This window comes from Pogoniulus pusillus, chromosome Z (assembly GCF_015220805.1).
Source record: "Pogoniulus pusillus isolate bPogPus1 chromosome Z, bPogPus1.pri, whole genome shotgun sequence".
Taxonomy (NCBI): Eukaryota; Metazoa; Chordata; class Aves; order Piciformes; family Lybiidae; genus Pogoniulus; species Pogoniulus pusillus.
Genome location: NC_087309.1, coordinates 73,904,991 through 74,049,169, shown reverse-complemented (window position 1 = coordinate 74,049,169; position 144,179 = coordinate 73,904,991). Strand labels below are relative to the sequence as shown.

The window sequence follows — 144,179 nt, the reverse complement described above, 5'->3', positions numbered from 1 at the left end:
AAGACTTTGACACTATCTGCCACAACGAGCTCCTGGTCAAGCTGGCACCTCATGGCTTGGGTAGATTTGTCCAGGAGATTTCTAAAGTGCATGGAGGACAGCTTCATGACCCAGCTGTTAAGTGAGCCTACTAGGGGTCAAGCTCAGCTTGACCTGCTGCTCTCCAACAGAGATGGGCTGGTAGGACATGTGGCAGTGGGAGGCTGCCTGGGGTGTAGTGATCATGAGATAGTGGAATTTTCAATATACAGGGAGGTAGGGAGGCACTGCAACAAAACCTACACCTTGGACTTTCGGAGGGCAAACTTCAATTTGCTTAGGAAACTTATTTCCAAAGTCCCCTGGGCAGCAGTCCTCGAGAACAAAGGGGTCCAGGATAATTGGACCTACTTTAAACAGGAGCTCTTGAAGGCACAGGAGCTGGCAGTTCCCATGTGCCAAAAGATGAGCCGGCGGGGAAGGCGACCAGCCTGGATGAGTAAACAGCTCCTGAAGGAATTGGGGAAAAAAAAGAGGGTGTAGCACCTCTGGAAGGAGGGGAAGGCTTCTCCTGATGTGTTTAAGGAGGTAGCCAGATTATGCAGGAGAAAAATTAGAGAGGCTAAGGCCCAGCTAGAACTTAGGCTGGCCACTTCCATGAAGGATAACAAAAAACACTTTTATAAATTTATCAACGCAAAAAGGAAGGGCAAGAAGAGCCTCCACTGCTTACTGGACCAGGAGGGGAATACTATAACTGATGATGTAGAAAACGCTGAGGTCCTGAATGCCTTCTTCGCCTCAGTTTTCAACAGTAAGGAAGGAGGAGGAGAAGAATGGCCTCTTGAACTGGGGGATGGGGTAAGGGAGAAGTGTGTTCCCCTGGAAATTCATGAAGAACTAGTTCAGGACCTGCTGAGCCATCTGGACACCCACAAGTCCATGGGACCAGATGGGATCCATCCCAGGGTGCTGAGAGAGCTGCCAGATGAGCTGGCCAAGCCACTCTCCATCATTTTCCAGCAGTCCTGGCTCACCGGAGAGGTCCCAGGAGACTGGAAAACTGGCCAACGTGATCCCCATCCACAAGAAGGGTCGGATGGAGGAACCTGGGAACTACAGACCCGTCAGCCTGACCTCAGTGCCAGGGAAACTGATGGAACAGGTTATCTTGGGGGTGATAAGAGCGCACCTGAGGGATGGCAAAGGACTCAGGTCCAGCCAGCATGGGTTTAGGAAGGGCAGATCCTGCCTTTCTAACCTGATCTCCTTCTATGATCAGGTGACCCGCTTGGTGGATGTGGGGAGGCCTGTGGATGTGGTCTATCTGGACTTCAGCAAGGCCTTTGACACTGTCCCCCACAGCAAACTGCTGGCTAAGCTGTCAGCCCATGGCTTGGATGGCAACACTCTGTGCTGGGTTAGGAACTGGCTGGAGGGTCGGACCCAGAGAGTGGTGGTGAATGGTGCCACATCCAGCTGGCGGCCAGTCAGTAGTGGTGTCCCTCAGGGATCTGTGCTGGGCCCCATCCTCTTTAACATCTTCATAGATGATCTGGATGAGGGCATGGAGTCAGTCATCAGCAAGTTTTCAGATGACACCAAGCTGGGGGCAGATGTGACTGCGTTGGAAGGCAGAAGGGCTCTGCAGTGGGACCTTGACCACCTGGACAGATGGGCAGAGTCCAATGGGATGGCGTTCAATAGCTCCAAGTGCCGGGTGCTGCACTTTGGCCACAACAACCCCATGCAGAGATATAGGCTAGGGTCGGAGTGGCTGGAGAGCAGCCAAACAGAGAGAAATCTGGGGGTACTGATTGATACCCACCTGAACATGAGCCAGCAGTGTGCCCAGGTGGCCAAGAGAGCCAGTGGCATCCTGGCCTGCATCAGGAATGGTGTGGTCAGCAGGAGCAGGGAGGTCATTCTGCCCCTGTACTCTGCACTGGTTAGACCACACCTTGAGTATTGTGTTCAGTTCTGGGCTCCCCAGTTTAAAAGGGATGCTGAGATGCTTGAGCGTGTCCAGAGAAGGGCGATGAGGCTGGTGAGAGGCCTTGAGCACAAGCCCTACGAGGAGAGGCTGAGGGAGCTGGGATTGTTTAGCCTGGAGAAGAGGAGGCTCAGGAGTGACCTTATTGCTGTCTACAACTACCTGAGGGGTGGTTGTGGCCAGGAGGAGGTTGCTCTCTTCTCCCAGGTGGCCAGCGCCAGAACAAGAGGACACAGCCTCAGGCTGCGCCAGGAGAGATTTAGCCTTGAGATGAGGAGGAAGTTCTTCACTGAGAGTCATTGGACACTGGAATGGGCTGCCCGAGGAGGTGGTGGAGTTGCCGTCTCTGGGGCAGTTCAAGGCAAGGTTGGACGTGGCACTTGGTGCCATAGTCTAGCCTGGAGCTCTGTGGTAAAGGGTTGGACTTGACGATCTGTGAGGTCTCTTCCAACCCTGATGATACTGTGATACTGTGATACTCTGTGCTGGGTCAGGAACTTGCAGGATGGCCAAGCCCAAAGAGCTGTAGTGAATGGTGCCACATCCAGTTGGCAGCCAGTCACTATCAGTGTTCCCCAACAACCAGTTCTGGGCCCAGTCCTGTTCAACATCTTTATTGATTACCTGGACGAGGGGATTGAGTCCTGCATCAGTAAGTTTGCAGATGACCCCAAACTAGGAGCAGGTGTGGAGCTGTTGGAGGGTAGGAGAGCTCTGCAGAGGGACCTGGACAGGCTGGATGGGTGGGCAGAGGCCAATGGGATGAGATTTAAAAAGGCCAAGTGCAGGGTTCTAAACTTTGGCCACAACAACCCCAAGCAGCACTACAGGCTGGGGACAGAGTGGCTGGAGAGCAGCCAGGAAGAAAGGGACCTGAGGGTACTGGCAGATAGCAGGCTGAAGATGAGCCAGCAGTGTGCCCAGGTGGCCAAGAGAGCCAATGGCATCCTGGCCTGGATCAGGAGCAGTGTGGCCAGTAGGACGAGGGAGGTTATTCTTCCCCTATACTCAACACTGGTCAGGCCACACCTTGAGTACTGTGTCCAGTTCTGGGCTCCTCAATTCAAGAGAGATGTTGAGGTGCTGGAATGTGTCCAGAGAAGGACAACAAGGCTGGTGAGGGGCCTGGAACAGAAGCTGTATGAGGAGAGGCTGAGAGAGCTGGGGTTGTTTAGCTTGGAGGAGAGGAGGCTGAGGGGTGGCCTCATTGCTGTCTACAACTACCTGAAGGGAAGTTGTAGCCAGGTGGAGTTTGGTCTATTCTCTCAGGCAACCAGCAATAGAACAAGGGGACACAGTCTCAAGTTGTGCCAGGGTAAGTATAGGCTGGATGTTAGGAGGAAGTTCTTCACAAAGTGCCCCCTGTGGCAAGAGAGTTAACAGAGAGGAACAGCAGAACCTATCACATTAACAGCTGCTCACGGGATGGTGTGAGAGGAGGCACTTTGGCTTCTTTGACCTTGGGGGAACTTTTACTGAGCCAGACCTGCTTGATCCTGATGGGGTTCAGTTATCTAAGAGGGGCAGGAGAGTCCTGGCACTGGAGTTGGCAGGGCTCATTAGGCGGGCTTTAAACTAGATATGAAGGGGGTGGGTGAGGCAATTACTCTCTCTCAGAAGGAGAGAGTGGGAAGGAAACTAAGGACAATTGGGGAATCAAGAGCCCAGCTGAAGTGCATTTACACCAATGCACGCAGCTTGGGTAACAGGCAGGAGGAACTGGGAGTCCTGGTCCACCAGGGTGACTATGATATAGTTGCCATTTCAGAAACTTGGTGGGATGACAGGCATGGTTGGACTGCTATACTGGGGGGATATAACCTCTTCAGGAGAGATAGGCAAGGGTGAAGAGGAGGAGGGGTGGCCCTGTATATTAGGGAGTCACTCCTTGCCACTGAGCTTGAGGTGAGGGACGAAGGGGTTGAGAGCTTGTGGGTTAAAATTAGAGGGAGGCCTAACAAATCGGTGACATGCTGGTTGGAGTCTGTTCTAGACCACCCAACCAGGATGACGAAACAGATGAGATATTTTACAAACAGTTGGGGGCTGTCTCAAGATCATCAGATCTTGTCCTTGTGGGTGACTTTAACCTGCCAGATGTCTGCTGGGAACTTAATTCAGCAGAGAGGAGGCAGACCAGGAGATTTCTAGAGTGCATGGAGGACAGCTTCATGACCCAGCTGTTAAGTGAGCCTACTAGGGGTCAAGCTCAGCTTGACCTGCTGCTCTCCAACAGAGAAGGGCTGGTAGGAGATGTGACAGTGGGAGGCTGCCTGGGGTGTAGTGATCATGAGATAGTGGAGTTTTCGATATGCAGGGAGGTAGGGAGGCACTACAACAAAACCTACACCTTGGACTTTTGGAGGGCAAACTTAATTTGCTTAAGAAACTTATTTCCAAAGTCCCCTGGGCAGCAGTCCTTAACAAGGGGGTGCAGGATGGTTGGACCTACTTTAAACAGGAGCTCTTGAAGGCACAGGAGCTGGCAGTTCCCATGTGCCGAAATACGAGCCGGTGGGGAAGGCGACCAGCCTGGATGAGTAAACAGCTCCTGAAGGAATTGGGGGAAAAAAAGAGGGTGTAGCACCTCTGGAAGGAGGGGAAGGCTTCTCCTGATGTGTTTAAGGAGGTAGCCAGATTATGTAGGAGAAAAATTAGAGAGGCTAAGGCCCAGCTAGAACTTAGGCTGCCACTTCCATGAAAGATAATAAAAAGCACTTTTATAAATTCATCAATTCTAAAAAGAAGGGCAAGAAGAGCCTCCACTGCTTACTGGACCAGGAGGGGAATACTATAACTGATGACGAAGAAAAGGCTGCGGTCCTGAATGCCTTCTTCGCTTCAGTTTTCAACAGCAAGGAGGGAGGAGGAGGCAAGTGGCCTCTTGAACTGGGGGATGGGGTCAGGGAGTGGTGTGTTGCCCTGGAAATCCATGAGGAATTAGTTCAGGACCTGCTGAGCCATCTGGACACCCACAAGTCCATGGGACCAGATGGTATCCATCCCAGGGTGCTGAGAGAGCTGCCAGATGAGCTGGCCAAGCCACTCTCCATCATTTTCCAGCAGTCCTGGCTCACCGGAGAGGTCCCAGGAGACTGGAAACTGGCCAACGTGATCCCCATCCACAAGAAGGGTCGGATGGAGGAACCTGGGAACTACAGACCTGTCAGGCTGACCTCAGTGCCAGGGAAACTGATGGAGCAGGTTATCTTGGGGGTGATAAGAGCACACCTGAGGGATGGCAAAGGGCTCAGGTCCAGCCAGCATGGGTTTAGGAAGGGCAGATCCTGCCTCTCCAACCTGATCTCCTTCCATGATCAGGTGACCTGCTTGGTGGATGTAGGGAGGCCTGTGGATGTGGTCTGTCTGGACTTCAGCAAGGCCTTTGACACTGTCCCCCACAGCAAACTGCTGGCTAAGCTGTCAACCCATGGCTTGGATGGCAACACTCTGTGCTGGGTTAGGAACTGGCTGGAGGGCCGGACCCAGAGAGTGGTGGTGAATGGTGCCACATCCAGCTGGAGGCCGGTCACTAGTGGTGTCCCTCAGGGATCAGTGCTGGGCCCCATCCTCTTTAACATCTTCATAGATGATCTGGATGAGGGCATGGAGCCAGTCATCAGCAAGTTGCAGATGACACTAAGCTGGGGTAGATGTGACCAGGTTGGAGGGCAGAAGGGCTCTGCAGTGGGACCTTGACCACCTGGACAGATGGCCAGAGTCCAATGGGATGGCGTTCAATAGCTCCAAGTGCCAGGTGCTGCACTTTGGCCACAACAACCCCATGCAGAGATATAGGCTAGGGTCGGAGTGGCTGGAGAGCAGCCAAACAGAGAGAAATCTGGGGGTGCTGATTGATACCTGCCTGAACATGAGCCAGCAGTGTGCCCAGGTGGCCAAGAGAGCCAGTGGCATCCTGGCCTGCATCAGGAATGGTGTGGCCAGCAGGAGCAGGGAGGTCATTCTGCCCCTGTACTCTGCACTGGTTAGACCACACCTTGAGTATTGTGTTCAGTTCTGGGCCCCCCAGTTTAGGAGGGACATCGAGATGCTTGAGCGTGTCCAGAGAAGGGGGACGAGGCTGGTGAGAGGCCTTGAGCACAAGCCCTATGAGGAGAGGCTGAGGGAGCTGGGATTGGTTAGCCTGGAGAAGAGGAGGCTCAGGAGTGACCTTATTGCTGTCTACAACTACCTGAGGGGTGGTTGTGGCCAGGAGGAGGTTGCTCTCTTCTCCCAGGTGGCCAGCACCAGAATGAGAGGACACAGCCCCAGGCTGTGCCATGGGAGATTTAGGCTCGAGGTGAGGAGAAAGTTCTTCACTGAGAGAGTCATTGGACACTGGAATGGGCTGCCTGGGGAGGTGGTGGAGTCGCCGTCCCTGGAGTTGTTGAAGGCAAGATTGTACATGGCACTTGGTGCCATGGTCTAGCCTTGAGCTCTGTGGTTGTGCTAGTTAGAAGCAAGCTGGAATGTTTTGGTAAAAGAACTTGATAACAGGCAGTGAAATGAAAACAATTGATGTCAACTTCTCTCACAGTCTCGCTGAAAGCTCCTGGAAGAAGAAGTAAAACTTTCTCCATTTTGTCTCTTCTTCTGCCTTTGCCTTCAGACCTGGTCACATCTCATTAACCTTGCTCCCACTAACCTTGCTCCCTAACCTCTTGGCCGCACCTCTCTTCTTCCTAAGAACTGGGGTAAGGTTGAGAGGGCCAGGGGAGGTGTTGGGGTGGTTTTAAAGCCCCTCCTGGGGACTCAGGTTTCTGGGAGGGGAGTTGTGCTTTTGTATTGTTTATCCTTTGTATATTTCTGTATATAATTGTATATGACTGTATATATTGTAAATAGCTGCTTGTAAATTCTGCTAGCTGTAAATAAATTGCTTCATCTATATTCCCAGGGTCCGTCTGAGTCAGCTGGGGCAAATACAAAGTGTGGGGGGGCGGGGTAACCCCCAAACCATCACATTTTTAATTGGCTTGCCCAACGTGGGGCTAGATATATTTGAGTGATTGGAAATTAGCTCTGGGAATTAAGATGAAGCTAATCAAGCAGCTACTGTACTTGGTGGGGATTGTTGTGTGGCCTGTTTTCTGGTTTTTTGTGTACAATTGGATCAAAGATCAAATTGGTTATTTCTTGCTTCATGTAGTTTTTAAGAAGGTCAAAGCTAAGCTTTCAAGCATGTTCTGGAGCTGGGGTGATTTTATTCTTGGTTATGCTGGTTTTAGTGTCACTGAGAATATTACTAGTGATATTACAAGAGCTTTTTTCATCAATGTTACAATCAATCGAGGGTCTGCCTTATCTACTACTCTCATGAGGGTCATCCAGCCCCAAACTGAAATGCCAAATCCCTGCAAGGATTTCTACTCGAAACAGAGCATGGCAGGGTTGCTGGGCATTATACTGGCTCTTGTAGTTTTAAATTTCATATTAATTTTGGCATTATGTGTGAAAAATTCAAAACCAGCTTCTGTAAGAACTAGGAAAAATTCTGTGTCTCAGAAGTAGTCTCTTTCACAGCAAAACAAGGGAACACAGTTATCGGCTTCCCTGTTGCCAGCCTCTGCCCCTCCTTCTCCAAGTGTTGGGAACATGGCCAATGTTCCTGCTGCTAACATAAACAATGATAAGGATAACAAAAACAATCCACAGAGTTTAGCAGGAGCCTCAGGAGCACAGGCAGGTACCCAAAATCAGAATGTTCCTAGCAACAATGATAACATGTCAGGGTTGGCAGGCATCCCAGGAGGACAGGCAAATAATCCCACTAATGTTAGTAACGCTAGTCCAGTCAGTACAAATCCTAATGACACCAGCTCAGCCAATTTGAACCCCCAGCCAGCAGACCAGAACCAAAATCCTCTTGTTAAAAGCAAGGCAGATTTGAACTCACAAGCTCCAGGTCAGACCTCTAATGATTCAAATCCTCCAGGTCAGACCCCTAATGATTCAAATCCTCCAGCAGACACATCCAAGTCTATTGCTGTTCAGGCCTTTCTGGCACCTGCTAAGGCAAAAGCTAAGACAAAGAGTGGTTCGCAGAAGGATGCAAGAGAGGGGACCTCTGGTGATCAGCAAGGAGAAGAGAAGGAGGAGATAGTTAGTCCGCGAGACCTTGCAGATGTGCTGAGACAATACTCAAGTGAGAGGAGCGCTGTGAGGTTAGCTGCCAAGAGAGAGGATGGTTCCAATGAGTTTAGAAATTCTATGAGGAAGGTTCTGTTAGGCCCAGTACCACCAGATCAACAACAGGTGGAAGAGGAGGTGGAAGATGACATCCAGGGCTCCAAGGATCCACTCAGAGAGGTCAGGGAAGTTAGGAAGGAATACACAAGGGAATCAGGTGAGCCAATCTTAAGCTGGCTGGTGAGATGCCGTGGCATTGGTGCTAATGCCCTGCAGGTAGGAGACAAATCTGCCAAGCAGCTGGGACCACTCACTAAGGAGAGTGGAGTGGACAAATACCTAGCAAGTCCTCTTGGTAGGGTTAGCTTGTGGACACGCCTTCTGTTGGCTGTGGCTATGAGATATCCTTCCCGAGATGATTTGCCATGGGCTTCCAAGAAGTGGAACACCATTGAGCAGGGAATTAAGCTACTGAAGGAGTTTGCTGTGAAGGAAGTGCTTTCTGGAGATCATGGCACTCATGAGCCTGACGATATTCCTTTGGGAACAGGTCTCATGAAGAAGCTGATTAAGCTTCCTCCTTCATCCTATGCTAACATCTTGGCCAGCAAGTTTCTATCAAGGAGTGATAATGGAAGATCTTTCACTGTTGGTGAATTCACTGATCAGCTCAGGCAGATTGAGGACAGCTTGTCACATTCTGGTATAATCTGTGCCATAAAGACTATGACTACAGAGCTTAAGGAAGGTATTGAGAATGGCATTAGAAATGGCATGAAAGAACTGAAGGAGGACCTTACAACCTCAATTTCCAATCTGGTAAAGGATACCATTCCTGCATCATCTGAATGGGTGCATGTTTCTGCCATCAGGAACAGACGCCCACCTCCTGCAAGGCAATTCCAGCCCAGGAGGAGACAAATTCCACCTAGACAGCAGCAATCACGTGCATCACTGTGGATACTTCTGCGTGACACATACGGGGAGAACATGAACAAATGGGATGGTAAACCTACTTCAGCTCTTTCAAAGAGAGTCAGGGATCTGCAGAGTGGCAGAAACAGAGGCAATAATGCCAGGAAAGTAGCTGTCACTTCTTCAGCTCCCGAGAGCAATTGCAATTGTTCCAACAGTTGCAGTTCCTCTCACAACAACACCAATCATTGTGTACACCCTACATGCCATGTTCAGCATTAGGGGTGCCCTGCCTCCAGCCAGGAGGAGGAAAGGGATAGTGGAGAGAACCGAATCTATTGGAATGTATTCATTAGGTGGCCTGGCAGTTCAAGAGTTCAGAAATACAGTGCTTTAGTTGACACAGGGGCTCAGTGTACTTTATTGCCATCAAATTGCAAAGGGACAGACTCCATTTCTACCTTTGGAATCACTGGTGGATCTCAAGAGTTAACTAAGGTACAGGCTGAGATCAGTTTAACTGGTAAAGAGTGGAAGACACATACTATTGTAACTGGTCCAGATGCGCCTTGCATTCTGGGAATTGACTTTTTGAGACAAGGTTGTTTCAAAGATCCTAAGGGTCACAAATGGGCTTTTGGAATAGCATCTGTAGAGATTGAGGATGATAAGTTGAAATTGTCTGTTAGACCTGAACTTTCTGATGAATCTGCAGTTGTGGGATATCATGACATAGAGGACCTGGAAGTGCCAGTTGCAACTCAAACTGTTCATCATAGGCAGTACAGAACTAACCGAGACTCTTTGTTGCCCATTCATCAGCTGATTCGTCAATTGGGAGAGTCAGGCTGCCATAGAGAAAGCTCATTCACCTTTCAACAGTCCCATCTGGCCTGTGTGTAAACCTACGGGCGACTGGAGACTCACAGTTGACTTTCGTGCCCTCAACGAGGTGCCTCCACCCATGAGCGCAGCTGTGCCCGACATGCTGGACCTCCAGTATGAGCTGGAGACGAAGGAGGCTAAATGGTATGCAACCATAGACATTGCTAATGCTTTCTTCTCTATTCCCATAGCAAAGGAGTGCAGGCCTCAGTTTGCATTCACCTGGAGAGGAATCCAGTACCAGTTCAACCATTTGCCTCAGGGGTGGAAACACAGCTCAACCATCTGTCACTCAGTCATCCACAATGCACTGGAGAAAGGTAAAGCTCCAGAGCACATACAGTACATTGACGACATCATTGTGTGGGGCCAAACTGCTGAGGAAGTCTTCCAGAAAGGTAACAAAATCATTGACATTCTGTTGCAAGCAGGTTTTGCCATTAAGAGAGACAAGGTCAAAGGACCTGCCAGAGAAATTCAGTTTCTGGGAGTGCGGTGGCAGGATGGTCGCCGTTACATTCTGTAGGATGTGATCAATAAAGTCTCTACCATGGCAGTTCCCACCAGTAAGAAGGACACACTTTCTTTCCTTGGTGTGGTGGGATTTTGGAGACTACACATTCCTGGTTTCAGTCAGATTGTCAAACCTCTGCACGATGTGACTCGTAAGAGAAACAATTTCGAGTGGGGACTTGAACAACAAGCAGCCTTTGATCAGATTAAGCGAGAAGTAGTCCATGCAATGGGCTTAGGACCTGTGAGATCTGGTCTGGACATTAAGAACATTCTGTACATGGCTGCCAGTGAAAATGATCCAACTTGGAGTCTTTGGCAGAGAGCTCCAAATGAGACACGTGGTCGTCCACTTGGTTTCGGGGGACGTTGTTACAGAGGTTCAGAGATAAATTACACTGCAACTGAGAAAGAGATTCTAGCAGCCTATGAGGGAGTGAAAGCAGCTTCTGAAGTGATTGGAACTGAGTCACAATTGCTTTTAGCTCCTAGACTGCCAGTTCTTAACTGGATGTTCAAGGGCAAAGGTTCATCACCACATCATGCCACAGATGCAACCTGGTCTAAATGGATGGCTTTGATAACCCAACGAGCACGAATGGGTAATCTTGACCGACCTGGTCTGGTGGAGGTGATCACCAACTGGCCGGAAGGCACAGACTGTTCCAAACCTCCAGAGGAGAAAATAACTCGTGCTGAGGAAGCTCCTCCCTATGGTGATCTCTCTGATCAGGAAAAGAACTATGCTTTGTTCACAGATGGTTCCTGTCGTCTTGTTGAGAACAAGCGAATATGGAAGTCAGCAGTTTGGAGTCCTACCAGGAGAGTTACTGAAACGAAGATGGAGAAGGAGAATCCAGTCAGTTTGCTGAGGTAAAAGCTGTTCAACTTGCTCTTGATGTGGCTGAACGTGAGAATTGGCCTATCCTTTACCTCTACACCGACTGGTGGATGGTAGCCAATGCTCTATGGGGTTGGCTAAAGGACTGGAAGAAGAATGGTTGGCAGAGGAAAGGAAAGCCTATTTGGTGTGCTGATCTATGGCAGGACATTGATGCATGGCTGGAGAAAATTCCAGTGAAGGTACGGCACATAGACGCACACATGCCTAAGAGCAGAGCTACTGAGGAACATCAACACAACCAGAAGGCAGACCAAGCTGCTAAGATTGCTCAAGTTGATACCAACTCTGAACTTGACATTAACCTTGATTGGAAACACCGAGGTGAGCTGTTCTTAGCTCGGTGGGCCCATGACTCATCTGGACATCAAGGCAGAGATGGAACATACCGATGGGCTCGTGATAGGTCAATTGACTTGTCCATGGACGTTATCACCCAAGTCATCTATGACTGCGACATTTGTGCTGCTATTAAGCAGGCTAAGCAAATTAAGCCCTTATGGTATGGTGAGAGATGGTCAAAGTACAAGTATGGTGAAGCCTGGCAGATTGACTACATGACTTTACCCCGATCTCGTTCTGGCAAGCAGTATGTGCTAATGACGGTAGAAGCCAGCACCGGATGGTTGGAAACCTATCCAGTTCCACATGCCACTGCACGTAACACCATTCTTGGTTTGGAGAGACAGATCATGTGGAGACATGGAACTCCAGAGAGAATCAACTCAGACAATGGCACTCATTTCAAGAACAATCTTGTAAAAAACTGGGCCAAAGAGCATGGTATTGAATGGATCTATCACATACCCTACTATGCACCAGCTTCAGGGAAGATTGAACGCTACAACGGTTTGCTGAAATCCACCCTAAAAGCCATGGGGGGTGGAACTCTGAAAAACTGGGACAAACATTTAGCACAAGCTACTTGGTTGGTAAATAGTAGAGGTTCAGTAAACAGAGCAGGACCTGTACAATCAGATTTGGTCCAAACAGTAGATGGTGATAAAGTTCCTGTTGTACGTGAGAAGAATTTGTTAGGGAAAACTGTTTGGGTATTTTCTCCTTCAGGCGAAGGGAAACCTGTCCGAGGGGTGGTTTCTGCTGAAGGTCCTGGTCACACATACTGGGTAATGCAGGAGAATGGTGAAATCCAGTATATTCCACAGAGAAATTTAACCTTTGCTGAGTGAGTTTAAATTCAAGCTGTTAGGAGTTTTCTGTTCTAGGTAACATCGGCGCCCAACACTGAGAGAATCTACGATAGAATCTACAGTACGTGAGCATGAACCCAACGTCACCTGGGAGTCCCTGTTCTGAGCTTTTGAATCACCTACATCTGATTGAAGTGTGAACTGAACTTGTATATATTGTTTTAGTGTAAATATTGGTTTAGATTAGATTGGATAATTCTCAGCGATACTCTGAGCGAAGTAGACAGGGGTGGATTGTGCTAGTTAGAAGCAAGCTGAAATGTTTTGGTAAAAGAACTAGATAACGGGCAGTGAAATGAAAACAATTGATGTCAACTTCTCTCACAGTCTCGCTGAGAACTCTGGGAAGAAGAAGTAAACTTTCTCCATTTTGTCTCTTCTTCTGCCTTTGCCTTCAGACCTGGTCACATCTCATTAACCTTGCTCCCACTAACCTTGCTCCCTAACCTATTGGCTGCACCTCTCTTCTTCCTGAGAACTGGGGTAAGGTTGAGAGGGCGGGGGGAGGTGTTGGGGTGGTTTGAAAGCCCCTCCTGGGGACTCAGGTTTCTGGGAGGGGAGTTGTGCTTTTGTATTGTTTATCCTTTGTATATTTCTGTATATAATGGTATATAACTGTATATATTGTAAATAGCTGCTTGTAAATTCTGCTAGCTGTAAATAAATTGCTTCATCTATATTCCCAGGGTCCATCTGAGTTAGCTGGGGCAAATACAAAGTGTGGGAGGGGCGGGGTAACCCCCAAACCATCACAGTTGTAAAGGGTTGGACTTGATGATCTGTGAGGTCTCTTCCAACCCTGATAATACTGTGATACTGTGATACTGTAATTGCCATTGGAATGGGCTGCCCAGGGAGGTGGTGGAGTCATTGTCCCTGGAGGTGTTCAAGAGAAGACTGGATGAGGCACTTAGTGCCATGATCTAGTTGACTGAATAGGGCTGGGGGATAGGTTGGACTGGATGATCTTGGAGGTCTCTTCCGACCTGGTTGATTCTATGATCTCCACAGATGTTGCAGCTGCAGTGTGCCAGCACATTACAGTATCCACATTATGAAGAGACAGCAGGAGAGCACAATCTGCTCTCATCTAGGCATTATTAGACTGAAATTTGAGGTCTGAAGCAGAAAGTTAGTATGAGAGTAGTTCATATGGGGTTTATAACCTGAGTGTGGGCAAAACCTCAAATTCTGAAGAATTGTGGGAGACATATCAGAGAAACAGGTACCAAACTCTAGCCAACTTTCAGTTCAACCTAATTCTCATTAAATGATGGGGAGTCATGATTTCACACATATTTCTATATCATGTCTACACTTAAAAGATGTCTCAAGTTGGTTGCTTTCATATGCAAAGAACAGATATTAGGGTAAAGGACTTTGTGTACCCTTGGAGCAGCAAGCAGTTCTTCATCTTGAAATGTCAGTGCACTTGAATGTGGATGCATTTCTTGCTGACAGGTGACGTAATTTGGTAAACATGAGCAACCTGTGCTGTGAAGAGTGTCCTTGGAGCTCATCTCAGAGACAGGAATTAAGGTGATGAAACAGCCCCCACATCCATCTACAAGGGGGCAGGATCTGCTGACTGCCGGAGGCTGGCCCCATGAGTGTTTGGTTTAAGCCTTAACCTATCTGTGCCTCGTGCATAGCCTTAAACTTATTTGTGCCTTCCACATGTACCAATCTTAACTAAGCTAGCTGAAAACTCCTCTTCTTAGTTTGGCATAAAAGACAGTGTATCATCGCAATAAAGGAGAGAATGATTTTAACCATATTGCTACCTGTCGTTACTCTATCCTGTGACCTTTCACTGACACTTGGACATACCTCTTTTTCTCTGACAATCCTCTTCATTTTAAGATGAATTTTTTTTTTTTTTTTTTTTTTTTGCTCATTTCAACAAATATTGTGGAGGCAACATTTCCACGAGACCATTTGTCTGAATGCTATTTTCCCTGTAGTTTTAAACCATGACTAGTCCACTTAAGTGAAATGATTAACTGCACTTCTTGTGACACCCTTCCTTTTTAGGTAACCCCTAAAAAAGCAGATAAAACCCTGGCTTCCATACTTTTGTAGCCTTATTGGTACAAATACATGTGTTTTGCATATGTCATAGACAATTTATACATTTTGTATGCTGGCCCTGATATGGTAAAGTCTGACATGGAGATATCCTTTTTCATGTGAGTATTGTGATTGACTTCAAAGGGACTATTTCCAGGAGTAAACTTAATCATGTGGGTGTTAACTGGGAAAGGCAGCTGGTATGAGCACACGTCCAGTTTTACTGTACAAAATACACATATCTTGCTCCATTTGCTGTCATCAACTGTGGTCATACTACAACAGACTAAAGTGTGATATATTGGCAGGTGATCTTTATCAGAAAGGTCATTGGCATTGTCAAGCATCTTCTGCAAGATGACATTGCATGTAGAAGGCTATCAGGCCAGAACCATGGAGTCTACAGCAACTCTGATAAGGACAAAGATGGGCCAAGAGAGTGGTGGTGAATGGTGCCACATCCAGTTGGCAGCCAGTCACTAATGATGTTCCCCAAGGATCAGTGCTGGGCACAGTCCTGTTCCATATCTTTATCTATGATCTGGACGAGGGGATTGAGTCCAGCATCAGTAAGTTTGCAGATGACACCAAGCTAGGAGCAGGTGTGGAGCTGTTGGAGGGTAGGAGAGCTCTGCAGAGGGACCTGGACAGGCTGGATGGGTGGGCAGAGGCCAATGGGATGAGATTTAAAAAGGCCAAGTGCAGGGTTCTAAACTTTGGCCACAACAACCCCAAGCAGCACTACAGGCTGGGGACAGAGTGGCTGGAGAGCAGCCAGGAAGAAAGGGACCTGAGGGTACTGGCAGATAGTAGGCTGAAGATGAGCCAGCAGTGTGGCATCCTGGCCTGGATCAGGAGCAGTGTGGCCAGTAGGACTAGTGAGGTTATTCTTCCCCTATACTCAACACTGGTCAGGCCACACCTGAGTACTGTGTCCAGTTCTGGGCTCCTCAATTCAAGAGAGATGTTGAGGTGCTCGAACGTGCCCAGAAAAGGACAACAAGGCTGGTGAGCGACCTGGAACAGAAGCTCTATGAGGAGAGGCTGAGAGAGCTGGGGTTGTTTGGCCTGGAGGAGAGGGGGCTGAGGGGTGACCTCATTGCTGTCTACAACTACCTGAAGGGAGGTTGTAGCCAGGTGGGGGGTGGCCTCTTCTCCCAGGTAACCAGCAATAGAACAAGGGGACACAGTCTCAAGTTGTGCTGGGGGAAGTATAGGCTGGATGTTAGGAGGAAGTTCTTCACAGAGAGAGTGATTTGCCATTGGAATGGGCTGCCCAGGGAGGTGGTGGAGTCATTGTCCCTGGAGGTGTTCAAGAAACGATTGGCTGAGGCACTCAGTGCCATGGTCCAGCTGATTGGACAGGGCTGGGTGATAGGTTGGACTGGAAGATCTTGGAGGTCTCTTCCAACCTGATTGATTCTATGATTCTATTAACTTCTCTGACAATATCCTCAGCTGGTGATATCTCTAACCACTTTCTAGTCTTAAAAAATACACAGAAGAATAAAGTTCTTTTGTGCTTCTTTCACTTCTCAATGATCCATGTGCACTCTTCCCCTAAGCTTTGTCTTGAAGTACCTTGTAGAAGAAGTAAAGTTGTAAAAGAGCTACTTTAATCATAATTAGCACAGTAATGATTTCAAATACACTCATTTATCATAAAGGGCTTCCCCATCTGTCTCTAAAGTATGCTCAAAAATGTTGTATATTTCATAACATGAATGTTGATAATTTAGCCCATTTTTGTTTTTAAAGGCTTCAGTTTGGTTACCTTTTTATAAGATGCTACAATTGTGTTTTGGCTGGAAGGGCAAAATGGAGTGGTGTGTGTGTGTCAAAGTCTAGAGAACAGAGATTATCAATGTCTCTGTCCAGTGTATCAAGATCTATTCTTACAGTTTTCCGTGTTGTGAACTTAAGGTAAATCATAGAATCACAGAATCATAGATTCATAGAATTATAGAATCAGTCAGACTTGGAAGGGACCACAAGGATCAGCCAGTTCCAACCATCCTGCCATGGGCAGGGACACCCTACCCTAGATCAGGCTGGCTAGAGCCTCATCCAGCCTGGCATTGAACACCTCCAGTAATGGGGATTCAATCACCCTCCTGGACAACCCATTCCAGGCTCTCACCACTCTCATGTTGAAGAACTTCCTCCTCACTTCCAGTTTGAATCTCCCCACCTCCAGCTTTGCCCCATTCCCCGTAGTCCTGCAAATATCTGATATTCTAAAAAGTCTCTCCCCATCTTTTTTTAGGCCCCCTTCAGATACTGGAAGGCCACAAGTAGGTCACCTGAGTCTCTCTTTTCCAGGCTGAACAGCCCCAACTCTTCCCGTCTGTCCTCACAGAAGAGGTGCTCCCGCCCTCTGATCATCCTCATGGCCCTTCTCTGGACATGCTCCAGCATCTACACATCCCTCTTGTAATAGGCACTCCAGAACTGAATGCAGTACTCCAGGTGGGTCTCTGAGGATAGCAGAGGGGGCGAATCACCTCCCTCACCCTGCTGGCACGTCTCCTGATGCAGCCCAGGATTTGGTTGGCCCTCCAGGCTGGCTCATGTTGAGCTTCTCATCCACTAGCACCTTCAAGTCCCTCTCCTAAGGGCTGCTCTCCAGACAGTCACTGCCCAGCCTGCATTTGTGCTTGGGATTACATGCAAGTTAGACCATATATCACCACAAAACTATTTATTTGTGCTAGTTTGAAGCAAGCTAGAATGTTTTGATGAAAAGAACTAGATCATAAGCTATGGAAAGGAAAACAATGGTTATGTCTACTCCCCTCACAGTCTCGCTGAGAGGTATGGGAACAAGAAGGGAAAACATTAGATAACACTCTCACCATTTTGTCTTCACTTTTGGGCTGGGCTCAGACTGAGCTGCATCTCCCTAACCTCACGTTTGCTTCTTAACCTCTTGACTGAACCCCTTTTCTTCCTTAGGACTGGGGTAAGGTTGAGAGGGGAAGGGGGAAGGTGCAGGGGTGGTTGAGAGCCCCTCCTGGGGACTCAGGTTTCTGGCAGGGGAGTTGTGTTTTGTATTACCTTTTCATTTGTATATTTCTGTATATAACTGTATATACTGTAAATATCTGCTTGTATATTGTGTTAGCTCTAAATTAATAGCTTTATTTATATTCTCAGAGTCCAGCTGAGTCTAGCTAGGTATTTCTAAAGTGTGGGGGGGCGGGGTACATCCTAACCACCACATTATTAAAGGACAAAATTGAACAAAACAGAGGGAGAGAGAGAAGGGGAGAGAGAGACCGAGAACAATGGAGAAAAAGAGAAGAAGCAGGGAAGGAAAAGAGCGGGGATTATATTACCATCAACTGCAGATAGGGGGGAGAGAGAGATGGGTGCATGGCTCAGGGATGTTCTTCTGGTGGAGTTTGTCAGGAGTACACAGGATCACGGGATCACAGGATGTTAGAGGTTGGAAGGGACCCAAGGACATCATCGAGTTCAACACCCCTGCCAGAGCAGGACTTTACTATCTAACACAGATCACAGTGCAACACATCCGTACAGGTCTTGAAAGTCTCCAGAGAAGGAGACTCCACAGCTTCCCTGGGAAGCCTATTCCAGTGCTCTGTGACCCTTACAGTGAATAAGTTCCCCCTTGTGTTGAGGCAGAACCTCTTTTACTGCAACTTACACCCATTGCTCCTTGTCCTATCACAGGAAGCAAGTGAGAAGAGCCTGTTCCCCCCTCCTGGCCAACCTTCAGATACTTGTAAACATTTATCAAATCCCCTCTAAGTCTTCTTTTCTCCAGACTAAAAAGTTCTTCTGGTGGAGGCTGTTATGAAGGGAGGCTAGCTGAATCTGAGTTTGGGGTGAAATGCAATGAGGCTGATGTAAAAGTTATTAAATAATTTATTAATATACACAAAGAGAATTCCTCCAAACTTATTTACAAATATCCACACAAATTCTTGGATGCGGTTAGCAGAACTATTTTACAGAATGTCTCTATACAATGGAATTTTGAAAAGGTTTTAGATATGTCTTTCATAGAGAGTCTTACAGCTTAATTCACCACTTGTGAGGTTAACCAAATTCTTTTAGCAACTTGAATAAAGAGAATCAGAATATTCACTGGTCCTCAGTCTTAATGTCTGTGTTCCAAAACACATGCAGGACAATATTCAGTGGAATTTCTGTGGTGAATTACACATGGGCTGCGATGTGGCTCAGCTGCTGGATTAAGGTTAGGGCACACTCTCTGAGGAGACTTTATGGACATGGGGAGGGTGTCTCCATGGCTTCTCAGAAGCTCATTAGATGTTCAGCCGGCTGGGCAGATTAAGATCCAGGCTGGAGGCTAAGGCAGCCCGATTTGGTGCACCAGGGGTCAGCGATGCTCTCTGGGCTGGCACGGGAGGCTGAGGTCGCAGGCAAGGGAATGAACTAACGAACAAGCACGTAAGCACCTTATTCACCTGTTTACCCCCTTTTATAGAACAATGGATGAGGCTAATGGTCTCTTTGGCCACAATATCACCCAATCACTTTCTGGCAATCACCCAAATATACCAAAAAAAAAAAAAAGGAAGAACCCATAAATTGTTCTCCTCCAAAAATAGGGAGTGCATATGCCTTGCACACAACAGGGGTGTGGGTCTTACGAAACCCCTCTTATGTGACCAGACAAAACCAGACTAGGTTGTTTTGGGTTTCTTTTTGTACTATTTTCCCCACCTCTGGCTGCAATGCAGACTGGCAGGTAAACATGCCTGGACAAGACAGGACATGCTCAAGTCCATTTTGTGACCTTCGGGACTCTCCACCACAGAGGTGCAGCTCTGAAGGTCCACACTTTAGCAGATATTGCTCATGTCTTTTTATACAGTTTTTTAGATCGGTGTCCAGGTGTAGCTCCCCAGGAGATCTGTTGGAGAAATTCTTGTTAGCAGAGTACACAAGAATTGATAAACATGAGCAACCCGTGCTGGGAATGTCCTTGAATCCATCTTGGGAGTTTAGATAGGAGGCACAGGGTAGCTTCCCCCCACATGCAGCTGCAGGGGGTGGAGTGCAGCTGCAGGTAGGCAGAGTTTAGCCAGCCCCAGAGGCTGACCCTCAGATTGTTATGGTATGCTGACCTATTGATGCCTTACATGTAACTCTGGACCCTCTGACTGTAACCAATCTTGGTGGAGCATGCCTCTTGCTATAAGTGCATATAAGTCATTGCATCACGGAAATAAAGTGGATTTGACCATCTAACAATATTGGTGAACAAAGAGTCATTTTCCCATAGCGCTCCACTGAACGGTTTTTCTCCGCAGAGATCTTCCTGTGTATTCATGCATTCGAAGAGGCCCAGTGGCAGCACCAGGGAGGGCCTCTGCCCCCTCCCTGCACTGCTTACCTGTCCATACCCGGAATACACATAAGCTTTTTCTCTTCAGGGTAGCTGACATAAGATGTGCACATCCTGGGCATTCAAGCCAGGCTGAGGGCCTGGAATTTCCGCAAAGGCACCATCTGTTGATTTGCATCCCTGAGCTTTCAGCCAGGCACCTCCTCTCTGCCAGGAAGGTTAACAAAGGCAATTTTTATCTTTGTAGAATTACAAGGGAGAAACCATATCTCTGTTGATTAGGGAGAAATGATGGTAATCTTTGTCTTTGTTGATGAACAAGGGAGAGAGATGATCTAGACTCTCACAGTGTGCCTGTGCAAGTGTGTGGTCTTTGGCTAATTTATTTGCACTTCTATCCATTGGGATAAAGCTGCAATCCCTGTAGGCAAAAGAAGATTAGGAAAAGCAACTGACTGTTTTTTCCCAGTCACCAAAGGAAAAGCGACTTCCTAAGTATCACGAGTTTTTCTGGCCATTGTACAAATTGTTCGTAAGTATGGAGAGTTTCCAAAAGACTTAATTAGCAACCCATTACAAACATTTCTTTGCATTAGCTAATGATCCGGCTACACTTGTAAGCAAACAGTACCGACATATCTAATCAATGCAGAAAAAAACAACAGAGTGCCTATTAAACATCTGGATGTAATTTTTAAGTTAGACTTAGAACAAAATGAAAACATATGCATGTTTCTTTGATCTATGCCTCAACAAAGAAATTGTTGATAAAAAACACACTGGCCAGTCAGCATGTTATTTTTGTAAAGACTGGCTATTTCTTTTCAAATGTTCCCAGTTTAATTTTGTTGATTTCCTGGAATCTCTGATTTTACCATATTGTGTGAAACCACAAGGGATTCTTTGGAACTGACTTTATTTGAGGTTTTACTGCTGCACTATCTGCTACTGACCTTTTTTTTTTTTTTTTTTTTTTTTTTTAAATTTTTTTTAATTGAGCTTGGGGAAATTTTAAGGGTGAAGGAACAGTGGAAGGGAATACAGTCATGATGGCAAAATGACCTAGCAAAACTTTTTGAACACTCTTGCCTACAAGAAAGGCTACTAATTAAAAAGAAATCAAATAATAAAGAGGGTGTTCAATGGCTATTGGCCAAAAGATACTGATTAATTAGAAATGTAATTGCTTTACCGTGCTCACATAATTTGCACTTAATAAATAAATAAATTTCTAAGTTATATTGTTTTGTGTGTCCTCATAACTTTTTTTGCAGCTGTATAGGTAGTCCCTACTATACCACATGCACTGTATGACTTGGACACTATACTTTTCTCTGTTCCATTTTCCTGCCACTTAAAAGCAATAAGAATAATACAATTCCCTCTTCCCATGCATATATCCACCAGGTTTGGGTGTTACCTGCCCCCCCCCACTTGAGAAAATCACCAAGACTAGACTCAGCCAAGCTGAAAATTAGAATGAAGCTTTATATTTACAGCTTAGCACAATATATAAGCAGATATTTACAATAGATACAGATATATAGAGAAATATACAAGTTAAAAAAAGTAATACAGAAACGCAACACCCCTCCCAGAAACCAGTCTGAGGAGGGGCTCCCAACCACCCTTCCACCCCTCTACCTTATCCCAGACTTTGCTTACATTCAGTATGAGTTCGGAAAATTGGCCAGGGTGGGTTAGGGATCAGATGGATTAGTCACACAGGCAGCAGGTTAGGGAGAGAAGGGAGGCAGTCAGAGCCAGAGAGAGCAATTGTGTTATCTATATTTATGTTCTTGTTTTTATACATCTCAGCAAGCCTATGAGTGAAGTAGACATCACCATTGTTTCCTTTTTACAGCCTATAATCTAATTCTTCTCACCAAAATATCCCATCTAGGCTCAAAATAGCATAATCCATTTCTCCTTCAGTTGAAAATACAGTGATCTCTCAATCTAAAACTCTGAAAATATAAAATCTGTTAGATTCTGTAACTGTTCCTCACTAATTTGTTCTCAGTATACATAGGTATTAGAACAGTGGGATTGTTGTGGGGCACTCCAAATCCCTTCTTTTCCCACCTCTGTTTCTGGAGGTTTGAATACAGGAAGAAGGAGGCACAAGAGTTGCATCCCACCCCCACCCCCACCACGGACTTTAAGAAGGAACAGCAAAAGTTGCCTTTTCCACACATGTACTGATTCGTGGGAAAGCCCAAACTGGAATCAGCTGGTGATTGGCTGGATTCTTTGCACCTAGTATATATGACAGGTGGACACATTGTCTAGGAAAAAACATATTAATAGACCGAGGAAAAAAGTGCAGAGTTCCAGCTTTGCAGAATTCCTGCTTTTGCAGAGTTCCCATTTTTTGCATGTCTCCCACTTCTGCAGTGTTCTATGCAGTCCTGGTTTTGCACAGTTTGTGCTACTTACCCACAGGGCTGCAAGTTTGGCAGATCTTTGGGTACAGCTGAGGAAGAGCTGCCAGTGGCACCCAGAACGGATTTCTCTCAGACCACACTGTGTCCTGACTTCCTGTTTGCTACCCTGAGCTGCAGAAGACACTAGTAGCTTGGCTTTCCCCTGTGCTGCTGAGGTAATGTCAGGATCCAGAGAACAGAAATTAACAATATCTCTGTCCAGAGGAGATAGATCTGTTCTTAGATTTCCATATATCACCACGAAACTATTTATTAAAGGATAAAGTTGAACAAAACAGAGGGAGAGAGAGAAGGGGAGAGAGAGAGCAACGAAGGAAAATAGAAGAAGCAGGAAAGGAAAAGAGCAGGGATTATATTACCATAAGCTGCAGATGAGGGGGAGATACAGATGGATGTGTGGCCCAGAGATATTCTTCTGTGGAATTCATCAGTTCTTCTGGTGGAGGTGCAGCTCTGGAGGTCCACACTTTGGCAGGTATTGCTCATGTCTTTTTATACAGATTTTTAGATTGGTGTCCAGGTGCAGCTCCCCAGGAAATCTTCCTGTGTATTCATGCACTTGCAGGGGTCCAGTGGCAGCATCGGGCAGGGCCTCTGCCCCCTCCCTGAACTGCTTACCTGTCCAAACCCCGAATACACATAAGCATTTTCTCTTCAGGGTAGCTGACATAAGAAGTGCACATCCTGGGCATTCAAGCCAGGCTGAGGGCCTGGAATTTCTGCAAAGGTACCATGTGTTGATTTGCATCCCTGAGCTTTGGACAGGCATCTCCTCTGAGCCAGGGAGGTTTACAAAGGCAATCTTTATCTTTGTTGATGAACAAGGGAGAGAGGACTTAGAGTCTCACAAGTAGTGTTGCCCCAGGATCTTTTGCCTCAGGGAAGCTGTGTCTGAGACACTTTGACTTTGCCACTTGGATCCACAATGTGGATATAGCTTGCAGTTTAAAGGGCTGCCATAGGGAAACTAATCATAGATCGTTGCTAAATTCCTATCTCACCTCCATGAGTAAAGTCTACTGTTCCCTTAGGTTCTCCTCTCACCCTGATTTATAAGTGGGGTAAAGCTGTGTTGTAGCTCAGCCTCTTCCATTTTCCGAATTTCCTAAATTATTACATTTGCTCGTAAGAATCTCTTGAAGATTTCTGGACAGAATCAGGACCTGTAAATAAACCTTAACTAGTTCTGTATATAGCTTGGAGGTGGGGTTTTCAGGAAAACTAATTCTAATTTTATAATTCCTGCCTTGGCCAATTAATCCCCAACCAAATCAGAGATAAATGACAAATTTGCTAAATTCTTTCCCACCCACTTGCAGGAAACTCATATCGATTAACACCATCGGCACTTTTATAACATGTGTCAGTTTGTGGGAAGTTAAAAAATATTGCTTGTAAAATAGTACTGTTAACAGTAAAGGAAAGAAAAAAATAAACTGTGTGGTAAATAGATCATCATACATTCCCCTAAAGATAAAATGCTACATCTGACATTCTTTCAGTGTATTCAAACCACACTTTGGATCCAATATTGATTTTTCTGACTCAAAGCTCCAAATGTTTCCCATCTGAATTTTCAGTTATCAGTCCAGGATTAGACACTTTGCTTATGAGATAGGAACAGTACATTAAAATGCACGCAGTGAAAAATAATTGATTTAAAAAAGCAGAGTCAAAAGGATGACTAAGCAGAATGGTTGGAGGGGGGGTTAATACTGAAGACAATATTTTTATTGCATTTTAAAACACAAGAAAAAGGTTTAAGCACTATTATTTTTAATCCAGTTTGAGAATTACATGGACTATGTAAAGTATTGTGGCATGTTATTCCAGTTTAAAATACTACCTTGAGTTGAACACAACTCCTTATAACATGGTTAGCCATACCTAGCCTGATTTTCAATGGTGTAAACAGGGAGCAATGCCATGGAACAAGGATATTCAGTTTTCTGGAATTAATACAGATTTACACTCATCTAACAAAAAAGAAAATTCTTTAAACACTAGCCAGCAAATGATGATGCATTACAGATAAGACAGTAAAAGATGATGTCGGTTATTGATCATAATACATCACTGGTCCTCATTTCATTTAGAAAAAGAAATAATCACATTTGATTCAACGACTTTGTTCATAGACCTTCTATCTTAATAGAAATGGAGATGATTCAAAATGGAGTTAAATTTCTGCTTCAGAATGCGAGTTGGATAGACGAGAAAAGAATGAAAGAAAGAATGAAAGAGAAAGAGAGAAAGAGAGAGAGAGAAAGAGAGAGAAAGAGAGAGAAAGAGAGAGAGAGATAAAGAAAGAGAGAGCAAAAGAGAGAGAGAGAGAGACAGAAAGAGAGAAAGAGAGAGAAAGAGAGAGAGAAAGAGAGAAAGAGAGAGAGAAAGAGAGAAAGAAAGAGAGAAAGAAAGAGAGAAAGAAAGAGAGAAAGAAAGAGAGAAAGAGAGAAAGAAAGAGAGAAAGAAAGAAAGAGAGAAAGAAAGAAAGAGAGAAAGAAAGAAAGAGAGAAAGAAAGAAAGAAAGAAAGAAAGAAAGAAAGAAAGAAAGAAAGAAAGAAAGAAAGAGAGAAAGAAAGAGAGAAAGAAAGAGAGAAAGAAAGAGAGAAAGAAAGAGAGAAAGAAAGAGAGAAAGAAAGAAAGAAAGAAAGAAAGAAAGAAAGAAAGAAAGAAAGAAAGAAAGAAAGAAAGAAAGAAAGAAAGAAAGAAAGAAAGAAAGAAAGAAAGAAAGAAAGAAAGAAAGAAAAGAATAGTGGAAAAAAAAGGAATTTTGGAAGGAAGGAAGGAATTCAGAAAAAAAGCATTCAAAAGGAATTAATTCAGAAGGAAGGAAGGAAGGAAGGAAGGAAGGAAGGAAGGAAGGAAGGAAGGAAGGAAGGAAGGAAGGAAGGAAGGAATTCAGAAGGAAGGAATTCAGACAAAATTCAAAGGAAAGAAGGATATGGAAGGAAGGAATTTGGAAGAAAGGAATTCAGATGGAAGGAATTTAGAAGGAAGGAATTTGTAAGGAAATAGGAATATGGAAGGATAGAAAGAATTTGGAAGGAATTAATAAGAAAGGAAGGAATTTGGAAAGAAATAGGAATTAGGAGGGAAGAAACAAGGGAAGAAGAAAGGAATTCAGAAGGAATTACATTGGAAGGAAGGAATTTGAAAGACAGGAAGAAATGAAGAATGAAGGAATTCAGAAGGAAAAAAAATTGAAGCAAGAAAGTCAGAAGAAAGCAAGGAAGGAAATCAGAACAAAGGAATTCTGAAGAAAGTAAGGAAGGAAACAGGAAGGAAGGAAGGAATTCAGAAGAAAATAATTAAGAAGGAAGGAATGAATTTGGAAGGAAGGAAGGAAGGAAGGAAGGAAGGAAGGAAGGAAGGAAGGAAGGAAGGAAGGAAGGAAGGAAGGAAGGAAGGAAAGAATTCGGAAAGAAATAGGAATTTGGAAGGAAGAAATTTGTAAGATAGGAATTTGCAAGAAAGGAATTAGGGAAGAAGGAAGGAATTCAGAAGGAATTACATCAGAAGGAAGGAATTTGAAAGGAAGGAAGGAATTCAGAACAAAGGAATTCAGAGAGGAAAATACAGAAGGAAGAAATTTGGAAGAAAGGGTGTAATTCAGAAGGAAGATTTCGGGGGGAATGAATTTGGATGAAAAGAATTCAGAAGGAAGGCAGGAGTTTGGAAGGAAGGAATTCAGAAGGGAGGAAGGAATTTGGAAAGAAAGAATTTGGAATTTGGAAGGCAGGCGGGAAGGAAGTATGGAATTTGGAAGGAAGTTATTTGGAATGAAGGAAAGAAGGAATTCTAATTGAAGTAATTCAGAAATAATGAAGGAATTCTGAATGAATTTGCAAGGAAAGAAGGAATTTGGAAATAATTCAAAAGGAATTTGGAAGGAATTAGGAAAGAATTTGGAAGGAAGGACTTTGGAGGGAAGGAAGGCAGGAAGGCAGGAAGGAAGTGTGATGGTTTGGATGCTACCCCCATACACACACTTTGGAAATCACCCAGACTAGACTCAGCCAGCTCTGGAAATTGAATGAAGGTTATTATTTACATCTTAGCAGAATATACAAGCAGATATTTACAGTATATGCAGTTATATAAAGAAATATACAAGGTAGAAGGTAATACAGAAACACAACTCCCCTCCCAGAAACCTGAGGCCCCAGGAGGGGCTCTCAACCATGCTTCCACCTTTCCCCTACCCCTCTCAACCTTACCCCAGTCCCAAGGAAGAATGGAGGTTCAGCCAAGAGGTTAAGAAGCAAGGTGCCATTCCAATTGGCTGATCTATGTCCAATGCCCCACTAGTCATGGGCTGGATATTGATAAAAAGGATAAGCAGTAGCATGGGGGCTGCTGCCACCACATTTTGCATCCTCAATTTGCCTGGAAAGTTTACCAGAAACAGGCTCCAAATGCCTGCACGCAGTCAGCTTGCATAACCCCCAGCATGACATTGTGCTGAGACTGCACACTGCATTGCATTCTGCCTACACCTCAAAGTCTTCCTGCTAAGACTAGAAGTCCTGGAGATACACAGATCAGCCAGAAGAGCCAGGACACAAGGTCAGAGATTGTTTACCTCCTTTCCCCAGAAGCCTAGGAAGAATCAAGTCTCAAGACAGAGTTCCCTGAAACCATTTGGGCACTGTCTGGACTGTGGCTAGCCCCCACGATCAGGTAATGATTTTGTGAGTAAATACTTAAAAGCCTCTTCCAGTGTAATATTTGCATTTGCCACTTTAAGAAGTAAGTGATCTAGGTTTGCCTGTGTCCTGTATGTATAAATTTCCAACCTGTGCATTTTTGACCCTGTTAATAAGTTTCTGGCAAGTTTTGAAGTTAATAAACAGTTTTCATGGTTATTACCAATCATCACCTGGATATCAAAATTAATATAAATTATTAATTTTGAATAATCCCCTCACAATTCTAAAGGAAGGTATTCAGAAAGAAGGAAGGAAGGAAGGAATTTGGAAGGAAGGAATTTGAAAGTAAGAAGTAAGAAATTAAGAAATTAGGAAGGAAGGAATGAACTACGAAGGAAGGAATTCAGAAGGAAGGAATATGGAAGGAGTTTGAAGGAAGCAATTGAGAAGGAAGGAAGGAATTTGGAAGGAAGTTATTTAGAAAGAAAGAATGAATTTGGAAGAAAGGTAGAAATTTGAAAGGACCTCAAATAAACAAAGCTCAAATCCCCAAAATACCATAACAACAAAACCCACCTCCCCCTCAAAGGAAGAAAACAAACAAAAAACCAAACTCAAACAAACTCATACAAAATCAGAAACCCCTAAACAAAGAAAAGCAAACATGCATGTAAAGGAAACACACACTTATACACTCAAAACACCACCACCAAATTTTGAAAAATAAAAATAACCCACAGAATAAAACAAAAACTAGAGAAAAACATGGAAAAAGAACTCTTCTGTTTCTGTTAAAACATGCCTTGAAGTATTTTAATGATGATGAGTAAAGATTACAAGACATTTCAAGTTTCATGTAGCTGAGTAATTAAAAAAAAAAAAAAAAAAATGTTCCAAGGCATAGTAGTTTTTCCTGAGTGCCACATCTGGTAATATCAACAACTTGTGTCAGCAGGTTAAGCAATGTACAACTGAACTTAGGTTTTAAGCTATTAGAGACACCACAATTATTAGATACACACACAAAAAAGGTTTGTAATAATAGAATGCATTTTTATGGCATCTTTCATCTGAAGATCTAGGCACTTTAGAAGCATTAGTTGCACATGGAACATCCAAAAACTTTAAAATCCTGTCCTAGGAACCACAATGCACTAAAGGTCACTAGTACGCGTGTTTTGCTTCATCTCAAAAATGTCAGAAGTCTTCACATTTGTTTATGAATTCACAAAGATGTTATCATATTAATTATAAATACGAACATATATATATATATATATGTATAGGTGCAAACATCTACAGGTACAGATACATGCACAAAACCTACGTGCACAAGGACACAAATGCAGAGAGATTTACATGAATCTCAAGAGGCAAAATGACTTCCAAACTTCACTGCAAAAGACCAAGTTTGTTTCTTTTCCTTTGGTTGTTTCTATGTAAAAGTGGGAATATCATAGTACTGAAATGAGCACTTACAGTGAGTAACCTGTATCTGGGTATTGCAGCAAATCTTGTATCAAAATGTATACAGGATGTAAAATGAAGCATAATACCATTCTAAACAAGTGTATCCACTTAAGTAAGCATAATGAGTAATTACTAAATTAGTAATTACACACTAGGTAAGCATAATGAGAAATGATAAGAAAATGCAAATTCTAGAATTCCCTTTAATGCACCTAAGTGATGTGATGCCACATTTTAAGGAATCTTTTTTAGGTAGTATACAGGTGTATTAACAACATAAATAGTCTTGAGACATTATTTTATGTCTGAAGATACCAGTATGGTACACTTCCCAGCCAGCACGGGTTTAGGAAGGGCAGGTCCTGCCTCACCAACCTGATCTCCTTTTATGATCAGGTTACCCGCCTGGTGAATGTGGGGAAGGCTGTGGATGTAGTCTACTTGGACTTCAGCAAAGCTTTTGACATTGTCTGCCACAAGAAGCTCCTAGCCAAGCTGGCAGCTCATGGTTTGGACAGATTCACTCTGATATGGGTTAAGAACTGGCTGGATGGCAGAGCTCAGAGAGTGGTGGTGAATGGTGCCACATCCAGTTGGCAGCCAGTCACTAGTGGTGTTCCCCAAAGATCAGTGCTGGGCACAGTCCTGTTCAATATCTTTACTGATGACCTGGACGAGGGGATTGAGTCCAGCATCAGTAAGTTTGCAGATGACACCAAGCTAGGAGCAGGTGTTGATCTGTTGGAAGGTAGGAGAGCCCTGCAGAGGGACCTGGACAGGCTGGATGGGTGGGCAGAGGCCAAAGGGATGAGATTTAACAAGGCCAAGTGCAGGGTTCTGCACTTTGGCCACAACAACCCCAAGCAGCACTACAGGCTGGGGACAGAGTGGCTGGAGAGCAGCCAGGAGGAAAGGGACCTGGGGGTACTGATAGATAGTAAGCTGAAGATGAGCCAGCAATGTGCCCAGGTGGCCAAGAGAGCCAATGGCATCCTGGCCTGCATCAGGAACAGTGTGGCCAGTAGGATGAGGGAGGTTATTCTTCCCCTGTACTCAGCACTGGTGTGCCAGTTAGAAGCAAGCTGGGATATTTTGGTAAAAGAACTAGATAACAGGCAGTGAAATGAAAACAATTGATGTCAACTTCTCTCACAGTCTCGCTGAGAACTCTGGGAAGAAGAAAGACTTTTTCTCCATTTTGTCTTTCTCTTGCTTTTGCCTTAGACCAAGACACATCTTTCTAACATCACTGCTTTCTAACCTTGCTCCCTAATCTCTTGGCTGCACCTCTCTTCTTCCTGAGAACTGGGGTAAGGTTGAGAGGGCCGGGGGGAGGTGTTGGGGTGGTTTGAAAGCCCCTCCTGGGGACTCAGGTTTCTGGGAGGGGAGTTGTGCTTTTGTATTGTTTATCCTTTGTATATTTCTGTATATAATTGTATATAACTGTATATATTGTAAATAGCTGTTTGTAAATTCTGCTAGCTGTAAATAAATTGCTTCATCTATATTCCCAGGGTCCGTCTGAGTTAGCTGGGTACCTACAAAGTGTGTGGGGGCGGGTAAGAGCCCAAACCATCACAACTGGTCAGGCCACTCCTTGAGTACTGTGTCCAGTTCTGGGCCCCTCAATTCAAGAAAGATGTTGAGGTGCTGGAATGTGTCCAGAGAAGGGCAACAAAGCTGGTGAAGGGCCTGGAACACAAATCCTATGAAGAGAGGCTGAGGGAGATGGGGCTGTTTAGCCTGGAGAAGAGGAGGCTCAGGGGTGATCTTATTACTGTCTACAACTACCTGAAGGGACATTGTAGCCAGGTGGGGGGTGGCCTCTTCTCCCAGGTAACCAGCAATAGAACAAGAGGACACAGTCTCAAGTTGTGCCGGGGTAGGTATAGGCTGGATGTTAGGAAGAAGTTCTTCACAGAGAGAGTGATTTGCCATTGGAATGGGCTGCCTGGGGAGGTGGTGGAGTCATTGTCCCTGGAGGTGTTCAAGAAAAGACTGGATGGGGCACTTAGTGCCATGGTCTAGTTGATTGGATAGGGCTGGGTGATAGGTTGGACTGGATGATCTTGGAGGTCTCTTCCAATCTGGTTGATTCTACAATTCTATGATTCTATGATTCGTTGTGCGATGTTGCCACGAATAACGTGGTTGTTAATAGAGGATACGTTGTGATGGCTATTTCCCAGTGCACTGCAAGCTGTGTCACAGTTTGTCACCTCAGTCACATACAAGGTTTGTTTGACCCTTATCTACCTGATGTGGGCCTGTAAACCACTTAGAACAGTAAAGTCTTTGGTGGCTTTTCTGTTGTAGGCTTTTCTCACAAATACTGTCAATTTTCACTGAAGGACAACATCAACGTCTGTCTGTTCAGAGGCTGAGTCTAACCCGTTGGCCTTTTTGAGTGATGCAGGTAATGCTGACAACTTTTTATCCTTCCTTATGGTATTTTCTGTAGAGTTGAGAGCACTGTCAGCAGGTACTATTTACGCCACTAGCGTGGTCACGCAAGTAAGCCGGGGAAAAGCGCTGTTAAATGCCAGTTTGAGTTAGAAAGTAAGTTCTCGGGACAAGTAAGTTTGGGCACTCTCACAGCTGCAGCCGGGCCGTGCATCCTCGTAGCTAGCTGCAGGGAATGACGGAAGCAATGCCAGCACCCATCAGCAAACAGAGGCGGGGTCCGGGGCAGCTCCCAGCCACTGGGTGGGTCGCAGAGCTCCTTGGGAAAGCAGCCTTTGGCGAGCTCAGGGGCCATGGCTGGGCCTGGAACGAGCTCTGGCACGATGCGCTACACACCAGCTAAGTGAGATGACTCGCTCCGCCGCGGGCCCGACAGCCCGAGCAAAACACGCACGCAGGCGCCACGCGAACAAAGCGCCCGCACCGCGGCAGCCCTACCCCCCGACCCGCGAGCCCCACGTTACTTTGATTGACAGCTCAGCCTCCCCGTGCGCCTTCCCACAGACCTTCCCCTCCTCCTCGCGGCTTTGCCCGCTCCACGCCCTGCTATTGGCCGGCTCGCAGCTCTCCTGCCGCTCGACTAGACATGGTTCCCAGCGAAAGGCTAAGAGGCGGAGGAGCTCAGGATCTCGCATTGGTCCGTGGGGCGGGCCTTCGTCACCGGCCCACGTTGGTTCCGTAGCCAGTAACTGGCTAGCAGGGGCGGCAGCCCAACTCCCGGCGGCGGTGTAGGCGGAGCCGAGTGGTTGGTTAGCTGGCGGAGTGTGAAACCGCGTGCTAATGTAAGCGGCGCGGGTAAGTACGGCGCGCCCTGCTCGCCCGCTGCCGCGCGCCAGTCCCGCCGGGCCACTCTAGCTGCCCCTTTCCTTCCATCCTCGCGGAGAGCAGGGAGAAAGGAAGCCGACAGTGTTTCCCGCCGCTCGTGTCCGGATTTTGCAGCCGCCGAGAACTTCACCCCAGGTCGGCAAGTCGGGCAGCGCGGCGGAAGAGGATGAGGATGCTGCTACTGCTGATGCCGCCGCGATGTACTGCGCTCGGGTGAGGCGAGCAGCAATCCGATGAGCGCTTGCCCAGAGGCTGCACGAAGAAACTTCCCGTCAGATTTAGCCCCGATACGAACGCTTTTATATTTTTTTCTTCATTCTGCCCCTTACCCCTCATCCCGCGACGGGGCGGACGGCTTGGCCGATCGGGCCAGTGGGAATTCTGAGGGCTTTCGTTTTTCTTTTTAGCCTCCCTGCAAGTAACGGAGGAATCTGCTGCGTTTGTGGAGCCCCCTCCTCTGTCTTCCTGCGTTTCGTGCATGTGCTACTAGAGCTGCTCCGACCGGGGTTGGCAGTGTAGCGCCTCTCCTCCGCCCCCTTGCTCCTCATCCCGCCTTCCTCTCTTGTTCATCGCTCCCTGTCTTGCCGAGGACCTGGCCCCTCCGCCGACGCCCGGGAGCGTGGCACTCCCGGAAGACTTTCTCGCGCCCCCTCGGCTTCCTACAGTCCCTCCGCGGACTGTTCCACTTTCCCCGGGTGGATTTTCCTCTCTTGGCGAGAGGCAGAAGTGGGGAGAGCAGTTGTCTCCGTATAAGGTTTCCGGCTTTAGGATTGCATCGGCAACTTGCAAGCCCGAGAAAAGATACTCTCTCGAACGGCGGGCTGGCCGCCGCGCTCGCCGCGCTCCCCGCCCCGTCGGGTCCAGTCGTGCCGCGACCAGGCACTGTGGGAGCCGCCCACCGGCCGCAACGCTGCCAGAGGTGCGCGGAGCTCTGTGACCGTCCGGAGTGCGGCCCGTTCGTCTCTGGGCACCCACAGTTCTCCCTGGAACAACAGCAACAAAGGGCGCCGCAGTCGAAGGATGTCACGGCGGCGGGGACATTGAGCGGCGCCTTGCTCTCACTCTTGCCCGCAGCGGAAGGAAGGCGGCCGGCGGGTGTCGCCACTCCTACCCGCTCGGCGCCCTGGGTGTGAAGCCTTGAGAGGGCAGGGGGCTTTTCGCGAGAAACGTACTGCGAGAGAACTCCGCCACGGCCAGAGCCATGTTTCCCCAGAGCCGGCATCCCGTAAGTATTGCCCAGGCCGCCGCTCCGAAGTGGTAGGTTGGCTGGGGAGCGCGGCGCGGGCAGGGCGGGCGACTCCCAAGTTTGTTCGCTCCTGGCTTGAGTGGTGCATCTTGCCTGTCTGCGCGCCCCCTCCCCCATTTGTTTCGTGGGTAACTTACCCACCTTGGGAATGGCGGCGAGGGTTGGCTGCCGGGCCGGGCATTATCCCTCTCCCCGCCGAGAGTGGCTCCCGGGCTGTGCCCCCGCGCCGGGGGTCGACGGGGAGGAGCCTGCACGCCCCACTTTCATGTAGACGCCGGTAGCAGAATCGGGCGGGTAGGAACCGGAGCGGCTCCAGTTGTGCAGTTAGCCTCTCGCCCTCGCAGATGAGAGACGGGAAGGTGGGTAACGAGTGCGCAGGGACCCACGGCGGTGTCGGGTGGGGCGGGCTGGGGTCTCCATCCTTGCCACCCTTGCTTCCCTCCATCCCTAGCCCGGCCGCGGTGAATAGCGCCGCACACCCCCTCCCTACGGGGCGGCTGCACTGTGTCTGAACGTGCCTCTCTTTCCCGTGCCGGCCGCCGCCTCAGACCCCGCACCAGGCTGCAGGACAGCCTTTCAAATTCACCATACCGGAGTCGTTGGATCGCATCAAGGAGGAGTTCCAGTTCCTCCAGGCGCAGTACCACAGGTGAGCGCCGGCGGGGCGCCTCGGGGCTGGGGGTTGTTGCCCCATCCCCTGCCGGGCACGGGGGACTGCACTGAATGGCCACGACCAGGTGGGGGCGTACAGCGTCGTGGCTGAACCTCGCCGCAGGACCGGCTCTCTCCGCACCATCGCCCTTTGCCGGCCGGGTTGTTGAAGACTGGCAACGGGAAGCCTCGGTTCCCAGCAGTAGTGGGGTTTGCCCAGAGGACAGGGCGCTCACCCGACGAGGCTGCCCTGCGCGGTTCCGCCCGAGCAGCTGCGAATGCGTGGTGCTGTCTAAGCTGCAGAGATTCGGCGGTTGTGTGCAGTTTTACATACCCAAAGTGTTAGGGAACCTTACGTGGAAGATTTAAAAAAAATATTTCGAGAGAAGAGCTGCGCTAATGAGACTTATTCTCGTGCTTACTGTTTGTGTAGCGTCAACGCAAAGATTAGTAAAATGCCAGTGTTCAGTGTGTAAAGAGCCATGAGAGACTTTTAAAGCGCACAAGTACTAGAGTAGTACCATGAAATTGACATGACTACTGAAGCTGTGGCATGCGTCTCTGATTGCTTTTACCCTTTAGACACTCTTGTGTTTGCGCTCGCTGCAGAAGTCCCTGCAGATATTTAGGGTGTGGGTTCTTACCGTATACAAGGCAATGGCTACTGAAGGGCCTTAATCATTCCTTAGTTTGGTACTTAAATGCAATTGCAAAGTTTGGATAGGAATAAAAAAATTGCAAGTTTTCCCATTAGAAAATGCTTGCTTTTGATTAGGCTTCCTTTTTCTTACCTATGGTATTGTTGTCATAGCCTTACCTAAAATGGTTAACTTGTTTAAGCTATTTATTACTTTAGAAATGCAGTGTAAACTATAAACTTCCAACTTCCATCTGTAAAAGGAGAAGGAAAAAACAAGATCTGCTTACCAAGTGTTCCCAAGAATGCTTATTAGTGTCTAAATTAGTTTGGAATGTTGAGGCTTTACCCTCAGTTAAAGTAGTCAAATGTAAACCATTGTTACTGATGAGATATGCAAGTGTCAAATGCATCTTTTAATTTATATAAAGAAAAACAGTAAACCAAGTTGCTTGTAAATGATAGCCGTAAGATCACTGATTTTTCAAGCCTTGGGCAAGGTAATATTAACTAGCATATACTTATGGTTAGGAATTATAGACCTACTCTAGTTGTGATAGTAAACTTGAATGGTGTTACTTGGCAATATTGTCTTACACGAAGAAATACCTCTATTTTATTATTAATCAGTACTTTGAAGAAACTCCTGTTATAGCTTGAAAGCTGTAGCGCTTTGTAAGAGCTCTTTTTCAAAGCAAGAAGATTGGATATGTTTGGGCTCTGGAAACAGTATGGGGTTCACAGAGCATCCATGGAATATTGTGTAAATTTTCTGTGTAGCCTTTGTATTTAAAGTATGAATGAAGCCTTTTGTATTTTCATGTTAGTCTGAAGATTTTTAATTAGGTGTTTCTGTCAAAATGCAAATAAAATGTGTAAATGTCAAAACAAGTGACATAAGTTACATTAAAGTGTGATCTATTTTATAGCCTTAAATTGGAATGTGAGAAACTGGCAAGTGAAAAGACAGAAATGCAGAGGCACTATGTGATGGTAAGTCTAAATGATTTTTCTTTGTTAGACATCTCCTAGTATAAAGTAAGTCAGCATAAGAGAATAATGTATACTTCTTTATTTGCAGTATTACGAAATGTCGTATGGATTAAATATTGAAATGCACAAGCAGGTAAGGCATTTTGTTTTCTAAACTACAAAATCTGAAGTCCATCTAGTGTGTTTAAAAGCTGTTCTGTTTGTCTTTGGATGATTGTATCGTGTGTTTGCATCAGTAGGCTGATTTGTAACTGTGATGATTAAACATCTGCCCACCTGCTGTCACAGTGAGGTACAGGTTAGGCTTAGTGACAAGGGTTTCTGGTTATTGGTCCTGAATGATGTTAGCAAAAATAGAAAATGTCTTGTGTCGGTTGTTTCAAATATATAGTTCAGTGTTTTATATGGTTTTATTAGTGGTATATCATTTGATATTTAGAACTGGTCTTATGTATGTGTAGCACATGTAGTGATATCTTCAAATCCTTTGCATTTAAAGGCGTGAAAAGATTAGTGACTTGGAAAGCTCTAGTTATGAGTTTGCAAGTTCCTATAAAATTCACACTTACTGCCACTATAATGGTGAATAAAAAGGGTATTGAACACGACACTAAGGACCTCATAAGAGAAGAGAACCTAAATGATTGCTCAGCCCAGAGGACCCTCAATTGAGCACTCATTGTCTGCCAAATAAAGCATTAATGGCAAGGTGTAAGTATTCTGTAGATATGCTGACATTCACTTTTTAATCAAGATGCTGGTACAAAAAGTCTTTTAGAAATCGATGGCCTCTTGAAAAAAAATTATCATTAGATGAAGTTGCACAGTTGGACACATTTCAAAGTGCAACAGTGCAATTCTTTCTTGAGATGTATGTGCTATTTAATCTAAAACTCTTGTTTCATTAAATTAAAGAGCATGGCTGACTGGGTAGGGCACAGCAGAGAAATTGATTAGTTCAGGCTTAGGGTCTTCAGTATATTCAGAGACTTTGATTAAGCAAGTGGATTGTAGAGTTGGATTTTCCTTTTGTAACTCTAAACTCTTTGATTTTTATTTCTTTTGTTTGTTTTGTTTTCTCCTAAAAATTGTATTTGATAAGGTGATATAGTAGTAATTCCATAATAACTTTGTGTCTGCAAAGATGGGTAGGTATTCTCATGGTTTTTAGAGGTATGCTTGCTTGGTTACAAAATGTTGGTAAAAGACGAAACATGCCAATCTTCTTGTCATTGGTTTTGTTTTGTTTGGAATTTTTGTCTGTTTTAGTTTTGCTTTGTTTCTGTTTTGTTAATTAGAATGAAAAAGTAGTGCTCCAAACAGCTACATGGAAACAACTAAAATGATGTTTAACTTGGTTCTGTACTGTAGCTATATTAGTCATCTGTTTTAGAACAATGTTAGCTTTTCCAGTGAGGTGGCTTCTGCAGGCTTTGTGATTTAGAGATTTCTTTCTTGGATTTTTTTTTTCCCCTAAAAAAAGTTTTCATAGAATGGTAGGTGTTGGAAGGGACCTCTGGAGATTATCTACTTCAACCCTCCAGCTGAAGCCTTGGTAAGATTGCAAGAGAACACATCCAGGTGGATTTTGAAAGTCTCTAGAGGAGCCTTCACAACCTCTCTGGGCAGCCTCTACAGTGCTCCATCACCCTCAAAGTAAAGAAGTTTCTTCTTAAATTCAAGTGCAACCTCCTGTTCTAGTTTGTACCTCTTGCCCCATGCCCTTTTGGAATACTGTAATCTCTTGAGGAAGCCAAGATCTGTATAGGAGATTTACCTGGTACAAATTAAATGCTGTTTTCAGTCCTTTTTACGAGAACACGTGGCTTCAGTAAATGTACTAGGAATCAACTTTATGTAAAATCGGTTAAGCCCACAAAAGTGGAGTGCTAGAGCTGAAGTTTCCCCTTTGACCTTACCATCTGTGTATTGCAAATGTTTGGTGTTCTGTATGTATGGCAACTATAATTTCATACCTAGTAGGCAGTGATAATTCAGCAGTGTTTTTAATTTATGACAGCACTGTATCTGTGCTGATTCTAGCTAGAGAGAGTAGAACATACTTGCTCTGTGTACACTGGTAAGGAAAGAATAAGCTTTTGAAGACAAATACATTTCTTTGGATAGGATTCTCTCATACTGTGCTTTTTAAGTTACTCTAACTTCTAATAGAAGTAGCACTTTCATGTTAAAGACTCTTGATGTAGATGCCTTCAATGAGGATACGAAAGGGTGTTACAGTTTGCTATGTAGATGTTCTTTGGTTACAGGAAACAGAATGTACCAATGACATTCTTCAGAATTTCCGCTGGTAATGATAAGTTCAGAGGAGGCTTCTGGCAGATAGTAACCATAATTCTTATTAAAACTGGTGATGTCTAGCCCCAAGGGTGTAGCCAGGCTCAAATTGGTGCTTTTTGCTGGCTGATCACTAGCATGGCCTAAGTGCTCATTATGTTGTAGAGAGGGCCTTTGGAGCTCTCATTACATTTGACAGGAATTCTCTCTAGGGGGAAACTGGGCATTAGCTAGACTCCTGACAGGCTGAAATTATTCCTGCTTTATGGCTTATAACCAAATGCTAGCAAGGCGTCATCAGGGGACAGGAAAAATTGTCATTTCTGACAACATCTTTGTTACTGAAAAGTGCAGTGATGGGGAAACTTTCCACTGAACAAGCTTTAATGTTTTTAAGGCCTACCTCCTGCGTGGATGCTGCGCTCGCTCGGTGTGAAGCCCTTCAAACTGAATGCTTGGTCTGCTGATTGAAAAACAAAAAAATTGCATTGCAGCAGTGTTGCTTTTTGCAGTTTGGTGTGTTAAGGTAGAATCACTTCAATAAAATCAAGTGCATTTTGACTGCATGTGAAACGTTTGGAAATTTGAATTCCATCAACAATTCCCTCTTCATTTAATTTGATACACTTATAATTTGACTAAAACAGAATTAGTCAGGACTTGAATGTTGTTATAAACTTAATTGAGGTGGAGTTTCTGTATATGAACATCTGTAGTACAGAGCTTTCCACTTAATTATATTGCATATGAGTCCAGAAATGGCTATGTTAAAGCTTCCTTCATACCCTCACAACTTTAGCACTTTGTAGTGTTTCATTGCATAACCATTTACTTAAATTGAGCTGCTACTGTTTTACAGCCTCCTGTCAGAACAGTGGTCAAAGAATAATCTCTTTTGGCATATTTGTGGCTGGTTGCACGTTGAGCTTTTTTTGTTTGTTGGTTTTTGATCTTGTTTTAGTATTAAAAAAAAGACTTTCAAATGTTAGTTCTGAGGAGGATGTTGTGGGTGAATTCTTAAACTGCTTTCAGAGAAATTATTTTAAAGTGAGTAGTTAATAGATATTGCATACCTGAAATAGTAACAAGTACCCAAGGATTCATTTAGGATAGATACACTTTCTTTCATATTGTTTTCAAAACAGGAAGAATAAGAATATTTTGTGTGGTCTTAACCTTTGTTATACTGTCCAGGTCACATTTTCACCAGTGTGACATCTGTGGATGAGTGGACAACTACTGCCAATATGTAGAATTGGTTGGGTTTAAAAAATCCCTCTGTACTTAAATAGTTGCTGCTCTTGGCTTTTAGGGCAGCACCTCTTTTTTTTCACCATCTCTGTTTTGTGTCGTAAGTCAGAAGATAAGGCTTCCTGTGTGTTTAATGCCTAGATTGTTTAGAGGCAAGATTAGTTTTTGTTCGGTGGCAGGCAGCCAAAGAAACAAAAATTCAGCACTGCTGAAACAGTTGTAGCAGACTATATAAACTATTACAGTGTGTGGGTTTCTCTTGTCTTTGTGTGTCTTATTGTGATCTCTCACTTGCCTGGAGGCAGATCTGTCATTCACTACCTTGCCTCTTACAGAAAAGTGTACAAACTCCCAAACTGTATTATGTCGATGGATTGTACAAGAGTTAGACATCTCTTTTAGCTAGGACTGCTTTGTGAGATAATTTCTAATACTCTGTAGCAAAGAACAGAATTTTTGGCTAATATGTCATTAGAAGGTTAGTTTTCAGGAATGAGTTATATAGAAGGGAATTAACTAGTTTAGTTAGCAGCACCTGAGAAGGATGTCTGCTGTTGAAAGATTTCCTTCTTTTCCAATAATTGTAATTACTGGAATGAAAATTTTATCAGTCCTTAAGGTTTGGTGGTGTGCAGCAAGTTTGCAGTTGGCACTGCCACACAAAACATGCAAACCCTGGTTTTAATTAAAAACCAAAATGTTAAATTTCATACAGAGATGATACTTATAATGGACATGGTACTTACTTGACAAATACCTGGTTTCTGAATTAATACTGTCGTATCATTGGTGCAGCCACTTCAGCCTCAGCTGGAGTGTCCAATTTGAAGTCATTAGATTTCAGCTTTCTGGACTTCTAGGCCGCATTGAAGCTTATTGTGAAAAGGAGTTACCTGACAGTCTTAGAGCACTGTGTGAAATATGTCTCCATACAGCTTTTAGGTCACCTATTTTTATGTATCATCTATTATGTCAGATCCATATAAAGTTTAAATCTGGAAGTATGTCACGGTCTATAAACACTTCACGTATGTTAAATACTGCCTGATGCTATCACATTTTTAGACTTGGTCTATCAGATTTCATGTTCCCCACAGAACTGTAAAGGGAGTGAGAAAATGCTTTTCTACCAGCTGCATTGTTAAACTTAACCTTTTGTTGCTGGAACTTAGGCAGTTATGTCTGATACATCTTACAGATTGGTTAAAGCGAGCAAAAACATGTCTTGCTGGTTTTTGAAGTGAGAAGAAGGGAAGATGCTTTGTGAATGTGCAGTACCCTTCTATTGCAATACATTCCAGGGACAAAGCTTAATTTTCTTGCTTGTACTGGTAGACCAAACCAAGCTGAGCATTTGGATTGCCTTTCCTCCCACCTGACTAGCACTTAAGTGTAGCAAAGGGCTAAAGCTGCATTGCGTCTTCTGTGCAAAATGGAAGATAGGATCTTCTATATTTGATAATAGGTTGGTATGTAATAAAAGCCTTTAAAAACACATTTAGGTTAACTGGTGTTTATTGACAACTGCATAGTAATGGTTAAAAAAATATAACAACATTGAGTAGGACTAAGGAGTTTATTTTTCGACTTTAGGGAAGATTTAGGCATATCTAATGGCAGTTATGTCAAACATTACTATTTCAGTCTTTTGCATCACACTGTGAATGTAGCTCAGCAATAGTAGTTGTTTGCATAGTTCTTTTTAGAAAGGAGAAAAGCAACACCTGACACGGAAAATTCTTGGTTTCGAAACGTAATTGTAAAACAGCTAATTTAGCAGTCCGTCATTATGATTACTTATAGGCAGTGCTCTTGAAGAACTTGCAAGCTGGTCTCTTGTTCAGCCTGAACTTTCAGCCTATGCTTTTGCAAGTGTGAAATTTCCATCTAAAGTATTTTGTGCAAGTAATCTTGCATGACATCTCTTGGCAACGCTTTCCAGTGTTTGATCTGTCTTCATTGTGATTAATTTTTTCATTCACTAACTGAAACTTTGTCTTTCTGCACTGATCACCATTGCCTGCCTTTTGTTCTTCTGCTGTGCCCCTCTAGGAAGACTGGCGTAGTACTCTCTGTCTGATCTACTGTCCTTTTTCTCCTCCTGTTCTTGAGACTAAATAAATGTAACTTCTTCCTGCTACACCACACTGATTCTCTGATCATCTTACTGGCATTGCTTAGTGACTTGTGCCAGTTTGGCAATATCTTCCATTTTGCCTAGCAAGGGGAACAGATTACAGTTACACTGTTATCCCAGTATGAGATGCAGGCTTCCCTCAACACAAAGCTGTGAATCTGATGCCTATTCAACTTGTCCCCCAAGACGCCTGTGCCCTCCTGCAGAACTGCTTTCTAACCCTGGCTGTCGTTCGGTGGAGAGGTGCTTGTCTCGCTTGTAGGATGAAACTACCCTTTGTTTGCTTTGAACCTGATTTCCGATGTCTTTATTTGATGATCCCTAATTCTCAACATAGACAAATGGTTAATGTCCAGCTGCTTTTTTTCAATGCACTCTATTTTCTGTGTCTGTTGTAACTCACCTGGGTTGACTCTATTAGGTGGTCTGAGCCTACATAGTTGTGTGGCTGCTTTTGATCATCTGCCTTGCTTTCCCCTTAACCTTGATCATTTTAACTTGGCATGTGAAATGAGTGGACTAGAAGTACACACAGTTCCATGGGTGCAGATGAACCATGTTTTGTTATCACATGTGTTTCCTGGATTTTTCCCTCTTCTGCCTTCCCTTTCCCCAACCACTAGGTTTGGCTCAGTTGCTCTCTCACCTTTTCTTGATGCTCTTCACCTCTGTATAAATTAACACAAGTAGTTAAATTACAGATTAAAGTTCTTTGAGAAGTGTTGGTTAAACTTTGCATTATAGTTGCTTATCTGGAAATACTTTGTACTTCTTAGGTGATCTGAAGAGCTAGCCAGCCTTTCCAGCTATGTGATAGCAAACCAGAAAACTGAAGTTAATTTGTGTTTTCATGTAGTGTTTGTTTGGTTTGTTTTTTTTCAGTGCTTTGCTTTTTTTTCTTTTTCCCCTGTCAGCATGGATGTTCTGTTTTTTCCCTAATCAGTCTTTTTATTTCTCATGAAGCTTTTTGATGTTTGTGTAAAGAGTTAGTCAAAGCAACTTACTTATAAGGTGACCAGTCAGTGTATTGACAAAACCAGATACAATGCAAAACTCCATTAGGAGGCAAGCTGTTGGGATTTGCAATAAATACATTACAGAACACAAGTGAATTGCCGATACTGTTTGTTTAGCAGTTTGCAAGGGCAATGGTAGTATGGATTTTTGAATTAGGAAGGAAAGACTGTTCTTTCTCTGTACAGGAGCATGTAGTTGATGGCTCAGGATAAAATTGATTTAGAGTACAAAAAGCTGCCACCTCTTTATGTGCCATTTTAAAGGCTTCTATGGACTAGCAAGCAAAACCAAAAAGATAACTCTCCGTTTTGGAGAAGAAAAGTAAAAATGGGTATACTTGTTCAGATCCACCTTAATTAGGTATGTAAGTCTCTGAGGAAACCTGCTTTTGTTAGTTCAATAAAATTAAAGGATGTCTTAAACTGGGACATTGTTATGATCTGCCTATTTGTGAATTTAGGTCGTCTGAAGCCCCTAGAATAACTCTGCTCTCTGCTTGATGTAAGATGATCTCAACTTTTTTTGCATGTAGAAGTTTGAATTAAGTCCTGAAGGTGGGGAGGGAGTGAAAACTTCGTGTTTTCTTGGGAAAAATAACTAATATAAAAACGTATTTGTAGTGTTGCCAGAACAATTTCCATTTACAACTTTTTTTTTTAGGAAGCAGTTCTTTGTGTATGAGTTTGGAGGTAGTTGCTCTGGTTATAAGGTTTCCAGCCTTAACCAACAACTAAGTGTTTGTGACCTCAAATAATGTACACAAATTGCCAGCTAAGCAAACACAAAATCAAACAACACTGATGAAAACCTCATGGCTTATTTCTTTATATCAAAATAGGAACTGTAAAATGGCATCACTAAAAAGCATCTGTGCCTCTTGGTATGATAGTAGGACTTGCTGTTTCCATTGTCATTGCTGATTGGGTGCTTGTCCTATCTGTTACAAAGTCTTGACAGTAGTGGTGACTAGCAAGCTCTCTAGGTAGCAAAGTGCATTTATATTCTTGCTCTTGAAGTGCTTCATCTGTTACAACTTCACTCTTTCCTGTTGGAGCTTCAACTGTTTTTTTCAGTTTGGATAGGGTTTCGCTTTCTAGAACTGTTTTGCGTACTTGTGCAGTCTAGTGTTAATTCTCTGAATGTCTCCTAACCCAAAGTAAGTGCAGCACAGAATGTTTACGTGGTTATGTCTTAGTGTGGTGGCAGCTTTTTTTTGCAACAGCATGCAATTGACTTGTGTTTCACTCCTGGTCTGCTGTGACTGAGACATTCCTTCCTGGCCCATTATTTCCTTTATGTTCCTGTCTAGGCATGCTATGGTTCTTTATCCCTTTTTATCCCTATCCTTTTTCCTCTGTAGTTAATTTTTTATTCACTGCGGAGCGAATTCTGAAACTATTCTCCAGAATATTCTTTTTTGTCTTGAAGCTCTCTGCAAATTAAGGATTAGAACAAACAAGGAGATCTTTATGCTTGTTAGTGGGATATACTTGAAAGCATGTATTCATAGATGGTTTAATTGTCAAAGAGTTTTATACTTGCTCCTGTGAAGTTTTAGCTGTGCTGGTTGTGTTGCTCTTTATATTGCTGCGAGTGTCAAATTCTTAGTAAAGACATTACCATCATCTGCCTCTCTTAGCCATAACTACTTTTTTGGACATTTCATAATTCAGATTGTTTACGTCTGAAAAATACTAGAGTTGTGATTTATATTCCCTTTTCACCTAAATGTGTATGGGTAAGAGGCTTTTTAATGTTCCAGAGTTCAGGAGTAGTAATTAAGCAGGGGTCTCTTTGCTCCTTCACAGGCTGTTTTCTGTCTTCAGGTACTGCCTTTTCGTAGTTTCCTATCCACTTGGAGTTTGCAGGGTGCCAGCTAGCTGATCAGTCTTCACCAATGGGCTCTCTATTTCATGAGCCCTAGTCAGTTTGAAGATGTTTTACTGGGATTGCTTTTATCTGTTACTTTTCTGTTGAAGCCACGGTGTTGACCTTAATGTAACTAGTATCATAAGTGGTTGTTGATGATTCTTGTGTAGTTAAAACAAAGGGAAGAAATACACACTTCCTGGCTTTTTCAGTGTGGTGTGACCATATCAAGGGAACTGAGCTTTTTGTTGGTGGTTTAGGTTATTTTTGTTGTTCTCTAAATACTCCAACCTGTAGAGCCATAGTTTCAGGTGAAGTGTTGCTCACTACAGGCGCCGTTAAAAATACGTGTTTGTGATGTGTATGTTCGTACACTTCACCTGACCTGTATGTTTTGCTGTTTGTACAAAGTCAATTAAAATTTTGTAACTTAATTTGTAACAATTCTTCCTGTTTTCTCTGTCCCTTCTGGGACTGTTACCCATGTCCTTAATACTGTTTTGTAAAGAAAATACCAACTTTTCATAATGCTGTTTTATCTCCCTCCTCAGTAACAATCCTATAAAGTTGATTTTTACCAGTTAACATTTCCTTTCTTGAAGTCTTACTTGTTTTTTCAGTCTCCTTTCTTGTTCCAGTGATAAGCTGTGAAGCTGTTGAAATAGAAAGTGATTTGATTGAGATTGATAATCAGTTCTTCTCTATTAGAATGTAATTTAGATAATATTGTTATTAGTTTTTCTATTTTATGAGCAACAGAATACATTTTTTTTAAATGACCAAATGGCAGAAAAAATTTATTGACATGTTCCCAGAGTGCTGCTGAAAAATAGCTAGACTTTTTTTTTCCCATGTAATAAAAATCTTCTTTGTTTCCACAGTTCTTTCATAATCTGGTACAATGGTGAATTCTGCTTGTTAGTAACAAACATTGTTAGTCTTCTTAATGTGTTATTTATTAGTCATTCACCTCATGGCACCTGAAGTTTAACTTATTTAGGATGCAAAAGTGTGCACGACTGACTTGCTTAAGTTTAATTTGGTAATAATTTCTAACGTACTAATGAATGAGGCATATGATCCCCCCAGCCCCCCAAGCCCTTTAAAGTGTCTCCTTTTCTTTTTTGTTAGACATGCATACTGTTTGAGTCCAGCAGTAGTAAAATGTCCTATACCAAATGAAAAGGCAAAAAAGGCTCTCTTTTGATAGAGATGTAGCAGTTAAGATACACTGCTTTTTTATCTCCTTTCTTTTACTTTCATTTCTCCTTCTTGTTCTGGTGTAGTGTAGTGTATCGTTCACTTGTATAGAGTAAATTATAATGTCCCCAAGGACAGTAATTCAAAACATGATGGAAGATTTTGGAGACCATGCTTCTTACAGAGTACCTTAAGAGCATATGAGAATGCAGTCCTATGGAAGAGGGGAGTTCATTCTATAGGAAGTTGCTTCTCCCCAAAACCTCTGCTCCTAGCTTGGTTCTTCTGGTATTCTGGGCTGTTAACTGATGGGTATCTCCTATGAAGTCTATTAAAATTGAGGGTAAGGTGGTGTACTAGGCTTGTACTTTCCTTCCTATTCCAGTAATGTTTTCTGCTTGGATAATTGGTTAAGATAGTTAGACAAGTCTGAATCCAGCATGACTGAACAAATATCTGCCACTGAAACCAAAAGTGGTAAGACCTTATCTGGTTTGGAGTCAGCCTCAGCATCTCATGGAATCTAACTGGAAAACAAGGTAAAAGTAATAGTGAAATAAAGCTGTGTTCTCACTTCAGAGCTTTAATAAGTTTGCTGTGTATTGAAGGTTATGTTAGGCATGGAAAGTAAGCTGTGGAACTAAAATTTGGATAAGGACACCTTTTGAGGTAGTGAATGCTTAAGCAAGATGGACGAAAGTTGGATTAAAAGAGAAATGTGGTAACTACCCTGTTTAGCCAAGTTTAGTGTTGAGTGGTGACATGGGATTTGTGAAAGAAATGGTTTACCGTCTTGACAACAGCTTCTTTGTTGCCCATTGGCTTGAATTCAACAAGATTTACAGCTGCAAATGGTATGGGCAGTTAGATACAGTGGATTATTGTAAGCTACACAGCAGCCTCTCTATTATTTTAGAAAACATTGAAATTCGACATCTGAAATATATTGAGTCACTTCACTTTACAGCTCAGTGAAGTCCAAACCTGTACTAGATGTTTGTCAAGTATAGCTGCTGACTCATGCATCCTATGTAGTTTACATTTAAATTAACATGATCTTTCTGTAATTTAAACTGACATCTAAGAGGATTCAGATAACTAGGTTAGATACTGAATTAAAAAAAAAAGGACAACCAAACAAAAGACCAACAAAAAACGCAAAACAAACCTCCCTGTATTTCACATTGGAAACTATTTGGCATTCTGCAGCATTATCATTTTGAGGCTTTATTCTATCAGTATTTCTGTTATTTCTTCCGCTCTCACTTGCAGTATGGTGGTGTATGCTTTTTTTCATAGCTAAGGATTTTTCATGACAGTCTTCTGAGGTTTTAATGTCATCTTGTAGTGGCTGACCTTGCAATTAAAATAAGTAGTGAAAATGTGAGGCAGTGGGAAAGCTGTATTTGTTAATAAGTCACGTTAAACTGACAGTTTGCACTCAAAATACAGAGATTGTTACAGCTGCTGCAATGAATGCTACCCACTGCCGCTTGTCAGATTGAATTTCAAGTAGCTGTTGAGAATAAACCTTCTCATCGCCTCCTATTGGTGAGAATATTAGTAATTATAGTGTTTATAATTTAAAATAGAGTTTGAAGACCAACTTCCAGAGTTTATTGCAGCATGGTTAATATGGCAGTAAAGGGGAGATGAATGTGGCTACTTGTGCAAATCAATTACTCAAGAGGCCTGTAAATTTGATTGGCTGCTGCAGTTCTAGCAGAATTATTTGATTTGAGAGCAATAGAAAGATAAGATATCCAATTACCCAAATGATTTGCAGGGTTAGCCAACGTTGTCATGGAGATGTGAGTTGGAACAAATTAAATTTTAAGCAATAAAATAATCTTAAGGCACATTTGGGAACAAGACAATTTGGCAGTGGCACTTACCTGAATTGAATCTTTGCTTGACACGCTATTGTTTGACATTGATATACTTTGGGGGCCTAAACTTGTGAATGGCATATTTCCTTTATTTATTTATTTGCAGCCATTGCTGAAACAAACATTTGTTTGTTTGCAGCCATTGCTGAAACAGACAGTTTTGTGTTAGTTTTAAATAAAAGGGCATTAATAATACACATATGTATCAGTGCTCAGTGTGGATTCAATAACCCATGAATGGCAAGGTTCATAGAATGCTACCTGTAATCATTTGAGGCTTTTGAATACTTAAGTTTTGAGATTTAGTTATACCTCCAACACCCTCTCATCTCATGAGGTCTTAGCAACAGACTTTTTGAAGTGCTTGAGTTTCTAGCAAAGCATGCAGAGAGCTAAGCACAGCGAAATGTTTCTTTTTTGCAATTGCTCTGCAAATATGTGGGTTTTTTTGTTATCTTGGGTCTCAACCACAAAAATCTAAAGCTACATCACTTGAGTGTACAGCTTGTATAAATGATCTGATGGAAAAAATTAAAATACTTAATGAATACTAAACTTCAGTTCAGGACTAAAACGCACACGTGCAGTTTCTTACCCGAGGACTTCCCAAATGTAGTATTTGGCATTTCTGCCTTGCACCAGGGGTTTTTGAAATAGTCATGTGTGTTCCATAAATAGGGCTTTTATCCATATGTTTGTTAGATGTGAAAATTGGTCTGAGGTCAAGGCATTTGCAGCATTCTCATAGCCTTTGATTTTCTTCTCATCCCTACCACAGATAAATGACTGAATAATGACCAACAGTGCAACACTGACCTTTACTCCCTAGCGGATTACTGTGTTACGTGCTGTAAATGGCAGGAAGTCTGTTATGTTCTTCCAGAAGGAATTCAGTGCTGTACTTGGCTTTCTACTTGTTGAAAGTGTAAGTGGAAGCAGAGTACTTAAGAATTACCTTCTAAAGATTTTTCAATTTCTGCATGTGATTTCAGAGTATTCTCTCTCTGCACTAAAGACTGATTCTGTGATTATTTTGCTTGAAAAGAATAGATTAGGACAGGCTTTTTTAGCTATCATCAGAACTTTGGATTTTCTTGCTTTACTTTTAGTCATGTTCCTAAGCCATATTCTTTCCAATCTAATGAGATATGTGATTCTCAAACTTGAAATAACTAAGTAAATGTCAGTGTAATAAATGAGAATATGTAAGTCTGTCAAGAACTAAAGTGTGTTTTCACCTATCTAACATTGTGATACAGGAAATTGAGTTTGCAGGAGCGAATAACAAGTTTTTGATGTACAATAGACATCTTTACTATGTCTATACAGCTTTGAGGAGCCTCAGCACTTACAGAAATTGTCACAATACAACCAGTTGTTAATAACATGTTTTTTTTTTTATTTGAATCACTATGGATGGTATAGCTAAGGGCAATACAGGAACCTATATGGTAGGCACTGATTGGAACAAAACAAAAATTACTGCTGTTGAAATCTCTGAAGCTGAAAGGTGATTAGTTCTCCTCAGAGAAAGGTTGCATTCGCCACTGAGAGTAGTGGCTTCTGTAAGCTGAGGATTCCAGCATTAGTGGTTAGATGTGTCAGTTTGTGTACTTTACTGTAAAGTTCCTTTCATTCCAGTGCAAAAAAGCTGTAGTTGTTTAAGAAATCTTATTAATTTTATAATGTATTTTGTGATGCTTTGGAAAGTATTGGTTGTCAAAATGGAAAATGATCTGCAAATTTTCTTAGATGCTTGTTAAAGTTACTGGTTTAAATTAATACTATATATTTACTGGCTAGTCCAATTGTCCTTTTTATTAATAATTCACCTTAATGAGAGGCAAATCTAAGTACAAACACTTGAGTTTGTCAGTTTTTGGGTCAAAACATTTGAGTTCTTAATTAAATGGAACAGAAGCAAAATATTACATTAGTGGAGGGAGAGAAACTGTTGGCTCAACTTAATTTTACAAAATGCAGCTGAATTCCTTCATGTTCATTTTTAATGATACTTGAGAAAGAGGGGCAGCACTTCATTCAGTGGTCTGACAAACTTGCCATTTGCAAGTAAATGAAAAGGCAGTCATTACAACAGCAAGAAACAGTGAATGATGCAGCTCTGTTGTCCTTTGATAGGTCCCGCACTCAAGTCCTCTATTAAAAATGAATGTATTCAAGAGGCCCTGCATTAAGAACACAAACAATTAAGTGCACTTCAGATGCTTTACTAAGAGCTGCCATAGAGCTAGGAGGGCTTTCGTGAGGAATCCAAGCTTCTACAGCCCGCTTTTCCAAGGAGCCAAAGAATAGAGACAATTAGTCATGTTTGTCTTACACTTGAGCAGCTTTCGGCAGAACTTTCTTTTGTTTACTCATTCGTCTGCCCTATATGTCTCAAGATCAGCAGCTATATAATAGCAATGTTATATTCAAAGGCCTCTAGAAGTAACTGATAAGTAGCTTTTTAAAAAGATTTTCAAATGCATGAGTCCTGAATCTGGAATAAAATGCCACCAGTTACTGCTGTCTAGTCCTCATTAATGAAGCTCTCCTACGCTTCTTCAAAATGTTTCTTGCTTTCAAGAATTAATTTGTGTACGTGCAGACACACAAATGCATGGGTGTGTATGCGTGGACGTATATATGTATGCGAAGATATTTCACACTGAAAGGTGAACATACATTTTCTTAACAGCTACATTTGTATTTAGAGTAATGAAAGATCCTTCAGCTTTGGAAACAAAATCTTAAAACTCCTGATGAGCAAGATTAGATGAATTGTGTGTTAAAATGTAATTTTCTCAACCTGCTAGATAACAAATATGATTTAAATTGTAAATAAGGGTGGATGAAATATAATTGTACATGAAGAAATGGTGCTAGTATGCAAACTGCCTTTTAAATGTAAGCAGACTTTTGTTATGAAGTATGGAATCTTTTCAGTTTCCTTTCAGTTCAATTGCCAGGTATGATACTACTGAGTCAATTTGAAAGGTGACTGAAAAAAGGGGGAAGTTGATTATGCTCCCCCCCTTCCTTAGGAAAGAAGTGTAAGTAATAGTAACAGCAATAACGAAAAATCAGTCTATTTTGGGACTGGTAGTAATTGCATGACATCTCATTCTCCTGTCTTACTGTGGGCTGTCCTGTATGCTCTTTTATTACAGTGAAACTCAGATACCTGGGAGCTGTGCAGGAAAACCCATTAGCATAGACAGCTTGCACGTTTTATAGCTTCTACTACAAATCAATTTTTTTTTTCTTTCTCACAACTATAATAAGGATTTTTTTACAACTACATTAAGTTATTTTGGTGTTAGAGGGAAACTTCTGTGTAGACTGTACAAGCCTAAGAACTTTTCATTAGACACCAAAAGTACTTTTTATTTTTTCCTCATACCATCTGCTGTGACTTCTCTTAGCTTCTGTCCTGAAAATAAAGATAATCCCATTGGTCTAGGGTGGTTATCTTATTTGACTCCAAACATTTTATCTAAACCTAAGGCAACCAGATTGCTATGTAACAGTCTATCTATTGCTGACATACCTTACTTTCTGAAGAGGCATCCTAGATATGTGGGAAAATGCTGTTTAGAGCACAGTTGTCTCTCAATCATATGTGTGGGGATTTTTTGTTCTTGTTGGCAGACACAAAGTGCAGTAGGATTTTGTGATAGTTGTCTGATAAAAGTTACATTCGTATATGTCATTGTATTGCCTTTGCTGCTATCTGTGTGGTACCAGTACTAAAGGCCACACACAGAACGATGGATTCTTATGGTTATGGCCCAAGCAAAATGAAAACAGACTATTGTGGTACTGTGGTACCTTTCTGGTAAGAACAGGGATCTGTTCCTCATGTCACGGGGGCAAAAAACCTCGCTGTGAAGCCACTATCATATCATTGCCCTTATTTGTAGGCAAACTTTTTGTCCTAGGAAGATACCATCTCAGAAGGACTTCGGAGACTCTTGTCTTCAAAAAATTTTGGAATAGATGTGTCAAATGCCAGGCTTTGGTTGGGTGGGAATTTCAGTTTACAAGAGAGAGAGAAAGGTGTTTTCACCTGGGAAAAAAAAAGGCAACAAACCACCCAAACAAAATCAGCTCAGGATGATTTGAAGGCTAAGGGGAAGGCTCAGCAGATGAGTTAGCGATATTTTCATCCTAGTCCTTTGGAAGAGTTTCTTCATATAGATTTTTGTGTGTCACTTCATGGAAGGCCCAATAGTCCTCAGCAGGGATCTCTTGTTTCTTAAAACAAAAACCCCAAGAAATATCTGTATCGATTAATGGTATGATACAGCCTGACAGGAGCTCTTCAGAGTGTCTTGCATGTAGGCTGTGTTCACATGTGGTGCTAATTTTGGTTTTGTGTAGCTGACCTAGTGACTGCAGGAGGTGTTTTTCAGGAAAAATTCAGTTCTGTGAGTACTTTGAGGGTTAATTACAATGATGGGCAGATAGGTATAGGTGTGAAAAGCTTGTATACACAGGTATGACTGAGTAATGTGAGGAAAAGATCCCTGTACCTGAGTAGAAGTCCTGTGTTGAGGGTGACATGCTAAAAGTGGGGAAAAGGAAGATGGGAGATACATAAAGCTGTCAAAATAGGACTCGGAATGCTTTGTTGTGCTGTCTGCTCTCCTTTCAATGAAAGATCATTTTGTTCTGTGCTCATTGCTAGCCTTATTGTTGTTCTGCTACTCAATTTCACTAATTTACTGTTACTGACTATGACATTTCTAAATTATTTTGATTTGCTCAATATGGAAGTCTGTACCTCTTGTTTCTATTCATCTTTGCTTATGTTTTGGTATTTTGTACTTCTGGTAGTGTGTTTCTGTCAGCAAAACTAATTTTACCTTCTAATAGGCAGACAAAATTGATCATGAAAGAAACATTTTTCTTCCATGCCTGTCACCTTCATGTTATGCTGCTTGATAATTTGAGTAATAATAAATTTAGCTTTTAAAGGGCTTTGTCTCAGATTTAATAGATTTCAAAAATGCTTTACTTCTTAATGATCTGTGTAAAAGGACCAGATTTGTGCCTAAGTGTGTATACAGATTAAGTGCTTTAGACGTGGCAGATGTCCTAGAGTAGCTAACTAATTCTCTGTCCTCATCTGGGCTTATATATTAACTATTTACATTTGTGGTGGAGTGAAGATGTGGATTTTTTGTTACTTTCTTTGTATTGTTAACTTAGTATAATCCTGTCCACTAGTTAATGTGTCAACAATCCCAAACCACATTTTTAATCACAGTACTTTTCCTCCATAGACAGAAATCGCCAAGAGATTGAATACAATATGTGCACAAGTCATCCCATTTTTGTCTCAGGAAGTAAGTAAAACTGTTCAGCTGTTAAAGTGCAATTATGTTGCTTTTATGTTTGCAAATTAGCTAGTTCTAAGATGTCAATTTTATCACAATACATGAGTGTGAGGAACATCTGTTATAGCTGAAGTGTGCAAACCCCCTGCTAATTTGGTCTAACAAATCTGAGTTCAAACTAGTGACAATGGCTTGGCTTCATTCAATGCCTGAGGAAAGTGGGAGTCTGAAACATTACCAATGCAGGAAAATGCTTTAATTTTTAATCATGATGATTGCTTATTCGGTATTCAGTTGTCAAATGTGAAGCTAGTGAAATAAGTTTAAGATATGATAACACTTGTCTATGTAATTTGTATGAAATTTTAATGGAAAAGGTGAATAGTTAGCTCAGATGCAAAATGCTGTTTAAGGTTACCAACCTGTATCTGGTGTAAGTGACAGATGGTAGCACATTGTGGGCATCTACTGTCAAATTTTAAAGCCTGTTACTTTGGATATATCTTTTCAAACTCTGCAGTCATAATGAGTATTTGTAATTCTTGTTAAGTGGAGCACTTTACCCAGTTTGAAATTTTCCTTTGCTGTGTGGGCACAGAGTGTATAAATGTTAAAATTGATGCTAGTGTGAAGTTGGCATTATCATCCTGTCAGCTTGATTAGAAACTGATTATTCACTTGCCAAAAAAATCATATTAAAATGGCATGGGGGGAAGAGGTAAACCAGCTGCATTTAAGGCTCTTGTTTGCTTTTGAACTAATGAGCAATAGGCCGCTGTTACCTTTTCCCAGCATAAAATGTCTTGCAATACATAGCCTGGACTTCTGCAAACAAACCAGTTGTTCAAGTGTTTGTGATACTGACTTGATGTGGTGTGGTCAGTATCTTAACACAAATTCTTCTCGATACCTATTCTTTTTTTTAATAGCATCAGCAGCAGGTGGCCCAGGCTGTAGAACGTGCCAAACAAGTGACCATGGCTGAACTGAATGCCATCATCGGGGTACGTGGCCTTCCAGGTCTACTTCCTACAGTGTGTATAACTTGCTTTCATATCTACTGCTTTGGTATTTTAAAGACAAGTTGAATGTTGTGGTATCTAAGTGTTTGTCTTGTTTCACACATTTTTAAGTAGGAATATATTTTTTTATTTGGTTAGAACATTGTTCTGTGCAGCTGTGTTATGTCTAACAAAACTTTTCCTTCAAGAAGTATGATATGGGAGAGTTGATTGTTTGTTGTAGATACTGTATGTCAGTTGATCTAGTTACCTTTGCATTATGCTTTTTGTGACATTTGAGTTCTTGGAGCCCACGCAAGTATTCATTCTTATTTCTTCCCCTTTCTGTTAAATCTTTTATAAATTTTATTACCAAGCTACTGAAAAGAAACTTCATTTGCTTTTGAAGTAGTATTAATTGTGTGACAGTGTTCTAATAGCCTTTCACCAAGTATGTGCTTTTAAATGTGCTAAAATTGGTTAATATTACTTGCTTGTGACTGGTTGTCTATCAAAAGTCGTTTGCTTTATGTTAATGAACTTTCTGAACCATACATTCTTTCCACTGTGTGAGTTCATTTTCCTTGCCACTAAGTCTAGAATATTTCTTCTATTTTTTGCCCTTCCAGACTAAATGAAAGAAGTAGCTGAAACAAGAACCTGTCCTTTCTGATTTTGTCCATATGTGAGCGCCTTGAGCGGATTCAAATTACTCATTTATCAATTTATGTTAATTGCTTGTGAGAAGATGCCCTGCTGGTCTTTATAGTTCCCTCAGACACTTTGTAATGATAATTAGACATGCTGTTGTACGGATTAACAGTGCCATAGTCCAATGACATCTACAGACAATGGAACCAGTTAATCCATCTGTGCTTAAAATTACATCCCAACTGGAGATGGGGGGGAAAAAAATAGGAGTGAGGGAGGATTAAAAGAATGAGCCTCAGCTTGAAAACTCTCCTTTCATCAGTTTCACAATTGCAGATCTGCAGTCAGTTTGCCTGTGGTAAGGTATTGGCAGTCAATTAGGTGAAATAAACTGGGAGGGTGACCTTCATTTCCTTTTAATAGCTTTTCCTTTCTGAAATGGGGAGCTTCAGTGGATTTTTCAGCTTAAATTTTATTCAGGCTGCTTTATTACACTTGACAGATTAGCTTTGCATAAACATACCCCCCCTTCAAATCAGCACTGTTTTTCTCGTTGTTTGACTGTTACTTAGTTGATTTGCTAATCACATCTTAGAAACACACATAATTACATCTGTATTTGTCACTATCTCCTCTGTGTTTGCTTGTATAATGAACTACTTTAGGAATACCTGATCTGGTCTTCGAAATACAGCACATGTATATTTGAGGTATTTGATTAGCAAAGATTAGGGAACTGTACTTTCTTGCACTTTTTAAAATTAATTAGTCCTTCAGAAAGAAAGTGGAATGGAAAAATCTTTTAAAAACAACTGAAGAACATTTCATGTAGTAAATGAATATGTCAAAATATAAGTAAAAACATTCTTGTCGGACTTAGGATAGTGGTAGTTAGCCATGTTTGGTTTGGTTGTCTCACGCATGTCATCTATATGCTTTTAAGGTCTGCACAATATCGCCTTTTAAAAGCAATAGCATCTCTAGCACCGTGTGCGATTTAAACTTGTTTTTTAAGGGGAAAGCTCCCTGAAACTGGAGTAGAAGCCACTACCTTTTTAATTTTTGTATTACCTAACTTTGCCAGAAGCAATACTTTCCTGTGTCTTCTGAAAAAGTTCTGAAGGATGCTCTACAGATCCAGACCTGTAAATGAGGAAGTTAACATCTGATGCAAAATTTCTTTGACCATGCAGATGCATGAATAGAGATAATTCTAAAATTAGATGTATGTCACAGTGATCTCTTACAGTCTTCTGTGATCAATAATTATCTTGTAATGCACAATAAGTTTCATGCTCTGACATGCACTTGATTTTGTTTGAAGGGCATGATGTGCATCCTGGAAAATATGAATAGCATAAAATTGGGTTGACAGTTCAGTGGACCTTTGCCCCCTGTCACTGAGCATACAGCGTGTCAGGCCCTCTCCCTAGAGGGGAGGACACATCAGAAGCTCCTCTGTTTCTACAAACGGCAGCTGCACTGAGAGTGAACATGGTCCAGTTTGATAGCAGCTGTCAGTAGTGTTCAGGGACCCAATTTAGTGTAAAGAACAATGGAAAGGCCATGCTGTTAACTTCAGTGTCTTTCAAAATAGGGAAAGAAATAATAATTTAACGGTTTAGACATCTATTATGATCATGAAACTTCTTTTCAGAATGCAAATAGGCTAAAACAATCTGTCACAGTAGAAAATGCAATTGAGTAGCCTCTGGCATCACACTACTCAAGTATAAGTACATGCAAAAGATTTTGAGAATAGGAGTGAAGTTTATTTTTTTTCTAGCTGATACTTGGATAGTTTCTCTTGCTTAGATAAAATCAGTGTTGTTTTTGAGGTTTGGCTTTCCCCCTGTTCCTTACATTCTCTCTTTATAGGCCATTGTTTCCTGACACTGAATGACTCAAGAGTTTCTTAACTGGCTTCACTCAGTTGGGACAATTGCTGTTGCTCCTGGGCCATACATGAATTCTTGAAGGGAACAAAGTCTTTCACTAGTGGGAACAACTTTTTAAAATGCAAGATGATTTTGAACTGGCTTCATTTAATGCTTTTTTTTTACTGGAAAAGAGTGGAAACATGTTGGAGTACAGGCTGTGAAGGTAGGGATGTGTAGTTTCATGTGACTGAGATTTTTTTCAGCGAATTTAACTTACAAAGTCAAAAGCCAGGCTTCGTAATTGGTCTATATTAAAGTGTGTCTAAAAGAGAATTAATTCACACACAGTGTAATACAATGAACTTGTAAACAGTGCTAATTCTTCGATTAAATTTTTTTACCTCAGAAAAGAACTGTGGATGATATTTAGTTATTAACAGTCATGCCTTCTGGCCTGCCTTTTTCTCCCATTTTCTTCAAGGCTTTAACTTTCAGCCATGATGCAGGTGTAGCTGAACCAACTTTGTTGCCTACTTTTATTTTTCAGTGATGTGCTTTTTTTTTTGCTTTTGTTGTTGGGGGGCGTTGTGTGGTTTTGGTGCTTTATTTTTTAATATTTTTTGATTTTTTTTTTTTTGGGGGGGGGGGTTAGATATAATCCAGCTGGAAAATCAAAGATAATCAAAGTTCATGGTCTAAGTATACAGTTACATTGATTTACCTCAGACTAATAAATGAGGTGCTTGTTTTATGAGTGGAACGTGTGAATAGAGAAATACAAGCAACAAATGGGAATCTGTTTTAGCATTGCAATTTACTTTCACAATTTCAGCAGTTTCAATGTACTGCTGAGTAACTAGGTATGTCTTATTTTGCCTTTAGAGGTGAGTTTATGATTGTTCTGTGAAATGTGTATTTTTTTGATTGACAGTGCTCTTGAAACAGATTCACTTGTAGGCCTTTAAGAGGCCTCTGCACTCTTGCATGAGGTGATTGGCTAAAGGATTAGCAAGATGTGGGATTATTTTTTTCTTTCTAAACTGTGGTTGCCAGCTATCTCTGGGATTGTAGTGTGTGAAGCTTGAGAGGATGAGGTTAACCTCTTGAGGGCTTATTCTTATGAGTGTGTAGTTAATCCTTAGAAAGCCTATAAATAACTAGGCTGTATGCTTCATTATAAAATAGAAATGCAGACTAGAGCAGAAACGAATACAGAATTTAGTGCAAGGGAAAAGCTAAGCAGCTGTAGCATTACTTTAGATCCTCCTCAGCCGTGATCTGCATTATGTACTGAGGGAGGAGAAATTACCTAGTTCTTTTAAGTTAAATAAAATGAAATCTAGTTAGCACAGGGTGCGCGCTATGTCCTTACTTTTAACAGGAACTAGCTAATCTGAAATCAAAATTGCAAAACTGTAGGAACTCTTGTTGTGTGATCACATAGCAACATCCTATCTTATTATTTTCATTTTGCTTTTATAAAAATACATAGAAACCTTAATTATATGATAGGATTTTGTCATGATCGTTACTTTTAGAATACGAAGTCTCCAGGCTTATAAACCTTATAAAGTTTATAAAGGTAGCTAAAAGAAGGTATTTGTCTGCATAGGATTGATACTCTCAAAATACCAGTCCCCAAACAATGCTCAAATTTTTATCTGCTGCTAGGTTTTTGAGGGAAAATATGGAAGTGTTACTGGTGCTTATTGGTAGTTTGTCTATCTTGAACCAGAAAACCTGGGAGAAGGTATGTAAAACGGGAATGACTAGGCAGTGCTAACTAAACTTGGTTTCCACTTGACCGCGTCCTTCTCCTGCTCCAGTCTGTGCACTCTGGATTGATGGGAGAAACAGCACCTTAGTGCAGCAGTATAAGGGAGGGTAATGTCTCAATGAGACAATTCTCTGGAGAAGACCTTTCCAGTCATTCTAAGGAGGGGAAAATTGCATCCAGAAGTCAAATGTAACGGATTTGCAGGGCAGGCCTCTTAACCGTACAAGGTTTCACATATGGGTCAATACAAAAAGCTGGATCTTCTCCAAAAATAAAAGATCTTTAGGTGGCTCCCATATCTGTGTCTAGTATCAAAGCTACAAATCCAAAGATAAGACACCAAGAATATGGTTACAAAATTGTGAGGCTAAATGGCTGTCAAGAAAGGAGTGAAAGAGATGACTGGGAAAAAAATGTGGTTAGTTAGAGCTCAGACTTGAGGATAAGCATCTGCAAATGCAAGGAGAAGGTACATTCCAATGACATGAGCAGGCGAGGTTGTTGTGGAGGCAGGGAATTAACGTGGCCGAGTCAGGAAATTTTGTAGAAAAATAGAGTTATTTTATTTTCGTGAATACCCGCCCCCAAAACTGTATACAGAAATTAATTTAGTTTTAATTAGCAGATTCAGCTCGTTTTAGAAGAGCTACAGATAATTTGACTATTTTGGAAGTCAGAAGTTGGAAAAGGCTTTTAGCTATTAAATTAGAGCGTTTCCCACTTAATAATAAAGCTGAGCCAAACAACTCGCAGTCAGGATGGCTGAAAAGGGTGGACTGCTACTCGTCTTCTCGGGTTCTCTTTCAGAAGCCGCAGGAGGGTCGTTAAGACCTTAATAGGCGTTAATGGGTGAAGCAGTCCTCTGGAGCGCTGGGCTCCTTCTGTAGAATCTATCCAGGCTAGGCGAGGTGGGGGGGGGAAGTCTCATGCAGGCACAAACGCTCAGGCGGGCACGATCTTTAAGGCAGGAATGAACTCCAAGGCGAGAACTCCAAGAGCAGGAAGTCTCCCAATATTTATACCCTCCCTAGACAAAGAGCAGAGTTACCACTTCCTAGGCGCGAAGACCACAGCCAATTACAGCCGTGCTCAACCCCCTTCACTCCTGCAGGGCACGGAGGGGAAACAGGTTTGTTCTTGCCTTTTCCTCTCCCATTCAAACCACAGAGGGAGAGGAATTCAGGGGTATACAGGACTCCAGGACAGGTACCAACAGTGAGTTGGTCCCACTTGCTACATTACTGCCTACTAAGCAGATGTTGTGGATGTAGGATGTATATGTTGAATAGAGCTCTAAGTTCTGCTTTACAGCAGGAGAGAGGTGTGGGGGAACTGCTAAGAGTAGAAAACCTGTGTATTTGGCAATAATAATCAGGCGGCCAGGGAAGTAAGTGGAGAATGTGGTTTCAGTAAAAGTTAGTGTGATCACCCAGACTAGACTCAGCCTGCTCTGGCAATATGAATGAAGCTTATATTTACAGATAGCGCAATATACAAGCAGATATTTACAATATATACATTTATGTACAGAAATATACAAGGTAAAATGTAACACAGAAACACAACTCTCCTGCCAGAAACCTGAGTCCCCAGGAGGGGCTCTCAACCACCCCTTCACCTTCCCCCTACCCCTCTCAACCTTACCCCAGTCCCAAGGAAGAATAGGCGTTCAGCCAGGGGGTTAGGAAGCAAAGTGGGTTAGTCCAAAATGGATGGTGAGGTTAGAGAGATGCAGCTGCCCAGCAGCCCAAGCAATATAGAGAGGACTGTAACTTGGACTACGTTGCTTCGTTCTTTGTGTCCCTCTTACTGCATTCTGAAATGAAATAAGATCTGGTTTTGAGTAGCAAATACTGACATACTGAGATGAACTGTTTTTGTACTAATGAGTTGTGTGGACCACTCAGGCAAAATACACTTGAAACCAGGTGACAGTGGCAAAGATAGTCAGTGGCAGTAGGAAAATGCAGTGGGTTGTGAGAAAGATAAGGGGAAAACGAGTACTGTAAATACTAAAGAGAAGTATACAAGGTCTTGTAATGACAGGACATGAGGTAATGGTTTTAAACTGGGAGAGAGGAGATTTAAACTACATGTTAGGGAGAAGTTCTTTACAGTGAGGGTGATGAAACACTGGAACAGGTTGCCCAGAGAGGCTGTGGATGCTCTCTCCCAGGAGGTGTTCAAGGCTAGGTTAGATGAGGCCTTGTGATGGTTTGGGTGTTACCCAGCCCTCTACACTTCGGAAATCACCCAGACTATACTAAGCCAAATCACAAAATTTGAATGAAGCTTATTATTTACAGTTTAGCAGAACATACAAGCAGATATTTACAGTATATACAGTTATATAAAGAAATATACAAGGTAGAAGGTAATACAGCAACACAATGGCCCTCCCAGAAACCTGAGTCCCCAGGAGGGGCTTCCAACCACCCTTCCACCTTCCCCCTAACCCTCTCAACCTTACCCCAGTCCCAAGGAAGAATAGAGGTTCAGTCAGGGGGTTAGGAAGCAAAGTCAGAGAAATGGAGGGTGAGGTTAGAGAGAGAGATACAGCTCGAGCTCCCCAGCAGGAATAGTGCCTTACCTATTGTCTTGGGTTCAAATGCAAGTTCCCAGAGACTCTTACAAATTTGGTAGACCCAATGACAATTTATAGAATTTATAGAGTTTATAGAGTGCCCTCCCCTCCTCCCCCTCCTTTCCCAAAAGACAGGGAGAGAGATAAAAGGTAGGGACACCCCCAATAAATCAATCTCACTCGATTTGGAAGTAAAAAAAAGGAAAAGTTTAACAATAACTTAGAAAAAGGGATTGGAGGTAGGGGAGTTTACAAAGGATAAGGAAGGGAAAACAGCAAAATACAAAACAGGGATGGATACAACCTGAGTAGTGTGATGGTGTCTCTGCCTCGTGGCTGGTATGCAGTATCAGTGTGTGTGTGATCATGAACGCAGGTAGAGGAGAAACGAGCAAGAGAGCGAGGAGCAGGAAGTGCTCCTCTTTTATACCGCAGGAAGTGGGGGGAGTGGGCTAACCATCACCTGGAGTGTGGCCCACCCCTGAGGAGGGGCCAAGACCCCTAGGGTCAGGTTCAGGGTCACTCCCCCAGGAGTGTTAACCCTATACATTCCACCCCTTGGTTAGACCACTTCCACCTTCCTAAGAACAGTCTTCTTCTCCAAAGATGGGAAAAAGTTGTCCATGGGTTAAGAGTTCTTAAAGTCCTTCTTGGTCCCCGGCTGTATCTCAAGGCGATGTGTTCCTCTGGTCCGGTGCAAGTTGGTGAGGTGTGAGCAGGGCAGGAACGGAGGAAAAGTCAGTGAAACAGGAACAGTTCTTGTTGGAACTCAGGAAAGTCTTTTTCCTCTGTGAAGAAAAACATCAGGAACAGTCTCTCACTGCAGGGCATCAGTGACAAATCAGATGCAGGGTTCTGGTTGGACGCCGTGGTGTGATGCGATGTTTTAGGACTCTGGATAGCTGCTGCTGTCATGTAGGTTCTGTTGGACGCCGTGTAGTGGTGAGGGTATAACTACAAAAAACAACTTGTAACCCCTTATGAACTATAATACAAGTATTGCACAACTATGATACAAGTATTGCACAACTATGATACAACTATTATACAACTATAATACAAGATAACCTGAAAGTATCTGGAACACATGGAATCAACTCTGAGATTTCAAAACCTTTTCAGCTAAAAAGAGAGGTTTCTCTGAGGGACACACTCGATAACACCAGTTTCCATCATCACCCAGTATGTGTGACCAGGACCCTCTGCAGATACCACCCCTTTGATAGGTTTTCCCCCACCAGAGGCAGGAGCAACCCACACAGTCTTTCCCAGTAGATTCCTTTCACAGACTACAGGAACTCCATCTCCCTCAACTATGGGCAGTAGGGCAGACTGAGCAGGACCAGCTCTGTTAACTGATCCCCTGCTGTTCACCAGCCAAGTGGCTTCTGCAAGGTGCTTCTCCCAGTTTCTGAGAGTTCCACCTCCCATAGCCTTCAGGGTGGTTTTCAGCAGGCCATTGTGTCGCTCAATCTTTCCTGCAGCTTGTGGGTAGTATGGGATGTGGTAAACCCATTCTATCCCATGCTCTTTTGCCCAGTTGCTTACAAGGTGGTTCTTGAAATGGGTCCCATTGTCTGACTCTATTCTCTCTGGGGTACCGTGTCTCCACAGGATGTGGCTCTGCAGGCCCAGAATGGTGTTAGGGGCAGTAGCATGAGGTACTGGGTAGGTTTCCAGCCACCCCGTGCTTCCCTCCACCATGGTTAACACATACTGCTTGCCACTACGAGACCGAGTCAGAGTGATGTAATCAATCTGCCAGGCCTCCCCATACCTGTACTTTGACCACCGTCCCCCGTACCACAAAGGCTTCATGCGCTTGGCTTGCTTTATGGTGGCACAGATGTCACATTCATGGATAACCTGAGTTATGGCCTCCATGGATATGTCCACGGACCTGTCTCGGGCCCATTGGTATGTGGCATCTCTTCCTTGGTGACCAGAAGAGTCATGTGCCCACCGAGCTAAGAACAGTTCACCTTTGTGCTTACAGTCCAGGTCAATCTGGCAGATGTGGGCAGCCTGGTCAGCTTGGTGGTTATGCTGCTGCTCTTCAGTGGCTCTGCTCTTTGGGATGTGAGCACTGATGTGTCGGATTTTAACTGGCAGTTTGTCCAGGCGTGCAGAAATGTCTTGCCAGAGATCAGCAGCCCAAATAGGCTTCCCTTTTCTCCGCCAATCATTTCTCTTCCACTCCTTCAGCCACCCCCATAAGGCATTTGCTACCATCCATGAGTCAGTGTAGATGTATAGCATTGGCCACTGCTCTCGTTCTGCAATGTCCAGGGCCAGCTGGATGGCTTTCACCTCAGCATACTGGCTGGATTCACCCTCTCCATCTCTTGCCTCTGCAACCCTGCGTGTGGGGTTCCAGACGGCAGCCTTCCATCTCCGCTTGCTGCCTACCAGGCGGCAGGATCCATCTGTGAAGAGAGCATATGCCTTTTCCTCCTCAGGGAGGTCACTGTATGGGGGGGCTTCCTCGGCACGGGTCACTGCCTTCTCTTCTGCTGGTTTTCCAAAGTCAGTGCCCTCTGGCCAGTTGGTGATGACCTCTACAATGCCTGGACGCTCGAGAGTCCCCATCCTAGCCCTCTGAGTTATCAGAGCCATCCACTTACTCCAAGTGGCATCTGTGGCATGGTGCGGAGTCGAACCCTTCCCTTTAAACATCCAAGTCAGGACTGGAAGCCTTGGAGCTAAAAGGAGTGGTGACTCCGTCCCAATCACCTCAGAGGCAGCTCTAACTCCCTCATAGGCAGCTAGGATTTCTTTCTCTGTGGGTGTATACTTGGTCTCTGAGCCTTTGTATGCCTTGCTCCAGAACCCGAGTGGGCGGCCTCTTGTCTCATCAGGAGCTTTCTGCCATAGGCTCCAGCTAGGACCATTCTCACCGGCTGCTGTGTAGAGAATGTTCTTAATCTCTGGGCCGGTTCGAACTGGTCCCAAGGCCATGGCATGGACCACCTCTCGTTTGATCTGGTCAAATGCCACCTGCTGCTCAGGTCCCCACCCAAAGTTATTCCTCTTTCTTGTAACGTCAAAAAGGGGTTTCACAATTTGACTGTACCCGGGAATGTGCATCTTCCAAAAGCCCACAAACCCCAGGAAGGATTGTGTCTCCTTCCGGTTAGTGGGTTCCACCATAGTGGCCACTTTATTCACCACATCCATAGGGATGTGGCGTCGGCCATCCTGCCATCGAACTCCCAGGAACTGGATCTCTCTGGCAGGCCCTTTCACTTTGCTTCTCTTAATGGCAAAACCTGCATCCAACAGGATATTAATGATCTTCTCACCCTTCTCGAAGACCTCCTCTGCTGTCTCACCCCATACAATGATGTCATCGATGTACTGCAGATGTTCCGGAGCGCCACCCTTCTCCAGTGCAGTCTGGATGATGCCATGGCAGATTGTAGGGCTGTGCTTCCACCCTTGAGGCAGTCTGTTCCAGTGGTACTGGACTCCTCTCCAGGTGAAGGCAAACTGCGGCCTACATTCTTCTGCAATGGGGATGGAGAAGAAAGCATTAGCAATGTCAATTGTGGCATACCATTTGGCCTCCTTTGTTTCCAGTTCATACTGCAGCTCCAACATATCAGGCACGGCTGCGCTGATTGGAGGAGTCACTTCATTCAGGCCTCGGAAATCCACCGTGAGTCTCCACTCCCCCGTCTCCTTTCGCACTGGCCATATCGGGCTGTTGAAGGGTGAGTGGCTCTTGCTGATGACAAGCTGCTGCTCCAGGCGGCGAATCAGCTGCTGTATGGGTAGCAGGGAGTCTCTGTTGGTGCGGTATTGCCTGCGATGAACTACACGAGAAGCAATAGGTAACTTGACATCTTCCACCTTGTGGGTACCAACCACGGAAGGGTCATCTGACAAACCAGGCATGATAGACAGCTGCTCTTTGTCTGCAGTCTCTACAGCTGCTATGCCAAAAGCCCACTTGTTCCCCTTCGGATCTTTAAAGTACCCTTCCCGGAGAAAGTCGATCCCCAGGATGCAAGGTGCATCAGGGCCAGTTACTATGGAGTGCTTCTCCCACACATTCCCGGTGAGGCTTATCTCAGCCTGCAGCACAGTCAACTCCTGAGACCCTCCTGTGACTCCTGCAATTGTAACAGTTTCTGTCCCCCTGTGGCTGGAGGGGATCAGAGTGCATTGGGTACCGGTGTCTACCAATGCTCTGTACTTCTCGGCTTCAGAAGTGCCAGGCCATTTCACAAACACGTCCCAATATACTCTGTTATCCCTGGCCTCCGCCTGGCTGGAGACAGGGCACCTCTAATTCTGAGCAGTGTGACTGCATGAGGCACATGGACCTGAGTTACTGGCTTCACCACCCCTTGAGCGAGAGGGCTGCCTGCGGGACACTGGGGCAACCCCTCTTCTGGAGGAGTTATTCCCCGTGTTTGTCCCCTGCAGTTCCCTTACCCTGGCCGATAGGGCTGAGGTGGGCTGGCCATGCCATCTGTCCATGTTTTCCCCATGGTCACACAGTGTTCTCCAGAGTGACCCCCTGTGTGTACCCTGTCTGCTCTGGGCTGGTCTCCTGCGGGGAGGAGGAGGAGCACGGCGGCGTGTGTTCCTTACAGCTGAGACTTGCACCCATTCTGAAGGTGAAGAGCAGTCATCCTCTGCCTTCTGCATTTCAGAGAAAGAGGCTTTCAGCTCGTTCATTTCTTGGGTGAGGGTCTCTACAGTGGCAATTAAGGTTTTCCTCGACAAACTGTCTTCAAACTGTCTTAGGTCATTCACAAACTCCCTGATTGTGGGAAGGTTGTTGGGGTCTCTGCCCAGCAGCAGTGCTCCCAATGTGGGGGCATATGTGGAAGGGGCACACTGAGTCAGTTTCTTTAAGAGGGCTGGCTTCATGCGGACATCATCAGGGTCCGAGGGCCTCTGGTCAGCTCCATAAATTATCTCTTGAACCGCCATTTGCCTCAGGTATGAGATCCCCTGTTCCATATCTGTCCATCTAAGGGGATGGAAAATCATGTCATCCTTAGTCGGGTACCTGTACCTCACAGCTATCAGAAGCCTGGCCCAAAGTGAGTGGGTACCATCGAGCCTTCCCAGTTCCTTATCCACACCTCCATCCCTCGACAAGGATCCCAGCTGCTTTGCCTCCCTCTGATCTAGGTCCACGGTTTCTGCTCCTGCATCCCAGCATTTCAAAAGCCAGGCTAAAAGGGACTGTCCGTTTGCCCTTGCATACTCCTGCCTTATGTGCCTGATTTCCTTTCTGGGCGTGGAGCTGATAAGGATAACTCCATTATCAGGTCCATTTCCAGCTGGTTGCTGTTGCTGGGGGGTGCTGGTTCCCGAAGAGGTCCCTTGCCCTGGATCGGTATCTGCGGGAGGGTTTGATCTTGCTGGCCGCGTCGTAATTGGCGCCAGGTGAAGGGGGCTGGGCTGAGGGGGCAGGGTCCGGGGGGCTGCTCTGGGCGGGACCGGAGGCGGAGTTCGGGGCGGAGCCGTGCTAGGGGCGGTGCCTGCGCTGGGGGCGGCCGGAACGGCCTGACCTGTCGCCCAACCCCCGCAGCTGCAGCTCGGGTAGTGAGGACCACCCCTCCCCCTAAGCACCCTAATGGCGGCACCCACCCGAGGTCCCCACGTGTTCCAGCTCGGAGCTACGTTGTAAATTCCCAAACCCACATTTACACACAGTGAAATAACAGCTATCCAGTACCATTTCTCGCCCAAAATATCTGGAGCTTCTGTGCTCCAATGCATATACTCAGATTGATTCCATGTTCCAGAAACATTTCTAAACACAGTGATATTACTAACAGAATTCAGGAAATAGGCATAGACTCGGGCAGGCAAATGCTTAGAATATTCCCAGAGCATATCAATGACAATCCAGAAGACATGGTAACTTATAAACTTTAACAGCCAGCCCCACAACAGCCATGCAAAAGCATTAATGATTAAGACTTTCAGAATATCCATTTTTTAACTTCCAAATCTTCTCTGAAAGAATTCTTTCTACCTAGCCCCACGTTGAGACGCCAAATAAATTGTCTTGGGTTCAAATGCAAGTTCCCAGAGACTCTTATAAATTTGGTAGACCCAATGACAATTTATAGAGTTTATAGAGTTTATAGAGTGCCCTCCCCTCCTCCCCCTCCTTTCCCAAAAGACAGGGAGAGAGATAAAAGGTAGGGACACCCCCAGTAAATCAATCTCACTCGATTTGGAAGTAAAAAAAAGGAAAAGTTTAACAATAACTTAGAAAAAGGGATTGGAGGTAGGGGAGTTTACAAAGGATAAGGAAGGGAAAACAGCAAAATACAAAACAGGGATGGATACAACCCGAGTAGTGTGATGGTGTCTCTGCCTCGTGGCTGGTATGCAGTATCAGTGTGTGTGTGATCATGAACGGAGGTAGAGGAGAAACGAGCAAGAGAGCGAGGAGCAGGAAGTGCTCCTCTTTTATACCGCAGGAAGTGGGGGGAGTGGTCTAACCATCACCTGGAGTGTGGCCCACCCCTGAGGAGGGGCCAAGACCCCTAGGGTCAGGTTCAGGGTCACTCCCCCAGGAGTGTTAACCCTATACACCTATGTTTTGATTCTTGTTCTTATCCATCTTAGCAAGCCTTTGAGGGAAGTTGATATCACCACTATTTACTTTTCACAGCCTGTAATCTAGTAGTTTTCACCAAAACATTCTAGCTAGCTTCAAACTATCACAATCCACTCCTGTCTGTTTCACTCAGACTATTGTTGAAAACTAACTGATCTAATCTTAAACAATATTTACACTATTGAACATTACAGGTTCAGTTCACACTTCATGTAGGTGATTCAAAAGCTCAGAAAACAGCAAACAGTTTGTCTCCTCACAGATGAGATGAGAACAAGGACTCCCATGTGACATTGGGTTTGTGATCACGTACTGTAAATCCTCTCATAGAGTATTTCATTGGATGCCAATGGTACATAGAACAGAAAAACTTCTATCAGCTTGTATTGTGCACTGTGAATTTAGACTCGCTCAGCTAAGGTTAGATTTCTCCATGGAATACACTAGATTTCACCATTCTCCTGCATTACACAGTATGTGTGACCAGGACCTTCAGCAGACACCACCCCTCGGACAAGTTTCCCTTCACTTGAAGGAGAAAATACCCAAACAGTTTTCTCTACCATATACTTTTCACGTACAACAGGAACTTTATCACCGTCTGCTGTTGGACCAAATATGATTGGCAGGTTCTGCTCTGTTTACTGAACCTCTACTATTTACCAACCAGGTAGCTTGTGCTAAATGTTTGTCCCAGTTTTTCAGAGTTCCACCCCCCATGGCTTTTAGGGTGGTTTTCAGCAAACCACTGTAGCATTGAATCTTCCCTGAAGCTGGTGTATAGTAGGGTATGTGATAGATCCATTCAATACCATGCTCTTTGGCCCAGTTTTTTACAAGATTGTTCTTGAAATGAGTGCCATTGTCTGAGTCGATTCTCTCTGGAGTTCTATGTCTCCACAAGATCTGTCTCTCCAAGCCAAGAATGATGTTAGCGTGCAGTAGCATGTGGAACTGGATAGGTTTCCAACCATCCGGTGTTTGCCTCTACCATCGTTGTCACATACTGCTTGCCAGAAGGAGATCAAGTTAAAGCGATGTTGTTAATCTGCCAGGCTTCACCATACTTGTACTTTGACTATCTCTCACCATACCATAAGGGCTTGATTTGCTTAGCCTGCTTAATAGCAGCACAGAAGTCACAGTCATGGATGACTTGAGTGATAGTGTCCATGGATAAGTCAATTGACCTATCGCGAGCCCATCGGTATGTTGCATCTCTGCCTCGATGTCCAGATGAATCATAGGCCCACCGAGCTAAGAACACTTCAGCTTGGTGTTTCCAATCAAGGTCAAGATCAGAGTTTGCATCAATTAGAGAAATTTTAGCAGCTTGGTCTGCGTGCTGGTTGTGCTGTTGTTCCTCATTGGCTCTGCTCTTAGGCATGTGTGCATCTGCTACATGCTGCACCTTCACTGGAATTCTCTCCAGTCGTGCATCGATGTCCTGCCATAGATCAGCACACCAGATAGGCTTTCCTTTCCTCTGCCAACCATTCATCTTCCAGATTGTTAGGTAACCCCATAGAGCATTGGCTACAATCCATGAGTCGGTGTAGAGGTAAAGGATAGGCCAATTTTCATGTTCAGCCACATCAAGAGCGAGTTGGACAGCTTTTACCTCAGTGAACTGACTGGATTCACCTTCACCACCTCTCACTTCAGTAAGTCTCCTGGTAGGACTTCATTCTGCTGACTTCCATCTTTGCTTGTTCCCAACAAGAAGACAGGAACCATCTAGGAACAAAGCATAGGTTTTTTCCTAATCAGAGACATCACCATAGGGAGGAGTTTCTTCAGCAAGAGTTATTTTCTCCTCTGGAGGTTTGGTCCAATCTGTGCCTTCTGGCCAGTTGGTGATCACCTCCACCAGACCAGGTCGATCAAGATTACCCATTTGTGCTGTTATCAAAGCCATCCATTTAGACCAGGTTGCGTCTGTGGCGAGACAGTGAAGAACCTTAGTCCTTGAAGATCCTGTTTAGAACTGGCAGTCTAGGAGCTAAAAGCAATTGTGACTCAGTTCCAATCACTTCAGAAGCTGCTTTCACTCCTTCATAGGCTGCTAGTATCTCTTTCTCTGTTGGGGTGTAATTTGCCTCTGAACCTCTGTAGCTACATCCCCAGAAACCAAGTGGACGACCACGTGTCTCATTTGGAGCTCTCTGCCAAAGGCTCCAACTTGGACCATTGTCACTGACAGCCGTGTACAGAATGTTCTTAATGTCTGGACCAGATCGCACAGGTCCCAAGCCCACTGCATGGACCACTTCTCACTTGATCTGATCAAAGGCTGCTTGTTGTTCAGATCCCCACTTGATATGGTTTCTCTTATGAGTCACATCATGCAGAGGTTTGACAATTTGACTGTATCCAGGAATGTGTAGTCTCCAAAATCCCACTGCATCCAAGAAAGAGAGAGTGTCCTTCTTACTTCTGGGAACTGCCATGGTAGAGACTTTGTTGATCACATCCTGGGGAATGTGACGGCAAGCATCCTGCCACCACACTCTCAGAAACTGAATTTCTCTGGCAGGTCCTTTGACCTTGTCTCTCTTAATGGCAACACCTGCTTGCAGCAGAATGTCAATGACTTTGTTACCTCTCTCGAAGACTTCCTCGGCAGTTTGGCCCCACACAATGATGTCGTCGATGAATTGAATATGCTCTGGAGCTTTACCTTTCTCCAGTGCATTGTGGATGACTGAGTGACAGATGGTTGAGCTGTGTTTCCACCCCTGGGGCAAACGGTTGAACTGTTACTGGATTTCTCTCCAGGTGAATGCAAACTGAGGCCTGCACTCTTTTGCTGTGGTAATAGAGAAGAAAGCATTAGCAGTGTCTATGGTTGCATACCATTTAGCCTCCTTCGATTCCAGCTCGTACTGGAGTTCCAGCATGTCTGGCACAGCTGCGCTCATGGGTGGAGTCACCTCGTTGAGGGCAAGAAAATCTGCTGTCAGTTGCTGGTCTCGGTTAGGCTTGCGCACAGGCCAGATGGGACTGTTGAAAGGTGAATGAGCTTTCTGGATGACAGCCTGACTCTCCAGTTGATGAATCAGCTGATGAATGGACAACAAAGAATCACGATTAGTTCTGCACTGCCTGTGGTGTACAGTTTGAGTAGGAGTTGGCACTTCCAGGTCCTCTATGTCATGATGTCCCACAACTGCAGATTCATCTGAATGTTCAGGTCTAATGGACAATTTCAATTTACCATCATCAATCTCTACAGATGCTATTCCATAAGCCCATTTGTGACTCTTAGGATCTTTGAAACAACCTTGTCTCAAAAAGTCAATTCCCAGAATGCAAGGTACATCAGGACCAGTTACTATAGTATGTTTCCTCCACTCTTTACCACTTAAAGTGTAAAGTGTTCTCAGCCTGCAACTTAGTTAAGTCTTGAGATCCAGAAATAATGATAGGCTCTGTCCCTTTGCAGTTGGATGGCAATAAAGTACACTGAGCACCTGTCAACTAAAGCCCTGTATTCCTGAACTTTTGAACTGCCAGGCCACTTAATGAATACATTGCAATAGATTTGGTTCTCTCCACTATCCCTTTCCTCCTCCTGGCTGGGGACAGGGTACCCCTAATCCTGAACATGGCATGTGGGTGTACGCAATCAAACTGTATTTGTAGGAATAATTGCAGTTGTTCTGGGTAGCTGAAGAAGTGACAGCTACTTTTCTGGCATTGCTGCCTCTGTTTCTGCCACTCTGCAGTTCTCTGACTCTCTTTGAAAGAGATGAAGTAGGCTGACCATCCCACTTGTTCATGTTCTCACCAAATTGGTCACCTAGAATTACCCACAGTGACGCACGTGATTGCTGATGTCTAGGTGGAATTCGTCTCCTGCTGGGCTGGAATTGCTTTGCAGGAGGCGGGTATCTGTTCCTGATGGCAGAAACATGCACCTATTCAGAAGATGCAGAGATGGTATCCTTTACCAGATTGGAAATGGAGGTTTTAAGATCCTCCTTCAGTTCCTTCATGCTATATTTACTGTCATCCTGTATCTCTGTACCTAGAATTTTTATAGCAGAGACTGGGGCAGAATGTGACAAGCTATTCTCTATCTGCCTGAGCTGTTCAGTGAGTTCACTAACACTGAGAGACCTTCCATTAACACTCCTTGAGAGAAACCTGCTAGCCAAGATATTAGCACAGGATGAATGAGCAAGCTCGATAAGCTTCTTCTTCATGAGACCTGTTCCAAGAGGAATATCATCAGGCTCATGTGTGCCGTGATCTCCATAGAGCTCCACAGCTCCACTCCTTCAGAAGCTTAATTCCCTGCTCAATAGTGTTCCACTTTTTGGCAGCCCATGGCAGATCATCTCTGAAAGGATATCTCATAGCCACAGCCAACAGGAGGTGTGTCCACAAGCTAACCTTACGAAGAGTACTTGCTAGGTATTTGTCCACTCCACTTTCCTTGGTGAATGGTCCCAGCTGCTTAGCAGACTTGTCTCCTACTTGCAGGGCATTGATAGCAGCAGTACAGCATCTCACTTGCCAGCTTAGGATTGGCTTTTCTGATTGAATATTACTTTCTAACTTCCCTGACCTCTTTGAGGGGATCGTTGGAGTCCTGGATGTCATCCTTCTCCTCTTCCACTTGTTGTCCTGGTTGTCCCTGGCCTAGAAACAGAACATTCCTAAGAGCACTCCTAAACTCGTCCGACCCACCCATTTTCTTGGCAGCCCACCTCATAGCGCTCCTCTCATCAGAGTACTGAGATCTAAGTATGCTCACCAAATCTCGAAGACTGGATGTCTTCTCTTCCTCCTCTTGCTAACCAGAGGTCCCCTCTGCTAAGTCCTCTTTTGAATCACTCTTTGTCAAACGTTTCATCGTAACTCGTGCTTTGGCAGTCACCAAAACAATCTGAGCTGAGACAGACTTTGACAAGTCCACTAGCGGTTTTGAATTACTTGGGGTCTGACGTGAGGCCTGTGAGTTCAAATCTGCCTTACATTTGTTTTTTTTTTTCTGCTGTCTGGGAAGTTGAACTGGCTGAATCAGTGTTATTAGTTGAAGGAACATCTTGAGTTTGGGTAGTTCCCTGTGTTCCTGGGCATTCTGCCATGTTACCGTTTTTGAGAGGAATATTGGCAGCTTTCCCAAAACCTAGGAGAGGAGGTATAGTGGTGCCCCTCCTTACTCTCTCCCTGAGCTATCACTGGTTTGAGTTGGATTGCCACTTATCTCTGTTTACCTTTCGTATGAGACTCCTGCCCCTTCTTCATTCTTCTTCAAGGCCTCACATTTGATTTTCTCACACATAGTGTTAAAACTATTATAAAATCAAAAATTATAAGACCTAAGATCATGCATAACAGAAATACCGCAGTCTGACATGAATAAAATTCCAAACAAGGGTCAGCCTCCTGAGTCTTAGATAAGATTACTCTCATTAGGGCTGTAGATAAAGCAGAAGAAGTAATACTTCCATTTCCTGTAATGTTACTGGTAAAAGACTCAGTGATGTTAAACGCTATGTAGCCAAGGATGAAATCCCTCAGCTCCAAAAAATGGATGTAAATTTAGCTCTGATTTTCATCAGAATTAGATTAAATAAAAAGTAACCAATTTGGGCTTTGATCCAATTATAAACAAGAAAAGAGACCATAGGCCACACAGTAGCCCCCACTAAGCAAAATAGCTTCATTAGCTTCATTCAGATTCCTAGAGTTGTTTAGTAATCACTCAAAATCAATTTGCCCCACGTTGGGTGCCAAAATAAAAGTTGTGATGGTTTGAGTGTTACCTGCCCGCCCACCCGCCCTCTCCCCTTTGGAAATCACCCAGACTAGGCTCAGCTGGCTCTGGGAATATGAATGAAGCTATTTATTTACAGCTAGCACAATATACAAGCAGATATTTACAGTATATACAGTTATATACAGAAATATACAAGGTAAAAGATAATACAGAAACACAACTCCCCTCCCAGAAACCTGAGTCCCCAGGAGGGACTCTCAACCACCTCTGCACCTTCCCCCTGCCCCTCTCAACCTTACCCCAGTCCTAAGGAAGAATAGAGGTTTGGCTAGAGGTTAAGAAGCAAAGGTGAGTGGAGGGTGTGTTAGAGAGATGCAGCTCAGTCAGCAGCCCAAGCGAGAGTGAGAGAAAAAAATGGTGAGAGTGTTATCTAATGTTTTCCTTTCTTGTTCAGCAAGACTGTGAGCGAAGTAGACATCACCATTGTTTTCCTGTCACAGCCTATGACCTAGTTCTTCTCACCAAAACGTTCTACCCTGTTTCAAACTAGCACAGTTGGAAGGGACCTCAGAGATTATCTACACCAGCCTTCCTGCCATGGGTAGGGATGCCTCTCAAATAAGCTTGGTTGCTCAAGGCCTCATCCAGTCTGGCCTTAAACAGCTCTGAGGAGAAGACATCCACAACTACTCTGGGCAACTTGTTCCAGAGTTTCATCACCCTTGTACTAAAGAACTTATTGCTAGAGACCCTTATGAAAAGTCCCTCTCCAGTGTGCTCTATAGGCTCTCTTTAGTTATGAGAAGGCAACTATAAGTTCCTCCTAGAAACCTTTCCAGGCTGAACTCCCTCAGCTGATCCTCATTAGAGATGTCTTCCAGCCCTGATCATCCTTGTGGCTTTCTCTGGACTTTCTCCAACAGTTTTTTGTCCCTCTTATAATGGGGACACCAGAACTGGATGCAGTATTCAAGGTGGGGTCTCACAAAAGTGGACTTGAGGGAAAGAATCACCTTGCTGCATGAGCACACTGCCAGCTCATTTTGATCTTCTCATCAGTCAACGCCTCCAAGTCTTTTTCTTCAGGGCTCCTGTCAATGTACTCTGCATCCAGCCTGTATTTGTGCCTAGGTTGGCCTGACCTAGATGCAGGACCTTGCACTTTGATTTGTTGAACGTTATGCAGTTTTCACTCTCCCACTTCTCAAGCCTGTCAAGATCTTTCTGGATAGTATTCCTTCTCTCAAGTGAGTCCATCACACCACACAACTTGGTGTCATCAGCAAACTTGCTGAGGGTGCACTCAGTGCCAAAAATATTAAAAAGCACAGGACACAAGACAGACCCCTGAGTAACTCCACTTGTCACTGGTCTACACCTGGACATTAAGCAGTTGATCACAACCCTTTAACTGTGACCACCTAGCCAGTTCCTTATCCACTAAGTGGTTTGTCCATCAAGTGCATGTCTCTCCATCTTCGAGACAGAAATGTCATTTGTAACAAAGTCAAATGTCTTGCACAAATCAGTGTAGATGACATCAGTTGCTCTTCCCATGTCTACCAAAGCTGTAACTCTGTTCTAGAAGACTACCAGATTAGTAAGGTACAGTTTGACCTTCGTGAAACCATGCTGGCTATCACCAATCATCTCATTTTCTGCATGCCTTAACACGGTTACAAGATCTGCTCCTTGATCAAACATAGAGGTTTGGCTGATTTACCTGTAGTTCCCTGTGATGGTTAGGGCCCTTACCCACCCCCCCACACTTTGTATTTACCCCAGCTAACTCAGACGGCCTCTGGGAATATAAATGAAGCTATTTATTTACAAGCAGCACAATATACAAGCAGCTATTTACAATATATACAGTTATATACAGAAATATACAAAGGATAAACAATACAGAAGCACAACTCCCCTCCCGGAAACCTGAGTCCCCAGGAGGGGCTCTCAAACCACCCCAACACCTTCCCCGGCCCTCTCAACCTTACCCCAGTTCTCAGAAAGAAGAGAGGTGCAGCCAAGAGGTTAGGGAGCAAGGTTAGTGGCAGCAAGGTTAATGAGATGCAGCTTCGTCAAAGCCCAGAAGCAAAGTGAGAGACAAAATGGAGAACGCTATCAAATGTATTCCTTCTTCTTCCCAGAACTCTCAGCGGGACTATGAGAGAAGTTGACATCACAATTGTTTTCCTTTTCACAGCCCGTTATCTAGTTCTTTTTACCAAAACATTCCAGCTTGCTTCAAACTAGCACATTCCCTGAGTTTTCTTTGCTCTTGTTTTTAAAAATGGGGTCTATGTTTCCCTTTCTCCAGTGTGTGCAAAATTTGCCAGACTGCCATGACTTCTGAAATGTGATGTCTAGTGGCCTAGAAGTCTCAGCCATCATGGATGTATCTTACCCATCTGTGATGGTTTGAGTGTTACCCACCCTTCCCACACTTTTTAAATCACCCAGACTGGCTCTGGAAATTGAATGAAGCTTTGTATTTACAGCTTAGCACAATATACGCTCAGGTATTTACAATATATATGCAGTTATATGCAGAAATATACAAAGTAAAAGATAATACAGAAACACAACACCCCTCCCAGAAAACTGAGTCCTCAGGAGAAGGTCCCAACCGCCCTTCCACCTTCTCCCACCCCTCTCTACCTTAATCCCGGACGTTGCCTTGGGCCCAAGGAAGAATAGAGGGTCAGACGGGAGTTAGGAAGCAGGTGGATTAAGCAGAGAGGTGGTAGGTTATGTTAGAGAAATTCAGCCCACAGCCCAGACAGAGAGTGATTCCCTTATCTATGTTTGGATTCTTGCTCTTTTACATCTCAGCAAGCCTATGAGGGAAGTAGACATCACCATTGTTTTCCTTTTGTAGCCTGTAATCTAGTTCTTCTCACCAAAAATTCCAGCTAGCTTCAAGCTAGCACACCGTCCCGATGGACTTGTGCGTGTTCAGGTTCTCCAGGCGTTCTCAGACCTGATCTGATTCTTCTGCTTCTATTGAAGCAAAAAATGAAAAGTTGTTGTGTACTTCAGCCTTTTTCATATCCTCTCTAAGCAGGTCACTTGTATCCTGCTGCAGGAGCCCCACATTCTCTCTGCTTTTCCCTTTCTGTCTGAGGGTTCTGTTTTCTGTTATCTTTTTTATATTATTGTGTATGTATGACAGCTATGCTAGCAAAATGTCTTCATGGGCTGCTGCTTGTCTTACTAGCAAAGCTGCTGATACAAGCACTAATCATGCTTCAGTGAGTCTGCATTTGGTACAACTAAAATTTAGGTGGACTTCCACCTAAAGCATGGAAGAAGAAAACCATGTTCTGTGTTGGCAAAAGCGCTTATGTGGATTCAGCTACACCAGTGTGAGTGCTAATGCATCTTGGGGAGATGTATCTGAACTGGAAGAATTCAATCTGCTGGCAATACCCTGTGACCTCGCTTTGGAACTCTGCTGGTGTGGGACCATCCACAGAGGATCCACGTTGAAACTAGGCTGCCAGTGCAGATATACTCCTGTGATGGCGTTAGTCATGTTGACAGTACGGTGTAATTACTCCTTCTGTCAATGGAATGCTAAACTTACATTACACTGATCAATTTAGTGGAAAAACAGCTGATGTGATCATTCAGTGGCTGCTGTGACAAATTGTTCGAGTGGAGTCATCAACATCTGTCATTACTGTCCACAAAAGCAATGTTTTGGGAGAGCCCTGAAGTGGACCTCTTACATCATTCCAATTTTGGAGCCTGAGCTTGCCTTCCAAAACACCAGAAGGAAGAGGAGAGAAACCTAACTGTTTAAATTGAGATGGAAAGGCACAGCAAAGATCAGAGTTGCTGCTCAGCACAGTGCCAAGTAACAAGGTGCTGCTTTCACTCTTGGTGACTTTGTACTCTATAACAATGTGGGAACTTAGGAATTTTTAATGTTAATCTTGGAAAATATTTTTATATTTTCTAGTCCTATATTGGAAAGCACTGAAGACCTGTGTCTCAGTTCTCCTGCCACAGAGTTAACTAATATATTAAAATTTAGAAATGGAATCTTGTGAATCAACAAAAATGCTGTGTATACTCACAGGTAGCCTGGTATTTGCTTTGTAATTCAAATTGGTAGGAACCCAAGCCTTTCTCGTGCTGAGAGGCTGCATTTCAATTTGTAATAAATCACAAAATACAGAACATATTATCACAGTATCACCAAGGTTGGAAGAGACCTCACAGATCATCAAGTCCAACCCTTTACCACAGAGCTCAAGGGTGGACCATGGCACCAAGTGCCACATCCAATCCTGCCTTGAACAGCTCCAGGGATGGCGACTCCACCACCTCCCCGGGCAGCCCATTCCAGTATCCAGTGACTCTCTCAGTGAAGAACTTTCTCCTCACCTCGAGCCGAAATTTCCCCTGGCGTAGCTTGAGTCTGTGTCCTCTCGTTCTGGTGCTGGCCACCTGAGAGAAGAGAGCAACCTCCTCCTGGCCACAACCACCCCTCAGGTAGTTGTAGACAGCAATAAAGTCACCCCTGAGCCTCCTCTTCTCCAGGCTAAACAATCCCAGCTCCCTCAGCCTCTCCTCATAGGGCTTGTGCTTGAGACCTCTCACCAGCCTCGTCCCCCTTCTCTGGACACGCTCAAGCATCTCAATGTCCCTCCTAAACTGGGGGGCCCAGAACTGAACACAGTGCTCAAGGTGTGGTCTAACCAGTGCAGAGTACAGGGGCAGAATGACCTCCCTGCTCCTGCTGGCCACACCATTCCTGATGCAGGCCAGGATGCCACTGGCTCTCTTGGCCACCTGGGCACACTGCTGGCTCATGTTCAGGTGGGTATCAATCAGCACCCCCAGATCCCTCTCTGTCTGGCTGCTCTCCAGCCACTCCGACCCCAGCCTATATCTCTGCATGGGGTTGTTGTGGCCAAAGTGCAGCACCCGGCACTTGGAGCTATTGAACGCCATCCCATTGGACTCTGCCCATCTGTCCAGGCGGTCAAGGTCCCGCTGCAGAGCCCTTCTGCCCTCCAACCCAGCCACATCTGCCCCCAGCTTGGTGTCATCTGCAAACTTGCTGATGACTGACTCGATGCCCTCATCCAGATCATCTATGAAGATGTTAAAGACGATGGGGCCCAGCACTGATCCTTGAGGGACACCACTAGTGACTGGCCGCCAGCTGGATGTGGCACCATTCACCACCACTCTCTGGGCTCGGCCCTCCAGCCAGTTCCTAACCCAGCACAGAGTGTTGCCATCCAAGCTGTGGGCTGATAGTTTAGCCAGCAGTTTGCTGTGGGGGACAGTGTCAAAGGCCTTGCTGAAGTCCAGATAGACCACATCCACAGGCCTCCCCACATCCACCAAGCGGATCACCTGATCATAGAAGGAGATCAGGTTGGAGAGGCAGGATCTGCCCTTCCTAAATCCATGTTGGCTGGACCTGAGCCCTTGGCCATTGCTCAGGTGCGCAGTCATTGCCCCCAAGATAACCTGCTCCATCAGTATCTCTGGCACTGAGGTCAGGCTGACAAGTCTGTAGTTCCCAGGTTCCTCCATCCGACCCTTCTTGTGGATGGGGATCACGTTGGCAATTTTCCAGTCTCCTCGGACCTCTCCGGTGAGCCAGGACTGCTTGTAAATGGTGGAGAGCGGCTTGGCCAGCTCAGCTGCCAGCTCTCTCAGCACCCTAGGATGGATCCCATCTGGTCCCATGGACTTGTGTGTGTCCAGGTGGCTCAGCAGTTCCTGAACTAATTCCTCATGAATTTCCAGGGCAACACACTGCTCCCCGACTCCATCCCCCAATTCAAGAAGCCACTTGCCCTGAACTTCTCCCTCCTTACTGTTGAAAATTGAGGTGAAGAATGCATTCAGGACCTCAGCCTTTTCCTTTTTGTCAGTTATAGTGTTCCCCTCCTGATCCAGTAAGGAGTGGAGGCTCTTCTTGCCCTTCTTTTTAGAATTGATGAATTTATAAAAGTGCTTTTTGTTATCCTTCACAGAGGTGGCAGCCTAAGTTCTAGCTGGGCCTTAGCCTCTCTAATTTTTCTCCTGCATAATCTGACTACATCCATTTTAAACTACAAGTGAAGAACATTTTTAGCTTTTATGTCCTACATAAGGATTTTATGGAATTCTTGAATTATTACTACTTGTAGTAGTGAAAAACTGAATGTAGGGGTTTGCTAGGTGGATGTACGGTTTGATACTGCTGTTTTGACTCTGATTAGAGATTCCAGTTACCTTCTGTGGGCCCTTCAGAGGTGATCTAAAGTACATAAGTGGTTTATTTGCCACACATTAGGATCTTGTGTTCTGCTCCTGCAGTTTAATAAAGAATTGTTGTTCTCTTGAAATACACTCACTGCCAAAAAAAGTGTATATTTTATTTTAGAAGTTATTGTGGCAGCTTCATGACTGCAGCTAATTTTTTATTTTCTTTCTTTAGAAAAAGAGGAATCTCTAGCCTTATAAAGTATATGTGGAATTATGCGTAAAAGTTTTTTATGGTAGCTTCTCTTACTTTAGCAAGTCTAGAGAATGCAGTTCAATCTCTATTGCAAGGAGGAAGAAAACAAATCCCAGACTCTACAGCTGGGCAGATATACTGTTCTATGACCAAACTGTGGAAGAAATATTTTTTTACAGTGAAATGTGTATGCGTCAGTGTAAAGTGTAGAGAGCACCAGAGTGTGAAGTATTCTTTTTAATCTTCATGAACCAGTTGAAACCTTTCTTTCTCCTATTGAGTTTTCTAAAGAATCAAAGGAGGAAACAAGACTTAGCTATGAAAGGAGAACCCCATTGCAGAGGACTGAAAGTGAATTCTGAGAAGGAGGGAAATAACAGAGGAAGGAAGAAAATGTCAAGTAGAGAAGGAATTAAGAGAGGAAAACAGATAAAATATTCTAATTGAGTACCATAAACTTTGTGTCATTTTGTAGCAGCATCATGCAGTACTTTTATCTTGTGCCTGTGGGAATTTACGGTGTGTTTTCATTTGGGTTTTGTGGTTTGGGGATTTTTTATTTTATTCAATAGGTAAGATGTCATAAGGGCTTAGCTTGTTAGTGTGCTTATAATCACTGTATCAGCAGAGCAGATGAACTCAGCCTTATATACTAGTTAAAGTTTATTTGTGAGAAGAGGGCTGTTTGGGCTTTGTGTGTGAGGGGAGGCCCTTCCTTAATCCCACTACAGTATCAGTTTTCTGGTTATGTGAGGCAATTTATACAATGTCTTACAACTTCAAAACGTTAATGAGCAGTTGAGGCTGTCAGCTGTGGCTTATGTTGTTTGAAAAATTGCATAAAAATAAGAACTACAAAGAAGTTCTAGCTTTCTGCTCACAAATGTGACTTTATTTTGAAGCCAGTTCCTATAGAAGAAAATATTACCAGTGCACAAACTTAAAGTAACTTCTTCATCTTATTTTGACTTTGGTATTCTCTTGCTGACATCAGTCCTATACACTTTATTTGGTTTGGGTGGAGTGGAAAAGAGATGGTAAGACTCAAAGACACTTATTCTATGCATCTTCTGTAATAAAACTTGAAAAATGAACAGATTTTTTTCAGTAGACATCTGGTTCTTAAAAAAATTGTGATATTTGTGGCAGTGCCATATTTATGAAATACAGGGCTTTGGATAGCTTTTGACAACACTATCTTTCTGTAGACTTAAATCTCTGTAGTACAGTGACATTTCATGTTTATAGATATAAGAGGCTTGCTGAAGATACTGCTTCATTGTTCTGAAGGGACGTTCTCTTCCTGTACCCAAGACACTGTGTCTTATTCACACAATGGACAATTTTCACATGACTTGCACAAAAACTACAGTGGCTCCATTTTTGGCTCACTAACTAGAGATGCAGTGATGGACTCTTACAAGTTATTTTTTTACTGTGCTATTTGGTACTGTGATGGTTTGGAGGTTACCCCGCCCCCCCACACTTTTGAATTTGCCCCAGCTAACTCAGACGGACCCTGGGAATATAGATGAAGCAATTTATTTACAGCTAGCAGAATTTACAAGCAGCTATTTACAATATATACAGTTATATACAATTATATACAGAAATGTACAAAGGATAAACAATACAAAAGCACAATTCCCCTCCCAGAAACCTGAGTCCCCAGGAGGGGCTCTCAAACCACCCCAACACCTCCCCCTGGCCCTCTCAACCTTACCTCAGTTCTCAGGAAGAAGAGAGGTGCGGCCAAGAGGTTAGGGAGCAAGGTTAGTAGGAGCAGGGTTAATGAGATGTGACCAGGTCTAAGGCAAAAGCAAGAGTGAGAGACAAAATGGAGAAAAAGTCTTTCTTCTTCCCAGAGTTCTCAGCGTAACTGTGAGAGAAGTTGACATCAATTGTTTTCATTTCACTACCCGTTATCTAGTTCTTTTACCAAAACATTCCAGCTTGCTTCAAACTAGCACAATCCACCCCTTGTCTACTTCGCTCAGAGTATCGCTGAGAATAATCCAATCTAATCTAAACCAATATTTACACTAAAACAATATATACAAGTTCAGTTCACACTTCAATCAGATGTAGGTGATTGAAAAGCTCAGAACAGGGACTCCCAGGTGATGTTGGGTTCGTGCTCACGTGCTGTAGATTCTATCGTAGATTCTCTCAGTGTTGGGCGCCGATGTTACCTAGAACAGAAAACTCCTAACAGCTTGAATTTAAACTCTCTCAGCTAAGGTTAAATTTCTCTGTGGAATACACTGGATTTCACCATTCTCCTGCATTACCCAGTAGGTATGACCAGGACCTTCAGCAGAAACCACCCCTCGGACAGGTTTCCCTTTGCCCGAAGGAGAAAATACCCAAACAGTTTTCCCTAACAGATTCTTTTCACGTACAACAGGAACTTTATCACCGTCTACTGTTTGGACCAAATCTGATTGTGCAGGTCCTGCTCTGTTTACTGAACCTCTACTATTTACCAACCAGGTAGCCTCTGCTAAATGTTTGTCCCAGTTTTTCAGAGTTCCACCCCCCATGGCTTCTAGGGTGGTTTTCAGCAAACCATTGTAGCGCTCAATCTTCCCTGAAGCTGGTGCATAGTAGGATATGTGATAGATCCATTCAATACCATGCTCTTTGGCCCAGTTTTTTACAAGATTATTCTTGAAATGAGTACCATTGTCTGACTCAATTCTCTCTGAAGTTCCATGTCTCCACAAGATCTGTCTCTCCAAACCAACAATGGTGTTACGCGCAGTAGCATGTGGAACTGGATAGGTTTCCAACCATCCAGTGCTGGCTTCTACCATTGTCAGCACATACTGCTTGCCAGAACGAGATCGAGGTAAAGCGATGTAGTCAATCTGCCAGGCTTCACCATACTTGTACTTTGACCATCTCTCACCATACCATAAGGGCTTGATTCGCTTAGCCTGCTTAATAGCAGCACAAATGTCACAGTCATAGATGACTTGGGTGATAGTATCCATGGACAAGTCAATTGACCTATCACGAGCCCATTGGTATGTTCCATCTCTGCCTCGATGTCCAGATGAATCATGGGCCCACCGAGCTAAGAACAGTTCACCTCGGTGTTTCCAATCAAGGTCAATGTCAAGATCAGAGTTGGTATCAACTTGAGCAATCTTAGCAGCTTGGTCTGCCTTCTGATTATGTTGATGTTCCTCAGTGGCTCTGCTCTTAGGCATGTGTGCATCTACGTGCCGCACCTTCACTGGAATTTTCTCCAGCCGTGCATCAATGTCCTGCCATAGATCAGCACACCAAATAGGCTTTCCTTTCCTCTGCCAACCATGCTTCTTCCAGTCCTTCAGCCAACCCCATAGAGCATTGGCTACCATCCACGAGTTGGTGTAGAGGTAAAGGATAGGCCAATTCTCACATTCAGCCACATCAAGAGCAAGTTGAACAGCTTTTACCTCAGCGAACTGACTGGATTCTCCTTCGCCATCTTTCATTTCGGTAACTCTCCTGGTTGTCCTCCAAACTGCTGACTTCGATATTCGCTTGTTCCCAACAAGACGACAGGAACCATCTGTGAACAAAGCATAGTTCTTTTCCTGATCAGAGAGATCACCATAGGGAGGAGCTTCCTCAGCACGAGTTATTTTCTCCTCCGGAGGTTTGGAACAGTCTGTGCCTTCCGGCCAGTTGGTGATCACCTCCACCAGACCAGGTCGGTCAAGATTACCCATTTGTGCTCGTTGGGTTATCAAAGCCATCCATTTAGACCAGGTTGCATCTGTGGCATGATGTGGTGATGAACCTTTGCCCTTGAACATCCAGTTAAGAACTGGCAGTCTAGGAGCTAAAAGCAATTGTGACTCACTTCCAATCACTTCAGAAGCTGCTTTCACTCCCTCATAGGCTGCTAGAATCTCTTTCTCAGTTGCAGTGTAATTTGTCTCTGAACCTCTGTAGCAACGTCCCCAGAACCCAAGTGGACGACCACGTGTCTCATTTGGAGCTTTCTGCCAAAGACTCCAACTTGGACCATTGTCACTGGCAGCCATGTACAGAATGTTTTTAATGTCCGGACCAGATCTCACAGGTCCCAAGCCCACTGCATGGACTACTTCTCGCTTGATCTGATCAAAGGCTGCTTGTTGTTCAGGTCCCCACTCGAAATTGTTTCTCTTACGAGTCACATCATGCGGAGGTTTGACAATCTGACTGAAATCAGGAATGTGTAGCCTCCAAAATCCCACCAGACCAAGAAAAGAAAGTGTGTCCTTCTTACTGGTGGGAACTGCCATGGTAGAGACTTTGTTGATCACGTCCTGAGGAATGTAACGACGGCCATCCTGCCACCGCACTCCCAGAAACTGAATTTCTCTGGCAGGTCCTTTGACCTTGTCTCTCTTAATGGCAAAACCTGCTTGCAACAGAATGTCAATGATTTTGTTACCTTTCTCGAAGACTTCCTCGGCAGTTTGGCCCCACACAATGATGTCGTCGATGTACTGGATGTGCTCTGGAGCTTTACCTTTCTCCAGTGCATTGTGGATGACTGAGTGACAGATGGTTGAGCTGTGTTTCCACCCCTGAGGCAAATGGTTGAACTGGTACTGGATTCCTCTCCAGGTGAATGCAAACTGAGGCCTGCACTCCTTTGCTATGGGAATAGAGAAGAAAGCATTAGCAATGTCTATGGTGGCATACCATTTAGCCTCCTTCGTCTCCAGCTCATACTGGAGTTCCAGCATGTCTGGCACAGCTGCGCTCATGGGTGGAGTCACCTCGTTGAGGGCACGAAAGTCAACTGTGAGTCTCCAGTCACCCGTAGGTTTACACACAGGCCAGATGGGACTGTTGAAAGGTGAATGAGCTTTCTCGATGACAGCCTGACTCTCCAATTGACGAATGAGCTGATGAATGGGCAACAAAGAGTCACAGTTAGTTCTGTACTGCCTATGATGAACAGTTTGAGTTGCAATTGGCACTTCCAGGTCCTCTATGTCATGATGTCCCACAACTGCAGATTCATCAGAAAGTTCAGGTCTAATGGACAATTTCAATTTATCATCCTCAATCTCTACAGATGCTATTCCAAAAGCCCATTTGTGACCCTTAGGATCTTTGAAACAACCTTGTCTCAAAAAGTCAATTCCCAGAATGCAAGGCGCATCAGGACCAGTTACAATAGTATGTGTCTTCCACTCTTTACCAGTTAAACTGATCTCAGCCTGTATCTTAGTTAACTCTTGAGATCCACCAGTGATTCCAAAGGTAGAAATGGACTCTGTCCCTTTGCAATTAGATGGCAATAAAGTACACTGAGCCCCTGTGTCAACTAAAGCCCTGTATTTCCGAACTCTTGAACTGCCAGGCCACCTAATGAATACATTCCAATAGATTCGGTTCTCTCCACTATCCCTTTCCTCCTCCTGGCTGGAGGCAGGGCACCCCTAATGCTGAACATGGCATGTAGGGTGTACACAATGATTGGTATTGTTGTGAGAGGAATTGCAACTGTTGGAACAATTGCAGTTGCTCTCAGGAGCTGAAGAAGTGACAGCTGCTTTCCTAGCATTACTGCTTCTGTTTCTGCCACTCTGCAGTTCCCTGACTCTCTTTGAAAGAGCTGAAGTAGGTTTACCATCCCATTTGTTCATGTTCTCCCCGTATGTGTCACGCAGAAGTATCCACAGTGACGCACGTGATTGCTGCTGTCTAGGTGGAATTTGTCTCCTCCTGGGCTGGAATTGCCTTGCAGGAGGTGGGCGTCTGTTCCTGACTGCAGAAACATGCACTCATTCAGATGATGCAGGAATGGTATCCTTTACCAGATTGGTAATGTTTTTGAGATCCTCCTTCAGTTCTTTCATGGTATCTTTAATCTCTGTGGTCATAATTTGTATGGCAGAGACTAAACCAGAATGTGACAAGCTGTCCTCTATCTGCCTGAGCTGGTCAGTGAATTCACCAACAATGAAAGACCTTCCATTATCACTCCTTGCTAGAAACTTACTGGCCAAGATGTTAGCATAGGATGAAGGAGCAAGCTTAATCAGCTTCTTCATGAGACCTGTTCCCAAAGGAATATCGTCAGGCTCATGAGTGCCATGATCTCCATAAAGCACTTCCTTCACAGCAAAGTCCTTCAGAAGCTTAATTCCCTGTTCAACGGTGTTCCACTTCTTGGCAGCCCATGGCAAATCATCTCGGGAAGGATATCTCATAGCTACAGCCAACAGAAGGCGTGTCCACAAGCTAACCCTACCAAGAGGACTTGCTAGGTGTTTGTCCACTCCACTCTCCTTAGTGAGTGGTCCCAGCTGCTTGGCAGACTTGTCTCCCACCTGCAGGGCATTAGCACTAATGCCACGGCATCTCACTAGCCAGCTTAGGATTGGCTCTCCTGATTCTCTTGTGTATTCCTTCCTAACTTCCCTGACCTCTCTGAGTGGATCCTTGGAGCCCTGGATGTCATCTTCCTCCTCTTCCTCCTGTTGTTGATCTGGTGGTACTGGGCCTAACAGAACCTTCCTCATAGCATTCCTAAAGTCATTGGAACCATCCTCTCTCTTGGCAGCTCGCCTCACAGCACTCCTCTCACTTGAATATTGTTGTCTCAGCACATCTACAAGGTCTCGCAGACTAACTGTCTCCTCCTCCTCTTCTTGCTGATCACCAGAGGTCCCCTCTCTTACATCCTCCTGCGAACCACTCTTTGTCTTAGCTTTTGCCTTAGCAGGTGCCAGAAGGGCCTGAGCAGCAACAGACTTGGATATGTCTGCTGGAGGGTTTGTATTATTGGGTGTCTGACTTGGAGGATTTGAATTATTGGAGGTCTGACTTGGAACATTTGTATTACTGGGGGTCTGACCTGGAGCTTGTGAGTTCAAATCTGCCTTGCTTTTAACAGGAGGATTTTGGTTCTGGTCTGCTGGCTGGGGGTTCGAATTGGCTGAGCTGGTGTCAGTAGGATTTGGACTGACTGGGCTAGCGTTACTAGCACTAGTAGTAGTATTAGCATTAGTGGGATTGTTTGCCTGTCCTCCTGGGATGCCTGCCAACCCTGACGTGTTTTGATTGTTGCTAGGAACATTCTGATTTTGGGTACCTGCCTGTGCTCCTGGGGCTCCTGCCGAACTCTGTCCGTTATCATTATTGTTTATGTTAGCGGCGGGACCATTGGCCGTGTTCCCAGCACTTGGAGAAGGAGGGGCAGAGGCTGGCAAGGGGGAAGCCGATAACTGTGTTCCCTTGTTTTGCTGTGAAAGAGACTGCTTCTGAGACACAGAATTTTTCCTAGTTCTTACAGAAGCTGGTTTTGAATTTTTCACCAATAATGCCAAAATTAATATGAATATTGAAATCATGAGGCAAATATTAAAAACTGTGAGAAGAAAAACAGTTTTACACGAGCATGTGCCTGTACAAACAGTTGGAATTCCTGTCTTAGGCTGAATAACTCTCATTAGAGCCATATTTAAAGCAGAATTTCCATTGATTGTGACATTATTGACCAGAGCTCCTGTAATGTCCTTCGTAATATTCTCAGAGATATTAAAACCAGCATAACCAAGAATCAAATCACCCCAGCTCCAGAACATATCTGAAACCTTAGCTTTAGCCTTATTATAAGCCAGATCAATGAAATAAGCAACAATTTGACCTTTTAACCAACTAAATGCCAAGAAAACAAAACCAGACCAGAGCAATGCACCAACCAAATACAATAGCTGCTTGATTAGCTTCATCTTAATTCCCAGAGCTAATGTCCAATCAATCAGATCTATCTAGCCCCACGTTGGGAAAGCCAATTAAAAAATGTGATGGTTTGGGGGTTACCCCGCCCCCCCCCCACTTTTGAATTTGCCCCAGCTAACTCAGACGGACCCTGGGAATATAGATGAAGCAATTTATTTACAGCTAGCAGAATTTACAAGCAGCTATTTACAATATATACAGTTATATACAATTATATACAGAAGTATACAAATGATAAACAATACAAAAGCACAATTCCCCTCCCAGAAACCTGAGTCCCCAGGAGGGGCTCCAACACCTCCCCCCGGCCCTCTCAACCTTACCCCAGTTCTCAGGAAGAAGAGAGGTGCGGCCAAGAGGTTAGGGAGCAAGGTTAGTGGGAGCAGGGTTAATGAGATGTGACCAGGTCTAAGGCAAAAGCAAGAGTGAGAGACAAAATGGAGAAAAAGTCTTTCTTCTTCCCAGAGTTCTCAGCGTAACTGTGAGAGAAGTTGACATCAATTGTTTTCATTTCACTACCCGTTATCTAGTTCTTTTACCAAAACATTCCAGCTTGCTTCAAACTAGCACAGGTACCTTCCTAGTGGTCAGAATAAAACTTCATTATTTAGTGGAAGTAAGGAGGTGAATCAGTATAAATACAGAAATTTCAAAGGAGAGAGGTAGAAAATAAAGTAACTATAGGAGTAGCTGACTCTCAATGTTTAAAAGAAGAAAACAGAAAGCAGTAAGAATAGCAGAATCATGGAATGTCTGTTAGAAGGCACCCTTGGAAGTTATCTCATCCACACCTCATGCTCAAGGACCACCTGAAGCCAGTTGTACACAGCCATATTTGTATGGCTTTTGAGTATATTCAAGGATGGAGACTCCACAGTGTACCTGGTCAACCTGTGCCAGTGCTCAATCACTATCACAGCATAAAGTATTTTCTGATATTCAGGGGAAACCTCACATGTTTCAATTTGTGCCTACTGCTTCTTAACCTGTCGCTGGGCCATCTAACAATGGGCCACAAAGACTGGAGTATCTTGCGTGTGAGGAGAGGCTGAGATAGCTTTCTCTAAGCCCACCATTGGATGCTGTCCAATATGTTCATGTCTGTTTCATACTGGAAAGCCTGAACACAGTATTGCAGATGTGGTTTCAGCAGTGGTAAGTAATCTGCTGGCAATACTTTGGCTAATGCAGCCCAGAATGCCATTCACCTGCTTTGCCACAAGGATAAATTGCTGGCTTACGTTCAGATTGGTGACTGCCAGGACTCCAAATCTTACCTGCAAAGCTGCTTTCCAGGTAGGCATTCCTCAGCATATGTAGGCACACAGGACTGTTTCTCCTGGTGCAGGACTTTGCAGTTCCTCTTGCTGAACTTCACAAGATTCCTGTCAGCCTTTTCTTTCAGCCCCTTGATGTGTTTGTGAATGGTAACCCACTTTTAGTCTTGTGTTGTCAAGCAAATGAACAGCAAACTCAGTTTTGTAGATTGCTGCTGTGGTAGTGAATAGAATTCAAGTAGGTCAGAGGGAAATGCCTTGTAGGGACTGCTAACACGCTGTGGTTAGTTATTCTAATGGTAATGTTGTGAAGGAAGAAGAAACACCACAAAAGCAGTAAAGTGGAAATGCAGCTTCTGCTGCTGAAGCCAAGTTAGAAAATGGACTAGTAAGCAGTCTAGCATAGACTCATAGAATGATTTAGATTGGAAGAGACCTTCAAAGATCTAGTCTGCTCTTCCTGCCGTGTGCAGGGATGTGCGTTTCTCTAGATCTGGTTGCATGAAGCCCAACCTGGTTTTGAATGCCCATGGTTTCTCTGAGCAAGCTGTTATGTCATGTAGTCACCTGAATTGCAAAAAATGTCCAATCTAAACCTTTTCTCTTTCAATTTGAAGCCATTTCTCCTTTTATTGCCATTGCAGGCTCTGTTAAAAAGACTCCATCTTTCTTACAGGCCTCACTTCAATATTGAAAGGCCATAGTAAGGTATCTCCAGAATGTTCTTTTCTTCACACTGAACAGATGCAGATCTCAGCCTTTCCTCATAGCACTTCTTGTGGCCCACCACTGGATCTACGGTGTAATTCTTGAACTGTGAGGGCTGTATCTGGATGCAGTACTCCAGATGGATGTCTTATGACAGCAGAGCAGTTGGGGACAATCACCTCACTTTATCTGCTGACCACAATTCTTTTGATGCAGCCTAGGATACAGTTGACTTTATGGATTGCAGGTGTCCATTGCTGGTACATGTCCAATCTTTTTATCTGCTAGTATAGCCAAGATCTTTGCAGAATTGCTCTTAATCTGTGTATCTTTTGGTCTGTACTGATACTGGAAATTGGCTTGACCCAGATTCAGGGCCTTCCACTTGGCCATGTGTCACGGAGGGGTATTCTGCCTCCTACACCGGATTTGGCGGAGGGGAGAAATTAATTGGGGCAAGATAATATTATATAAAAATATATATTTATTAAACTCAATATTGTGGACTCTCACCACCCTCAGCCACTGTATATTAATATTCATTACATGGTTATGAAAACATTCTAGGATAAATTATGTACAGAAGCTTATTAATTAACTAGCAAACATTCAAACTAAAACAGAGAGAGGAGTTTTCCCTGCAGCTTAATGCCGTTTGGGGTCTGTATACTATTTGTCCAGCCGAGAGGGCTGAAACTGATTCTGCTCTACGGCAGAGGTAACAAATATTTACAGAGGTTTTAAAGCTTTTACTCACAACACTTATTACTCGTTAATCACCCTCTGGCGCTACGTCACAGCCTGTGCCTAGTGTCCAAACTTCAGGGGATCTCTGCCCGTGGACTTTGAGACTGGAATCCTCCTGGCTTGAGGGGAAAGGATGAGTCTTCCCAGCTTCAGGGGAAATGGTCTCTGACCTGGTTCTCCTGGCGAAGATGCAGTCTTTGCCTTTGTGCTGCTGGCTTCTTCTGGATGCGTTGTCCAGGAATTCTCAGCTGGCAGGATCTCAGGTATAGGAGGAGAATATTGTGCTGTCTCTGGCACGGTTCTTGCAGCTAGCAAGAGCAGACAATTCAGATCCTGTTTCCTGGTTATCTCAGTGGCAGTGGCACGCTTACCAGGCAGTGATAGGCAGTGGGCATACAAGGTGCATGGCTGCTGGAAGTCTGAGCTCCGTAGGTAAAGGCAAGCAATATAGGATCTGGTCCTGATAACACAGTGGTGTGCAGATGTGCACAGCAGGCTGGAGAATATAGGCTCCTCATATATATATATATATATATGTATATGTATATGTGCAGGCTTAAGTAAGCTCTGCAAGAAAGGTACGCAGGCAGGTGAGCTGCATGTGTGTCAGAGCATGAGGGTCTGAGCCTCTGAGAATCGGAGCTATGCAATGGAGTCCGAGCGTGGGTCTGAGCTATGAAGGGTCTGTGCTGGAGGGTCTGAGCGGCTGAGCTATCAACGTAGCGTCTGAGCGGGTGAGCACTTTGTTTACCTGTGCGCCCCTACTTATTGAATGTGGGCCAAGATTAATGGCCCCTTTGGCCACTAGAATGACCAATCAGGTTGGCAGTCAGTCAAACCTTACCATAATAGGCAAATGGCACTTGCCTGGATTTTCCCAAATATGGGGATCACATGGGCTTACACCAGGGAGACACGAGTTGGGTGTGTGGGGGCTTACACAACCTGCTTACAACCAGGGGTCCTGGCAGAAAAACATGTCCAGGCAAGGCAGGGCATAAATAAGCCTCTTTTCTGGCCTACAGGCCCTCCACGGCACCATGCTGATTCTGTGAGATTTGCACTGGCCCACTCAGGCCCATTGAAGTCCCTCTGGATAGCATCCCTTCCCTCTGGCAGATCAACAGAATCACTCGGCTTAGAGTCTTTCAGAAGTTGCAGAGGGTGCACTCAATCTCATCAGCTATGTCATTGATGAAGATATTGATTAGTTTTGGTCCCTTTATATACCCTTGATGTACACTGCCACCCTACTTTCCCATTCCCTCTAGACTAGTTTCCATGTGAATGTTGAGCCACTCTTTGTATTGAGTCTCATTAACTCTCTGGAGGTTAGCAGCCAGCTGTTACCCATTTAACAATTCATGCATCAATCCTGTATCTCTGCAATTTGGTCACACAAATGTTGTGAGGGACCAGGCAGCTATAGACTGGTCAGCCTTACCTCCATCTCCAGAAAAGTGATGGAGCAACTTATCTTTGGTGCTCTCCTTAGGTATATCAATAACAAGAGGGTCATTAGGAGCAGTCAACATGGCTTTATCAAAGGGAAGTCATGTTTGACCAGCCTGATAGCCTTTATAAGAACATAACCAGGTGGGTTATGTAATGGTGGTAGAGCAGTGAATGTGGTTTATCTTGATTTCAGTAAAGCATTTGACATTGTCTCCCACAGCATCCTTCTGGCTTAACCGAGGCAGTGTGGTCTGAATGATCAGGTAGTAAGGTGGATTTGGAACTGGCTGAAGGAAAGAAGTCAGAGAATTATGGTCAATGAGATGGAGTCTAATTGGAGGCGTGTACCTAGTGGAGTCCTTCAGGGGTCAGTACTGGGACTAGTTCTGTTCAATGTATGTATCAATGAACTGGATGAGGGCACAAAGTGCCCTGTTGGCAAGTTTGCTGATGACACCAAACTGGGTGGAGTGGCTGTCACATCAGAAGGCTGTGCTGCATTCAGAGAGACTTGGACAGACTAGAGTGTTGGGTAGGAAAAATCACAGAATCAGTCAGGGTTGGAAGGGACCACAAGGATCAGCCAGTTCCAGCCCCCCTGCCATGAGCAGTGACATCCTACTCTAGATCAGGCTGGCCACAGTCTCATCCAGCCTGGCCTTAAACACCTTCAGGGACTGGGCCTCAGCCACCTCCCTGGACAACTCATTTCAGGGTCTCGCCACTGTCATGGCGAAGAACTTCCTCCTCACGTCCAGCCTGAACCTACCTATCTCCTGCTTTGCTCCATTCCCCATAGTCCTGTCATTCCCAGATATTGTGAAAAGTCTTTCCCCAGCTTTTTTGTAGGCCCCCTTCAGATAATGAAAGGCCATAGGAAGGTCACCTTGGAGCCTCAACAAGGTCAAGTCTAGAGTCTTGCACCTGGGAAAGAACAACCTCAGGTATCAGTATAGGTTAGGGACTGACCTGTTGGAAGGCAGTGAAGAGGAAAAGGATCTCAGTGTGCTAGTTGTTGGGAGGTTGACCATGGGCCACCAGCATGCTCTTGTGGCCAGAAGGGCCAATGCCATTCTGGAATATATTAAAAGGGGTGTGGCTAGTAGGTCAAGAGAGGTTCTTCTGCCTCTCTATTCTGCCCTGGTTAGGCTTCATCTGGAGTACTTTGTTCAGTTCTGTGCCCCCCAGTTCAAGAGGGATAAAGAACTACTTGAGAGAGTCCAGCACAGAACCACAAAGATGATTAAAGGAATGGAATATCTCTATTATGAGGAGAGACTGAGGGAGCTGGGACTCTTTACCTTGGAGAAGAGGAGGCTGAAAGGTGACATTATTAATATTTATAGATATGTAAAGGATGAGTGCCAGGAGGATGGAGCCAGCTTCTCCTTGATGATGTCTGATGACAGGACAAGAGGCAATAGGTGCAAGTTGTGGCATAGGAAGTTTCATTTAAACATAAGGAGGAATTATTGTCACTGTAAGGGTGACAGACACTAGAACAGGCTGCCCAGGGTGGGTTGTGCAGTCTCCCTTTCTGGAGATACTCAAAACCTGCCTGGATGTGTGCCTGTATGATCTGGCATAGGAGATCCTGCTCTGGCAGGGAGGTTTGACTAGCTGATCTTTTAAGGTCCCTTCCAGCCTCTGACATACTGTGATTCTGTGATATCAAAGGACTTCCAGAAGTATAGGTGGATGATGCCTGTAGCTCTTCTCTTGTCTACTGTAGACACCCCATTGTAGAAGAATGTGGGCACAATTTTAAGGGCAGTTGTTTGTCGTCCTGCAATATAGTCTTCCCTGTAGCTGAAATACTCTTTTGAAAATACCTACAGAAACTTAAATACAAGTACTTATTGATGACTTAGATTGTCTAATGAGTTCTGCTAGGTTTGATTCTTGTTAGAGTGGATGGTATGTACAAGGTTTTCCTGTTTTTTTGGTGTTTTTTAATAAAATGAGGGAGAAGACTGAATCAGAAAGGACCATTGTCTTGAGTTGCTTCCTTTCTTAAAAAGTTATATTTTCAGTGTTGATCTTTAAGATTATTTCCTACAGAGAGAAGGATAAAGTTATTACTTGGTTGGCTAGCTGTACATGCTCACACAATGGCTCTCATGTTTGCTGACCATACACACTTGATAGAGGTTCTCACTTCTTTCTGCTACTTAAGCAAATAAAGGTTTCTGCTTTGGAAGGTAGAGAACATGACAGAGAGGTTGAACATGGTAATATACATATATATAGATATGTTTTATATATATATATATATATATAATGTTACATATATATGTATATATATATATATATATATTTCTCTCATGTCTTTCTGTCTGCCGAAGTTTAATGAAATCCCCTTCAGTTTTGCAGAAGTTGACATGAGCCACCGCTCTTTACATTTTAGGTCTCTAAACTACTTTTTGCCAGGTATTTTTTTAGAACATCTCTATGGAGATCAAGTGAATCTGTTGATAATATTACTGGTACTAGTGCTGGTGGTTTGTTTTTGGTTTTTTTTTTTTTTTTTTCCCCAAGTATTTACTTACAGTGCAAGAGAAGACAGCTATTCTAGTTTGCAACCCAGTATAGCATTTTTTCCACTGTTCATACACAGTCATGTTTGTGTCTATCACACATCTGTTGAAGAACATAGGAATGCTCTGTTTAAACCTATGAATTCAAAAGTGACTTTAAAGTAAGCCACAAGTATTTGTGAGCTCAACAGAGATAGTTGTAAGGTAGTAAGTGGGATTGCAAGATTTACTAACTCTGTCTCTAGAAATGAGATTGAAAATATTTCCAAATTTTAAGTCCTAGTTAATGACCTCTTTATAGCTAGGACTTGCATAGGATGTTTGAAGTGAAAAATTACGTTCTGTCTCTCAAAACTTGTAGGTCTTGTTCAGAGAAGCCAGTGCTGTGTTTTTCATGTGTTGCTTTTTGCATTTTTGTTAGAGGGATACTAGGAAAAAAAATAATGGTAGTAAAACCTACATCTAGGCATATAATTGGTAGTAAGACAGACCTGTTACTCATCCTTTTTTGAGCACATTTCTTACGGCTGCTGTCTAGTTTTTAATTAGCTGCTAAGGAACATGCCTAGTAGACCATGGTGCTGCTGCTAACTTACTTTGTTTTGTATCTTTCTGGTGCTAAGCTCTTAAAAGGTGACAGAGTAGGCATTACTGTATTTTTCTCTGTATGCATCACACTCCCTTTTCCCCTTTTAGAAATATAATACAAAATGTTTTAGCAATTCAGGTATTTTAAATTTAAAAAAGAAGGCATAACCTTCTGGAAAGGATCATCTTTACATGTTGGCAAGCACTTCATCTATTTTGAATAGGTAATATATAAATAATACATCACTATACTTCACACTTTAAAAGCAGTAAGCCACAGGTAATAAACCTTAAATCACACTATGCCTTTGTTAGCTTAAAATAACCATGATCAGATTTTCAGCCTATATAAGTCTGTTTAATGTAGTTGGATGCTTAAAAATCTTTGGGTACCATTTTCCTCAGTAACTTTTTTTTGCAAAGGTGCTAAACTCTTCAGACTGATGTGTTCCCATCTAATAGTTCTCATGCTCTCTTCTACACCTACACTGGGCATTGGCCCCCACTGTTTGTATACAGTCCTATCAGAGAAGCGAGATAAATCTTCTGGAAGCATGCTTAGAGGAGATTAATATTTCTTCTGAAGTAGTGAGCAGAGAAAGGTAATAGAAAGCAGAGACAGGGAAATTTTTAAGTAACATGTCCGTAACAGTTCAAGTTCTTCAGATGTAAAGCCTGTTTCTTAATTAAACATAGCAAGAGGTACCTGAATAAAGGAAATCTTCACAGGCTGCAGGAAGGGACAAGAATGGACACAATTTAGCTTCATTTCCCTATTTTGACCTTCTCACACCTCTACTGCAAAACGAGCTACTTAGTTTAATGCTGGGAGAAGGGAGGAGATTTTCTCCACAAAACCGATTTGGAAGCGGTAAATCACTCTGTTCTTAATCAACTGCACACAACTAGATAATCTAGTGTGGTGCCACACCTGGGGACAACGCCATGAAAGCAGTACTGTACTGCTGATGCTTGTGGTCTCATGGCTGTAATGCAGATGTCTGACCAGGTTTAACAGAAGGGAACAACTAAGATACCATCTCTTTGAGAAAACCTGCCAAAACGTTAGGTTATCTCGTGATTTGAAAAAACATGCTGGAAACTGCTACAAAATTTTGATACAGTCTGTGAGAAGAGAGATGTCCTTTTGTTCTTTAGAGGCTGGATCAGAAAAACAATGACAAAAATCCCCAAAATTGCAGTCCTGTCAAACTTTATAGTGCTCTTTACTGGTGCTTCTTCAATTAAGTGAATTTTCATTTGATTTTGTAGGAGGTACTTGAACTACTTCAAATTAAAAATCAGTCTTAATGCTTCTTTTCTAGGTTTTTGTAAACAAACTAAAACAGACGAAAAAGGACTACTGTTCTTTTACTGTGGTGGGTTGAAGTTACCCCCAAAATAAAATCACCAGACTAGCTCATAAGGCCCGTAAGCAAAACAAAGCTGTATTTTACAAGCAAACTAAAAGCATAAAATGCAATGTATCTATATATATACAAAAATATATTAACGTATATTTACAGTTATTTTACAATTCAGAAATAACACAGAGCCCTCCCTCTTTGAATTGTTCCTCCACCCACCCCACCCATCTGGGTAAGGAAACAAGGGAGCTAGCTGTCTCCCCAGAGAGAATAGAAAGGCCCTGCTGCTGCCTACTTGACCACAAGCAAGAGTCTCAGCCAAGGTCAGTGAAGCCATGCAAAAGTATCAGCCAGAGTGGAGAAGAGAAAGGGAAGAAACAACATTTTGTGCAGTATATTACATACTAAACCAGCAAACAAATGTAATCATATAGGTTTATCTGTTGTTTTTCTTTTCATCCAATAACCTGTTTATTTACCTTTTGTTATTTTTTCTATTAATCATCTTCGGAATTTTCCTATTTCTTGTTTAGAATTTCAAACTAGGCTAGAAGGTTAGTTTTAAACCACCACTCTTACCTTGCTTTTTAAATATACTGAAAATTTGGCAAGGATAGTGATCAGATGTGTATATATATACAGTAAAGACTAACAAAGCATTTTATTACACCACATGAAATGAAGCTTGTGGCTTTATAGAATTGATTCAAAGTATTGTGGTAACTTCTAAGGTTTTCTTCTCTATCAAAAAGAAGTGAGGGCTGCATTATAATTGTTGCAGCAGAACAGTAAAAGATCAGCATGTCTAGTTCAGAGTTCTTTAGTGTCTTGTCACTTGTGTCTGCATACATTTAGAAATGGTTCAAGGCATGTTTTGTGGTGGAATTAAGTGAAATGAAAGTGTAGGGGTCCAGTATTTATCTAAATAGTAATAAGTCATCCAGCAGTAGTTGTGCTGCTGTTGTTGACAGTTTGTCTTTCAGAGTCATGGGATGTATGGATGCAGACAAAATATTTTTTTACTTTTATTAGTTATTTTGGAGTACCTTGTGAATATTGTAACCTTTAGGCTAGGTATGAGTTCAGTAGCTGTCAGCAGCACCACAACAATTTTGTCTGCTCTTACAGGAATACCAGCATTCAGCAGGTCAAACTGTCTAGCTGAGCTCATCTTCTTCAGAAGTTTGCTCATCATGTCCCCTCTTCAGTCCTGCGAATTGGGTGATACTCTGCTTTGTTTCATGGTATCCATCTTTGTTGTGGATGTACCCAAAACCCAGACAACAACAGCTATCCAAAGTGTAGATTTATTACAATCAAACGTTACCTGATGCTCCAGCAGACCAAAGTTAATTACAAAGTTTGGATGTCAGGTAGGAATACCCTACTATACAACTAATTCCTAAGTTTTAGAAATATTCTATTTAGAAAAATTAACTGGAATGGATGCACATTCACTTGTAAAAGGGAAAACTTTCCACTCAGGTGTACCCAGAAAGAGGATCATTTGAAGATGAGGGCTCATGCAAGTATATATATACAGAAGAAGTATTTACTCACCAAGGGGATGATGAAGGCTTGCTCAATCCCAGAATGTTTCCTTGGGCAGTGTTCTGAGCCACAGGGAAGATCTCTGTCTCTAATGAGAATGGATAGAATGACTCTTTGGGACTTCATTTACACCCTAGTTGGATTTGAGCTGTGATCGTGCTAATTAGTTGGGGGCAGGTGTATGACAAATACAGGCAAAGGGCCCAAAACAATGTAATCAAGTTCTAATGTTTGTCGGAGCTTACCATGTTTTGTCAGGACTTTACCTTGGTTGTTGTCAGGTCTTTCTTGAGCAGCTTCATCTGACACAACCTTGAACAGAGGGGATGGTGGGGTCTGATCAAGGTGGAGAGTTTTTTTCTGTCTTCAATTTGTATGCATAGGCAAAAGGCAGTAAGAAAGAGGCAGAACATTTGTTGCTTGTAGCAGACTAAAGGGGAGCAATGTAAAAGGGTCTAGGGTAGGGTGTCCCTACACGTGGCAGGGGGGTTGGAACTAGGTGGTGCTTGTGGTCCCTTCCAACCCTGACTCATTCTGTGATTCTGTAAACTAAAAGTGATTTTGAAGATTATTTTTCTGTAATAAATCTGCACTGGGCATTTTGGGTAAATAAAGTGGTTAGCTTAACTTGGAAAATACTAATAAGAGCATAGCAGGTTTAACTAAAAAATATCTTTAATAATTAAAATATGAAGAAGTAATTTTATTATATAAGGATTGTGTTTCTAAAATTGCTTAAAGCTTGTTTTGCTAGCTTGGTTACAGGGTTGTATGTCCACTCATATCAATACTGATCTTGCAAGCTGCTTTTGAAGTAGATAGAGGTATTTTCATTGATTAATACTATGTTTCTTGTTAGGAATTTCATGACCTTATTGAGGCTACTTGGTGTAGCTGGATTTTAGCCTAAAAGTTAGTTTTTAAGCACAGTGATTATTTTTTCCCAAAGGTTTGACTAGAATGAACTATAAATGTAATTGCACTAAATGTGAAATTTAGCAGTATCTTAGTGTCTTTTCAATTTGAGAATACAAACTTACTGTTTCAAATTGGAGGAGGAAAGGGGAGTGAGGTTGAAAGAGTATTGCCAATGAAACTTGGTTAATTTCTCTAATTCTTCCACAGAAAGGGAAAAGTTTCTTCTGCTGCATGATATAATACAGCATGTTTAAGGTGCTGGAACAAAGAGGAGATGGTAGACTTAAATAAATGAAAGAATTGTCTGTTGACTCTCAATAGTTAACCAAATTTCTCCCTTCTTCCCAAACTATGTACATTGTTCTTCTGGGGATGGTGATACTACTGGAAACAGCAGCAGCAGTTGCAGGCTCAACATCTCTCCCATGGCCATGGACCTCCAGTGCCTCTAACACCGCATCCATCAGGACTTCAACCTCCAGGGATTACTCCACTTGGGAGCAGTGCTGGCCTTCTCGCCCTTTCTAGTGCTTTGGGTGGGCAGTCCCACTTGGCAATAAAAGATGACAAGAAGCACCATGATGCAGAACACCATAGAGGTGAGAGGCATGGCAGGCCTGATTAGGACATTGTCAGATTTGTGCGTTACTGCAACTTATATGCATCTTTAAAGAATTTGAGGTATATAGAATGAGAAAAAAAAACTGTTTGCAAACTTTAAAATGTCTGCATACATAACACTGAAATAAAATTCAGCTTGGATTTTGTCACTATTTTAAAGGGGATCGATAGGTGTCATGTGTTCTCACATAATTTGCAGGGCACTATGACATCCTACTAAATGCTTAGTTGTAAGACCAATGGCCTACACCATATTGTGAAAAAACATTTAACTGCATAGTGGGTAATTTTTTTCAAAGAAAGTAACGTGGTTAAATGGGTGGGTGGGAAGGTAGAGGGAAAAAGGAGTTAAATTTTGAAGTGAATGTGTTAAAAGATTTAGATTATCACATCTGTTACTTTATGGGCATAAATTCTAGTACACAGATATTTGGCAAAATTGCACTTGACTAATTTTTGAAAAGAGAATAATTTATTCTGTCATGAAATAAACTTAGGCTTTGTGTATGGTTAAACTGTAAATCCTGTTTACAAAACACTGTAATTTTCAGGAAATCACTGTATTAGGAATGTGCAATGACTTACATAAATAAAAGCCATTTTAAAACTGTCTGTGGCTTGTGTTCTAATTTTTACCCCCTTTTTTATTTCTGTTCTTTCCTCTGTGTTTGAACGGGCATGTCTGTGCATTTCTTGATTACTGTGGGAACAGAGAGAGAGCCGAGCACAGTAAGTACCAACATTCCTGCTAATGTTTCCCCGTCTGTGTAGTATAATAATCAGAAGTTGCACTCTTTAGTCTTCATCTTAATCAGTTTCATCATACCAGGCATATGTGCTTTCTGTTAAGATGTGTCTTGGTTTATGCAGAACACCCAAGTAATTTATTTTGAGGACTTTATGAATCAGGTTTGTTTCTGAGCAAAATGATTTTGTGGAAACTTGGAACTTGGATTTACTCATTGTAGGTGTGAGGAATTGAATGTTGACTGCAGCTCAAAAGTTTAATATTATTGGACAGAGTTAAAATTTTTACAGTAGAATTTTCAGGAATTGGATTTGAAGAACAGGTGAGAAATTTAAAATTCATGTGTCGTATTTGATCTTAGGACTTTCTTTAACTGAATCGGTTAAAGGAGTACTAATGGTTTTACTGCTTAATTTGTTCTTCAGCTGTAACTTTCATGGCAGTACTTTCTTTTCCCCTTTAGATTTAAGCTGTAATAGAATTGGTCTCAGACAATCTTATCAAAAGAACAGCCAAAGATTCACTTTGCAATGTCTTTTTTTTTTACTGTTGTATATTGAGTGATATTGGTATATCTATCTGTTGGAGATGGGAATGAGCAACTTCCAAGTAATTACAAGTAATAAAGCTAATTCTGCTTGTTGATGTCATAGGTGAATTTGGGTTTTCTGCGATTTCTTTTTCTCAGTTAGTAAAGAGAACTAGCAAGTTACTTGGCAGATACATTCATGATACTAAACACCTGAATTCTATTGCTTTTTTTTTTTTATACATGAGGGGTTGACAATTATTTACAAGAACCTGTGCATTTTTTATTGCAGTCTTTTGTTTCTAGCTTACTGAGCAAGAAAAATTTATTTCAGGTTTCTTAGTATTACCAATGTAACTGTGGAAATAGCTGTAAGTTGCATTTTCCTCAAGCCTCAAAATTAAGGACATATTTCTTAGAGTGGTATGTAAGTTGGTTATAGCAGTTTACTTCATACATGAACTGCTGTAATCTCTTGGTCAAATTTAAATTACAGGACTATGCAGACAGTTGCAGGTGAGTTTTGGCTGATACAGCTCTAACTATCCAAGACTGGGTCATGTTGTGGCAATGCAGATACCCCTAATATTTTGAAAATCTGGCTGTAGGTAATGAAGCCAGGTGGAGTGAGTTCTGCACCTGAAACTTAATAAAGGTTTTGGAGACATCAATACAAAATAACTTTTATGTCCACATTTTATTTTACTTTTTCCTCTGGGAAACATTCCAGAAAATAGTGCTTTAGGGTAACGTGGTAAGTTAGAGAATGGAAGTGCAAATACAACCAGAGGGGAAACATTTGGTGGAATAGGCTTGTGAGAACTATAGTTTATTATTAGTAAGCCATCAGTCGTTTGAGGGAAAACCTAAACTTTTTATTTGGGTTTCAGACACAATCAGAGCTAGGTGCAACTGAGAGCTCCTAGATATATTTCACAATTTAAAAATTCTACAAGAGAAACGTCACAGATTATTGTCAGCGTTGTCTACAAAAGCCTTCACATTAAACTGGGAAAAAAAAATCAGCTGTTGCGGTTACACGCATTTGATACCAAAATTTGCAAGCCATTCCTTACACTTATGTGTCGTAACATCAGGTAGCAGGGTTACTAAATTTTCCCAGCTGCTGCCGCTTTGTCACCTTTCCATTATTCATGCTTTTTAAATTTAAAGTAAGAGAGGTCATTCACTTTAAGGTCTTCAGTAGTACAATAGATTTCCAAAATTATTTCTAGGGGAAGAACCTCTTAACTATAAGACTTCCCTCATTAAGAAAAGGCATTTGCAGTACTCAAATCTGCAGTCAAGTTTGAATTGACAGCTTGCTGCTTAAGGTGTTTCTACTGCTAGAGACATGATGGATTGAATATTAAATTGTCAAGGACGGGCTTTAATGTTTTCTCAAACTAGTGAATTCCTGAGTTTGTGTGCATTCAGACTGTATTTGTAAAGGCAGTTAGTTCAGTGATCCAGCAAGCCCACTTTTTAGCTGCAAAACATTGGGGTAAAGATATTATTTTGAGCTTCTTTATACTGCATTTTGTTAGTCGGCCCTGTATGCTTTAAGTAAGCCCCTTGGCATTTGTTAGGCTTGAGTCCTCATGAATGAAAGGGCTTTGAGGTGGCTTTAAGGTTTGGCTTCAGAAGTAGGAAAAAGGATTCAGACTGCCTTATGTGCCCTGTTTTGTTTTCCTCCTTGGGACTAAACATTGTCTGAGCAAAACTACTTTGGTGTTCTCGGATTTTGAAGGGGAAGCTATTCAATGCACAGTTCACTAGCTATTACTGTGTATTTATTATACATTACAAGTAAATATCTCTGACTTTCAGGTAGATCTTACTTCCTTTGAGGGCTTACTCTTAACACGCATGTCAGTCTTAAGCTCTTCTCTTCTGGGAGATGTGTATGTCTGTAAAAGTGTATTTACTTAAATAAGTGTTCACGGAAATGTGTATGTAAGCATGTACTTGGCTTTTAGAAATCAGACTTACCAGGTCTTTGTGAAAGGAGATTTTTTTTTCTCAACTTACTTGTTATTGTTGGCACCATTAACACATCACTGAACAAATTGCCCTCTTGCATATGCTAATCCTGTACTTAAAAGAACTCATTGTAATACATTTAATGCTTTAGCTGGAAGGGAAATGGAAATGGGAATCCCATCATAAGCATGTAAAATTGTCATGTGACTGAAAAATATCTAAAATGTCTTTCTATTTGAGTCAGGAGTCTGTACTTAGCATACCTTACCACAGATGAAAACAGTTAGTGTAGTTTGAAGAAAAGATTTAGTCTTTGCTTTTGTCTTTCGTGGGTGTGTGTTTGCCTCCTTTTTTCAGATCATGTCTGATGAAACAACAGTTTAGCTTTAGTTTCACACTAGTAGTGAGTGTTATGCTGCTGTAGTTGATCTTTATTTTAAATACGGTTGCTGAAGACCTTCAATGGGAGTTTACCAAAGTTGAAAAATTATTACTGCATAACCTTATTTGGTTAATATTTATTTTAAGTCTTAAAGGCAAGTAGGCATATATCTGTCCATGCCTTTGTGTATAGACATACCAAAGGCTCATCTATTTGTGATGGTCTAGAATTGAACAATCAATTGAAATTATGTTTAGTAAAGCTCTTTAATTATATGGGATCTGTATATTTTAAAAAATAAAATAGTTGTTACCATTTCATGAATAAACAGCAAGCCTTCTTCTCTCAAACAATAAATTCAGTTGAATGAAGTAGCTGAACAGATGGTGATTGACAAGTAAACTAAACTTTTGGTAGGTTGAACTGTGAAAATCCAAGCTTCTTGAAACATGAATCTGTGTGTGTTTGCCTGGACGGCTTGGAGTTGAATTAAACGAAATGCAAGACTATGTAGGTCTCATTTTTCTAAAGCATCCATGATGTCTAATTTGAAGTTTTTAAGTATATATGAAGGAATCTTGAAAGAAATTTTTGAGCGTCCTTTTTTAATTATTATTTTTCAGAGTAATTCTCTATTGGTCCCAGACAGTCTGCGAAGCACAGATAAACGCAGGAATGGCCCTGAATATAACAATGACCTCAAAAAGAGAAAGGTGGATGATAAGGATTCCAGCCATTATGTAAGCAAATCTATGTCAAATAAATGATTAATTTGTTTGCCTATATTGTGTTTGTATGAGAAGTAAAAGCAGTAAAGAACAAGGCAATGTGTTTCTATGGCTGATACAGTGGATATGTGCCAGAATTATTCATATCATGGGAGGAGTAGTGACTGAGTAGTCTGTGACTATTGAAAGGTATTACTCTTCAATACAGAATCATGGTGAGTCAGGAGTAGCTGTTTTGGAATTCAAAAGTGTTCTGGGACATTTCTGAGAATTTGAGCAAGAAATCCCTTCCAGACTGCTTTAAAACCTGCAAATTTGTTGGAAATTTAGGGGGTTTGTTGATTGTGGAGGGATTCTTACATTTTTCTGATACTATTAACATGTTAAGTAGTAACTACCATTGCAAATTGCCTGTGTTATGGAGTTGTACCAACTAACATCTGCTTTTGTTTGATATAGCAGAGGGTTCACATAGGCTTTAGACTTCAAATCTAAATGCTCAGCCAAATCACAGGATAATAGCTAACAGATTTTAGAGACTGGTGTCAGAGAGTACCATTAAGCAAAACTTAAATCTTTGATGTAGCAATAATGTGGCAAATTGTCTGATTTATATGAATCTAATCACTAATTGCTACTCTCTGATACTGAAACCCAAAGGAAAATTACTTAGTACTTTATGTAATAGGTATTTGATGAGGTAGTTTCTCTCCACCTGTACCCAGAATATCTTGAGTAGTTGTTGGATAACCCTGGAGCTGCTGAGAGTAGATGAGGTTACTTTCTGCTTTCTGTACATTGTGGTGTTGTAGTTCTGTTATGGTTTTGCAAATGTTATTCCCAGCAATTTCTATAATCTTGCTTTCTTTGCTGAACAGTTTGGCAAACTTTTCCATATTACTTCCTCAACATTGAGAGTTTGATTATATGGGCATTTTTAATTTTAAATACTAGAATATTAAAAATAGTTACATTTTATTAATATATATATGTAAAAGGAAGAATAAAAAACTTACCTTTTTTGTTTCTCTTGTACTTCTACTGGAAAGAAATTGAAAGGATACTACTGCACTGTAGAAGCAGTTTGTTCTAAATGTGTGGTACTATTTGCCATTCACTTGGACTGAGTTTTGCAGTTAATGGCAGAATCAAAATAAAGAATTGCACAAAACTAGAGTGTTTAAAAGTTCCAGATTTATTCTAATCTGAAGAAGATCTTTATTTTTTGAGGTTCTGCTGTTTTGCAAATACACAGCTGCTGATTTAAAGCTCATTTTAAATAAGACAGTTTCATGGATAAGGAAGTAGTGGTTTTGTCAAAAAGAAGAAAGCAGATTGAATTGTTGATTTTTTGAAATAAGGTGCAAAGTGCAGGGTTTTTTGTTTGTTTTCTAATTTTTTTCATTCTGACCGATTTGCATGCAGGGCCTGTATAGTGGAGAGACCACCACCTTTTACTTAGTTCAACCTTATTTGAAATTTATTAGTGAAGCAGAAATAAGGTGGTGTGTTTTTTGTGTTCTTTTCGCTATTGCTAATAACTGTTTAGGAAAAAAAGAAAAAAATGAGTAGATGTGTAGTCTTTCTCTTTTAGGCTGTTAATGTTCTAATTGAAATGAACACTATTTGTTTATTTTTAATAGGACAGTGATGGGGACAAGAGTGATGATAACTTGGTTGTAGATGTATCCAATGAGGTAACTTTTTCATCTTTGTAGTCTTGACATTTGCCCAGAGATTAATGAAAAAGTGCATTTAGATTTTTAGAATTAAAAATACTGCCTCTGTGGATAGTTAAAATATTTGCATATTCTTTTTCACTTGCGTTCTGGTTAAGATGCCTTCCTCTGAGATTTATTTGGTTACTGTCTCAGTTTTCTTCTTCTGCTTTGTCCGGGTCCATTCCCTCCCCAGTTAATGTTTTCACAGCTGCTCTGTAGTGGAGTGAGTTGTGAAATGTAGATGGAGGGCTGAGGTTTTTCTAATTACTGTCTTCAATTACAAAAGAAAGACATTACCTGACTTTGCATTTAATAGAAGGACCACTATTTCAAATTTTCTTGGTACCTTAAAAAAAAAAAGTATTTTAACATCCTTTGTTGAAGACATCATTTGCTAGGAAAACTTATTTTTCGGAATGACTTCATTCCAACTTCAGATGACTTCAGTGAATTCACCAAACTTCGTAGATGTTGTAGTCACATTTTTGTCAGCGGCATGAAGGTGGAAGTAATGTGCCTTCACCTTTCTTCATCTGTTATTTTATAAAGTAATTTAGGAAGACTGAAAAAAGTAGTGGTGAGGTTGTTCTGCTCCTTGAAAAGCTCAGGGAGAGAATTTGACAGAAGAGCTACCTTAAGCTGCTCCAAGTGCCCAATAATGTCGGCTAAGTAGAAAAATAGGTATCCAATACGGGATTTTAGTGATCCTTTCAGAAGCCCTACTTAAAAAGAAAATGCTCAATAATCAATCAGTAGACTTAGTGCCTTCTTGTGAGGACTCCTCCCTGCTGCTATTCTCATGAGTAAAAGAAGCATAAAGATCCTGCAGAGTTCTCATGGCACTGTAGCTTGCGGGGCTGGCTATTCAAGCTAAAGTAAATGCATAGTGCCTCTATAATAGAGGAAGTTAATCAATTTTTCCTGTAGATTTAAGTAGCAAGGCAATTGCAGATGGTATTTAGAAAGAAGTGAGGTACAATGGCATATAAAGCATGCGTCTTTTCATCTGAAGACAAGCAATGCTTGCATGGCTTAAAAGAGATTATTGGAATTTTTGCTGTCACTAACAGAGCATGGAGAATATACATGGAATAAACAGTGTAAAGTTAGAGCAAAGAAGACCAATAGTAACTGCAGTGTGTTATGTGTGCTTGCCGTAGTTTGTATTTAGGTATACTTAGATGGCAAGCTCTGTATTTGGAGCCCATTTATGATTCCATGTAATATAAAATAGATTGCTTGCTTTATGGACTTACTTGTGTCTCTAAATTGATGAAGAGATTTCAGCTTTTTCTCTATAGAGAGAACAAAATCTGTCATTTGAGTGTACTTCTTAAACTCTTTTAGTCTTTTGTTTCCTCATAGACTCTTCAGTGGTGTTTGTGTAGCAATCCATTACACAGTTCTGTGGTGTTCTTCTCTTTCCATTATTTTAGGATCCTTCTTCCCCACGGGCAAGTCCCACTCATTCACCACGTGAAAATGGTATAGATAAAACCCGTCTGCTAAAGAAAGATGCCTCTAGCAGTCCAGCATCTACGGCCTCTTCAGGAAGTTCCACTTCCCTCAAATCCAAAGAAATTAGTCTTGTGGGTAGCATTCTGCTGTCAAGATAAATACTCTTCCTTCTTGTAAAGTACATTTGCTTGTGGCAAAAAAGTGCATGTGTGGCTTTAAACATTTCAAGCTGAAATAGACTGCTATTTTTTCAGACTTTGCTAATATTGTTCTGCTTTTCTCCTTCAACAATACTTTCTGCTTAGTTTGTATTTCTTTCATTTCCTACGTTGTTGTTAAGTGAGTTGCAAATTTATTACAAAGTACAAGAGCAGCTTAAGCATTATTTCTTCTTTCACAATTAAACAGGGTCTATATATAGAAATTTTCCATGCTTTCCTTAAACTCTTCTAAATAAGCTGTAACTGTTTGAAAACTTTTCTTGCAGTATCATTAGTAATTTAATTAGATTCTCTGTACCTTTTGTCACAATTTTTTAATGCTATCAACTATGGTGGTATTTTGGTTTTGTATTTAGATTTGCTGTATCCAAAAATAATTGACACAATAATGACTTCAAGCTAAAATAAATTGCTCATGTATACTGCATTGTTCTGAAAAAAAAATTAGCTCTGGCATTTTTTTTTCCTTCATTCCAGTGGAAGAAGGAAAAATAACTTTCTATGCATCATTATTTAAATTTTGGCAGCAATCAAAAAGGTCAGAATTTCTCTCTCACAATTTAATTTTGTGAGCATGGTGTGGATTTATGAAAATTGGCTGAGGGAATAGGCAGTAGGTGCCCAGCATCCCAGCTGCTGTTGTGATAAATTGTATAATATGGCCTAGATTAAAAACAATACTCATTTAATTTGTTTAATGATACTAGCATGAAAAGGCCAGCACGCCTGTTCTGAAATCCTGCACACCAACTCCTCGAAGTGATGTGCCAACCCCAGGCACAAGTGCAACTCCAGGACTTCGTCCAGGCCTTGGCAAGCCTCCAACAATGGACCCTCTGGTTAACCAAGCTGGTAATTATGTCATGTGTTTTTATGGTTCCAAAAGTATTTTTTTAACTTACAAGTGAATGTTAACTAAATGTGTTGCTTTGCTCTTAACATCAAGAGAGAGCTTGGTGAAAAGCAGATGTTTGGATTATCAAAGAGTTTGAATATCTGTCTCTTATCCTTGTTTGTTTTGTATATCTGTTTTGCAAATAATTCAGTGACTGAATTCTGTATGAAAAGACTTCTCACCAGTTTTTGAGACTTGCCCTGAACACAATATTTTCATCAAATGAGTTTACTAATATTACAGTGTAAATGTTGACAAATACAGCAGTAAGTTTACTTTATTCAGACAGTTACAGCACAGTTGCTTTAGAAACATCCTGTCAGCTTTATTGCTTAATTTGACAATGGAGAGATTTATATAAACAGGGAAATATTAAAGAAATGGAAATAGATAATGTTAGAAGAGATTCTTAGGGAAACAGCAAGTTCAGTAGAGCTTAGTTAGACTGAGTGAAGAGAGATGGTGGTTTTATAAATTATGACAATGTTTCTTGACAGCATATGTGTGAAGGGAAAGTTAGGTATTGTAAGACTAGAAAAGGCCTCTTTTCTTACCTGTATGTGGTAATATATAACTTAAACTACTTGATGTTATTGTTTATAGCTGCAGGTTTGCGGACACCGTTGGCAGTATCAGGACCATACCCTGCTCCATTTGGAATGGTACCTCACGCTGGCATGAATGGAGAATTAACCAGTCCAGGGGCAGCCTATGCCAGTCTACACAATATATCACCTCAGATGAGTGCTGCTGCTGCTGCTGCAGCTGCTGTGGTTGCCTATGGAAGATCTCCTATGGTAGGCATGCAGTCTCAGTTGTGTGAGTTTTGGTTCACTGAGAAGAGCTATATACTTCATTTAGAGCTGTCAAATACCCAGGTTATAACAGTGCCAAAGGCTTGACAGCTTGACTCTGTATCACTTTGCTGCTTGGATGGAGAAACAAATTTGCACCTTGAAAACAAACAATCTCAGGGTATTTATGTATGTCTTCATTTTTTATCCACTTAATTGGTGCTTTGACTGTTTAATAAGCAACAAAAATTACTTGATCACAGGATGTCAGGGGTAGGAAGGGACCCAAAGAGATCATTGAGTCTAACCTGCCAGAGCAGGACCATACAATCTCGCTGAGGTCACAGAGGGATGCTTCCAGATAGGCCTTGAAAGTCTCCACAGTCTCCAGAGAAGGAGACTCCACAACCTCTCTGGGGACCCTGTGTCAGTGCTCTGGGACCCTTACAGTAAAGAAGTTTCCCCTTGTGTTGAGGTGGAACCTCTTGTGCTGCAACTTAAACCCATTGCTCCTTGTCCTATCACAGGGACCAAGTGAGAAGAGCCTGTCCCCCCTCTTCTGACACCCATCCCTCAGATGTTTATAAACTTTTATTAAATCCTTTCTCCAGGCTAAAAAAGCCTCAGGCCCCTCAGCCTTTCCTCATAAACCATGACCTCCAGTCCCCTAATCATCCTTGTAGCCCACTGCTGGACCTTCTCCAGCAAATTGCTGTCCCTCTTAAACTGGGAAGCCCAAAACTGAACACAGTTTTCAAGATGAGGTCTCACCAGAGCAGAATAGAGGAAAAGGAGAACCTCCCTTGATCTGATGGATACACTCTTCTCAATACACCCCAAGATTGGTCTTTCCCAGCCACGAGGGCACACTGTTGTCCCATGGATAACTTGTTATCTACCAGTACTCCCAGGTCCCTCTCCACAGGGCTGCTCTCCAGTAGATCATTTCCCAGCCTTTACTTGGTGCAGTTTATTACTCCTCCCCAGGTGCAGGACTCTGCACTTGTCCTTGTTGAACCTCATTTGGTTCCTCTTTGCCCAGCTCTCCAGTCTGTCCAAGTCTTGCTGGATGACTGCACAGCCTTCAGCTGTATCAGCCAAGCCTCCCAGCTTGGTGTCATCAGCAAACTTGCTGTGCAAACACTAAATGCGTTAAATGAAAAAGAATTTGTAGTAGCTGGAAAGTTATTTAAATGGTGCAGTGAACATCTGCTTTTCTTTTGCCAAAGAATATTTGTATTCTTTACAGATGTAACAAGCTAATCTTAACAAACTAATCTCAAAATATGGAAAAGTCTTCACGTCTAACATCTCTGTCCTTGTATTTTGTGTTTTGTGGACATAAACATGAGTTGGTCAGTACATGTCTTGGGACTCTGTAATAAACCATATTAAGAGCAGTTGCTGTTAGGGTGTAGTGTGTAAAGAATAGTAGGTTATTCTGCTTGACAACAGCTGTAAGTCCGGGTTGATTCTGCAAGCATGAGCTTGGTGACAGCTATATGCATAGAGAAATTTATGTAGTTGTAAGATGTTTGTTGTGGTGGGCTTTTTTTGTTTTTTTTTTTTTTTTCCCTCCAAACTGGTAAAAAGGGCTTTTATGTGAAAACATGGAAATTAAAAATTCTAAATGTGCTTCCTAAAAGAATGAGAAGGTATGGAGTTTGGAAGAAAAACTATATTTCTGTTCCATGTACATATTTATTAAGCCTATAAAAGTTCAGTGGAATTGCAGTGTGTTGAAAAAAGCCTTCATCCTGCAGTGTAGCTCCTTATGTAATCTCTCAGGTGATGTGTCCATACAGTGCAGCAGATCCTCTCGCTGGGACCTGAAGCTGCTCTCCAGCAGTCCATTGTGACTGTGAATCTGCACTAGTTGCTGCAGTGCTAGAGAACGTGCACTGATGGCAACTCTAATTCCAGGGCTTGCTCTGTGCTAGCATAGGATTATATGTGTGTCATGGGTTGAATTGAACCTGCTGCTGTTATTCACACCATGCCACCATCATGCCAGCTTCAAAAAGTGAAAGTGTTAACTGGAGCAATGTATTATGGGGCTTGAAGTTCAGATTGCAACATGGGAGCTTCCTGTTGTGATTGCTGCTTCTGGGTTCTTGGGTGTGGGTGGCTCTCTGGAGGCATGGTGGCAGAACAGGTGGGTTTTCTGTTTTATGCTGGCTTTATCCCGTGTGTATTTCATTGTGCTTCTTCTGGAAACATGTGAAGGTAATTATGCATTGTATTATAGATCATTAGTTTAATTAGATTACTAGCTAAAGTAATTATGATTTGTGATTATGATATTTCATGTTACATTAAACTCTTACAGTTTTATCTCAACCCTGGTTTTCATGTTCTGCTGTTCCCCACTTATGTTCTGGGGGACCAGGTGGCTTAGATCTTTTGCTAAACCATTACATTCTTTTTGGTGTACAATTTGGGGCAGTGAAAGCAGCTGCGTTGATTAAGAGAGTTGATTTTGGCATGAGACAAAAGGGTTGAGATAAATGAGAAGAGGCTTCAGGTAAGGCTTGTAACTTGTTAAAGTTTTGTCTAAGTTTTCTTTTGTTTGTAGTTGTTTTTCTCCTCTGTCACATGCTGTATTTCCTTTCTGGGGGTCAATGTGCTTGTGGTGGTGCAGGGAAAAAGAAACAGAAATCAGTTTTCCTGCAAAAGATAAGTATGAACTAGGGAAAGAGAGAAGGAGCAAGCTTATTGTGCTCTCAGCTCTTATAGGCTTTGGAAGGTGGCCAAGGTCAGTGGATGGGACAAGCAAAGGCCTCAGAGAGGTGGGGAAAAATCTCTCCTCCTCTGTGCAGGCCTGTGCTTCAGCCATGAGGAACAGCTCCTCTGTCTGAGGGAGAGAATCTGGGAGATGCACATGCCAAAGAATGCTGCTTCAGATTCCAATAGAAAATCACCTAAGAAGAGGAGACAAGCTGATACTGCTTCTGATTCTTCTGAGTGGACTCACAAAGCATCTTCACAAGATGCAAGTGATTCTAGTCAGAATTAGAGGAGCCCTGCCTCCAGCCAGGTGGAGGAAAGGGACAGCTGGGTTTGGACTGTATGGAACTGATAGCTTGTCGAGCTGAAGAAGTGGAACCTGTATGTATTTATGGTGTGGCAGAGGCGTCTCCACTCCTACATGCATTAGAAGCTGAGCACTGGAGTGATGACACAGTTTGCTTTCACTTGGAGGATTGGAAGGAATCACTGGACTCGACTGCCACAGGGATGGAAATAGAACCGACTGTTTGGACTGGTCATGGGCCAATTCAGACTGCGGTGGAGCAAAGCAGAACTCAAGAGCATATGCAATGAACAGTTTTGTGTGTACTGCAAAGTGATGTCACCTTGAGTGAGAATGGACAGTGACTGATGTATGATGTTTGTTTGATGTTGATTGTTGCTGGGCATGATGCAGATGATATAGAATAAGGGGTGGAGAATGTCATAGATTATGTTGAACCTGCTGCTGCTATTCAAACCAGAAAGTGAAAGTCCTTCAGAAGGTGAAAGTGCTAACTGAAGGATTTCAAGTTCAGCTTGCAACATGAGAGGCTTCCTCTTTCAGTTGCTGCTTCTGGGTTCCACCTTCCTGAGTGTGGTCATCTTTTCTGGAGGCAATGTGGCCTAACAGGTGGGGGTTGGGTAGCTGCTGGTTTGGGTTTTCTGCTTGGGGCCCCGTTGGAAATCATTGTTCTTCCAAGTCACTTTGTAGAGAGGGCTTACAACTGAACTGTACTGAACTGGAGTGTGCATAAACCAGAAAACCCACAACACCCAAAAAGGTCTGGGTTTCCTCCTTACTGGTGGGTGGAGACATAGTTGTGATATTGTTAATGACGTCAATCAGTATCCAGTGATCTTCCCCTCACTTTTGTGTTGGAGGAGGAGACAGTTTAGACCTTGCCCTAAACCATTACAGTGTGTTAAGCTCAGTGGTGTGAATGAATGATGCACCTTGTTGGTATTCACATATGAATACTTGAGCAGATGGGTGCCTACAGAAAACATGCACTTAGCTAATACTGTGGGTGAAAGCTACATTTTAGTTAAATGCATAGTATCTTGCAGGTGAAATAAAGAGGCTTGCTGAATGACAAAGTGAACATGTAAGATTAATTAATTTTCTATTTCAGGTGGGGTTTGATCCTCCTTCTCACATGAGAGTACCTGGAATCCCTCCAAATCTAGCAGGAATTCCTGGGGGAAAACCGTAAGTAGCTTCTAACATTTTGGTAATGTGCAGTATTGAGAGAGAATAAAGTTACCTTGTCTCAGTGAACAAGAATTCCAAAGGGGATAGTGTCTGGCTATTCCCAAGAGATTATCTTAGACTTCTTCTTATAAGAGGTACAACATGTAAATTCCGGAATGGTGGCTGCCATTTTCCTAAAGGAGTGTGCACATAATCTGTTTTCAAGCAAAAGTTGTTGAAGATAAAATTTTTGTTCCTTTTTTTTTAATTTCCTCTATTTTGGGGGAAGTTAAGAGAACTACAGACTGGGAGATAGTGGCAATATGTGTAAGATAAAAAACATTGAAACTGAACATCATACTATACTGAGCATAAATGTGTTGTGCGAACTCACAGACTCCTTGTCTGACACCGGTTTTATTAGGAAGACAATAGGCAGCTCTTGAAATCATCTGTATAAATTTGTAAGCTGGAGAGCAAAAGGATGATGAAGAAGTTGTGCAGCAGGTGGTGCATAGATTCAGGATAAAATTCACAATACATTCTTCATATTTTAAAATTTTAATTATTGGTGAAGAGGTGGTGAAATAGAATACTTCTGTGATACTGTGGCTTATTGATATAGTAAACTCACTAAAACGATATAAATCATAATTTTCAGTTATTTGTTAAGCTGTTGAGACAGAGTATTCACATGCAGTAGAGTCATAAGCAAGTAGGACTTCTTAATGTGAATATGTTAAAAGTATTTCTGGAAAAATAGTCTATGCGGGTACAAACAGTGGAGAGTAAAAATCTGACTAATCTGCTTTCTTAGGGAGGGAGAGACAAAGAGAATTATAATAGATTTTTCACTACTTTCTTAGAAGCTGCTCTTTGTCCCTTCATGCCTGGCATTCAATTCTGTCTTCCTTTTCAACAGAAAGTTGCAGTTAGAGTAGTTTCTCCCTTTCAAAGTTCTTAACACTTTGCAGTTTTTATGCTGAGTATTCCTGTTAATGTTGCTAAGGGGAAATAATTGATGTGAGATGATGTTTTCCAAAATAAATATTGTTTATTAATTTTGATGTTCAGAACTGTCGCCACCTCTGAACACTAACTTTAATAATATTTTGGTTCTTACATGGTCATGGAAACATTCACAGTATCACAGTATTATCAGGGTTGGAAGAGACCTCACAGATCATCAAGTCCAACCCTTTACCACAGAGCTCAAGGCTAGACCATGGCACCAAGTGCCACGTCCAATCTTGCCTTGAACAGCTCCAGGGATGGCGACTCCACCACCTCCGCGGGCAGCCCATTCCAGTGTCCAGTGACTCTCTCAGTGAAGAACTTTCTCCTCACCTTGAGCTTAAATCTCTGCTGGCGCAGCCTGAGGCTGTGTCCTCTCGTTCTGGTGCTGGCCACCTGAGAGAAGAGAGCAACCTTCTCCTGGCCACAACCACCCCTCAGGTAGTTGTAGACAACAATAAGGTCACCCCTGAGCCTCCTCTTCTCCAGGCTAAACAATCCCAGCTCCCTCAGCCTCTCCTCATAGGGCTTGTGCTTGAGGTCTCTCACCAGCCTCGTCGCCCTTCTCTGGACATGCTCAAGCATCTCAACGTCCCTTTTAAACTGGGGGGCCCAGAACTGGACACAGTACTCTATGGATAATATCTAGATCTAGTAATAAACACTAAAATATATAAGCATTAATTGAACTGGAAGAGAAGGTTCTGTGATCAAATGCTGCCTGCAGTCAATATGCCCAGTAGATGGGCTCCAGGAGCTCTTTCTGCTCTATGGCAGAAGGCAGTAGAGAATTGCAAAGAGGCGTTTAAACATTCACTCACAAATTATTATTATTACCCTCACGGCGGATAGCCACAGTCTAGTGTTCAAATGCTTTCAGGGAACTCTATCTTGTTGGACATCAAGGCTTGAATCTTCCTGGCTTCTGGGGAAAGGACGCAGACAATCTCTTCCCTTGTTCTCCTGGCCTCTTCTGGACGATCTGTGTATATGTCCAGGAATTCTAAGCAGTACCTTCAGGTGCAGAGACATGATGTCGTGCAGTCTCAGCATGATGTCACGCTGGCCACCCAGGCTGATCGCATGCAGGCATCCAGAGTCTGCTCCTGGTAACTCACATCAGTGGAGTTTACCAGGCAAGCAATAAGGCAGTGTGCAATAGCAGCACAGCTGGGCACAGCAGAGACATCAGGGGAGCAAAACAGGAACGCAAAAGCAGGGAAGCAAAGCATGTCATTCACCCTCATATCTCCTTTTGTCAGTGTGGGCCGAGATTAATTGCCCTTTGCACACAAGCATAGTCAATCAGGATGGCAGTTAGCCAAACCGTACCATATTAGGCAAAGCCATAGGCTTGCTTTTCCCTAATTTGGGAAAAGCACAGGCTTTGCACTAGGCAGGCACAAGCTAGGTGTGTGTATCTTACACCACAGGACCCTAGGAAGGCCAGACTCAGCAGCTCCAGGTCGTTTTGTGTCTGTTTCCCATGCTTGCCTCTCTGGTGGAGCAGAAAACATGCCTAAGCAAGGCAGGACATGTGTAAGCCTATTTTGGGCCTATCAGGCCTACCACAATGGTTACAGAGTGTCATCTGCAGCAATCTATCATAGTTTATTTCTTTTTCCTTGTGCAGCTTTACAAAAAACTTAGACGCTATTATGTTTAGAGTACTAAGTTAGCATGACTGTGCTAGTTTGAAGCTAGCTAGAATGTTTTGGTGAGAAGAATTAGATTACAGGCTGTGAAAGGAAGACAGTGGTGATGTCTACTTTGCTCATATGCTTGCTGAGAAGTATAGGAACAAGAAATAAAAGCATAGATAACCACTCTCACTTGGGCTGCTGGCTGAGCTTCATCTTACTCTGTAACCTCACCCTCCATTTTGGGCTAATCCATTTTGCTTCCTAACCTCTTGGCCGTACCTCCATTCTTCCTTGGGACTGGAGTAAGGTTGAGAGGGGTAGGGAGAAGGTGAAGGGGAGGTAGAGAGTCCCTCCTGGGGACTCAGGTTTCTGGGAGGGGAGTAGTATTTCTGTATTACCTTTTTACCTTGTATATTTCTGTATATAACTGTATATACTGTGAATATCTGCTTGTATATTGTGCTAGCTGTAAATATAAGCTTCATTCATATTTCCAGAACCAGCTTAGTCTAGTCTAGGTGATTTCTAAAGATGTGATGTTTTGAGTATTACCCGCCCCCTGACACTTTCATCGTTCTCCTGCATTGCCAAGTAGATATGACCAGGATCATCAGCAGACACCAGCCCTGGGACAGGTTTTCCTTCACCTGAAGGAGAAAATACCCAAACAGTTTTCCTTAACATTCTTTTCATGCACACCAGGAACTTTATCACTGTCTACTGATTGGACCAAGCCTGATTGTGCAGCTCCTCTGTTTACAAACCTCTACTATTTACCAACCGGGTAGCTTGTGCTAAATGCTTGTCCCAATTTTTCAGAGTTCCACCCCCCATGGCTTTTAGGGTGGATTTCAGCAAACCGTTGTAGTGCTCAATCTTCCCTGAAGCTGGTGCACAGTAGGGTATGTGGTAGATCCACACAATGCTGTGTTGTTTGGCCCAATATTTCACAAGATTGTTCTTGAAATGAGTGCCATTGTCTGGATCGATTCTCTCTGGAGTTCCATGTCTCCACAAAATCTGTCTCTCCAAACCAACAATGGTGTTACATGCAGTAGCATGTGGAACTGGATAGGTTTCCATCCATCTGGTGCTGGCCTCTACAATCGTTAGCACATACTGCTTGCCAGAACGAGACTGAGGCAAAGTGATGTAGTTAATCTGCCAGGCTTCACCATACTTGTGCTTTGACCATCTCACCATACCGTAAGGGTTTGATTCGCTTAGCCTGCTTAATAGCAGCACAGAAGTCACAGTCATGGATGACTTGGGTGATAGTATCCACGGACAAGTCGATTGACCTATCACGAGCCCATCGGTATGTTCCATCTCTACCTTGATGTCCAGATGAATCATGGGCCCACCAAGCTAAGAACACTTCAGCTTGGTGTTTCCAATCAAGGTCAAGATCAGAATTTGCCACATCAAGAGCAAGTTGGACAGCTTTTACCTCGGCAAATTGACTGGATTCTCCTTGTCCATCTCTCACTTGAGTAAGTCTCCTTGTAAGACTCCAGACTGCTGACTTCCATCTTCGCTTGTTCCCAACAAGACAACAGGAACCACCTGTGAACAAAGCATAGTTCTTTTCCTGATCAGAGAGATCACCATACGGAGTAGCTTCTTCAGCATGGGTTATTTTCTCCTCTGGAGGTTTGATAAAGTCTGTGACTTCTGGCAAGTATGTGATCACCTCTACCAGAGGTGCTCATTGGGTTATCAAAGCCATCCATTTAGACCAGGTTGCATCTGTGGCATGATGTGGTGATGAACCTTTGCCTTTGAACATCCAGTTTAGAACTGGCAGTCTAGGAGCTAAAAGCAATTGAGACTCAGGTCCAATCACTTCAGAAGCTGCTTTCACTCCTTCATAAGCTGCTAGTATCTCTTTCTCTGTTGCAGTGTAATTTTTGTCTGAACCTCTGTAGCCATGTCCCCAAAACCAAGTGGACGACTACGTGTCTCATTTGGAGCTCTCTGCCAAAGGCTCCAAGTTGGACCATTGTCACTGGCAGCCGTGTACAGAATGTTCTTAATGTCCAGACCAGATCTCACAGGTCCCAAGCCCACTGCATGGACTACTTCTGGCTTGATCTGATCAAAGGCTGCTTGTTGTTCAGGTCCCCACTTGAAATTGTTTCTCTTACGAGTCACATCATGCAGAGGTTTGACAATTTGACTGTATCCAGGAATGTGTAGTCTCCAAAATCCCACTGCATCCAAGAAAGAGAGTGTCCTTCTTACTGGTGGGAACAGCTGTGGTGGAGACTTTATCACATCCTGTGGAATGTGATGGTGACCATCCTGCCACCGCACTCCCAGAAACTGAATTTCTCTGGCAAGTCCTTTGACCTTGTCTCTCTTAATGGCAAAACCTGCTTGCAGCAGAATGTCAATGATTTTGTTACCTTTCTGGAAGACTTCCTCAGCAGTTTGGCCCCACACAATGATGTCGTCGACGTACTGGATGTGCTCTGGAGCTTTACCTTTCTCCAGTGCATTGTGGATGACTGAGTGACAAATGGTTCAGCTGTGTTTCCACCCCTGGGGCAAATGGTTGAACTGGTACTGGATTCCTCTCCAGGTGAATGCAAACTGAGACCTGCACTCCTTTGCTATGTGAATAGAGAAGAAAGCATTAGCAATGTCTATGGTAGCATACCATTTAGCCTCCTTCGATTTCAGCTTGTACTGGAGTTCAGCATGTGCGGCAGAGCTGTGCTCATGGGTGGTGTCATCTCGTTGAGGGCACAAAAATTAATTGTCAGTTGCCAGTCTCCGTGAGGAGACTGTAGACAGGTCAGATGAGACTGTTGAAAGGTGAATGAGCTTTCTTGATGAATCATCTGATGAATGGGCAACAAAGAGTCACGGTTAGTTCTGTACTGCCTGTGGTGAACAGTTTGAGTAGCAATTGGCACTTCCAGGTCCTCTATGTCATGATGTCCCACAACTTCAGACTCATCTGAAAGTTCAGGTCTAATGGACAATTTCAATTTATCATCCTCAATCTCTACAGATGCTTTTCCAAAAGCCCATTTGTCACCCGTAGGATCTTTGAAACAACCTTGTCTCAAACAGTCAATTCCCAAAATGCAAGGCGCATCAGGACCAGTTACAATGGTATGTGTCTTCCACTCTTTACCAGTTAAACTCTTCTCAACCTGCAACTTAGTTAATTCTTGAGATCCACCAGTGATTCCAGAAATTATTACAGACTCTCTGCCTTTGCAGTTGGATGGCAACAAAGTACACTGAGCCCCTGTGTCACCTAAAGCCCTGTATTCCCGAAGTTTTGAACTTCCAGGCCACCTAATGAATACATTCCAATAGATTTGGTTTTCTCCACCTGGCTGGGGACAGGGCACCCCTAATCCTGAGCATGGCATTTGGGACATACACAGTGATTGATGTTGTTGTGAGAGAAACTGCAATTGTAGGAATAATTGCAGTTGCTCTGGGGAGCTGAAGAAGTGACAGCTACTTTTCTGGCTTTGCTGCCTCTTGTTTCTTCCACTCTGCAGTTCCCTGACTCTGTTTGAAAGAGCTGAAGTAGGTTGACCATACCACTTGTTCATTTTCTCACCGTATTAGTCACGCAGAATTATCCACAGTGACGCACGTGATTGCTGATGTCTGGGTGGAATTTGTCTCCTGCTGGTCTGGAATTGCTTTGCAGGAGATGGGCATCTGTTCCTGACTGCAGAAACATGCACCCATTCAGATGATGCAGGAATGGTATCCTTTACCAGATTGGAAAAGTTTTTAAGATCCTCCTTCAGTTCCTTCATGCTATATTAAATGTCATCCTGTATCTCTGTACCTAGAATTTTTGTATCAGAGACTATGGCAGAATGTGACAAGCTGTCCTCTATCTGCCTCAGCTGTTCAGTGAATTCACCAGCAGTGAAAGATCTTCCATTATCACTCCTCGATAGAAACCTGCTGGCCAAGATGTTAGCATAGGATGACAAAGCAAGTTTAATAAGCTTCTTCATGAGACTTGTTCCAAGAGGGATATATCATCAGGCTCATGTGTGCCATGATCTCCATAGAACACTTCCTTCACAGCAAACTCCTTCAGAAGCTTAATTCCTTGCTCAATGGTGTTCCACTTTTTGGCTGCCTATGGCAGATCATCTCTGAAAGGATATCTCATAGCCACAGCCAACAGAAGGTGTGTCCACAAGCTAACCCTACCAAGAGGACTTGCCAGGTATTTGTCCACTCCACTCTACTTGGTGAGTGGTCCCAGCTGCTTGGCAGACTTGTCTCCTACCTGCGGGGCATTTGCACCATAGTGGGGCATCTCACTAGCCAGCCTAAGATTGGCTCTCCTGATTCCCTTGTTTATTCCTTTCTAACTTCCCTGACCTCTCTGAGGGGATCATTGTAATCCTGGATGTCATCCTTCTCCTCTTCCTCTTGTTGATTTTACTGTCCCTGGCCTAGAAACAGAACTTTTCCTACGAGCATTCTTAAGCTCATTGGAACCATCTTCTTTCTTGGCAGCCAACCTCCAAGCACTCCTATCTTCAGAGTACTGAGATCTGAGTATGTTCACCAAATCCCCAAGGCTATATGTCTCCTCTTCCTCCTCTTGCTCACTAGAGGTCCCCTCTCCTAAATCCTTTTTTGAATCACTTTTTGTCAAATGTCATGTCTTAGCTTTCGCTTTGGCAGTCACCAAGATGGCCTGAGCTGAGACTGACTTTGAATCATTGGGGGTCCGGCCTGAGAACTGTGAGTTCAGATATGCTTTAGAGGTAGTGTCTTTTTTTTCTGCTGGGGATTTGAACTGGCTGAGTTACTGTTACTAGTTGGAGGAACATCTTGAGTTTGACTTTTTCCCTGTACTCCTGGGCATCCTGCCGTGCTATCGTAGAATCATAGAATCAGCCAGGTTGGAAGAGACCTCCAAGATCATCCAGTCCAACCTATCATTCCAGGTAAGAATATTGGCAGCTTTCCCAGAATCTCGGCTAGGAAGTGTAGTGGTAGTTTCTTGATGTGCCCCCAAATTATCTTTGTTTTGGGTTCGATTGGTTTATCTTTTTTCTGGGCCACAGACACTGTCTTACTACTTTTTAAAAGCATCACACTCAATTTTTTCTTACATAATGCCAAAATTAATATGAAAATCAAAATTATAAGACTTAAAATCACACTCAGCAGAAATGCCACAGTCTGACATGAATAAAATTCTGAACAAGGGTCTGCCTGAGTTTTAGGTAAGATAGCTCTCATGAGGGCTGTAGATAAGGCAGGAGAAATACTACTTCAATTTCCTGTAATGCCACTTGTGAATGCCCCTCTAATATTACCGATAAAAGACTCAGTGACATTAAAACCAATATAGCCAAGGAAGAAATCCCCCTAACTCCAAAACAATGACACGCTGTGATGAAAATTTCATATACATATTTCTACTTGCCTTCATTTTGAACTCCTGTAAATATCTATTGATTCATTGTGGTTTGGGTGTTACCTGCCCCCCCTACTCTTAGGAAATCACCCAGACTAGACTCAGCTGAGCTGGAAATTAAGAACGAAGCTTTGTATTTAGAGCTTAGTGCAATATACAAACATATATTTGCAATATATACAGTTATATGCAGAAAGATACAAGTCAGAAAAGTAATACAGAAACACAACACCTATCCCAGAAACCAGAGTCCTCAGGAGGGGCTCCCAACCACTCTTCCACTTCCTTTCCACCCTTCTACCTTATCCCAGATAAGGTGAGTTTGGAGCGGGAGTTAGAAAGCAGAAGGATTAGTTACACAGACAGCAGGTTAAGTGCAGGCAGCCAGAGACGCACAGCAACTCTGTTATGTAGGTTTGTATTCTTGTTTTTGTACATCTCAGCAAGCCTATGAGTGCAGTAGACATCACCATTGTTTCCTTTTCACAGCCTATAATTTAATTTCACTAAAATATCATAGTTAGCCTCAGACTAGCACATACATACATACTTACTACGAGGATGATTAGGGGACTGGAGGGTATGCCTTATGAGGAGAGGTTGAGGAACCTGGGGCTTTTTAGTGTGTAGAAGAGAAGACTGAGAGGTGATTTAATAAATGTTTATAAACATCTGAGGGCTGGCCAGGAGGGAGGGGACAGGCTCTTCTCATTTGCTCCCTGTAATAGGTCAAGGAGCAGTGGGTGTAAGTTGCAGCACAAGAGGTTCTACCTCTACACAAGGGGGAACTTTTTTACTGTAAGGGTCACAGAGCACTGGAACAGGTGCCATAGAGAGGTTGTGGAGTCTCCTTCTCTGGAGACTTTTAAAGCCTGTCTGGATGCATTCCTCTGATCTATTCTAGATTGTGTGGTCCTGCTCTGGCAAGGGGTTTGACCTTGGTGATCTCTTTGGGTCCCTTCCAACCTCTACCCTTCTGTAATCCTGTGATTTTCAGTCATGTAGATGTCTTTAAAAGTGCATCACAGGCAAGAAAGTGTGTTATTTTCCTATGCTCTTTTTCTACAACTGCAGGAAAGCAGCAGATGTAGATTAGGAAAGCCATCCTCAACGTGTTTCTGTTATCCACCTTACTTCTGAGAACAGACTTAGCTGTCTGTTTGCGATGTGAGAAATGTGCTAAATCTTGGATTTAGTTGAAGTAGTTGGTATGCTAACAAGATTACTGAAGAGTTCAGTGAGTTGATGTTATATATGGTTTACTTAAATTTAGTACAGAAAAATAACAGACTTTGTTCTTAAAACAATCTTTCAAGGATAAGACTCATTCTTGCTGACTTTAGTACAATTTGGCATACTTATTAAATACTTGTGGAGATTACCATATGCAGTGACTCTTAAGTTTTTGCCTTCAAACAAGTGTATGCATAAACTTTTAATTACTTTTCTGTTACTAGTGCCCAGCAGTAGTTCATATTATAAGCTATGAAAGTCTATTTTTGTTCAGTCAGGAAATTTGTGACTGAGTTCCAGTTGTTGCACTATTTAGGGTGCAAAACCAGCACATGTATACTGCTATAGTTTGTATCCTACTACTTCATAGCTAAATTACAGTGTGTGTGGTTTGTCTTTTCTTTCTGATAATCGCTTTATATAGTATTTTCATCACTTCATGCACACTTCTTTTTAAATCTTCTACTTTGATACATTCCCTGCCCTCCACTTGATTTGATGTGTTCTGTAATAGGTTTTGTTGTTGTGTTACTTGGATCAAACCAGTCATTTTCTCTGGGGTGACTACTGTACTTATCTTTATTGTAAATGAGGGCAAGCCCTACAATTCCATGAATTGATCTGTTATCTTTCCATTGAGAGTTTTAGAATAACCTCTTCTTTTTGTGTTGATTTTCTACAACTAGCTAGAAGCTGTTTGCTACCTGCAGCATCTTTAAGTATCTCTTACCTGTATTAGGCAAGTTATCATTGTTTTCCGTACAAAGAACATGGTTCTGTAATCATGCAAACTGGGGGAGTACTCCTGGATTATTTTCAAACTCTGTCTTTTCCTAGAGTGCAATAAAGGTATTACATTGTATTTGTTTTACAAGCTTGGAAGTTTTATCAGTTGATGCCAAGAATTTTCCTATTAGTGAATCCCCACCCATACGTATATGCTCACAGCTGTGTGTATTTGTCAACGGTTTTGCTGAGACTGGTTTTGTTTTTTTTTTAATCCAGCCCCGCTTCCAAGGGAAAATAAAATACTTCTCTTTCTGAAGGAATGACATTTTCGATAGCACTGTTTTCTTTAACTCCTATGTATTCTAAGATCTTTCAATTACTAGCTTTCTTGAAAAATAAATAGCCTTTAAGAACCTTCTCCTACTTGTTTGTTAGCAGTTATCAAGGCTCTGTTCTCTGGAAATCTTGTCTTTGGCTTATTTCATAGCTTGATTAATTGTAAGTCTTTTCTTTCTGCCATCTTTTTATATTCCTGAATGTCAATCTTTCAATTTGCACTCTGCACTCTAATTTTGTTAGTAGTGGTATAGAGCTACTTGGGAAATTGGATAGCAATCCAGAAAGTTGAAGTGTCTTCAGCAATTTCCTAGTTACACAAATGAACTTGTCTCTGCAGGTTGTGTTGTCGGGAAACTTTTGTTGGTTTTTTGGGGTTGTTTTGTTTTTAAATTAACTATGAGGCTTTTCAACATTTTTGTGTTACTTTGATGTCTTGATGTACACACATGATTTCATACTGTTTGCACTCTTCAGCTGTTTGTAGTTCAGTATCTAATTTTAAACACAGGGAGTTGGTAAGTGTATGTGTGTATGAGCATGCATAAAAAAAGTTTTTATATTCTTAGTGTCCCATCAGTATATTATTCTTAGCAACATTTCTGGTAGTGGGTTTTTTTTTTTTTTGGTTTTTTTTTTTTTTTTTTTTTTTTTTTTTTTTTTTTTTTTTTTGGGTGTGGGTTGTGTATGGGGGATGTGTGGGGTTTTTTTGTTTGTTTGTTGGATGGTGGGTTGGGTTTTTGTTTTTTTTTTTTTTGATATTTAGGTGGATTTTTTCATGTTTTGGTGTTTTTGTTGTTTTATGGAGTGTTGTGGTTTTCTTTTGGCTTTGGTTTTGGCTTTGTTTTAGGCTTTGTTTTTGTTGTTTGTTTGTTTTTTTGAGGTGGGATGTGCAGTTATTCTTCCTTGACTTGAGCCATCACTTGCTAATTATTTTATTTTTCCGTTGGGAATAGGAAAGCAGCACTGTTTTTAAACGTGGACATCTGATGTCTTGTCTTGCGCTCTGACATTTTGATACATTTAGCTGTGCCTAAACCACTTGCTGTGTTGTAGGTACTTCCTGGTGTATTGCTATAATCATGTTTTACTTCACATAACATTTCCAGCAAGATGCTTATATAGTTGTTAGTCTTCTATATCTGCTAAATTAATATTCTTCTAGACTTCTTACCTTAAAGTTAAAGCATGGTACAGCTCTTTTGCCTAATCCACCCATGCATGCTTGTGTGCTTTTCCTGTGTTCACAGAGCTATCAGCACTCTAAAGCACTAAGTTTGTTGATTTGGGACATTTCTTACCTTCAGAGTAGATTATTTTCATTTTCCACTGGAAGTTTGGTGAAAGCTATACCCCTAAACTCTTTCATTTTAATCAATAAGCTAGTAACCCATACCTTCTAATGTCGTGTTGTGTACTAAACACAGATTTTCAAGCTCAGTGGTAAGATTTGTGTTCGTAGTGTTGCTTCCCAGATGTCCAAATTGTGAATTAGTGTTAGCACTGAGGACAAATGTATTTATCAGTGTTATTTTCAAATATAGTCTTAATTGAAACATAAGATGTTATACATAGGCATGAGAGAGAGATGAAAATAAGCATTTCTCATTTTAGTAAGAAAAGGAAATTTCACATTGTAAAAGTTTGCTCTTTCAACTTTGAAGCTGACATTTTGTGTTGGGAGGGAATGCTATGCTGTTATGGAATTGCTGAAGGCAAAGATAAAATACCTTTTCAGTTTTTCTGATCTTCACAACTGTTCAGTGAATGTGCAATGAGCAATATTTTGAAGTATGCTAATTTTATAATATTGTAGAGCAACAGGTTAGTTTTCCACCACTTGTATCTCTGAGTGGAATTATTTGATAACATGTATGAAGTTAAATATTTTGTTATTTCTATACAAAATTTTATTGGTATTTCTTGGCATTTAACTCCATATAATGAAACTCTAATATTCATTGTTCTTTAAGTAGGCAGGAAATGCATGCATTATATCAATCTGAATACTCTGAGTAGCTGGCAGTTTAGGAAGTTTAGTTGATTTGACATGTTCCTGAGAGTTCGCAATAATTAATTCACCTCTCCTTAGCATGTTGTGATCCTTACTATATGCTTATTTAGAAAGTGGAGGACTGTAATAACTGATTGAAATTGGAGAACTGAATTGTTTTAGTTTCATGTACTGTGCTGATAATGTGTAGGAAATCTACACGTCTTTGAATTCAGTAGAGCAGAAGACTAACATTTTTTTATTCAGAATGTAATTATGAATGACAGTATATTCTTTTCTCAGAACATTTTCCTAAAGTAAAGATTTATAAGTTTGTCTTGTAACTATTCTTTTTGTGGTATGCAATTAATTACAAGTGTATATTTATATATCAATTTACATTTAGCTCTTCTCATGTTAAATTTTAATTTAATTGTGCGAGAACTTTTTCTTTTGTTTGCTGTGTTTGTTAGGCCAACATGAGGAAGGGGTATCTTAATGCTGAGTCTTACGGTTGAAGATGGATAGTTGTGAAACCCAGTCATTTCATAAATGTAGGGTGCTGTGAATGATGCAGAAATTCTTGACTATTACGAAGCTGAACAGCAGTTTCTGGCATAAAGGGCAAAACCTCACAGATCTACAGTGTCAGTGTGAATTCAGATGTCAATAAGAATTTGTTGAGAAAAATAAGGAGGAGAATTTGTTGAGGAGAAAGACAAGCAAGGGGATACTTGTCAAGAAATAATTTGAGCTTTAGTGAACTCCAGAATTTACCAAATTTTGCCAAATACTGACTTTTTTTTAAAGCTGGACAACCAACGTGCTTGTCAGTTTTGAGATTTCAGGTCTGTGAATGTATCTAGTTAGAGGTAGCCAAGATCAACAATGATTGAGAAGCAAGTAGTTGCTTGCGCTGCTGTTTCTAGTACTGTGTTCTGGAGACAAAGGTATTCCTTGTTTAGGCAGCGTTAGTCTTGCAAATGATGCATGTAAGTATGCTCTCAGTAGTGATTTCAGCACAGTATTCCCTGCATCTTCAGGCAAACAGGAAAATTTACTTTTTTGTATGCTTGTCTTGGCAAGGACAGACAAATTTGTCAATATGCAATCATTTGTTTATGCAGTGAATTGCTTATAACTTGCAATTGTAGAAAATACTGTCCTTGCATGTGAGAAGCTATCACTGATTGTTCTGATAGGCCTTCAGACTTGGCCATCTCAAGTACTAACTAACCATTCTTCTCATGATGATAAAAAGCAGGGACTACTTTTATAATCTGTATAACTACATTTTAAATACAGACATACTGGTAAAATTCTACATGATTAAAGCACAGTGGGTAGCTCTCACATTTCAGAGCAGAAGAGGCATAATTCTACAGCATGCATGAAGCACTTAAAATCTTCTTGTTGTCTTCCACCCTATTTCAGCAAGAGGAGGCCAGTTATTTACATCATAACCTTCCATTAACAAAATAATAAAATCATGTACAAGTGGATTATTCATCTTAAACATGCTGAGGAAAAAAACTACTTAATACTTGCTTAATTGTTTTTCTTAAATCTGCTCTAAAAGCAAGGACAGAATGAGACTTTGTAGTTGTGCAGTTTAGTGTATGCTTAATGATAACATATATTCTGCAACTGACATCTGTCCTGGAGCTCAGAAAAGGACCCAGCTTTTCAGCATTTTAAATGCTGTGACTCCAGAATTCTGCACCTGAACCTGAGAGTTGTCCAGGCTTTATCAGTCTAGCTGCCATTCTTCTGCTTCCTTTTCCATAGTGAGTATCTACTTTGGAACAGACCTGTTTCTACTTCTCTTCACAGAACTTTGGTGAATTTCTAATTAAGCCTTTATCATTACTAGAATTTTTCTCACAAGAACGTGATCGTAGCACTTCCTTTATCTTGCATTTTTTCATCATTGACATTTCCATGACAAAAAGAGATTTTTTCATCTTTCCACTCACTTATTCTCCATTTCTGTGCATTCTTTGAGTAGGCTTTCAGCTGTGAAACATGAATGATGTACAGAAATTGCATGTATGTGCACGATTTTTTTTTTTTTTAATAGTAACAGTTGCTGTTTATACCTTTCCCTTCTGAGAAGGGTGTGATACTGCATGAGGAGACTGTTTCCACTGTGCAATACGTAGAAACTTGTGATGAAATACTTTGAAAATACCAATTCAGAGGTCAGAATAGAAAATGAAGCTGAATTACTTACGGTTGGGTCCTTGGAAGAGGAATGCAATGCTAATAACAGATCTACGGTGACTGAAGATTACTGGGGAGGAAGGTACATGTGGAAAAGAATGGGCAGTTTTGATCACAAAAATATATTAGGAAAATAGAATTACCACTGGAGAGGTGAAAGTTCATTAGTTAAAACTGAAAAACAAAACCTCATATCTCACTGTTATTTATCCACTTTGGCTTCTTAGAAGAATCCTGGAATATTAGTTTGGAATGGACATCCAGAGATCATCAAGCCAAACACGTGTGCCAAAAGCAGGATCATCTAGAGTAGTCTGCACAGGAATACATCCAGGCAGGTTTCGAAAGTCTCCAGAGAAAGAGATTCCACAACCTCTCTGGGCAGCCTTTTCCAGAGCTCCATCACCCTCACTGTAAAGAAGTTGCTCCATATGTTAGGCTGGAACCTTTTATGTTCAAGCTTATATCCCTTGTTCCTTGTCATAGTACTGCCACTACCTAAGAGAGACTGGCCCCACCCACTTGACACCCACCCCTCAGATATTTGTACACATTGATCAGATCCCTTCTCAGTCTTCTCAAGACAAACAGCTCCAGATCTCTTAGTTTCTCTTCATTAGAGATGCTCAAGTCCCTAATCATCCTTGTGGCCATCTGTTGGACTTTCTTGAACAGACCCCATCTTTCTTGAATTGAGAAGCCCCAAACTGGACACAGTACTCCAGATATGGTCTCACCAGGGCAGAGTAGAGGGGAAGAAGAACCTCCCTAGACCTGCTGGACACACTTTTCTTGATGCACCTGAGGATACCATTGGCTCTCCTAACCACAAGGACACATTGCTAGTCCCCGGAGAACTTGCTGTCCATCAAGATTACATAGTCTTTCTCCTTGAAACTGCTATCCAGTAGGGCTTCCCCTAACCTGCTGTTATTCATCCCCAGGTGTGGGACCCTGCACTTGTCTATATTGAACTTAATGAGGTTTGCCTTCACCCAACTCCCCAGACTGTCCAGATATTGTTGGATGGCTGCACAGCCTGACAGGGTGTCAGCCGTCCCCTCCCCCAGTTTTGTATCATCAACGAACTTGATGTTAATGTAACAGCAACATCAATAATACGGGCTGTGGGTATCTTTAAAACAGAAGAAGAAAAAAAAGGAGCTTATCATTGTAACAAATGCCAGACTTCCGCAGCAGTGTTTTGTTACTTTTGGAAAGAAACAAATCAAAACTTCTCCACCTGGAACCTGCTATTTGTGCGCCTGTCCTTGTGTGGCTTTAACAGTGAACGTGAAGAAATAGTCTGTGTGCTTTTCTCAAGGAGAATTGTTTATATTCAGTTCTAGGGTTCATTTCCTCAACTCTCAGTTTCCACATAGTTGAAGTCATTCATTAATACAGGTAAAAGCTGTTACAGAAATGCCAAAATTACCTTGCAGTGATAAAATTTCACCTCTTCCAAAATATTTCTTCAAGAGAACATAATTATGAGAAGATGATAACAGTTTTCTGATGAAAGTTGTGTGCAGCTGTTTTGCATGATTCGATTTTTTTGTTGAAAGCGCTGACAGGAGAGGCATGTTGGGCATAGATGGTGCTAATGTTAAAGATGCAGAAAGGGAGTAAGTTGAACTTTATTTTGTGCTAATGCAGGGTGACATGAAAGTGCAAGTCTCATGGAAGGTAGATTAAAGAGTAGTGCCTGGTGAAAGATTAATGATGCAGGACTTTTGGTGCTAAGACTTGAAACTACTGGCTAGAAAGCAGGACCTAAAACATCTTTTGATCATCCAGGTGTCTGAAGGGTAGTAGCCATGATTGTCGTCCATAGAATTACAGGTAGAATTTAACATCCGTCCCCATGGCAAGAATACTTTAGGTGAGACAGGCTGAAAATATCTATTGCAAATCCTAATTCTCCTCTGAGATTTCATATGCTGTTATTACCTGGTACTGAAGCTCTGATTTTCATGAGTAAAAGACTGTCAAATAAGTGAAATTAAAAAATGCTTTTTCTTTTTTTTCTTGCATTATAGAAATCTAAGTGGCTGACTGGATTTTTTTGGTCTTGTCTTCCCTTTTCTTTCCCTTCCCCGAAAGAGCCTACTCCTTTCACGTTACTGCAGATGGTCAGATGCAGCCAGTTCCTTTCCCTCCTGATGCACTCATCGGTCCAGGAATCCCTCGGCATGCCCGTCAGATCAATACTCTGAATCATGGGGAAGTTGTATGTGCAGTTACCATCAGCAACCCCACGAGACATGTGTACACGGGTGGGAAGGGGTGTGTCAAAGTCTGGGATATTAGCCAGCCTGGCAACAAGAGCCCTGTCTCTCAGCTGGACTGCCTGGTAAGCGAACAGGAACTTGTGCACAAGGGTAGTTTCTTGAGGCTCAGTAAAGTAATACAGCTGTTCTTGTCTGAATTTCATTCGTATTACAGGGAAGCAGGAGGTAATTCTGTTTCCTGGTTTACGTATTTAGCTGTATAATTTTAAAAAACAGAGCAGGTGGAGTTACAGAGAGGAGTGCTGGTTTGCTTCAAGTTAAATATCACTGAATGTCATATAACAGGTAAGATTTTTGAGCAGAGTGCGTACCAGATTCATTTATCTATTTATTTATTTCACCCGATCTTTTAGTCACACTGTTTTCTAAGTAGGAGTTCAAAAGGAGTGAACCCTGGCTTATGAGTGGGCTAGGTGTTCACTAAATCCAGGGCTAGGTGTTTCACTAAATCCAGTCATACTATACTTAGTGATCTGCAGGATACAAAAGTGACTGAGTGCAGTTGTATGGTTGAATACGTATTCTGTTCTGTAGCAGGTCTGTGAATGCATACTCCTAGCTGCCTTCATTTTACTTACGGAGCAGTTAGCTAAATAATCCAACATTTTCACTACATTACTTACTTGTCCTTTGTGGTGAATTAATTAAATAAGTAGTAGGGATGCTGCTGTATGCTTCTTGTAGTGTTTTTTTTTTATGTTTTGAGTTACAGATCTTAACTCTACCGTTTTTTAAAGAGCTGTTACCTGTTAATTTGGCAGCTATTACAATGAACAACCAATACACCTAAGAAGCTGAGATTGTAATAAGATTGAAGATTGAAATGTTTTCCATCTCTCAATTTCATGTAGTAAATCTCCATCATCAGTAAGATCACAAACGTGACACTAAGTATGATAAGAATCATGCTGAACAGAAGAGGACCAAAATAAATTGAGGACTAGGACAGGAATACTTCTCATATTTTAACTTTTAAAAGTAGATATGTAGTATTTGACATAAAATTGCAAAACCTGAAAGGTATGAGACTTGAACTGCATTTTCGTACAGGGTTGCCTAAATGCCAAGTGAAAGGTCATTTGCTTTAATATTTCTCTTGTTGGTGACCTTAGCTGATGGAGTGCACTTGCAGAAATGCTGGCTTACTTTGGCTCTTGTTTTGTGTGATAAAATGGAAGACTTGCTATTCATCACATCTAAAAGAGAGTGGACTGTGGCAACTGGATTCTGCAGTTTAATTTCTGCAGCTACAGTCTCTGTGTAGTGATGAGAAGTAGATGTGTGAAACCTTTTAGGGTCTGCTGGTTCCTCTTCAGTACTTTGGTAATGAAAAAATTAGCCTACTGTTTAAAACTTGGATGCAATCAGGAATAATCAGGATGTTATTGGCATGCATGTATTAACATTACTGAGGTGATTTGTGTTATACAGAACAGAGATAACTACATCCGCTCTTGTAAATTGCTGCCTGATGGATGCACCCTAATAGTTGGTGGGGAAGCCAGCACATTATCCATATGGGACCTGGCAGCTCCAACTCCTCGTATAAAAGCAGAGTTGACATCCTCAGCCCCTGCCTGCTATGCACTGGCTATCAGTCCTGATTCCAAGGTGTGCTTTTCCTGCTGCAGTGATGGAAATATTGCAGTGTGGGATCTGCACAATCAGACCCTAGTCAGGTGAGTCATTGCTCATTCACATAAGACATAAATAGAACTTTTTGGACAGCTACATGAATATTTATCTCCCTGAACAGTGGTTCCTAACATCAAAGTAAATTATTTCTTATCCAAAGAATATAGTTTGTACCCAATTGGGCAGACACTAGCTTTGGTAGCTTTAACCTAGTCTTAGAAGATGTGTTTCCAGGGATTAAAGAGTTTATCCATAACCTACTGCAGTGAGTGTAAAAGTTATTGTTGGTTTGAATTACTTGGATTTGTCTGCAGGTTTATACAAGCAGCATTTCTGCTGGTTTATGATTAAGGTAGACTCCATGTTCAATTTAGGGAACTTTTTCAGGTTTGTTATTTTCTTTTTGTATTAAGACTTGTTATGTAACAAAAATAATGTTTAGTTCTTATTTAGTGATGATAAGTAACAAAATAAATCTTACAAAAGTGATTGAAAGTGAGTTCCTTTGGTTCTGAAGGAAAGCCTCATTCTTGAGAGAAAGATATTTGAATTTCAGAGGGAATTTGATCTGTAAAACATGATGGGTTGCAAGGCGTATAACAGATGTCTTGTAAATTACTTCTGAGATCTTTTCTTTAGATCTTTGGTTAACAAATATACTAGAAGATGATTGAAGTGTATGGCAAGTCAATATTCACCACTAGTGATATCACAGAGGATAGTTCTCTGTGTGAGGTGGCTCTTGGCAACTAGCTGTGTAATCTGCTAGAAGCTAAGTTTTGCCTTATTTACCAAAGTAGTGATGGCTTTCAATATCATGAGAATAGAGGACCTAAACTGGGAAAGGCTGTGATACTTTAAAAATTCTGAATACAGACACTGAAAAATCTGTTCAGTTGGCTATGTTTCAGTCAAATGCCCTGTGTATCAATAATTAGCCTGAGCTTATGTGCATGCAAATTTTACTTTCTGTTGAACTTTTAGATCAAGTGAGGTTTTAGTTTGCCCTATTCTTGCCTAGTGTCTGTAGATATGTGCTCTCTTCATCTTGCTTTTTGAATGTTTGTTGTATGTGTTCCCACCACTTGCTGACTGATCTTGATAACAGGTGGAATTTCAAGACCACAGCACCAAAACAAAATGTGTTGTATGAGCTTTTTCTGGCAGCTGTGATTCATTGTTTTCATTCTCACGCTGGTTGTCACTTCCTGACTGCCCTCCAACTTTTACATGGAGGCATAGGACTTTCCAAATACTGATTGCCAATGAAATGTACAGAACTCTTAGGAGAAAAACTTGCAGTGAACTTCTGATTACTGAAAGCTGGGAATTACTAATGAGAAGATTTTTAAAACAAACTGCACCACTTAGATTTTTGTGATCTCCTGCTATGGTTGATGCAACTTTGCTAACTTAGCAATGCTTGAATTTAATTCTTTGTAACTGGATCCATTCCTATTAATATATCTGCTCGTTATCTATCTTGACTTGCAGCCAAAGTGTGATGGTTTGGGTGTTACCTGCCCCCCCATACTTTGGAAATCACCCAGACCAGACTCAGCTGGCTCTGGAAATTGAATGAAGCTTATATTTACAGCTTAACACAGTATACAAGCAGATATTTACAATATATACAGTAATGTACAGAAATACTCAAGTTAAAAGGTAGTACAGAAACACAACACCCCTCCCAAAAACCCGAGTCCCCAGGAGGGGCTCCCAATCACCCTTCCACCTTCCTCCCACTCCTCTACCTTACTCAAGACTTTGCATTATGCTCAAGGTAGCTTGGAGGGTCTGCCAGGGAGATTAGGAAGCAGATGGATTAGTCACACAGACAGCAGATTAGGTTAGAGAGAGAGAGAGGTGCAGCCCACATCTCAGCAAGCCAATGAGTGAAGTAGACATCACCATTGTTTCCTTTTCACAGCCTGTAATCTAATTTGTCTTACCAAAACATTCTAGCTAGCTTCAAACTAGCACACAAAGAAAAACAAAAAAGCTATTTTCTGAAGGAGTTTTCTTCCCTCAGCACTCATTTTAATCTCAGTTGTACTTAGAATTTTTAAATATAATTACTGTACTGCAGTGTTTTTACAGGCTTTTATTTTGTGTTTCAAAACATGGTAGGAATATTTGTTCAGCTAGCCATAACGCAATTAATTTCTATAGCACCTAGAAAATGTTTATATAACGTTGTTGTATATCATTTAAAAGGGAGAGGCTGATTTTTGCCCATCAGCAGACAAAGAAGAAATTACACACATACAGAGGCCAAAACTAACGCTACAACAGTGTTTACCTTGAGCTGTGGCAGGAAATCATTGTTCAGTCTGGTTTGTTTTATCAGACAATTCCAGGGCCACACAGATGGAGCCAGCTGTATTGACATTTCTAATGATGGTACCAAGCTCTGGACAGGAGGTTTGGATAACACTGTCAGATCCTGGGACTTGAGAGAAGGGAGACAGCTACAACAGCATGACTTCACATCACAGGTAACCTGATTGTCCTGCAGCTTGAGGAGGGAAGGTTGCAGGGAGCAGGAAATATTTGGGATGAAAGCTGAGACTGAGCCTGGTGCAACTGGCAGATTGTTCTGTCTCTTCTTTTCGCCTGCTCAGAACACAATATTTTGGAGCCTTTGTATGTTTAGCTTTCAGAAGAAAATGATGGCCTGACACTGCTCTTTTTCCTGTTTTTCTAAGTTAACAGATGAGAACAGAAGGTTATTTAGTGCCTTGAACTTTTAGCAGCAGTCTTGCTGTTGAAATATGTAAATTTTATTTGGCCATTTTCTTTCTCCTTCTCCCAGTTATTCTAATCACTGTAGAAAAAAAATCCATATGAGATAATTTTAAAATGTAAATGTGGTTTAAATTACAGATATTTTCCCTTGGCTACTGTCCTACTGGCGAATGGCTAGCTGTGGGAATGGAGAGCAGCAATGTAGAAGTGCTACATGTAAATAAACCAGACAAATATCAACTGCACCTTCATGAGAGTTGTGTATTGTCACTCAAGTTTGCTTACTGTGGTAAGTTGTCCTAAAGACAGAATTGGAGGTCAAGGCTCCAACTGTTGCTTCATTGATCGTTTATTGCAGAGACACAGGGTATATGATGATCAAAACTTACTTAGTATCTAATTTTCTTAATCTATTAATAAATATTTCTACATTGTGAATTCAAATGTACTTACCTATGAATAACCATCCATTGGCCTAAAGGCTGCTCTGAGGGTTGATTTGTGTGTACAAAGATATTTCTGCTTATGCTCTAGGGATTTCTAGACTTGCAAAAGTGTGTCTGTGTTAACTGAAATGAAAAGTACTGTGTATATTAATGGTGAGAGCTTTTATAATGGTAATTAGTTAACACATTTCTCAGATGTACATTGAAAACTCACTATCTTTTAGATGTCTATTTCGTATGTTTTCATAGTTCTTCTGGTTTATATTGTAGGTAAATGGTTTGTGAGCACTGGGAAAGATAATCTTCTTAACGCATGGAGAACTCCTTATGGAGCCAGTATCTTCCAGGTGAGGATGATGATGTTTATAAAAGGAAAAACTAGAGCACCCAGAGTCCCAAGACTGGACTCGGATATCTTCACCTACATGATCTGCCTAAAATGAGGTGTGAAGATGAGGGTTATAAGCTGTTGTTAGGTTTTTGGTTTTTTTTTTTCCAGTGATGTAATATATTTCTATTTTTCTTCTAGTCCAAAGAGTCTTCATCAGTGCTTAGCTGTGACATCTCTGTGGATGATAAGTACATAGTCACTGGCTCTGGAGACAAAAAGGCTACAGTCTATGAAGTTATCTACTGAAAAATATGATGGGGATATAACTTTCAGCAGTTGAACTGGGCCAAAATTGTTCTTAATTATAGAAATAGAAAGGTTTTGCCTTTTAAAAAGGAACAAAAGGATTGAGTTTCCAGACCTTGCCATGAAACTGCTCCAATATTTCGAAATAGAAGGCAACATCCAGCAACTAAATATTGGCTACGAGGACCAAACAGAACACAAAAGCAAGATGGACAGATGTAGCCTTAGGTTTTTGACATATCTCTTAAAGCCAAGTCTAATGAAGAGTGTTGGAGCCTTTTATTTTTTTTTCTTTCTTTGTGACCTCATGCAAATTGTTCTCAATGCCTGAATATGGGGGATAAATACTTTTCTGTTCCTTGCAGTTCAAGTTGCATTTTGTCCTGCGTAGAGCAATTGTGTCACAGATTAGCTTGTTTACTGATTTTTCATCTTGTGATGTTTTTGTATTATTGTTGAAAGTCAAACATTTGTATAAATTGTAAATATATTTAGTTTATTACAGCAAAGGCTTTAGTACCAATGAACAGTCTTCCCTCTCTCTCCCACCCTGCCTGCCCTGCTTATTTAAAATTAAAAAAACTTTTGGGGATATAAGAACCTTTTTAGAAGCAAAAGCAAACACTATGTATAGTTTGAAAATGGTGTCTTATTCTTTGTAACTCTTCCTAGATTCCTTTATCATACTGCAAAGTAGTTGTTTTGACATATTAGGATATCATGTCTAGAAGATACTGTCTTGTGCTACAGAAAACTTAAAAAGCAATTTTGTACTAATTATAGTGTAAATACAAAAAATCAACATTTCATAAAGTTGTGCAGTTTAAGTTTGTTCTGATGTCCTATGTCTCTGTTCTTCGGCAGATAGAGTAATATGTGCCAGATCATAACTGATTTGGTCATTTCTCTTGAAGTTACTTCCCTCACCTCTCCTGAACACTATTCATATAAGGCTACATTTCAACTGAGAACATCAGAGACTTTATTAATTAAACGAGGATGTCTGTGATTAAACGAAGCTATATAAGCTATGTCTTTCATATTTTAGAAAGAAGTGGTAATTAATGACTATTTCTTTTTTAATGTTTTGTCTGTACTTAGGTAGATACTCAGGTAAATTTAATGAAATTACCAAAAGTGTGAATTTTACAGGGGATCACTTTAAAAATATTAAATACATGCAGGGCTGCAAGTGAAGTGAATTAACCTAAATAAGTTAAATTTGATTTCTTGTAAGAATAGTAAGGGAATATTTTAAGCTAATTCACTGTACAGATTAATTGATATTAATTTTCTTGAGCACCCCATCTGATGTAGGCCTATGGGCTCTATACATTACTGGGCAATCTTTGAATCTTTTTCACTGTTGCATCAATGTGTGGCATCTGTGAAACCCATTCTGATCAGTCAGTTACCAAACCTATGCATCTTGAAGTTTTCTTGGTGTATTCAAAACAAATGGATGAGGAGAGAATGTCCACATTTTATTCTATGTTTTTTCAGGCTGAATTCTTCCACTGTATGCTAGACAAACTTAGTTATTGCACCAGTGAGAGCTGTACATTCCTTACGTCCTGTAATTTAATTAGAATTTCTGTTACTAATGGAGAGTACAAATTAAGGATATCTTTGAGCAGAAAAAATAAGATTACACAAATTGGCAGGTTAAAACTAATTTTTGAAGAACTGCTTTCTCATTTTTTCTAGCATTTGACAGTGACCTATTTTCCTGCTCTTTCGAAGACACATCACTGGAAGAAGCAAGTCTGACTGACAGATGCATTCAATAGACAAGGAATTTCTCATCCGGGGGAATTTTTTTTCTGTTTCCAGTGTGAAGGGACATTAGTTTTCTATTTGACTTACATGACCATTCTACTGAAAACATTTTATAGCGTGTAGAATTGTAATAGCCTTAATACATTGACTTTGCATTTGGAAGGTAAGATGTTAACCTCTCGGGATAATCTGGTCACCTACATCCTTTAAATTAGCGCTCTATATGTATCTATCTATATACTTTCCTCTGCTGTGTTATGAATATCTATCTGTATGAAAATGGCAGACCAGCTTGGATGATAGTCATACTCCTTTCACACACTGACCTTGTTTTCATGTCAAACATTTCTCCAAAGGTGTGACTCTGGTAATGATCACTAGCTTTGTTTAGCAATACTGGCATATTTGTTGTAGTTGGGAACACTTGAATTCTCCCAAACTACTATCACCTCAGCTTTTACTTTATTGGTGTTTCTTTACCTTTCATAGAAGTTCATATCAGAGGAACCAAGAATGTAAGTATTCTAACACATTCTCGTAAATTTAAAAAAAACCCACACACTCATGTATATAATGGATCTGTTGTTGTAACCTAGTGATTGTGAGTAAGATTGTGTTCTTGGCAATCAAGAGATGCAAAATCAAAAGTGTCATGAAAATCATGAAATACCTTGTCTCTTCTAGTTAACTTCTATAATGCTCAGTCAGTATACTTAATAGAATTGTTCATTATTTATGCACTTGAATTAATTTTGTCATATTTGAACCACACATTTCTTGGTTGCAGTTACTTGTTTTTTTTCCCAATTAGATCTACTTCAAGCCTTGAGTCTGAAAGCCTGGGGACACATCACAGGATCACAGGATGTCAGGGGCTGGAAGGGACCCAAAGACATCATCAAGTCCAACCCCTCTGCCAGAATAGGACCATAAATCTTGCTCAGGTCAGAGAGGAATGCATCCAGATGGGCCTTGAAACACTCCAGAGAAGGAGACTCCACAGCCTCTTTGGGGAGCCTGTTCCGGTGCTCTGGGATCCTTAGAGTAAAGAAGTTTCCCCTTTTGTTGAAGTGGAACCTCTTGTGCTGCAGCTTACACCCACGGCATCTTGTCCTATCACAGGGAGCAAGTGAAAAGAGCCTGTCCCCTGCCCTTGACACCCAGCTCTCAGATATTTACCCCCTCTCATTCTTCTCTTCTTCAGATTAAAAAGACCCATGTCCCTCAGCCTCTCCTCATAAGGCATGCCCTCCAGTCACGTAATCATCTTTGTACCCCTCCACTGGACCCTCTCCAGCAGATCCCTATCCCTCTTAAACTGGAAGCCCAAAACTGAATGCAGTACTCAAGATGAGGTCTCACCTGGGCAGATTAGAGGGGAAGAAGAACCTCCCTTGATATTGTGGATCTTCTTAATACACCCTAAGATCCTATTGGCCCTCTTGGCCACAAGGGCACATTGCTGTCCCAGGGATAATTTGTTATCCACCGGTACTCCCAGGTCCCTCTCCATAGAGCTGCTCTCCAGTAGATCACCTCCCAGCCTGTACTGATGCAGTTTATTATTTCTTCTCAGGTGCAAGACTTTGCACTTGTCCTTGTTGAACCTCATTTGGTTCCTCTGAGCCCAGCTCTCCAGTCTGTCCAGGTCTTGCTGGATGGCTGCACAGCCTTCAGCTATATCAGCCAAGCCTCCCAACTTGGTGTCATCAGCAAATTTGCTGAACAGACACTCTTAGCAAGGTGTCAAAGGCGTTGATAAGGTCAAGGTAGACTACATCCACTGGTCTCCCTGAATCTACCCATTCAGTTATGTCACCATAGAATGCCATCAGGTTAGTCAAGCATGACTGCCCCTTGGTAAATCCATGCTGACTACTCCTGATAACCTTCTTCTCTTCCAAGTGCCTTGAGACGCCCCCTAGAAGGAGCCAGTCCATCGTTTTCCAAGGATGGAAAATCATACAACAATCCTCAATTTTTTGTTTACAGTTTCACCTACAGTTCATGAGACTTATTGTCATGGAAAAGAGAGGTATAACCGTAACTGTGGTGTAGGTAATTGATTTTATTTTTTAGGGGGGAGTCAATTTAATTGACAAAGCTTGATTCCTTTGATTAGTCACTTTCAGGGACAGTTTGCTGAGTGGTGCTTGATGTTCAGTGATTTCTGAATGCTGCTCTGGCAAACACTAATGGTAGCCAGAAGCAGGGTGTCCTTATACATGACATACTGGATGATAGTGCTAATAATAACCACAGAAAAGGAGATCTTCTATAATAATTTTAACATTTTTTCTATATATACTAGGCTTTTATAAGTCATTTGTGCAAAATACTGATATTTTGCCCAATCAGTTTGTCAATGAGTCAAAGAACCTTTTTTTTTTTTGTGATTCCAAGTGAAGATAGCTCCCCACATCAGCCCACAAGCTGCTGATCCTTGAGAGGTAATTTCATCTGCATTAATTCTTTTAAATTTGTTTGACATTTCAATAGCTTTTGTTCCTTTAAAGAGAAGAGGAAGCACCAAATTAACATGAAGTTCATAAACGGCTGAAATAATAGTGTTCTTTTTTACTGTAAACATCACTGTAAAATCTGTGGTGTAGTCACATGTATACTTCTGTATATAAATGATATTTTTTTCTGTGATGCATATACAATTTTTGGAAGCATCTAAGTTACTGAAGTAACAAACAGACCGATAAGTTGATTTTTTCTGATGGAGTTGTTTGGTTGGTGCTTTCCTTTTTTTTTGTGTGTGTATGTGTGTAAAGACTGCCCCACTAATGAGGCAGTGGGATCATAATAATTTTCTATTATACTGGTACAGTTTTGAGTTGATTGGAGAGTTCCACCATCATACTGACTAAGAAAGGTGGATTTTAACATTTTCAGACTGATGAAGTGTTTACCCTTCAAGCTACTTGAGGCTATACTGGCTGTGCTGTATCTTTGAAAGGTTTGATTTACCTTGTTTTTCCCCTCCAACAAGTGCATAGAAAGGACATGGGAATGTAGATCTATACAATACTTGAGTCATGGTGTCCAGCTAGTGAGAGGTCTTTTATCACAGTGTGGTAAAGATGAAGCAGAGTAGGGTATGGGTAATACCAAAATGAAAGGCTTCACATCAGGGAATTCACAAAGCAATAGGTGAGAATGAGAACATGCATACAAACACATTAAAATGGTAGTCTAATGTAATCTACGGAATTCACCTGTATGCATTTTCAATATTCATCCATAAAGTTGCTCAGGTATTTCTGCATAGTAATTCAGGAACACCTGAGCTGTTCGTTGGAACTGGGCATTTTTGACATCCCTAAGCAGTCATCTAATCCTAAGAGGGGAAAAAAAATTAAACAGCACCAGGTTCTTAACATTGCCCATTACCTAATATTTTTTGTAGCTCAAGATCAGCTTTCCATCAATTGATAATCCCGTTTTTATGAGCACACTTCTAGATGTCCCACTGCGTCTGAAATACTTTGTGCAGCATGGTAGATTTTACTGTGGAAAACAGGTATGTAGGAACTGGATGCTTTGAAAAGCTGCACTGTGGATCTAGTTTACTGACATTTCTGAGCAGCTTAAACAGAATTTCTGCTGAATTACATAGAAGAACTCAAAACATTCATTTAGACATTTTCTAAACCAGCAACAACTGTGCTTTGAACACACTTCAAGCATGTGGCCATGGGTTTTTTTCTTCTTTTGGTTTTGATTTGTTGTTTTTTTCCTTACATAACTTTAAAAATGTAAAAGTTGAATACAAGCAGCAAACATGAAATAAGGATAAATTAACAATTGTTTTCAGAGGGCAAAGCTTTTTCTTTTAGATGCTGTATCTCAGAACAGAGTAATTTACTGCCTTTTTTTGTCAAATCTGAGCAGAGCTTTTGTGTTTGTGTTTTGGGTTGGTTTTTGTTTGTGTTCTTTATTGCCAGGTCCCACTGTTCACTTCCAGTAGCTGCACAACAGATTGTGTCTGCATAGGTAACTTTAGCCAGTGTATGTTTCTCTTACGAAAGCAATCACACAAAGGTAAGACAGCATCAATATTCCATACTCATACTTTCATTGTTGTGGAATTCCTGATTGGTGTGATTGACTCACTATAGAAAAATCCTGGGATGGCTTCTGAGGTTAAATTTTGAGGTCTTTCCTCTTTTAAAATTTGGCATGCTCTTTTGCCCACAGTAAGACTGCTGATTCATAGAAGAGACACTGCGAGGAGCAGTAGACAGTTGCTATTGTGTAGATCTTGGTAAGGACTGCCTTTGCTATGTTCACAGTACAAAGGTATAGTATTTCTTGACCTTCATTTCTATCTTTTACTTTCTGCCAAAGGTAGAACGTTCAGCAAAGATGGCACATAGTTTGGGGATTAAACAATCATCTCTTTTGTGTAGACTGTCATTGGCATAAAAAATGGAAATTACAGCTTGTAACTGCAAATAACATGCAAGTTTTATATCAAGGACTGATTTCAGTGGCAGCTAAAGAAGTTAATAAGTGGAACTAAGGGGATCATAAGTGAAAGTTAACCACTGGAAGTAAAGCAAGCTTTGGGAAACTTAGAAATCACTTGTTACTGTCCTGGTAGTGAGTTTTATTTGTTTAAAAAGAAAATCCATCTGTTCATTTCACAGTCTTTGTCCCAGTCTTTCTCCCACTTCTTTACAGCAATCCACATTAGATTACCCCATTACTTGAAAAATTACTGCTGTTATGATGAGCTAATGACTTCTATTTTGTGGTTTGCTGTAGCAAGATACTTTGGAGAGCAATGAAGCTTCCTTTTATTCTTAAAAAATAATTACTTATTGTTATTCTTTGCAATTCTTATTTTTTGCAGTCAGACATGAATATTTTCATTATTAGATTTCAAGACATGTAATGTCTTTACAACCTCAAAGTATTTTTAATTGTTGATGAATCAGCCAAAACCTGCTGTCAAGTATATTAATTACTATAATGTCAGTTTGGTGTTTACTTAGCATGCTGCACATGAAGCAAAACTTTAGAATGATTCAACTTTTGTGGCCACAGTAAATTTACTTCCTCAGATAAGTTTCTTTTTCATACAGCTGTCAGCTTACTAATGTGCTCTCCTGTACTTTCTCTTCATCATGTATTAGACCTGTAGAGATGTTTTATATGTAATGCTTCTCCTTTCCTCTGTCTTTCTGATTGTTATGCGAGATATGCATTTCTGACTCTAGTGGAGTAAATATTTGCTAATTAATGATAAAACTTGAGCTTTTGAATGTGTATGTCAAGAGGTTTTTAGACTTGTACAGAGAAATTATTAATTTCTCCCTGTTAAATTGAAGATTCTCGAGTCTTAATATACTCCTTTGTGTTTTTATCAACAAATCTGTTTAAGGAAGAAGTACTTCTGTTTTTTTAATGATTTCTGGTTTATTTGTTTATGTAGGCACTCTTGTTAAGTGCAAGTTACTGATCTAATATTCTAGCAGTTCTGCCTGGTTCTTCGGTATTTTGTCTGTCTATAACTTATTAAAAAACAGAAATATGAACTGTGAATGATAATGAGAAGTTGCTAGGTATAAGAATTTTAAAATCATAGAATCAGCCAGATTGGAAGAGACTTCCAAGATTATTGGCATAAAAAACAGTGGAGCACCTGGGTAAAATGACTCTTTGTTCACCAATATGGTTAGATGGTCATAATCCACTTTATTTCCATGATACAGTGACTTATGTGCATTGTAGCAAGAGGCGTGCTCCACCAAGATTGTTTACAATCAGAGGGTACAGGGTTACTTGTAAGGCATGGGTAGGTCAGTATACCATAATAATCTGAGGGTCAGACTCTGGGGCTGGCTAAACTCTGCCCACCTGCAGCTGCACTCCACCCCTTGCAGCTGCATGTTGGGGGAAGCCACCCTATGCCTGGTATCTAACTCCCAGGATGGACTCAAGGTCTTCTCAGCACAGGTTGCTCATGTTTATCATTTCTGTGTCCTCAGCTAGCAAGAATTTCTCCAACATAAGATCATCCAGTCCAAACTATCACCCAGCCCTATCCAATCAACTAGACCATAGGATTAAGTGCCTCATCCAGTCTTTTCTTGGACACCTCCAGGGATGGTGACTCCACCACTTCCCTGAGCAGCCCATTCCAATGGCAAATCACTCTCTCTGTATCACAGTATCACAGTATTATTAGGATTGGAAGAGACTTCACAGATCATCAAGTCCAACCCTTTACCACAGAGCTCAAGGCTAGAGCATGGCACCAAGTGCCACGTCCAATCTTGCCTTGAACAGCCCCAGGGACGGCGACTCCACCACCTCCCCAGGCAGCCCATTCCAATGACAAATCACTCTCTCAGTGAAGAACTTTCTCCTCACCTCGAGCCTAAATCTCTGCTGGCGTAGCTTGAGGCTGTGTCCTCTTGTTCTGGTGCTGGCCACCTGAGAGAAGAGAGCAATCTCCTCCTGGCCACAACCACCCCTCAGGTAGTTGTAGACAGCAATAAGGTCACCCCTGAGCCTCCTCTTCTCCAGGCTAAACAATCCCAGCTCCCTCAGCCTCTCCTCGTAGGGCTGTGCTCAAGGCCTCTCACCAGCCTCGTCCCCCTTCTCTGGACATGCTCAAGCATTTCGATATCCCTCCTAAACTGGGGGGCCCAGAACTGAACACAGTACTCAAGGTGCGGTCTAACCAGTGCAGAGTACAGGGGCAGAATGACCTCCCTGCTCCTGCTGACCACACCATTCCTGATGCAGGCCAGGATGCCGTTGGCTCTCTTGGCCACCTGGGCACACTGCTGGCTCATGTTCAGGTGGGTATCAGTCAGCACCCCCAGATCCCTGTCTGTTTGGCTGCTCTCCAGCCGCTCCAACCCCAGCCTGTATCTCTCCATGGGGTTGTTGTGGCCAAAGAACTTCCTCCTAACATCCAGCCTAGACCTCCCCTGACACAGCTTGAGACTGTGTCCCTTTGTTCTGTTGCTGGTTGCCTAGGAGAAGAGACCAACCCCTACCTGGCTACAACCTCCCTTCAGGTAGTTGTAGACAGCAATGACATCACCCCTGAGCCTCCTCTTCTTCAGGTTAAGCAACACCAGCTCCCTTAGCCTCTCCTCATAGGGTTTGTGTTCCACACCCCTCACCAGCTTTGTCGCCCTTCTCCGGACACACCTTCCAGTATCTCAACATCTCCCTTGAATTGAGGAGCCCAGAACTAGATGCAGTACTTAAGGTGTGGCCTAACCATTGCTGAGTACAGGGGAAGAATAATTTCCCTTTTCCAACTGGACGCACTGTTCCTGATACAGGCCAGAATGCCACTGGATTATTTTAACAAAAGATGAGGAAAAGGCAGAATGACTTATCCCCTTCTTTGCTTCAATCTTCAATAGTGGGACAGGATGTCTCCAGGACAGCTTTCCAACCTGGCAGATGGAGTCAGGGACCAGTATAGTCCCCCTGTAATCCAGGTGGAAGAAGTAAGGGACCTGCTGAGTCAGTTAGATCCTCACAAGTCCATGGGATCTGTCCTAGGGTGCTCAGAGAGCTGGCGGATGTGTTGGCCAAGACACCCTCCATCATTTATCAACAGTCCTGGCTCATTGGAGAGATCCCCAAAATCTGAAAGCTGGCCAACATGATGCCCATCCACAAGAAGGGCCAGAGAGCGGAACTGGGGAATTATAGACCTGTCAGACTGACCACAGTGCCAGTCAAGGTCATGGAACAGGTCATCTTGGGTGCCATCACAAAGCACCTACAGGATAGCCAAGGGATCAGACCCAACCAGCATGGGTTTAGGAAGGACAGGTCTTGCCTGACCAACCTGATCTCGTTTTATGATCAGGCTAC

At 42.3% G+C, this 144,179-nt stretch overlaps 1 protein-coding gene across 2 annotated transcripts; it reads left to right on the top strand.

Moving 5' to 3' along the window:
• The first annotated feature begins 31,772 nt into the window (after positions 1-31,772).
• TLE1 (TLE family member 1, transcriptional corepressor) lies at positions 31,773-135,466 on the top strand. Of its 2 annotated transcripts, none has more exons than XM_064176272.1 (20): positions 31,773-33,019; positions 33,589-33,689; positions 35,258-35,321; positions 35,410-35,454; positions 52,271-52,333; positions 53,254-53,358; positions 98,298-98,502; positions 99,237-99,253; positions 102,790-102,906; positions 104,538-104,591; positions 106,052-106,204; positions 107,002-107,146; positions 107,793-107,986; positions 112,129-112,205; positions 128,887-129,136; positions 130,506-130,753; positions 133,060-133,207; positions 133,596-133,746; positions 134,174-134,250; positions 134,433-135,466. In XM_064176272.1, the coding sequence occupies exons 1-20, from the start codon at positions 32,996-32,998 to the stop codon at positions 134,538-134,540; spliced, it is 2,346 nt and encodes a 781-aa protein (XP_064032342.1). In that variant the 5' UTR covers positions 31,773-32,995; the 3' UTR covers positions 134,541-135,466. The 2 variants fall into 2 exon arrangements, with proteins under 2 accessions (XP_064032342.1, XP_064032343.1); XM_064176273.1 differs by having other exon boundaries at positions 53,254-53,328; positions 134,433-135,465.
• The last annotated feature ends 8,713 nt before the right edge of the window (positions 135,467-144,179 follow it).

What these genes read in the sequence shown, in the direction of transcription:
- TLE1 (XM_064176272.1), top strand. Translation starts at nt 32,996, where the DNA reads ATGTTTCCCCAGAGCCGGCATCCC. An exon ending in ATAAGGATTCCAGCCATTAT is followed by an intron (nt 102,907 to 104,537) that starts GTAAGCAAATCT and finishes TATTTTTAATAG; the next exon opens with GACAGTGATGGGGACAAGAG. An exon ending in CCCTCTGGTTAACCAAGCTG is followed by an intron (nt 107,147 to 107,792) that starts GTAATTATGTCA and finishes TATTGTTTATAG; the next exon opens with CTGCAGGTTTGCGGACACCG.